This window comes from Neoarius graeffei, chromosome 13 (genome assembly GCF_027579695.1).
Source record: "Neoarius graeffei isolate fNeoGra1 chromosome 13, fNeoGra1.pri, whole genome shotgun sequence".
Classification (NCBI taxonomy): Eukaryota; Metazoa; Chordata; class Actinopteri; order Siluriformes; family Ariidae; genus Neoarius; species Neoarius graeffei.
In genome coordinates, this window is record NC_083581.1 from 32,037,039 (window position 1) to 32,181,217 (window position 144,179).

General features: G+C 41.6%; 6 protein-coding genes across 14 annotated transcripts; 3 read left to right on the forward strand and 3 right to left on the reverse strand.

Moving 5' to 3' along the window:
- Nucleotides 1–14,162: 14,162 nt before the first annotated feature.
- On the reverse strand, nt 14,163–17,298 carry LOC132896589 (tubulin alpha-1B chain). 2 transcript variants are annotated; one of them, XM_060937532.1, is made up of 4 exons: nt 17,209–17,298; nt 15,619–15,841; nt 15,387–15,535; nt 14,163–15,314 (listed from the first exon to the last, which is right to left on the reverse strand). In XM_060937532.1, exons 1-4 carry the CDS (start codon nt 17,209–17,211, stop codon nt 14,334–14,336), a joined length of 1,356 nt encoding a protein of 451 aa, XP_060793515.1. In that variant the 5' UTR covers nt 17,212–17,298; the 3' UTR covers nt 14,163–14,333. The 2 variants fall into 2 exon arrangements, with proteins under 2 accessions (XP_060793515.1, XP_060793514.1); XM_060937531.1 differs by having other exon boundaries at nt 14,163–15,535.
- A 21,554-nt stretch (nt 17,299–38,852) lies between these two features.
- Nucleotides 38,853–40,507, forward strand: LOC132896591 (tubulin alpha-1A chain-like). Its single transcript, XM_060937533.1, has 3 exons — nt 38,853–39,096; nt 39,191–39,339; nt 39,423–40,507. The coding sequence occupies exons 1-3, from the start codon at nt 38,853–38,855 to the stop codon at nt 40,401–40,403; spliced, it is 1,374 nt and encodes a 457-aa protein (XP_060793516.1). The 3' UTR covers nt 40,404–40,507.
- Nucleotides 40,508–52,264: 11,757 nt separating this feature from the next.
- LOC132896593 (tubulin alpha-1C chain) lies at nt 52,265–57,014 on the forward strand. Its single transcript, XM_060937537.1, has 4 exons — nt 52,265–52,393; nt 55,366–55,588; nt 55,676–55,824; nt 55,906–57,014. The coding sequence occupies exons 1-4, from the start codon at nt 52,391–52,393 to the stop codon at nt 56,878–56,880; spliced, it is 1,350 nt and encodes a 449-aa protein (XP_060793520.1). The 5' UTR covers nt 52,265–52,390; the 3' UTR covers nt 56,881–57,014.
- A 742-nt stretch (nt 57,015–57,756) lies between these two features.
- Nucleotides 57,757–108,882, reverse strand: jph2 (junctophilin 2). Of its 5 annotated transcripts, none has more exons than XR_009656102.1 (7): nt 108,067–108,882; nt 99,945–100,764; nt 69,064–69,182; nt 64,246–65,405; nt 63,663–63,759; nt 62,389–62,486; nt 57,757–59,515 (listed from the first exon to the last, which is right to left on the reverse strand). XR_009656102.1 is itself a non-coding variant. In XM_060937535.1 (6 exons), exons 1-5 carry the CDS (start codon nt 108,443–108,445, stop codon nt 63,679–63,681), a joined length of 2,559 nt encoding a protein of 852 aa, XP_060793518.1. In that variant the 5' UTR covers nt 108,446–108,882; the 3' UTR covers nt 57,757–59,515; nt 63,663–63,678. The 5 variants fall into 5 exon arrangements, 3 of the variants coding, with proteins under 3 accessions (XP_060793518.1, XP_060793517.1, XP_060793519.1); XR_009656100.1 differs by having other exon boundaries at nt 57,757–59,518; XM_060937535.1 differs by lacking the exon at nt 62,389–62,486.
- Nucleotides 108,883–116,218: 7,336 nt separating this feature from the next.
- Nucleotides 116,219–136,564, forward strand: gdap1l1 (ganglioside induced differentiation associated protein 1-like 1). Of its 4 annotated transcripts, XM_060936770.1 has the most exons (7): nt 116,219–116,398; nt 125,764–125,772; nt 126,771–126,963; nt 131,803–131,976; nt 132,915–133,009; nt 133,197–133,311; nt 136,221–136,564. In XM_060936770.1, the coding sequence occupies exons 1-7, from the start codon at nt 116,219–116,221 to the stop codon at nt 136,562–136,564; spliced, it is 1,110 nt and encodes a 369-aa protein (XP_060792753.1). The 4 variants fall into 4 exon arrangements, with proteins under 4 accessions (XP_060792753.1, XP_060792752.1, XP_060792754.1 ...); XM_060936769.1 differs by lacking the exon at nt 125,764–125,772; XM_060936771.1 differs by lacking the exons at nt 125,764–125,772; nt 131,803–131,976.
- A 3,606-nt stretch (nt 136,565–140,170) lies between these two features.
- Nucleotides 140,171–142,571, reverse strand: mfsd5 (major facilitator superfamily domain containing 5). The gene is made up of 2 exons (XM_060937538.1): nt 142,455–142,571; nt 140,171–141,992 (listed from the first exon to the last, which is right to left on the reverse strand). The coding sequence occupies exon 2, from the start codon at nt 141,877–141,879 to the stop codon at nt 140,449–140,451; it is 1,431 nt and encodes a 476-aa protein (XP_060793521.1). The 5' UTR covers nt 141,880–141,992; nt 142,455–142,571; the 3' UTR covers nt 140,171–140,448.
- Between the last annotated feature and the right edge of the window lie 1,608 nt (nt 142,572–144,179).

A 144,179-nucleotide genomic window follows, 5' to 3' on the forward strand; every position in this document is an offset into this window, starting at 1 on the left:
CCCAGGATATAAAACTATACTGCTATGTACAACAACTAAAATATATTGCTCACGTTTGCCGGATGGGCAATAACCAAGTGCAAAAGCAGCTCCTGTTTGACAAAAATGGTTACAAATGGACGAAATGGGAAATTCTGCTGGGCATAGACACCCAACAGATAAGAAGTATGATGATGGACAAATCAAACTTTGAGCAACTGCTGCAATTGCTACAGCAGAAGCACCCCTAGAGAGTTTAACTTTTGACAGGGGAACATGATGATGAAGGTACTTGGCTTGGCGGCCACATGAAACGTAAACACCATGGACAGCGGCCAAACTCATAACTCTACAGACCGAAATACACGAAACCAAGTCCTACTAGGGTCTATTTTACCGATCTATGTTCAAGCATCATGCAAGTCTTCCTTCTCCTTGAATAAGACCGTGCATTCAACTGCCTTTTTGACATGACTGCATCGAAATACCACTCAACAATATTTCACGCACTCCATCAAGAAAAAAGTTAAACATGATGAACACGGGCATACTGTTTTGAGCATACGATTTTTTAAAAAGAAACTAGCTACATCAAAGTCCTTCAATAAACCCATCCTTTAGCACAAATGAGCTTAACCTAGTTCAAAGCATGATGCTAGCAGTAGCTGCATAAGGCCTTTCGTCAACAACAAGCCACGGCGGGCAAACATTAATAATCAAGCGTCCTTACCTTAAAACGTTGTCTTGACCACAGAACTTCTCAAGTATTTCACTTAAATCCACACGGGTTAACAACACACCCAACACAGCTAGCGAGAAATGTGGATCTGCGCAAGCTTTGTATTGCTATTCCCCTCAGTATGCTTACTCTGTCTGCTGCCCGAACTGTGAAAATTATAGCCTACAATCTTTTCATCAATTTCTTCAGTAGATGCCGTTTTAGACATTTTATTATCCCCATCGAAATATGCTATTATACTAACAGGATTATAACTCAAATCACATGACACGTATTCAAATCACAACTGATTTATTTTACTGTTGGACAGATCATAGCATATCTAGCCTAGCTGCACATAGCCTAGCTGCTGGTACGGCTGATAACTGATAAGTAGCTGATATTCTGAACAGATTGGTGATCCTTACCTTAAAAAAGTCTGTGACTTTAGGCAACGATTCTATCATTACCTGCATCTCTCTTTTTTCTTTTATGCGCCCCGCTAACATGTGAACGCTTCATCTTTCAAAGCCTCTAAATTTGTGTCTCAGTAGTCTGCAGTCTTTGGCGCGCTTTCGTGCGTGATGTTACATTTTGTTATATTTTATTCTGGTACAGTTGTGGGTGTTCGTTTCGCGAACCACATCCACCATGTCTCTTACAGCAGGCTACTGTGCGCTCATTTATTTCTAACCTTATTTCTATCCATACATTAATGTAGGCCCACGATTCCGACAGTTTATTATTTTATTAATATTACAAGGCCCCTGATTGGCTGTGGCCCAGGGGCTTGAGCCCCCCGAAGCCCCCCCCTTAAAGCGCCGGTGCATGTCCGCCATCATCTGTGTGAGACTCGCACGCGCGACAACTGTCCTTCCTGTGATTCATTTCCAGAACGCATTTCCCCTTCTCCGTTTTAGCCTTTTTTTATTATATTTTTTTTTTTTACTCAGTAACGGTTGTGATGTAAAATGTACCGAAGTACACTACTTAAAAGGAAACATACTTAAGTAAAAGTAAAAGTACACTCTTTAAAAATTACTTGAAAAAGTATAAGTACACAAAAAAGCTACTCAAGTACAGTAACGCGAGTAATGTAATTCGTTACTTTCCACCTCTGGGTATTGCACATTATAAAATATTGCACAGAGAGAGTCATATTATAAAGAATTGCAAATTATAAATTATTGCACGAAGAGAGTCACATTATAAAATAAAGTATTGCACATTATGAAGAATTCAGTGGCGGCTGGTAGTCTTTCAAACAGGGGAGGCTGGTCGGTTACGACATTTCCAGATTTTAAAAGAAAAAACATCAATTTTGCCCATACTCTTGCCTCTGATCTGGCTGATTGTTGGCAGCGTCACAAACTGTGAAATAACAGGTTCTTTTGGCCCATTAGCCTACTGTCCAATATACATGATGGTGGTGTTGGGGGGGTATATTTTAACATTTTATATTTTAAAATTGTGGCATGTTGTTTAAAAATTGATCATTATTGAAAGCAGCTCTTTGTCAGGAACCTCAGCAGTAGAGCTGGGTGCCACACATTTCATTCAATGACACTTTCCCTATATTTTACTTATTTTGACTGAGAAATGTTTTATTGACAATTTTGATAACCCTTCACTTTTAATCCAGGTCTGTAGTGTGAAATGTTCTCGGCTGTGTTTTTGTTTAAAAATGTTTTCCAAACTGTAGCTGTGTTTAATTCATATCCAGAAAAATATATATCCCAATATAATATACTCAGCATAAACATTTTAAATAGATTCTATATTTTTGGTCCATCCATGACATATTACTAAAGTAGACTATTTACTGTTGTTGATGTGGGTCACTTGCTGTTAGCCAATTCACTTTCTCGTACCAGGAGAGCTGAAAGGAACGAGTATTATTCCCTACCTTTTTCACCAAGTCAATTTGAGGCGTTGGTCTACCCTGCTCTTTAATTTTAATTTTTTCCTCGAAAGGAAGACTGGCAAATGGCTTCGCCAAAATTAAATCAGCAATGCTTGGCATCCGTGTGCAGCTTTCTTGCTAGGTGACTAGCCCCCTCAAGTTCAAGTTCAGTCACTCAAATAAACTAAATTTCTAGAACTAAGATAGCAAACTTGACAACACTATATTTACACTTTATTTACAATGAAAATATATACAAACTAAAAAAGCTGGTAGAAACCGTATGTAATGAATGAAATCGAAATGTAAGCTGATCTCTTAGAATACACCACAGCACTTGCGAATCCGCATGGGACTGAACTGAAATTCACCGCTGCCTGTCTATAGTTGAAACGAGCTGTCAATCAAAGAAAATATCCGGCCGCTTTCACCAATCACCAGTCTCCTCGTGGAAACTGCCATGTCCCTCCCATGTGAGGCTCGGAGTCCGTGGGCGGGCGTTTTCGCAGTATTTGTCCAATAACTGTCTTGCATTTTGAGACTGAAAAGCGCAGAGCTCCCGAATGCCATTGAAGTGCACTGAGGCTGGGAGTCCGTGAGACTCCGTAGGCGGGCGTTTTCGCAGTATTTGTCCAATAACCGTCTTGCCTTTTGAGATTGAAAAGCGCAGAGCTCCCAAATGCCATTGAAGTGCACTGAGGCTGTGCTGCATCGCGCTGTCACGAGGGGGAGAAACTCACGCACACATTAAAGTTATAAGGGCATTTTTAGAGGAGGCTGAGCCTCCCTCGTTGTCTTAGAGCAATCGCCCGTGGAAGAATTGCACAGGGGGGTTGGACTATAAAGTCAGAGCATATTCGAGTTCAGGGTGGTTATGGCTTTTGGAAAGAAGCTGTTTTTGAATCTATTTGTTTTTGTCCTGATGCACCTGTAGCACCTCCCTGAGGGCAACAGGTCAAACAGATCAAAGCCAGGGTGGGAGCTGTCTTTGATAATGTTCTTAGCTCTGCTAAGGCAGTGGGAGGTGTAAATGTTCATCAGGGAGGGGAGAGGGCAGCCAATGATCTTCTGTGCTGCCTTTACTACTCTCTGGAGCCTCTCCCTGTCTGCAGCAGTGCAGCTGCCGTACCATACTGTGATACAGTATGTCAGCAGGCTCTCGATGGATGAGCGGTAGAAGGTCAGCAGCAGGTTGGAGTCTAGGTTGTGCTTTCTGAGGACTCTCAGGAAGTGTAGCCACTGCTGAGCCTTCTTAATGACTGCTGTAATGTTCTCTGACCAGGAGATGTCGGCAGAGATGAGGACGCCGAGAAACCGGAAGGTGTGGACCCTCTCCACATACTCGTTATTGATGTAAAGGGGGTCTAGGTCAGTTCTGTGCTTCCTGAAGTCAACGATGAGCTCTTTGGTTTTCTTGGTGTTCAGAGCGAGGTTATTCTCTGAACACCAGGCTGCCAACTTCAGGACCTCCTCTCTGTAGGCTGCCTCATCTCCCTTTGAGATGAGTCCGACCACTGTGGTGGTCTCTGGCGAACAAAATGAATGAACTTAGACTCTGCATCACCAACAATAAACGGATTATGGACTCCAACATCATGATCTTTACAGAGACATGGCTAAACAGCAGTATTCCGGACAGTGCTATTGAGTTAGCAGGACACCACACTCTCCGTGCAGATAGGACTGTAGATGTCTCCGGCAAAACCAGAGGTGGAGGTTTGTGCATTTATATAAATAGAGCTTGGTGTACAAACTCTGCTGTCGCCAAGAGACACTGCTCACCTAATGTGGAGTTTCTCATGGTTAAATGTAGACCTTTTTTATCTCCCAAGAGAACTCACATCAGTTTTTGTTACTGCTGTATATACACCACCAGACGGTAATGCTAAGCTTGCAATGGGAGAATTGCATGCAGCCATTAGCAAACAGCAGGAAATGCACCCAGAGGCTGCCTTTATTTTTGCGGGTGACTTTAATCACTTCAACTTGAAGACAGTACTTCCCAGACTGCATCAACATGTTACCTGCCACACAAGAGGAAATAAGACACTGGATCATGTTTACTCCAACATAGCTGGAGCTTACAAAGTTACACCCCTCCCTCATATAGGACAGTCAGATCACCTTTCTCTGTTTCTCACCCCTAACTACTCACCACTCATCCAACGTGTGAAACCCATAATGAAGACAATAAAAGTGTGGCCAGAGGGGACAGACTCTGCTGCAGGACCAATTCAAACACACAAACTGGAATATGTTTGCCATTCAAGCAACCTGTCACACCCACACAGACATTGAGAGCTACTGGACTACATCACCACCACCATAGACAGCGTCACCACCCAGAAAATGATCACCTCGTACCCAAATCAGAAACCCTGGATGAACAGAGATGTCTGTCTACTGCTGAAAGCCCACAACACTGCATTCAGATCAGGAGATGTACGGTACAAGCCTAGAGTACAGCCAGAGCTGACCTGAAGCGTGGCATCAAGAAGGTTGCACCAAGCACTGCTACAAACAGAAGGTTGAGGAGCATTTCTCCAACTCCAACCCCTGACATATGTGGCAAGGCATTCGGGTCATCAGCGACTACAAGTCCAACAACCCTTCCCTCCCATCCTCTGATATCTCCTTTCTCAATGAGCTCAACAATTTCTATGCTCTGTTTGAGAAGGACAACCAGGAGTCTGGATCCAGGGCAAGGCTGACTACAGACCACCAACCCTAACACTCTCCCCCACTGATGTCAAAGCAGTGCTGAGCAGGATCAATCCACATAAAGCTGCAGGCCCTGATGGCATCCCCGGACGTGTGCTCAGAGCATGTGCTGGGGAGCTGGCGGGGGTCCTGATGGAATTATTCAACATGTCTTTGGCCCATGCTGTCATTCCAATCTGTTTCAAGACCACCTCCATCGTGCCAGTACCAAAACACTCCACTCCAACATGTCTCAACGACTACCGTCCAGTAGCACTCACCCCCATCATTACAAAGTGTTTAGAGCAGCTGGTCCTGGCACATCTCAAATCCTGTTTTCCCCCCACTCTGGACCCCCACCAATTTGCCTACTGCAAGAACAGGAGCACAGAAGATGCAATCTCCCTAGCACTGCACTCTGTCCTCTCGCACCTGGATAATGGCAACACATACGCCAGTATGCTGTTCATAGACTTCAGTTCAGCATTTAACACTGTCATCCCCTCTAAGCTCATCACCAAACTCACAGATCTGGGCATCAGTGCTCCCATCTGCAACTGGTTGTTGGATTTTCTAACCAACAGGCCCCAACATGTTCGTTTAGACCATCATTGCTCCTCCACCCTCATCCTAAACACTAGCTTACCACAAGGCTGTGTGATAAGCCCGTTCCTCTACTCCCTTTTTACTCATGACTGCAGACCTGTACATTACACTAACACCATCATCAAGTTTGCAGATGACACCACAGTGATAGGCCTCATCAAGGACAACGATGAGTCAGCCTACAGGGAGGAGGTGGACAGCCTGGCTGTGTGGTGCAGCGAGAACAACCTGCTGCTCAACACCAATAAGACCAAGGAGCTCATTGTGGACTTCAGGAGGAATGCTGACATACACACACACCCATCCACATCAATGGTGCAGCAGTGGAGCGTGTGACCAGCTTCAAATTCCTGGGGATCCACATCTTGCAGGACCTCACCTGGACAACCAACTGCTCCAACTTGGTCAAGAAGGCTCATCAGCGTCTCTTTTTCTTGAGGACTCTGAAGAAAAACCACCTCTCTTCAGACATCCTGGTGAACTTCTACCGTTGTACCATCGAGAGCATCCTAACCAACTGTATTACAGTGTGGTATGGGAACTGCTCTGTCTCAGACCGGAAGGCACTGCAGAGGGTGGTGAAGATCGCCCAGCGTGTCGTGGGAGCCTCACTTCCTGCTATTGAGGATGTCTACAGGAAGCGATGTCTCAGGAGAGCCATAAACATCAACAAAGACTCCTGCCATCCAGCACACAAAATTGTTCACTCTCCTGCGCTCTGGAAGGCGCTACAGGAGCCTTCGGACCAAAACCACCAGGTTCAGGAACAGTTTTTTTCCTTCAGCTGTCTCACTGCTGAACTCTGCCCCCCGCCCGGTCCCCCCCTCCACACACACACTCATCAACACCCCCCCCCCCAAACAAACTGAATTGACTTGAACTGACTTCATTGCACTATCACTATTTGCACTACTGTCTAGTCATACCGTGTTTTGTATATACTGCAAATATCTATGTATCATACCATAGCACTACAGTTCATTCATATTGCACATGTTGAACATACTGTAAATATTGATCATATTATACCATTCCATACCCTGTAAGTCCTGTACATTTATATTTATATATATATATATTATACTTATGTTATTTACTGCTATGCACTTCTGGTTAGATGCAATCTGCATTTCGTTGTCTTGTACCTGTGACATGTGCAGTGACAAAGTTGAATCTAATCTAATCTAATCTAATCTAATCTAATCTAATCTAATCTAATCTAATCTAATCTAATCTTATGTGCTCTTCTGTTATTATCATTGTATATTTCCTTTAATGTATCATGTAGAAATTATTTTGGAAATAAGAAATAATGAACATCTGAAACCTTAATTACCTTTATGTTTCCAGGTATCCAGAAGTTTTCTGCACTGAATGGGCTTTATGAACTCTTCAGTGTCTTGCTCTCTCACACATTGCAGCTCTTCTTCTGTCTCTACACCTTGCTGTATCAGCTTCTCCGCCATATGACTTAGTGACTCTACAGGAATACTGGGAATTATGGAGAGGAGGCCCTCCCTGATCAGATCACTAGACTCTAGCATCCGAAATAAATGGAAAAGTGTGCTGGAGTGAGATCACTGACAAGCCAAGCACATTATACTGTGGCAGAGAATAGCAGTCCAGCCTATTATGATCAGTGCAGACATAGTACCGTATGTACTGTCTGTAAGGCAATAAACCCCTTGATAAACAAGACAGACAGATTGGCATTTTTCTCTGACAAAGTAGACAGCAGTTGCATTGTGAATTAAAATTAACTTTATCTTGCCAAAGACAGATTCTTCATTATTTTTCTCCAGGATAACACACATGTTCTTTTAATAGAGTGTGCCTTTAACACTAACTTCAGTGTTGCTTGGCTGAAAGCTGAAAGGGACAATGACTTCTTGTATCTTATCACTGTAGTCCTGTCCAAAAAGTCTGTACCCCTTTCAATGGCAACAAATAGTTGGAGGATATAACCAGCACTCAGGTAAGCTTCCAGAAGCTGATGCCTTTCAGCAAGAGTGGAGCATAGGTTCCTGAACTTGTGCAGTTTGCAAGCACACTGCTTGAAATATGTATGCTTACTCTCAAAACGTAGAATCCATAAACATGTAAGAGGCCCAAAGTGAATGGTTAGGTCTGGGTAATGAGATAAATAATGGTGTTTTGGTTTCAGTAGCTGATCTGGAAAACTGTACATACTCCTCTATCAAAACTGTCAAGTATGCTATTTGACCAGTGGTTATCTTTGGAGCACAAATCAGCTTGACTATTTGTCTGAGCTGTAGCACCAATTGCCAGACATCATTGTCCACCGGGTTGTGAATCTTGTTCCCAATCAAGACTGACAGAACTCTCAGTAGACACCAGTTCTGCACAGCATGCCCACTTAGTTTCTTACTTCTATGATTAACCTCACTTAGTTTGTTGTTAGCATCACTGCCAAGGTAACAAAAGTGCTTTATACAGCTGTTTAGTTTGACCTAACTGAACTCCTTTTGCTTTGTAATCAGATGGTTGATATACAGGGCAAGATCACAAGATACAACACCTTCAAACAGATCATGACCTGAACAAGGAGGTAGTATAGGTTGACATACATGAAAGAAGGAAAGATTATTGAATTTTGAATAAAATTTTATGCCTGAAGATGACGTTAAGCCTGTTGTAACCAACTGCTGCACATGGCCATTGTAAGGTTCAGCTGTCCTGAATGAGGCTTTTCCCAAGGTAGAGGAAGTGAATGTCTCACGATCAATATCTCAGAATCTGCAAACATGAATACTCTTGCTAAAGTTCTCACTGAAATCAACCAATGTTGTGTAATCTCATGTTGTCACCAGCGATGGCACACAACATGCTTCTGTACATCTGTCCATCAGACATGACCAAACCATTTTCTTCTAGATCTTTCAGATCTCTTATAAAAGAGCTAAAGACTTTGTCATGGCCAAAGTATTTATAACCCTGCTCTCAACATAATAAAGCCTGTTGCATTTTATGCACACTTGACCTATTGTGTGGTGCTATATCTGCCAGTGAAAAAATAAACAGCAAGAACTTTATGCTTCTTCTTGCCTGATTCCAATAAATTAGTAACTTCAAAAGCATCCTGATACAAGATTAGGCCCAAGGAATTTGGATAAGACTGAAGCAATGCATTTTCTGCAACATTGCTACCATCCCATATATCTTCCAGTGAGTCCTTGGGTCAAGTTGGGGAAAACACCTGCTGCTTATAGGCATGCACTTGTTGCCTGACTGATTCACAATGAAATAGTGACCTGAGTGTCTCTGTAATGGGTATATACTGGGCAAAGCATTCCTTTCCTGTCTCATTCTGTCCGAGACATATTGGAATTGGTTCAGTGTATCTGAACTCACTTTTAAATACAGATTTCTTCTTTTATCAGTTTTCAATGGACCAGTGTTGCATGCCTGGAAAAGATTCTCTAATTTTCAGAGATCCAAAATGTTAATTATATCACCCTCAGATCAGTGGTGGCTGGTAGTCTTTCAAACAGGGGAGGCTGGTCGGTTACGATATTTCCAGATTTTAAAAGAAAAAAGAAAAACACATCAATTTTGCCCATATTCTTGCCTCTGATCTGGCTGATTGTTGGCAGCGTCACAAACTGTGAAATAACAGGTTCTTTTGGCCCATTAGCCTACTGTCCAATATACATGATGGTGGTGTTGGGGGGGTATATTTTAACATTTTATATTTTAAAATTGTGGCATGTGGCATGTTGTTTAAAAATTGATCATTACTGAAAGCAGCTCTTTGTCAGGAACCTCAGCAGTAACAGCAGAGTGTTCTGGAATAGGCACAAGCACTGACCTTGGGGAGCCAAACATAGAGCTGGGTGCCACACATTTCATTCAATGACACTTTCCCTATATTTTACTTATTTTGACTGAGAAATGTTTTATTGACAATTTTGATAACCCTTCACTTTTAATCCAGGTCTGTAGTGTGAAATGTTCTCGGCTGTGTTTTTATTTAAAAATGTTTTCCAAATTGTAGCTGTGTTTAATTCATATCCAGAAAAATATATATTCCAATATAATATACTCAGCATAAACATTTTAAATAGATTCTATATTTTTGGTCCATCCATGACATATTACTAAAGTAGACTATTTACTGTTGTTGATGTGGGTCACTTGCTGTTAGCCAATTCACTTTCTCGTACCAGGAGAGCTGAAAGGAACGAGTATTATTCCCTACCTTTTTCACCAAGTCAATTTGAGGCATTGGTCTACCCTGCTCTTTAATTTTTTCCTCGAAAGGAAGACTGGCAAATGGCTTCGCCAAAATTAAATCAATAATGCTTGGCATCCGTGCGCAGCTTTCTTGCTAGCTGACTAGCTCCCTCAAGTTCAAGTTCAGTCACTCAAATAAACGAAATTTCTGGAACTAAGATAGCAAACTTGACAACACTATATTTACACTTTATTTACAATGAAAATATATACAAACTAAAAAAGCTGGTAGAAACCGTATGTAATGAATGAAATCGAAATGTAAGCTGATCTCTTACAATACACCACACCACTTGCGAATCCGCATGGGACTGAACTGAAATTCACCGCTGCCTGTCTATATTTGAAACGAGCTGTCAATCAAAGAAAATATCCGGCCGCTTTCACCAATCAGCAGTCTCCTCGCGGAAAGCTTTGCCATGTCCCTCCCACTGTGAGGCTGGGAGTCCATGGGCAGGCGTTTTCGCAGTATTTGTCCAATAATCGTCTTGCATTTTGAGATTGAAAAGCGCATAGCTCCCAAATGCCATTGAAGTCCACTGAGGCTGGGCTGCATCGCGCTGTCATGAGGGGGAAAAACTCACGCACACATTAGGCGAACTGGGGAAAGTTATAACAGAATGATTTTGCACTGTGGTTGGGTTGAGCACATATATTTCTATGATTCTGGATCTGAAATAGCAATGTTATAAGGTCGGCTATAACATAAGCCTAGCACAATTCATCCTACATGATGTTTGTCATTTTTAGAGGAGGCTGAGCCTCCCTTGTTGTCTTAGAGCAATCGCCCGTGCCTCAGATAGACCCCCAATTCCAAAAAAAAGTTGGGACACTGTGTGAAACATAAAAACAGAATGTGAAGATTTCCAAATTATGGTAACCCTATATTTCAAAGAAAATAGTACAAAGACAACATTGTACAGTGTTGAAACTGAGAAATTTTATTGTTTTTTGAAAAATATATGCTCATTTTGGGGTGGCACGGTGGTGTAGTGGTTAGCACTGTCGCCTCACAGCAAGAAGGTCTGGGTTCGAGCCCCGTGGCCGGCGAGGGCCATTCTGTGCAGAGTTTGCATGTTCTATCCATGTGGGTTTCCTCTGGGTGCTCCAGTTTCCCCCACAGTCCAAAGGCATGCAGGTTAGGTTAACTGGTGACTCTAAATTGACCATAGGTGTGACTGTGAATGGTTGTCTATGTGTCAGCCCTGTGATGACCTGCATGGCAACTTGTCCAGGGTGTACCCTGCCTTTTGCCCGTAGTCAGCTGGGATAGGCTCCAGCTTGCCTGCGACCCTGTAGAACAGGATAAAGCGGCTAGAGATAATGAGATGAGATGCTCATTTTGAATTTGATGTCAGCAATATGTTTCAAAAAATTTGGGACAGGGGTATGTTTACCACTGTGTTGCATCATCTCTATTTTTAACAACACCCTATAAACATTTGGGGACTGAGGAGACCAATTGCTATAGTTTTGAAAGAGAAAGAGCAGTGTGTAGCTAACTCACTGCTCTGCTCTTGTGCAGCTGAATGCTCTTTTCTGACTGGTTCCGCAGCTGCAAATTTTGCCGAATGCCATGTCATCTGATGTTCATTTTATTGTTCACTTTAGCATGAGGTATTTTTTTAAAATAGTCATCTGCACTATTGCCAAAATTTAACGATTAGTATTTTGAACTTGTGCCATGTTGAATCACTATTCACTTTGTTTGATGAAAAAAAACAACAACTGCAGTCTCCTTTGGAGCAGTACACTGCTTGTGAGATGCATGTGGGTAACTGTGTTGACTTTGGGGGTTTTTTTTCCTTTCTGTTTTTAGGGTGGGAAAGGGGATTCTTTTAAGTACAATTATAAGTAAAATGTAGCCTTTCCCCCAACATGTTGAACTGTTAAAAATCAGCTCCAGATGTGACCAGAAGCCATGAAATGAACCCTTATATTTCAAAAATTTCCAGGGAAAATCTCAACAACAACAACTCAATCTTGTCATAAATGGTTTATAGCCAACTCAGCACTATGCACCTCATCAGCTGTCAGCTCATGTATGACTCAATTTCGTGGAATAACTTAATTATCGTGATGGGTACAAAGGGACCTTTGCTTTCAAGTAAGTCAATGGCATTTTTTCCCTTAATTTAGCCAAGTAACAAAAATAATTATTTCTTTGCATCTTGGACATTTGAATTACTATGAACAAATTCAATATGGCTTATACAAAAGGCTTCAACTTTCCAATAAAGTCACACAGTGATATATGACAGTGTCTTTATTGGAAAGACTTTATTGGAACATGTTGGGGGAAAGGCTACTGTGTCATTATGACACAGTAGCAGCTTGTCACTGCAGGTAACCGGTCTTAGAACACTGGCAACCGCTGGTGGCTCTCATCATCTCCGGTGTTTATGATTTGTCTCTTGTGTATTAGCAGAGCTTAACATTGCTATGAGCATTATATAATTTCCTAGAATGCCTGAAGTTTTTATACAAAGCAACTTCTCCAACCATGACAGCTTGACAGTGCTGGGATTTAAACTCATGCACTTCTGATCTGTAGCTTAAAGCCTTAACCCCTAAGCCACTGATTCCCTCAGTGATTTTATTTTATCTGTAAAAACTATACTTGGTACACTTGCCAGCTAGGAAAGGTTGGATAAAGTAAAAATAATTAGACATACTGTATCAGTCATGTTTTGTGAATAGATGTTAGTGCAGTGGTTAACACCATCAACTCACAGTCAGAAGGTTCCAGGTTCAAACCTGTTCTTCTGGATGCTCCTGTTTCCTCCCACAGTCCAAAGACATGCAAATTAGGTCAACTGGCTACTCTCAATTGCTCATGAGTGCGAATGGTTGTTTATCTCTGTCTTAACCCCAAGAAAGATTGACAACCAGCCCAGTGTACCCCATCTCACACTCAAAGTCAGATTAGCACCAGCTTCCATCACAACCTTGACGTATAGATTATAAACGGATGCTGGTCAGCAAATTGCTTCCTTTACATTTACTCCTTTGAATCAGGTGTTTTGAAGTACTGCTGCATCGTTCATGAACAGTTTACAAAATAACGTGCTAGATAAAATTACAACGGTATTTTTCTTTGAAAATTCTGTAGTTTATTAAAAAGGTCTATATATTAAAAAAAACACAAACAGTGGACACTTTCTACTTGTGAGGAGTCACAGCAACCAGCTTTCTCCTGTTATTCTTGTTTACCTTAAACTGTCACAACAACCAGTGGTCCTTTGCTTTATATCTTAAATGAAAAAGGTCATATACTCTATGCGCAATAACAAAGGCTCCCATTGTATATGTGCATCGATGGGCCAGCAAATTTGCCTGAGTACACCTGAATTGGTATACTATAACTGGTAACAAAAAAAAAAAAACCTTCCCTTCCCTCCCTCAAGCATCTAAAGCACTACCAACCTGCCAGACATGTTTGATGCCTTTTCTCCTCTGGGGCTTGATAAAGGGGGCAAGGTGAACAAGCATTTATAGCAACAGCAAACGTAAGTCAGACAACTGTTTGGCACTAATTCTAGTTATACAGACCTTTTTCTTTTTTTGGAACTGTTTGATTTTGCTTTTCACACATGAATCCAAACAAAGTATTGTAATTGTACAATACTTTCTATTATTACACAAACAAAATGCTTGCATCATAACCATACAGTACAGCCAGTGTTAGTCTTCAGTTGTGTGTGCACACACATGCTTTTAATGCCATTTAATAAAACATTTCCAGTCTTCATACTTGACTACTCAGGAAAAAAAAAAAATTAAAATAAACCCCAACCCACCCACCACCCATTTCCAAAACACACTACCAAGATGGCCAGAAGAGGGTGCACCACACAGCATATTTTACTGTCTCATCATACATACAAGTTCCCCATTCTTTAATTAAATTTATTTTTTTTAAACTTCCTCAGGAGCTAAGCACAGATTTAATACTTGAAGGCTGCATTACTTCTAGTGAAATATTATCCAACAAGAAACCAGTCAAAAAGGAGTTATAACTTTATTCAGTCACATTGACAAATTGCCACAGACAATTTTACTGGCCAAGACAGTAACAGTACACATTCAGAAGTAGGAGTTTACACTTGACACTTAAGGAATATCATGTGTACATACTGGCTACATGTTTTAATTTCCAATTTTGTTCCCACACTAGTACTCCTCTCCCTCTTCCTCTCCCTCACCCTCAATGGAATCAACACCAACCTCCTCATAATCCTTCTCCAGGGCAGCCATGTCCTCTCTGGCCTCAGAGAACTCACCCTCCTCCATACCTTCACCAACATACCAGTGCACAAATGCACGTTTGGCATACATAAGATCAAATTTGTGATCAAGACGAGCCCAGGCCTCAGCAATTGCTGTGGTGTTGCTCAGCATGCACACAGCCCTCTGCACCTTGGCCAGGTCTCCACCTGGAACCACAGTGGGGGGCTGGTAGTTGATGCCTACCTTGAACCCAGTGGGGCACCAGTCCACAAACTGGATGGTACGCTTGGTCTTGATGGTCGCAATAGCAGCATTCACATCTTTAGGCACCACATCACCACGGTAGAGCAGGCAGCAGGCCATGTACTTGCCATGACGTGGGTCACATTTCACCATCTGATTGGCCGGCTCAAAGCAGGCATTTGTGATTTCAGCCACAGAGAGCTGCTCATGGTAAGCCTTCTCTGCAGAGATCACTGGAGCATAGGTGGCCAGTGGGAAATGAATACGGGGATAGGGCACCAAGTTGGTCTGGAATTCGGTGAGATCGACATTGAGGGCACCATCAAAACGCAGAGAGGCAGTGATGGAGGACACAATTTGACTAATCAGCCTATTCAGGTTAGTGTAAGTAGGACGCTCAATATCGAGGTTCCTACGGCAAATGTCATAGATGGCTTCATTGTCCACCATGAAGGCACAGTCAGAGTGCTCTAGGGTAGTGTGGGTGGTCAGGATGGAGTTGTAGGGCTCCACCACAGCAGTCGACACCTGGGGAGCTGGGTAGATGGAGAATTCCAGCTTGGACTTCTTACCATAGTCAACAGACAGGCGTTCCATCAGCAGGGAGGTGAAACCAGAACCAGTTCCACCACCAAAGCTGTGGAAGACCAGGAAACCCTGGAGACCTGTGCACTGGTCAGCCTGTAAAGATAATATGAATGTGTATGATTTATGTTTGTAATTTATATTACAAGTTACAGTTCCAATACTCACCAGTTTACGAATCCTGTCCAACACCAGATCGATAATTTCCTTGCCAATAGTGTAGTGACCGCGAGCATAGTTATTTGCAGCATCCTCCTTCCCTGTGATGAGCTGCTCAGGATGGAACAGTTGGCGGTATGTTCCAGTGCGAACCTCATCTAGAAGAAAAGACCATACAGGTTATATTAATGCCCAGACCACTGGTAAATGACAGTCATGCGCCATAAGATCCAAATCTGACCTATGACCGTGGGCTCCAGATCGACAAACACAGCCCTGGGAACGTGCTTTCCAGCTCCAGTCTCACTGAAGAAAGTGTTGAAGGAATCATCTCCACCTCCAATGGTTTTGTCGCTGGGCATCTGGCCATCTGGCTGGATGCCATGCTCAAGACAGTAGAGTTCCCAGCAGGCATTGCCAATCTGGACACCTGCTTGACCTACATGGATTGATATGCACTCACGCTGTGGGAGGAAAGCATAATGTATACTTGCTAAAACAGTGCAGTCATACATTTGTTACATCATGAAAACAAGAATTATTTTGTGCCCAAGTTAAAGGAATGGTCAAAGCCTAAGTGCTGATGTAAGCAACTAGACAACTGCAGGGCTGCATAACAAAGCCTGCAGTCAGCAAAACTATTCATGGGAATAAGAAAGCAGAAAGAGGCATGAAAAGAGCCCCACCCAATAAACCACAGGCTGGCAAGCAACACCAAGAGCTCTCTCTCACACACACAAAAAGGGTAACATAGCTTTATTTTTTTTAAATTAATTTAATTTAAAAAAGCCTTTAAATGTCAATTTATACATTTTAAAAAGAATAACCAAGATAAATACACGGTCAAAGAGACCAAAAAAAGACAGACAACTGTCCTTCCACAATATTTCACACTACTGAGTGCAATTGCTGCAGCCAGCTTCAAAGTAAACGCAGTTTTATCCCCCCAAGACATCAGCAGCTGTCAGTGCATCAGAAATGGGAAATGTTCAGCCATGCCAGACATAAGATCCGGCAAACAGCTGCTACAGTCCCCACCCAGGATTTTTCAGTCAGTCAGTCAATGAAGGCAGGGAGGATGGGGCCCACAGTACAGGAATATTCTCTCCTCCTCAGCACCAACAATGCACCCTTGATCACTCCATTAGCCATCATGGGAAGAGACATTTACTTAATCAAGAAATTGTCATAAAAACAACGTAAACAGAGATTACAGATGAGTGAATTTCACAAAACAGAAGCCAGAAGGAAAAACCTGGGCTGTAAATAAAACATTCGTTGTTCTAACTTGACCTGTAGATAAAAGCCACAGAAAGCATGATGAAACGGCTTATGGAGAACAAAAATAGCTGTTTTGTAGAGTAATTATTCAGGATACAGGTATATTTAAAGTATTTAGAATAATTTACGCCCACTAATATTAACCATGTTATTTTAATGCATAATTTGTGCATAAAATCTGAGGTGACGTCATCTTTTCAGCTCATCTGTCTCGAGAAACTCGAATGATTTTTTTTTTAAATGGAGCCACATCTTAGTTTCATTTGTCTTAAAAGGTTAACCTTTCGAGATAATAAAAAAAAACATGAAGTGATTCTTTAAGTTAAAAAAAAACAGTCGTATTTTTTATTCAAGATGAGAATTTGTTCTGAGACAGGCGGCGAGCTTTTACATTGTCTCAGTTTTAATGAAAACTGGCGCGCGCCTCAAAGAAACCGCCAACATCGTTTCCTGAACTAAACACGTTTAAAAATATATATACAATATGAACAGACAACAAAATAAACATAACGAGTTTCTTCACAGACAACCGAAAAACGACAGTACTCACCATTTTTCTGAAGAAAGTATTTGAGAAACCTAAAAACACTGAAAGTGCACTATACCCACGCTCAGCATACAAGCCAACACAAAGTGACCACTAAGGGGCGGAGCGTACAGTTTATGACGTCAGGTCGTAAGCCAAGCAGCCAAACAGAGCCGTCTTGCGCTGCAACATGAAGTCCAAAATTTATTTATTTATTTATTTATTTTAGGTCAGTGCACAGTGATTGTTAGCTTTTGGAATCAGAATCAGAACCGAGTTTACTGCCAAGTCCGTTATTTGCTTTGGTAGCTGGTGATTGAACAGTTAAGATAAAAGAATTTAAAACTAGACAAAAGTAGTGATATAAATAGAATAAAAAATAAGAAGTTTGTATTCCCAAAGTTCCTTTATCTCATCTCATCTCATTATCTCTAGCCGCTTTATCCTGTTCTACAGGGTCGCAGGCAAGCTGGAGCCTATCCCAGCTGACGATGGGCGAGAGGCAGGGTTGGACAAGTCGCCAGATCATCGCAGAGCTAACACATAGACACAGACAACCTTTCACGCTCACATTCACACCTACGGTCAATTTAGAGCCACCAATTAGCATAACCTGCATGTCTTTGGACTGTGGAGGAAACCGGAGTACCCAGAGGAAACCCACACAGACACGGGGAGAACATGCAAACTTCACACAGAAAGGCCCTCACCGGCCACTGGGCTCAAACCCAGACCTTCTTGCTGTGAGGTGACATTGCTACCCACTACACTACCGTGCCGCCCCCAGGTTATTATTAATAATAATAATAATCATAATAATCCAATAGGGGTGGCACGGTGGTGTAGTGGTTAGCGCTGTCGCCTCACAGCAAGAAGGTCCGGGTTCGAACCCCGTGGCCAGCGAGGGCCTTTCTGTGCAGAGTTTGCATGTTCTCCCCGTATCCGTGTGGGTTTCCTCCGGGTGCTCCAGTTTCCCCCACAGTCCAAAGACATGCAGGTTAGGTTAACTGGTGACTCTAAATTGACCGTAGGTGTGAATGTGAGTGTGAATGGTTGTCTGTGTCTATGTGTCAGCCCTGTGATGACCTGGCGACTTGTCCAGGGTGTACCCCGCCTTTCGCCTGTAGTCAGCTGGGATAGGCTCCAGCTTGCCTGCGACCCTGTAGAAGGATAAAGCAGCTAGAGATAATGAGATGAGATAATCCAATAGTTTGTCTCTCCCTTCCTGAATGTAATGCAAATATTCTCTTCATGGCATGCTATTAGAAAATTAATCAGTGGTGGTGGTGCGATCTGTTACCACCCTGAAGTTTGTTATTTTTCTATAACATCACATCCTCATCCCCCATCCCATTCTCATTATCTCTAGCCACTTTATCCTTTTCCACAGGGTCGCAGGCAAGCTGGAGCCTATCCCAGCTGACTATGGGCGAAAGGCAGGGTACACCCTGGACAAGTCGCCAGATCATCGCAGGGCTAACACATAGACACAGACAACCTTTCACACCCACATTCACACCTACGGTCAATTTAGAGCCACCAATTAGCCTAACCTGCATGCCTTTGGACTGTGGGGGAAACCGGAGCACCCAGAGGAAACCCACACGGACAGCATGCAAACTTCACACAGAAAGGCTCTCACCGGCCACTGGCTCGAACCTAGGACCTTTTTGCTGTGAGGCAACATTGCTAACCACTACACCGCCATGCCACCCCCAGGGTATAATAATAATAATAATAATCCAATAGTTTGTCTCTCCGTTCCTGAATGTAATGCAAATATTCTCTTCATGGCATGCTATTAGAAAATTAATCAGTGGTGGTGATGCGATCTGTTACCACCCTGAAGTTTGTTATTTTTCTATAACAGCACATCCTGACGTGTTTTATTCCTCTTATACCACAGCAATTTGTCAACAATAATTTTTTAATGTATTATGAACATGATGTGCTTTTTAGCAATTTAGAGTTACATTTAATGTTCTGGAGTATCCTCAAGACAAGTAACATGATAGTCTCTCTTCCTGATAGTAAGACAGCAGGACTAGATAACCTTGACAGTAAAGTGCTGAGATTGACTGCAGGTATCATTGCATCTCCTATATGCCACATTATTAATAGAAGTTTGGAGGTGGGCCTATGTCCAAAGAGGTGGAAAGAGGCAAAGGTTATTCCTCTGCCTAAGGATACCAAGGCAGCTTTTAATGAAAAGAATTCTAGACCCATTAGTATTTTACCTGTTTTGAGCAAAATCATGGAAAGGTTGGTGTATTCACAAATTCAAGCTTATTTTATATCAAACAATTTGCTAACTAACTTTCAACATGCCTATAGAGCTGGTCACTCCGCTTCTACTGCACTGATACAGATGACTGATGATTGGCTTAAGGCTATAGATAACTCAATGCTGGTGGGAGCTGTGCTGCTAGACTTTAGTGCGGCATTTGATGTGCTTGACCATTTACTACTGGTTGAAAAACTTAAATGTTATGGTTTTAACTCTTCTGCTATAAAATGGATAACAAGTTATTTGTCCTCCAGATCACAAAAGGTATATCTTAATGGCAGCCTGTCGAGTAGCAGAGGTCTAGAGTGTGGCGTCCCACAGGGTAGTTGCCTTGGACCTTTGCTCTTTTCTGTATTTACTAATGACTTACCTTGGGCCACCAAAAGTGCCACAACTGTTTTATTCGCGGATGATTCAACATTGTATTGTTCTGCAAAATCATGTGATGTACTTAATGAAGTTTTGAGCAGTGAATTAAATGTGGTGTATGACTGGGTAGTATGTAACAGACTCGTGCTTAACATCTCTAAGACTAAATGTATTGTGTTGGGAACCAGGCACAGGTTATCTACAAGCCCAAAGCTTGATTTAAAATTGTGTAGCTTGGCAGTTCAACAAGTTGAAAGTACTAAACTCCTTGGAGTGATGCTGGACTGCACTTTGTCTTGGTCTAAGCACATTGATTATATACTTTTAAAAATGGGAAGAGCAATAGGTGTTTGTAGGAAATGTGCTTCTTTTGTTGCCCATCCACTTTTAAATCAGATAGCTCAGAGTTTGGTATTATGTCATCTTGATTATTGCTCCATGGTGTGGTCATCTGCTAACAGTGGTGACCTCAGGAAGCTCCAGGTAGTTCAGAACAGACCAGCACGGTTAGTCCTGGGCTGCTCACCAAGGTCTAATGTAAGCCGAATGCATGCCTGCCTGTCTTGGCTTACTGTTGAAAATAGGTTGAAGTGTAATACACTTGTGCTGTTCAAGTCAGTTATGACCTCTAAAATGCCAATTTTTATACACGAACAAATAGTTTTTAGTAATACTATGCATAATCATTGCACTAGAGCTTCCAGTAATGGACAGCTTGAATTACCCACTTCAAAAAACAAAAATAATGCATTAATGAGATCTTTTATTTTTAGATCACTGACTTTGTGGAATAACCTGCCCCAAACCCTCTGTACTCTTAGCAAATTATCTTTTAAAAGAATTCTTAAGGTTTACTTAACACAGTAATTTACTGTATGTTTCCGTTGTCTGGAATGCTGTTATTGTTTTCTCAATGTATGTATTTTATTTGTTGCTCATTGCTTGATGTGATGTGTAATTCATTTTATATTTATAATTGTATAATTGTTGTATGTTTATTCTAATGCGGACCCCAGGAAGAGTAGCTGGTTGCTAAGGCACCAGCTAATGGGGATCCTTAATAAATTAAATTAAATTAAAAAATTAAATTAAATGTCTCAATTTTTTTCTTTTTTTCTTTCTTTTTGTTTTTGTTGTTAATAAGACAAAAATGAAACTTATGTTAGTGAGAAACCACAGGGGTCAAAATTACCAATCCCAAAGACTGTCCTGGTGAAAAATTTACTGACTGTTACAAACCTGGCACTGGAGAATCATTTCATAAATGTTAAAGGTTATGACTGCAAAGTTGAATTCTGGGCAAAATGTTCTATGTCTATAGCTGTTGGAGTTTCAAGATGTTTCTTTGCTGCACACACTGTGTACCCTGTGTGTCACTGTTTTGCCAAGATAAAATGTGTCCTGCATTTTACAATTCTGAAAATTGTCGAAGCAAGTGAGCAGCAATATCACATGACCACTGTGGGACGTGTTTGACCTACTTTTAACCAAAACAAGTCGGCATGGGCAAACATAGTAGACTCTGCTCTCCAGAACCCAGAAAGATGAGAAAAATGGCAAGCAGTTAAACAGGAAGCCTGAATGCCAACAAAACATTCCCATGTGTATGAAAAGCATTTTGTATCAGGTTAGTGTGAAAGCTCTGTGCAATGTTAAAATATATATCTGCATGTGGACTTTGGGTGCAATATATTTTATTAGAACTAATGCTTGGTGAGACAAGCAGCATGTTTGTTATGTACTAATAATGTAGACTCGGTTAAACACCATGAAATATGTTAGCTCTAGGCCCTGGATTGTTTATCACTATTAGAAGTTCATGTTTGAGCTTACCTTTGTCATTATAAGGTATTTTTCTTTATCAGGGATTTCCCATAACATTCTGGCATGCATGAAACCTGCCTCAGAATATTGGTAGGTATCTGTACTTCTGCCCAGGGCTTTGAACCAGAATTTTTTTCCTATTGGTCCGTTCCGAACAGAAACGGAATTTTAACGTTTCCGGTTTTGGGTTCCACCATTAAATAGACGTTCCCGAACCGGTTAGAACAAAAAAATTTCGTTCCCGGAACGGTTAATTACGTTCCCTGTCAGCTGTTTAACAAATGGCTATAAAATTATGTTTCTGTCTCATCCAGCTTAAGCCAAATGTAGGCTAATTCTATTACAGCCTTCATTAAATAAGACAAGAAATAATTCAAAACAATTATTATTTCAAATGTTGGCGATTTGGATTCTCAGTATGTCTTCCCATCTACACAAACAGAAAAAGTGCCAAAAATGAAAAATAATTCGTTTAGTGTGTTACCAAAGGCTAGTCAGGCCCTATAGAGGGCTACCGCATGACGTCACCGCGCTGCGAGATTTTGTTAGGCGCCATATTGGAAGGCCAAGTACACATCTATGCAAGTACATACATACATAAAACAAACTACACCTGAAATGTAGCCAGGGCCGGTTCTGCCCTAATCTGGACCCGGGTGCAACATCGCGCAACCCCCCCCCCAAAAAAGTGTCTAAATCAGGACAACCATCACATAACTATAACTATAAACATTTTATATCAACTATTTTAACTAAATGGGTTATAATAAATAAGCCTGCAGGCAGCCACGGCGGGCTCCCTCAGAAAAGTAACCATTTGTCCTACCTTAAAACTCGTTTTGCATTTTCTGCCTCCTTTTTTGTATTTTCGACCCTCCGTTTATTTTCTTTCCTTTTCTGAAAACCCGATTTGTGTCCAGACATTTTGTTCTGCTACCAACGAACTAACTCGTCAGGTCTCGTCTCTCGAGCCCGCGATGATTCCCGTGGGAAGGGCAACAACTGTTACATTTTTACAAACAGCCAATAAACAGCCAATAGGGAGGTTGCATCGTTCAGGCTCTCCTTTGCTCAGAGACACTCAGTAATGCACTTACTCACTTTATCACGTGGAGACATAATAGTAGTCCACCTTCCCGCTCTCTCCATTCAGTCAGCGAACGTCACACAGGAAGTGAACCCCAGCGGGTCATAGAAACTTGCGTAGGAGAAGAATGACTTTTATTTGTAGGCTACGTAAACTTTGAGGAACGAAATAAAAACCGGTATTAACCGGTTACCATTATTTTTAATAAGCGTTTCTGTTCCAGAACATAAAAAATAATAAAGTTTCTGGTTTCGTTTCTGTTCCATGTGAAATAGAAAAAGTTCCCGGTTTTCGTTTTCGTTCCTTGAACCGGTTCAAAGCCCTGCTTCTGCCTGCCTTTAGCATCTCCAGTTCAGGATGTCGTCGTGTCCCAAGTTCAGTAGCTGATTTGCCGTATGCTTGTCAAGTGAAACAAACATATTTGTGAGTAAATTAAGAAGAAGAAGCCTTTATTTTTGTCACATGTACACTCAAGCACAGCGAAATTCTTCTTTTGCATTTAGCCCATCTGAAGCTGTGAATGCGTACACACACACACACACACACATACAGAGTGAGAGAGTGAGAGCACCCAGTGTGCAGAATAAATATTAAATAAATAAATGTGTGGGTAAATTATATGGATCTGTGATAGCTGCATGTTTCAGCTTTTGGATATAATGCGATCTGCTGGTATAATATAAAATTTTAATTGTCACAATGTTTCCGCACGTCACCATCTTGGTGTGATGCAGTTCCGTAGTTATGCTAATTTGTTAAAGCTCCTTGCATTCAGCTATTTCCGTGGGGCCATACCATTTACCACAAGAGGTAGGAAAATGGTTCCAAAACAGAAAAAAGTGACCCTCAGCACATAAAAATGATCACATCTCTTCTGCATGACATTGTTCTTGTGAGACATAGGAAAATGCCATGCACAATAATTTTTTTTTTAATTTCAGATGAGTTTGCAGTCAGCACCTTTAAATAAATATATCTTTCCAGAAATCTTCACCATATCAGTGATTATTATTCAAACGAGATTATGTAGATTGTCTGCCATACAAGACCCTGCATATGTTTTTACAATAGAAATGACAATGTATTAAAAGAGTGAGTTAAAATGAAACCTACAGTATAGCCAGAACTACTGTCAGAGCTCCTGTTATAGAAAATTAATCAACCTCTTCTGACCAGTCAGATTAAAAAATTAAACAGCGCTGTGGTATAATAGATTAAATTCCATGTTTCTTGAGGGTTTTTTTATTTTTACATTCTTCACATTCTTTTTCACATACCTACCAAAATCATACACTGCCTTCTTCAGAAAAGGTTTGTACTGGAGACCTGAGAAGTTTTTGTTTTCAACAAATTTTCTGTTGATTGTGAAATGCTATGCTCTCATACAGTACAGTGGTGCTTGAAAGTTTGTGAACCCTTTAGAATTTTCTATATTTCTGCATAAATATGACCTAAAACATCATCAGATTTTCACACAAGTCCTAAAAGTAGATAAAGAGAACCCAGTTAAACAAATGAGACAAAAATATTATACTTGGTCATTTATTTATTGAGGAAAATGATGCAATATTACATATCTGTCAGTGGCAAAATTATGTGAACCTTTGCTTTCAGTATCTGGTGTGACCCCCTTGTGCAGCAATAACTGCAACTAAACATTTCCGGTAACTGTTGATCAGTCCTGCACAGCGGCTTGGAGGAATTTTAGCCCATTCCTCTGTACAAAACAGCTTCAACTCTGGGATGTTGGTGGGTTTCCTCACATGAACTGCTCGCTTCAGGTCCTTCCACAACATTTCAATTGGATTAAGGTCAGGACTTTGACTTGGCCATTCCAAAACATGAACTTTATTCTTCTTTAACCATTCTTTGGTAGGACGACTTGTGTGCTTAGGGTCGTTGTCTTGCTGCATGACCCACCTTCTCTTGAGAGTCAGTTCATGGACAGATGTCCTGACATTTTCCTCTAGAATTCGCTTTGATTTGATTTATTCTGTAAATAATGAAAAACATATAACAAATATGAAAGACATTAAGAACCAGGCTAACACATGAAAGTGAAAACACTTATTTCCAATGTGGTCCTAGGAATCACATAAATAGAATCACATAAATAGAATCATGGACACATTACTACAAAAAAAATTATCAAAAGAACAAAAACTAAAAATATATAAAAGTGTATTTTCCTGGTGTATGAGTTGACAAAAAAGATAAAATTTAACTGCAGACTTAAAATTAACTAAACTATTTATGGATTTAATATGGCCTGGAAGAGCATTCCAGACCTTGATAGCCATGTACATACTGTAAAAGTGGAAGCACCATAAGGACCTATGTGAGGTATCTGCAGAGAAGTGCCACTTGGCCTTGTGTTAAAAGGTATAATTCAGAATTCATTGTTCCATCAATGATGGCAAGCCGTCCTGACCCAGATGCAGCAAAACAGGCCCAAACCATGATACTACCACCCCCATGTTTCACAGATGGGATAAGGTTCTTATGCTGGAATGCAGTGTTTTCCTTTCTCCAAACATAACGCTTCTCATTTAAACCAAAAAGTTCTATTTTGGTCTCATCCATCCACAAAACATTTTTCCAATAGCCTTCTGGCTTGTCCATGTGATCTTTAGCAAACTGCAGACGAGTAGTAATGTTCTTTTTGGAAAGCAGTGGCTTTCTCCTTGTAACCCTGTCATGAACACCATTGTTGTTCAGTGTTCTCCTGATAGTGGATTCATGAACATTAACATTAGCCAATGTGAGAGAGGCCTTCAGTTGCTTAGAAGTTACCCTGGGGTCCTTTGTGACCTCGCTGACTATTACACGCCTTGCTCTTGGAGTGATCTTTGTTGGTCAACCACTCCTGGGGAGGGTTACAATGGTTTTGAATTTCCTCCATTTGTACACAATCTGTCTGATTGTGGATTGGTGAAGTCCAAACTCTTTAGAGATGGTTTTGTAACCTTTTCCAGCCTGATGAGCATCAACAACGCTTTTTCTGAGGTCCTCAGAATCTCCTTCATTCGTGCCATGATACATTTCCACAAACATGTGTTGTGAAGATCAGACTTTGATAGATCCCTGTTCTTTAAATAAATCAGGGTGCCTACTCATACCTGATTGTCATCCCATTGATTGAAAACACCTGACTCTAATTTCACCTTCAGATTAACTGCCAATCCTAGAGATTCACATATTTTTGCCACTCATAGATATGTAATATTGGATCATTTTCCTCAATAAATAAATGACCAAATATAATATTTTTGTCTCATTTGTTTAACTGGGTTCTCTTTATCTACTTTTAGGACTTCTGTGAAAATCTGATGATGTTTTAGGTGTCAGTAAACCCGCTAAGAAAGAACAAATTACAAACATGGACATTCCGACTACAGCTCCCAAGACACACAGCACCCTCTGTCTCCAGCCTACTGAAACTCAGCTGTTTCTCATTTCCTTAATCACCTGTCCCTCTATTTAAACTCCCCAAACAAACACTCCAATGCGAAGTATCATTCTGCCTGCTCAGTACATACCAAGCCTTGTTTCTGCTGACCGCTTCTTGTATTTCTGGCCCTTTCGCGCTCATGTTTTCGCTCTTTGCCTTATCTTCCCTGTGTTATTTGCAGACCCTCGCTTGCTTATTGACTCTGATTCCAGTCTCTCGTCTTGGCTTGGATTGTCGGTCTGCACCCGCTCTCCTCTGCACATACATCTGTAAGTGCTTGCATTCTAACAGGATACTTCACTGAACATGGATGTAGTGGAGGATACTAAGCAGAATGCTCTTAACGTGCAGGGGCATTTGCTTGGAGAACATCAACAGATGCTTGCCGACCTCAACACTTGGATGACACAACTCGCAACTGTGATGTCGCAGGCCCTCCTAGCATGCCCCAAGTCTCCTCCTAGCCCTGCGCTACAACTCCCCATGCTGGAGAAGTTCGCTGGAGATGCTATTGTATGTAAAGGTTTTTTACTTCAATGTTCTATGTATTTCGCCACCATGCCGAATCTATCTGATGAGCACAACATCGCTAAGTTTCTATCTTTTCTTACTGGCAAAGCACTCCACTGGGCAACTGCCATTTGGAACAATGGTAGTGAGCAAACTAAGTCATATGAGCAGTTTCTCTCCCTATTCAAGAGCGTTTTTGACCATGAACCAGAGGAGATTGAGGTTGGGGAGAGTCTACTCACCAGCTCTCAATGTTCCTGAAGTGTTGCTGAATACGCCCTGGACTTCAGGGTGCTAGCAGCTGCCAGTGGATGGAACAATCCAGCCCTGAAAGCAGTCTTTTGCCAAGGCTTGTGTCCTGAACTCATCAGTGAACTGGCCTGTAGAGATGAGAACTTCACTCTGGACTCCCTCATTGACTTAGCTATTCGTCTCAACCAACTGGTAAAGCACTGACCCTCTATCCACGAAAGTACCAGGTCTGTTCATTTGTTGAAGGACAGCTCACCCATGGAGGTCTCACACACTAGGTTAGCCCGTGCTGAGCATGCTAGACGATGCAAGGAGGGGTTATGCTTCTACTGCAGAAGCCCCGAACATAACATCCAGCACTGCCTGGTCCGACCAGCCTGTGCGACCCCAACAGAAACACCAGCAAGATCTATGAGTCCAGTGAGAGAATTAAACTCTAAATCCTTTAAGATACCAGTTTTACTTAAGGTGGCGTCCTCCACATATGTCCTATTTGCGTTTGTTGATTCAGGGGCAGAGGGGAACTTTATCAGCAGTACCTTCATGCAGAAGTTCAACCTGCCTACCATCCCTCTGCATAGTGCATTCAGCATTAGGACCATTGATGGAAGACCGATAGGCTTGTCACCACACACACCCAACCAGTTCAGATTCAAGTAGGACCATTGTACAAAGAACTCATTTCATTGTACGTGACCACAACCGTTGATCATGACATCATCCTTGGATATCCCTGGTTACAGCTGCACGACCCTCTGACCTCATGACAAAGTAAAGAAATTCTTCAATGGTCACCGACTTGCTTCCAGAGCTGTCTCTCTTGTCCTCAGGTCAAAGTATCTTCCGCCTCAGTGGAAAGTCCTCAACCAGACTCCATGGACAACATTCTTGACTGTTATCGGGACCTTTCAGAGGTCTTCAGTAAGGGGAAGGCCTGTGGGCTACCACCACACCGGCCATAAGACTGTGCGATTGACCTACTGCCAGGTATGTCACCCCCACATGGTCATACTGTATTTATCCTCTATCCCAGAAGGAACACGCTGCCATGGAGGAGTATATTCAGGAGGCCCTCAAACAAGGATATAGCTGCCCTTCCAAGTCTCCCGCATCTGCTGGTTTCTTTTTTGTGGAGAAACGAGGAGAGGGACTAAGGCCTTGCATTGATTACAGAGGTTTAAACCAGGTCACCATAAAATACCCTTATCCTCTTCCCTTGGTTCCAGCAGCTCTGGAGCAACTCAGATCTGCAAAGATCTTTTCTAAGCTTGACATATGCAGCGTATATAATCTGATCAGGATAAAGAAGGGTGATGAATGAAAAAAAGCCTTCAGCATTACCGCTGGACACTTCGAGTGCCAGGTCATGCCTTATGGCCTTTCTTTAGTGCCCAACATGTTCCAATGCCTTATCAATGACGTGCTACGAGACATGCTGGGCAAATATGCCATTACTTATGTTGATGACATCCTGATATACTCCTCAGATGTCCAAAGTCACCAGGAACATGTCAAAGCAGTTCTCAAGCATCTACTGGAGAACAATCTCTTCATAAAGGCTGAAAAATGTGAGTTTCATCAAAGTAAGATATCCTTCCTTGACTATATCATCAGCCCAGAAGGAGTAAGCATGGACTCATCCAAGGTATCAACTGTCACTTCCTGGCCAACAGCCAAATCCATAAAGGATCTTCAATGGTTCTTGGGCTTTGCGAACTTCTATCGCCGGTTCATTCGAGGTTTCAGCACTCTGGCAGCACCCTTAACTGCATTGCTGAAGAAGGGTCCCAAGCACCTACAGTGGAACCCAGTGGCAGAAGAAGCCTTTAGTTGGCTCAAGCTTGCCTTCACTTCGGCCTCCATATTCCAGCATCCCAACCCTATTAACCCATTCATTGTAAAAGTAGATGCATCTGACACTGGAGTAGGGGCCATCCTTTCCCAACATTTTGGGGAAAAATAGAAGCTACACCCAGTAGCTTTCTTTTCAAAGAAACTAGCTTCAGCAGAAAGGAATTATGATGTGGGGAACAGAGAACTGCTCACCATTAAACTAGCCCTCGAGGAGTGGCAGCATTGGTTAGAGCAGGGGTGTTCAAATTGATCCATAAAGGGCCGTGTGGCTGCAGGTTTTCATTCCAGCCATGCAGCAGCACACCTGACTTGGCTCATTCAATCAACTGAACTGTCTTCACACAGTCAAATACTTGCAGCCACACCCACCCTTGATTAAAGGGTGGGTGTGTCAGTTGATTGAATAAGCCAAATCAGGGTGCTGCTGCATGGCTGGAATGAAAACCTGCAGCCACACGGCCCTTTATGGATCAATTTGAACACCCCTGGGTTAGAGGGAGCTACTCACCCCTTCGTAATTCTCACAGATCATAAGAACCTAGAATATCTCAGGAAAGCCAAAAGGTTAAATCCATGCCAGGCCAGGTGGGCATTATTCTTCACCCCATTCAACTTCACAATTTCATTCCATCCAGGTTCCAAAAATAGCAAAGCAGACACTCTATCCAGAGCTTTCAGTCCATCCCACCAAGACTCAGTTTCTTATCCCATCCTCCCACCACAGTGTTTCATACAATCCATCACCTGGGAACTGGACAAGGAAATAAGCAAGTCACAGCCTTGAACCTGTCTCATTCATCTCCCACCTGGTCTTCTCTATGTACCCAAGCATCTTCACAGCAGACTCATCACCTAGGCACACACATTTCCTGCCACTGGACATCCAGGCAGTCAATGCACATACCAAATGTTAAGGAACAAGTACTGGTGGGAGAACATGCTCACAGAAATCAACCAGTTCATTGCTTCATGTTCCGAATGTGCTCAAGCGAAGGTTCCGGGAACACCCCCCAAGTTATGCCCTCTACTGATTCCTCAAAGACCCTGGTCACACCTAGCAAGTGACTTTATCACGGATCTCCCTCCCTTAAAGTGGTAACCATCAACCAATTTTCAAAGGCATTGAAAATCATCCTGTTGCCAGGCATCCCCACAGCCTCTCAGACCACAGAGCTGTTATTTCAACAAGTCTTCTGGTACTATGGCATCCCCGAGGATATAGTTAGTGACCATTGACCGAGGATATAGTTGTTTCCCTGGGACGACACATCCAGCCAGGTACAAGCCGTTGATGACTGGTTCAGACGCAGTCAAACCATCTGGGAGGAGGTCCATCAGCGTCTAGAATCAGTCTGCGCCAAGTACAAAGAATATGCAGATAGGCATAGAGGAGAAACTCCTAACTTTTTCCCGGGTGACAGAGTATGGGTGGCCATGAAGAATCTGAGAGAACCCAACACCTGTAGAAAACTCCAGCCACGCTACATCGGGCCATTTAAGGTTTTGTGCCATGTTAATGAAGTATCATACCGTCTTGAACTTCCCCCTCACAGCTGAGTATCTCCTACATTCCATGTATCACACCTGAAACCTGCTATCCTGGGGCCCCTTGCCAGCAACACACCAGTCCAGGAACACCATACACTCAATCTAGAGGGAGAGCCCATCTACCAGGTAAATAAGATCCTTGACTCAAGATGAAGAGGAGGCCAAGTCAAGTACCTGGTAGACTGGGAAGGATATGGACCTGAGGAACAAAGTTGGGTCAAATCCAGGGACATTCTCGATCCACTTCTGAAACAGGAATTTCATGCCCAATATCCCAACAAACCAGCACCCAGAGGTAGGGGTTGTCCAAGAAAGAATTTAGCTCCTGGAGGTAGCTCCTTGGGGGGCGTTCTGTCAGTAAACCTGCTGAGAAAGAACAAACTACAAACATGGACATTCCGAACTACAGCTCCCAAGACACACAGCGCCCTCTGTCTTCAACCGACTGAAACTCAGCTGTCTCTCTATTTAAGCTCCCCAAACAAATACTCCAGTACAAAGTATTGTTCTGCCTGCTCAGTACATACCAAGCCTTGTTTCTTCTGATTCGCGCGCTCTCTCACGGGTTCGCTCTTTGCCTTATCTTCCCTGTGTTATTTGCCGATTGCCTGACCCTCGCTTGTTTATCGACTCTGATTCCAGTCTCTCATCTTGGCTTTGATTGTCAGTCTGCACCCACTCTCCTCTGTGCATACATCTGTAAGTGCCTACATTTTATCATTAGGCCATATTTATGCAGAAATATAGAAAATTCTAAAGGGTTCACAAACTTTCAAGCACCACTGTACATCCACATTTATTTTATGTTTTTAATACTGTGTACAGTGTGATAGGTTTAAGTTTTCAATTTTTTCACCCAGAAACCATAAGGAGTGCGATTCTTTGCACTCAGTTGCACATGAAACATAAAAAGACAAACAAATTCTGGGGTCAGAACACTGAAAAGTAGACTGCATAATATTTGCATTAATGCCATACTAAACTATATAAGCCATTGTACTAGATAATATGTTGTGTGAAAAGACAGGAACAGATCAATTGACAAACCTCATCACTATGCTAAACAGATCAGTGTTCTTTAATAGCCAAACACAAGGCTACTGTAAGGTATCTGATTTGAAATGTAAAATGGCTGAAAAGATCTCTCACAGTAGACAACAAACAGGCTGTACTCTGCTCAGATTCTCTCCATCCTCTCTGTCCTGCTGTCCTGCCTCCCAGCGTCCTAGATTTTACAGTAATGACATCATCATTTGTCACGTGATCATCAAGCCTCTGCTTTTGCTTTGTCAGTGCACTATGCGTCCTCCTTGAGTTTGCAGTCTGGGGTGTGTTTAGCGTGGCTTCACTTATCATCAACTCTTTTTTTTTTCTGGGAAAAATCTAGAAAATTGTGTGATGAGTAGACAGCACAATGTTTGTGGGAAGAAAAACCAGTGTTGAATTTCCTGAGCAGTCATGATTCCTCATACCTAATTGTAGGGTAAGGACTTTTGATCACAAAGGGCAGCTATGAATTCCCATTCATTTTACCCACACTGCAATCTCTGGTATTTTGGTAGGTTGTCTGCACAATTGGATTCTGATCTCATCATCCACACAGGGTTCAAACAAATCACATTTGTTTTATTTTTCAGACACAATATATCAGATGTGTCATCTAAACTGATTACTTTTTATATTTTATTGGTGTCTGAAACTAATGTTTAATCATCACCAAGTGTACAGAGACATATTCTGCTCATGTGAAATGAGATTTATTTCATTCATGTCTGGAAATATTGGCATGATCTCAATATACTGTCAGTATATTTTAGATTTGCTGTGAGCTTTTTCAGAGGAGAGCGATCTCTCAGGATGTTAGATCAATGCTTTATAGAAATTTGGGTCCTGTCTTTCCAGTATCAGTAATATGTATGTAATATAATATGGTGAGTGATATTAATATAAAGTGTTTGAGATGGCTGTGGATACGTACACTACTGTTCAAAAGTTTGGGGTCACTTTGAAATTTCCTTATTTTTGAAAGAAAAGCACTGTTCTTTTCAATGAAGATCACTTTAAACTAATCAGAAATACACTCTATACATTGCTAATGTGGTAAATGACTCATCTCATCTCATTATCTCTAGCCGCTTTATCCTTCTACAGGGTCGCAGGCAAGCTGGAGCCTATCCCAGCTGACTACGGGCGAAAGGTGGGGTACACCCTGGACAAGTCGCCAGGTCATCGCAGGGCTGACACATAGACACAGACAACCATTCACACTCACATTCACACCTACGGTCAATTTAGAGTCACCAGTTAACCTAACCTGCATGTCTTTGGACTGTGGGGGAAACCGGAGCACCCGGAGGAAACCCACGCGGACACGGGGAGAACATGCAAACTCCACACAGAAAGGCCCTCGCCGGCCCCAGGGCTCGAACCCAGGACCTTCTTGCTGTGAGGCGACAGCGCTAACCACTACACCACCGTGCCGCCCTGTGGTAAATGACTATTCTAGCTAAATTCTACTAAATGTCTGGTTTTTGGTGCAATATCTACATAGGTGTATAGAGGCCCATTTCCAGCAACTATCACTCCAGTGTTCTAATGGTACAATGTGTTTGCTCATTGCCTCAGAAGGCTAATGGATGATTAGAAAACCCTTGTACAATCATGTTAGCACAGCTGAAAACAGTTTAGCTCTTTAGAAAAGCTATAAAACTGACCTTCCTTTGAGCAGATTGAGTTTCTGGAGCATCACATTTGTGGGGTCACTTAAATGCTCAAAATGGCCAGAAAAATGGCTTGACTATATTTTCTATTCATTTTACAACTTACGGTGGTAAATAAAAGTGTGACTTTTCATGGAAAACACAAAATTGTCTGGGTGACCCCAAACTTTTGAACGGTAGTGTAAGTTCAGAAATGTCATTAAATAATGCTATTTTGAGGTGGAGAGGGTTGTTATGGCCAAGGATCAGAGGCAGCTTGCCTGTGATGTGAGGACAAATTAATAAAAGTACGATAATATTCCTCTGCTGAGGACATGTACAACAGCAACTAAGTCTAACGATGTGTAGGTTTTGAGTTGGAATGTGGCTTGAAGGATTTTGTAGTGTATTAACTGAAGGTTGGGTTTGCTGGCTATAGGGAAAGTGTGTGTGTCTGTCTATCTATCTATCTATCTATCTATCTATCTATCTATCTATCTATCTATCTATCTATCTATCTATCTATTGCTGCCATTTCATGTCATGTTTCATGTTTTTAAAGAATGTCCCACTTTTAATAAAAGTATCAAATTGGTTTCAGCCCAAATCTAAAAACTGTTTAAGTTTTTACTTTCACCAAATTACTCCAGTAGCAGAATAGAACAGCTTACCTACTAAAAACTTATAGATTTAAGACTGAAGCCGAAAAGATTGTGATGATTAATAGTGGTCAAGCCGAACATTCCACTGGAAAAGCCCCAGCAGCTGGCGTACTTAGAGGTATTCAAACAGTTGGTGAGATGAGAATAGGATGGGAGGGCAAGAAGCAGGAGCCTGTGGAGAGCAAAGCTCAGACATAAACTGTTGAACTTATTTGCTCTTCTGCCATCTCCTTTGTGCACTTAATGTCACATACAGCTTATAGTGAATGAATAATGGGCTTAATTTTCTAACAAACCATAGGCAGTTTTTTCCTCATTAACTCCAACAACTTATTGGAGTTATGTTTCAATAAAACATAGTGGGGGTTTTTTTTCAAATTCTGTTTATTGTATTATTGTCTTTCTCTTTTTTTTTGGTTAAAACTGCCTTACTATTGTTCTTGAGAAACTGTACATACAAGTTACACACCCATTAATACACAAATTTTGACTTTGGCTGAGTTTTGAGCAAATTAGCCCTTTTTAAAGACGATTCAAATCTGTGCATTTTCCTTCGGGTTGGTTATCAGAACCCTTATTGCAACAGAGCCTGTGGTGAGCTTTATGTACTCCCTAGAGAAGAATTAATGATAGATATTCAGGAAGCTTGAGAGAGTGCAGTGCGCCTTATGGTAATGGGTGGAAATTACATCAGGCTTTGGCAGTAAAATGATATGTTTCCTGAGCCCATAAACACTACACTCTATTTCCTGAAAGGAAAACGTTTATATAACTATTTGTCAAAAAATTGCAAAAGTGCTACATTCTATAAAATCTTTGAGAAGCAGTCTCAGATGTTTTTGATGTGTGTATTGCAGACACTGTAATTTCTGGTCATTTATAGCATGCACAGAAGTACCACAGATAACAACTTGCTATTGTTCTCTGTTGTTAGCAACAAGCCATTAAACATTGAAGCTAAACACTTGGGCTAAAGTAACCCAGACATTTGAACAAAGAAAACTGTGGGAATTCATAAACCTTCACAGAAAAAAATTAGAATTGATAATAAAAACAGACAAAATGCCCTTATATGGAAATACTGATACTGAAGTCTTAGTTGCAAACTTGTGAGATTGATGTAGCTCTTAATTAAGAGTAAATAAAGACTTCAGGGGTTACCATCAAACAAAGCCTGTAACTATGGCAGATGGAGCACTGGGATTCCCTTAGGCATGTACTGAGCTTTCTGACTAATACCAAACTGCTCATTTGGCTCAAATTACACTGTTACACTGACAAACAGAACATTTTAATAGGTAATTTGGATCTTTACAAATGCAGTAAGGTAGACATTCACTAATACCTTTGCCAATTTCAACTACTTTACCCAGAATATAATGATTAATGAAGAAGAATAATTATTAAATAAGTTGATTTTCAAGATAGAGGATTGCACTTTTCCAAGCATTTAGCTGTTAAACCAGCTAACTAAGACATTAGCGCAGCAAAACAAATTCTACACATTGACTAGAAACAAGTAGCAAGAGAGTTTATTCAATAAAACATAGCCATGAGATCACAATTTCGTGACAAGAGACAATAGACTGCTACATAGACATGGCATGTTTAGGATCACATACAGATTCCCTACATTTCTATAGGGAAGAAGGTGGAGCATTGTGTACATGTCCGTAAGTGCATCGTACCCCAGGGAGTGACCTTTAGGCTTGGACATATGGCCCTCAAATAATAGAGACTCTTGTTGATTTGTGTTTTATTTCCAGGACACTCTTGGGTCGCTAAGCAACCTTGTTATTCATCGCCTAGCAACGGCTGAGACCGGGAAGAAGGTCTTGGGGGTTGGGTGTGTGTGTTACACTTTGGCTTAGATATCCTTCCATCTTAACAGTGGTACAACAACAACAACAACAACATATTTACCCACCACATCTTGGAGAAGGTTCTAACACCCAAACAGAGTGATTTTTATTTAAATCAATGGTGTCATATTCACACATTATGGTCACAATTAAAGGTCAGATATAATGTTTTTGACAAATATTCAAGGCACCTGTTTTTCACCCATTAGGTTTATATCTTTTTAGTAGTCTTTGACAAGAGGTAAAGGTAAAATAGCCTTTCCTTTCATCGTCACTGTTGCACTGGCCTGTTTTGTAGCCTACTGTATATATGAAATAGCCATGTTTCTTTACCACAACCTTACAAAATGTCCCATCCATCCATTATCTGTAGCTGCTTATCCTGTACAGGGTAGCAGGCAAGCTGGAGCCTATCCCAGCTGACTATGGGCGAGAGGTGGGGTACACCCTGGACAAGTCGCCAGGTCATCGCAGGGCTGACGCATAGAAACACACAACCATTCACACCTACGGTCAATTTAGAGCCACCAATTAGCCTAACCTGCATGTCTTTGGACTGTGGGGGAAACCGGAGCATCCAGACAAAATCCACACAGACATGGGGAGAACATGCAAAGTCCACACAGAAAGGCCCTCATCAGCCGCTGGGCTCAAACCCAGGATCTTCTTGCTGTGAGGCGACAGTGCTAACCACTACACCACCATGCCGCCCCTCCTTACAAAATGCACTTTGACTAAAGAGAAGGACAAAAGGCACCAGGTGGAAGATGAGATAATCAAGTTACAGTGAAAGATCCTTGTAACCTAAATGTGTTTTAAGCTTTAATATAACCGTGATTACTAATATTAAAAATACATCATAAACAGTTGTAAAATTTATTTAATCAAAAGAAACTATATTGGAGCACAAGTCAATATTACAGCCTTTAACAGCTTTCAGTTGTTCTTTGAATTCAATACAGAAACATTTGTTATATAATAATTAATCTGATTTAAAAGAACGCAAACAATTCTATTACTATATCAAGTAGTAGGCTATGAACGTATCAATGTATAATAAAACAGCTGTGTCAGTGTTTGAGATGGTAACTGGGTGAGGTTGGGGGCGGGATCTTTTCCTCACGGTCCGCTTTTCAGCCAATAGTAAGCGACTAACGGTGATCAATTCCAGCGCAACCAATAGGATTGTAGGAGACGCAGTCGCCAAGGCAACACGTCTATAAATTGGTCGGCTCGCTCAGTCAATAACCCATTCTTCTTACATCGACCCGTTAGTTGTCGAGCTGTAAGATTTGTCCGCGGAAACACCCTTTATTTTATCATTATCAAGACCTTTTGGAACAATGGTAAGCACTTTTCCCGTGCTTTATATGAAATAGAAAGATTTTAAATGATTACAGAAGCTATTATTTGAATTGGCTTTATGTAGGTCATACATAAAGAAAAATAAATGTAAAACTAGCCTATTAATAGGTAGCCGTGTAGCCAGAACAGAGTTAATGGGGAGGAACAGAAGAGGGGAAAGTCAGACATAGCCAAGTGTGTGTGTGTGTGTTTTAAGGTTCATAAATACATTCTTGAATGCAGGGAAATGATATCTGCGCTTGAGAAGTGATGCAGAGAGCAAAGTGAGCCAACAAAAGGGGACACGGTGCTTTAGTGTGTGTGTGTGTGTGTGTGTGTGTGTGTGCGCTCTGAATAATATGGGTGTAACTGGCTCCACACTTGTCATGATATCACCAGAGGAAAATGATCTCCAGCTCCTTCCCAAAGACATGTCGGTTTCTTAACCTTTCGTTTGGTTTGCTCTGGTTTTAAAGCCGGTTTTGTTGGGAAATGGCTTTATTTGAGCAGAAATGCTGTACAAAAAAGATCTATCGCCTTTCAGGAGTGTGGTGGCCATGCAATATTAATGCTGAAGCTACTGCAGCAGCCATTAACCCCTTGGCAAAGGATGCATTGATTACGGGTCATACTGACATTAGGCAGACGAGATAGGAAATTATATTTGAAATGAAAAATGTTTTATTCTTTGATCAGAATAACCAAAACATAAACTGAAAAAATAAAAGTTCCTCTTTGTGTAAAAATGTAAAACTGATCATTTTGATCCAAACAGATGAGCACAAACTGCCAAGACATATGGAGGTCACGATTTCCTGTTGACAGTCAACATTATTCTATCTACATTCACTGCATATGAGCAATCACACGCTCTGATTGGCTACTCTACTACTAGGATATCTGCTCATATACCCTGATCAGAGAAAAACAAAATGGCGGAACATGTTTCTGAGCCAACCAAGGACGAAATAAAAACTACTCTAAAACAAAAATACAACAAACCCCCCCCCCCCCCCCCAAAAAAAAAAAAAAACAATGGAATAAAAGTATTTGGTAGTAAGAACATATCATGGGTGCAGATCCCGGTGGGGACATGACCCCCCCCCCCCCCCCCCCCCCCCCCAATTTCTGAAAAACATGAATTGTCCCCCCCAATAAAAATCCCCTAAATTATTCAAAATTGTACAAACAAATGTATTTTCAGACAAATTATTCCCTGTGCAGTACTTTTTGAATGATGTGGCGAGCCTCTACGAAGTTGTGATTTATGGTTGCATGGTATGAGTTGCATACGGGCAAAAAAAATCACTTTTGTGTGTCCCCCCCCCCCCCCCCCCCCAATCCTGACATCGGATCTGCACCCCTGGAACATATCTTTTTTTTTTTTTTTTTTTTTTTTTTAAGAATTATAGTATTTTTCACAAATTGCTACTGTCATTTCGTCAGTTTGTTTACATTCAAAGTAGATATTATTTTGTCGGATGTTTTATATAGTTTTTAATCAAATTTGCAAAAAAATAAAAAAGCTGCTTCTCAAACTCCAGTGAATGTGGCTATAATAAGTTATTCCACTCAATCTCATCGTACATGGCTTATAACCTACTCAGCACTACTCACCTCATCAGCTATCAGCTCATGTATGACTTGATTTCATGGAATAACTGTTAAATGTACAACTTGATTTCGTACAATAACTGTTAAATAGATTGCTGAAAATTGACAGACTACAGTTTCTCCGCAATTGTGTAGATGTTCGTAATATCTGGAGAATATAAAGTACATCTACCTGTACTTGGGTAGATTCATTCATTCATATTCACGAATGCTCTATCCTGGTCAGGGTTGTGATTGAGCTGCAACATCACAGGACGTATTGCATTTAGGAGCACAGACTATTTCCAAACTGCTCCTTTTCCTAAATGTGTTCTGTCCTCCTACAGCGTGAGTGCATCTCTATCCATGTGGGTCAGGCTGGTGTCCAGATTGGCAATGCCTGCTGGGAACTCTACTGTCTTGAACACGGCATTCAGCCGGACGGACAAATGCCCAGTGACAAAACCATTGGAGGTGGAGATGATTCCTTCAACACTTTCTTCAGTGAGACTGGAGCTGGAAAGCATGTCCCCAGGGCTGTGTTTGTAGATCTGGAGCCCACGGTCATAGGTAAGATTGACATGACTTTCCTGTTAATGTAATAAAGCTAATGGGTCAGTGGTGGTGTGGTTCATAATATAATTTATATGGGCTTTTCCTTTAGATGAGGTCCGCACTGGAACATACCGCCAGCTATTCCACCCTGAGCAGCTCATCACAGGGAAGGAGGATGCTGCAAACAACTATGCTCGTGGTCACTACACTATTGGCAAGGAAATTATTGATCTGGTGTTGGATAGGATACGCAAACTGGTGAGTATCAGCAAATTGGCTAGTATTAATTACACATATAATACATTTATTCATATTATTTTGTTATATGATTGTCTTGATAGGCTGACCAGTGCACAGGTCTCCAGGGCTTCCTGGTTTTCCACAGCTTTGGTGGTGGAACTGGTTCTGGTTTCACCTCCCTGCTGATGGAACGCCTGTCTGTTGACTACGGTAAGAAGTCCAAGCTGGAATTCTCCATCTACCCAGCTCCCCAGGTGTCGACTGCTGTGGTGGAGCCCTACAACTCCATCCTGACCACCCACACTACCCTAGAGCACTCTGACTGTGCCTTCATGGTGGACAATGAGGCCATCTATGACATTTGCCGTAGGAACCTTGATATTGAGCGTCCTACTTACACTAACCTGAATAGGCTGATTGGTCAAATCGTGTCCTCCATCACTGCCTCTCTGCGTTTTGATGGTGCCCTCAATGTCGATCTTACTGAATTCCAGACCAACTTGGTGCCCTATCCCCGTATTCATTTCCCACTGGCCACCTATGCTCCAGTGATCTCTGCAGAGAAGGCTTACCATGAGCAGCTCTCTGTGTCTGAAATCACAAATGCCTGCTTTGAGCCGGCCAATCAGATGGTGAAATGTGACCCACGTCACGGCAAGTACATGGCCTGCTGCTTGCTGTACCGTGGTGATGTGGTGCCTAAAGATGTGAATGCTGCTATTGCTACCATCAAGACCAAGCGCACCATCCAATTTGTGGACTGGTGCCCCACTGGGTTCAAGGTGGGCATCAACTACCAGCCCCCCACTGTGGTTCCAGGTGGAGACCTGGCCAAGGTGCAGAGGGCTGTGTGCATGCTGAGCAACACCACAGCTATTGCTGAGGCCTGGGCTCGTCTCGATCACAAATTTGATCTGATGTATGCCAAACGTGCCTTTGTGCACTGGTATGTTGGTGAGGGTATGGAGGAGGGTGAGTTCTCTGAGGCCAGAGAGGACATGGCTGCCTTGGAAAAGGATTATGAGGAGGTTGGTGTTGATTCCATTGAAGGTGAGGGAGAGGAAGAGGGAGAGGAGTACTGAAATTCTGGAAGGAAGTCATTGTCTGCTGCAAGATTAATCCTTTACAACAAACAAAATAACACTGTATGCAAAAAGATGAAAAAATAAACCTCCTTTCAAGTCCACCTATTTGGTTGTCTTTAATTGTATTACATTAGGAAAATTATAACAGACAAATTATATATTTTCTCAAGCAAAACAGTTTTACATAGAGAAATGGATATTTTACTCATTACTGGGAAAATGTTGGGGTGGCACAGTGGTGCGCTGGTTAGCACTGTCTCCTCTCAGCAAGAGGGTTCAGGGTTCAAATCTCACAGCTGACTGGGGCCTTTCTGTGTGGAGTTTGCATGTTCTTCCTGTATTTGTGTTTACTCCAGGTGCTCCGATTTCCTCCTACAGTCCAAAAACATGAAAATTAGGTCAACTGGCTATTCTAAATTGCCAATAGGTGTGAATGTGAGTATGAATGATTGATTGTATTTCTGTGTTAACTCTGCAATAGGTTAGTGACCTGCCCAGGATGTACGCTACCTCTCACCCAAAGTCAGCTGGAATTGGCTCCAGCTTCCCTTGCAATCCTGATGGATAAGTGGTATAGTTAATGAATGGATGGATGGATGGATGGATGGAAACATGTCTAAAGCTAACCAGCTAGGCTTTACAACAAATATTATTCTATTATGGAAATGATTTGCTCTGAGTAAAGGGCTCATGCTGATATGCCATATGTTTCACAAATTCTTAGTTATTTTAAACACAACTTGTGTTTTGTCTGGTCCATTTTGGTAAAAGATTTCATTAACCTTTTGATTTATTTTAAGAAAATGTTGATTTTACTTGTGTATCATAAGAGGAAGGAATTGAACCCACAACTTTCTGTGGTATAAAAATGATAGTGCTCTAGATGACCTATTGGACATTTTGGAGTCCAGTGTTTGCTGTTTCCACTATTTCTATATTGGAATACTCATTAACATGACCTTGAAAGCTGCAGGAAAATGGCAAGTTAAAGAAGCTCTTGAGGTTTTGCTTTTAAGAGCAGACAGTGAAAACTGCATGCTATCCTTTATGTTCAGGATTTTTTCCCCCTACAGTTAAACACCATTGTAACTGGGCTAGCAATAGCAATGTTCCCATGTGACCTCAGTGTGGCACAATGCTTCAAACCTTTAACAAGAATAATGAACATTGAGCATGAACCAACAAATTAGGACCAGAATTGATAATCACACTACTAATATTTCAATATATACATGTTTTGGGGTGGAATTTAAAAAAAAAATCATACTACTGTACTACATAGGCTACTGTATCCATAATATGCCATACCATTTCAGACTAAACTTATGTTGAGTGTGTATACTGTAAATCACAGTTAAGACAAAACCTTGCCGTTTTTGCTTATGGAACACACATTAAAGAACATACAAGAACTCCTAGAGACTACATACAGTGGTGCTTGAAAGTTTGTGAACCCTTGAGAATTTTCTATATTTCTGCATAAATATGACCTAAAACATCATCAGATTTTCACACAAATCCTAAAAGTAGATAAAGAGAACCCAGTTAAACAAATGAGACAAAAACATTATACTTGGTCATTTATTTATTGAGGAAAAGGATCCAATATTACATATCTGTGAGTGGCAAAAGTATGTGAACCTCTAGGATTAGCAGTTAATTTGAAGGTGAAATTAGAGTCAGGTGTTTTCAATCAATGGGATGACAATCAGGTGTGAGTGGGCACCCTGTTTTATTTAAAGAACAGGGATCTATCAAAGTCTGATCTTCACAACACGTTTGTGGAAGTGCATCATGGCATGAACAAAGGAGATTTCTGAGGACCTCAGAAAAAGTGTTGTTGATGCTCATCAGGCTGGAAAACATTACAAAACCATCTCTAAAGAATTTGGACTCCACAAATCCACAGTCAGACAGATTGTGTACAAATGGAGGAAATTCAAGACCATTGTTACCCTCCCTAGGACTGGTCAACCAACAAAGATCACTCCAAGAGCAAGGCGTGTAATAGTCGGTGAGGTCACAAAGGACCCCAGGGTAACTTCTAAGCAACTGAAGGCCTCTCTCACATTGGTTAATGTTCATGAGTCCACCATCAGGAGAACACTGAACAACAATGGTGTGCATGGCAGGGTTGCAAGGAGAAAGCCACTGCTCTCCAAAAAGAACATTGCTGCTCATCTGCAGTTTGCTAAAGATCACGTGGACAAGCCAGAAGGCTATTGGAAAAAATTTTTGTGGACGGATGAGACCAAACTAGAACTTTTTGGTTTAAATGAAAAGTGTTATGTTTGGAGAAAGGAAAACACTGCATTCCAGCATAAGAACCTTATCCAATTTGTGAAACATGGTGGTGGTAGTATCATGGTTTGGGCCTGTTTTGCTACATCTGGGCCAGGACGGCTTGCCATCATTGATGGAACAATGAATTCTGAATTTTGCCAGCGAATTTTAAAGGAAAATGTCAGGACATCTGTCCATGAACTGAATCTCAAGAGAAGGTGGGTCATGCAGCAAGACAACGACCCTAAACACACAAGTCGTTCTACCGAAGAATGGTTAAAGAAGAATAAAGTTAATGTTTTGGAATGGCCAAGTCAAAGTCCTGACCTTAATCCAATCGAAATGTTGTGGAAGGACCTGAAGCGAGCAGTTTGTGAGGAAACCCACCAACATCCCAGAGTTGAAGCTGTTCTGTATGGAGGAATGGGCTAAAATTCCTCCAAGCCGGTGTGCAGGACTGATCAACAGTTACCAGAAACATTTAGTTGCAGTTATTGCTGCACAAGGGGGTCACACCAGATACTGAAAGCAAAGGTTCACATACTTTTGCCACTCACAGATTTGTAATATTGGATCATTTTCCTCAATAAATAAATGACCAAGTATAATATTTTTGTCTCATTTGTTTAACTGGGTTCTCTTTATCTACTTTTAGGACTTGTGTGAAAATCTGATGATGTTTTAGGTCATATTTATGCAGAAATATAGAAAATTCTAAAGGGTTCACAAACTTTCAAGCACCATTGTACATATAAAACAGTATAAATGTTGTCAAAATAAACAAAGGAGGGGAAAAAATTAGGGATTTATATTAAAAAATAAATGCACTGTCACTCAGCACAGATAATAAGAGTAAAAGCAAGAAAAGACAAAGAGGAGCAAATTAATACATAAAAAAAATAAAATTGTATAAATAAAAACAAGAAGAAATTAGATATATCCCTACAAATATTTCTTGCTATGTTACTAGAGTACATTTTTAAGTAATGTGAGAAATGATTTGAAATAACTTATAAACCAAATAAACGAGGGTCTGCTATTTCTCCACTTACTACAGTGAATATATTTACCTAAATGGATGATCATATAAATCATGTCAGAAATAGATGAGTTTAAATTATCCATATAATGCAAAATATAAGAAATGTCAAAAGTCAGAATGTTATTTACTTCAATTATGTCCATTTAAAAAATATATATATTTAACCAAATTCCTAATGAATTATTTTGCAATGAGTTTCTTTGACCTTTGGGGAAATAGGCCATTTCATAAATTTAAAAGTTCTTTATCCATAATAGACAGTGTAGTATGTCAGGAACTTGTCCAGACAGCTACATCCCTCGATTATATCCATGAAACACTTTGGATTTCAGATCAGCATTAATACATTTATTACATTTGTTATCCTTTAATTAAATTCAATCATTAATTAGTTAATTAGTTAATACTGGTTTAACATTTGCATACATTAAGGTGTTTTGGATTAAAAGGGGTTTTTTAAAGATTTTATTACATTTTAGAGAAATATACAAGGCAACATATCAGAAACAAGAAGACAATATATAACATATCACAATGCTTTGGGATGCAGGTAGGGAAAGAAAGAAAACAACAACTGCCAAAGCTTTAACTGCGTGCCTAAAAGGTCACAAAGGAAACACATTAAACAGTTCTCATGGCTTTAACGTTCATGGAGTGTTTAATATTATCAATATATTCATTTAGTTCATTCTTGAAAACAGGAAAAAAATGATTTAGAACCACTGAATTTCCATTTGTGAATATGGTATTTTGCAAGTAGAAATAGATTTATTATAAAATATTTACCTTCATCTGTCATTTCAAAGTCAAATGCACCAAAGAAAACATCCTTGAAACAGAAGGTAAAGTCTGCAATTAAGGTAGTTTGTATAAAGTCCAACATGTCAGACCAGAATCTGACTGTATGAGTTCCTAAACAAATGGGAAACATTTTCATCTGGGGTATTACAGAAGGAGCACTCAGAATTAATATCTTGTTTCTATCTCCTAAGGAAGGATTTTACTGGGTAAAACCTGTGGATTAATTTGAAAGTAACATCTCTCACTTTATTAGTAAACAAGTATTTGGAAGGTAAGGACCACACTTTCCTCCAGGGTACATTCTCTATTATACCATTCCACAATGGGATAATGTAAGGAACAGTAATGATGTCTTCCTGGAATAAAGCTCTAATTTTCCTATTAACATTATGATGTTCTGCTGAGAATGGGGTGGCACGGTGGTGTAGTGGTTAGCACTGTCGCCTCACAGCAAGAAGGTCCTGGGTTCGAGACCAGCAGCCGGCGAGGGCCTTTCTGTGTGGAGTTTGCATGTTCTCCCCATGTCTGCATTTCAGAGGGTGCTCCGGTTTCCCCCACAGTCCAAAGACATGTAGGTTAAGTTAATTGGTGGCTCTAAATTGATCGTAGGTGTGAATGTGAATTGTTGTTTGTCTCTGTGTCAGCCCTGTGATAACCTGGTGACTTGTCCAGGGTGTACCCCACCTCTTGCCCATAGTCAGCTGGGATAGGCTCCAGCTTGCCTGCAACCCTGTAGAACAGGATAAGCGGTGACAGATAATGGATGGATGGGTTCTGCTGAGAAGCACAAACAACCCACAACAATATCCAATAAATTGGCAGTCTGAATAGATAGCTGTGGGGGAGCATAACCCCTTAAAAACATAATTCCAGAAGGAATTGCTTCAAAAACTACTGCATATTCCTTAGTTGTTATGGGAATTTTGTACTTACTCAAGAAATCTGAATATTTTTACAACTTTCCATTATGATCAAAAAGTTGACTAACAAGTATATTATTATTAAACCAACTTTCAAAGAATAAAGATTTATTTTTATAGAGAATGTTCTTGTTATTCCAAATGCATAATCTGTGAAAAGAGTAGTTGTGTTTAAATACGAGAGACCAAGCCAACAGCATCTGTTTATGAAAGTCTGACAATTTGACTGGGAGTTTACTGATATTATAATTGCACATTAGAAGAAACTCCAGGTCACCGACTTTGGAAAAAAATTAATTAGGGATAAAGTTCCACAAACATGAAGGGTTGTTTATAAATTGTCTAATCCAATTTACTTTAAATGTGTTTGTAAGCTCTCTGAGGTGTGGGTGGAGCACAGAGGACGGCAGGACAAAGCTTCAGGTACAAAATAGGCTTTTATTGCCAGACTTTTCAGTATAACAAAAAGCGTTATTCTCATAAACACACACACACACACACACACACACGCTGTGTTCTTGTCCTGGGAAGAGCTCTCCTCTGCTCTCCCTCTGCCTCCTTAAATAGGGCACGGTTACTGGGAAGGCACACAAACAGGTTAATTACCGTCAGGTGTAGTGATTCTGCCACTCACCTTCCCTGGCTCCGCCCTCCTGTCACAAACCGGCGCTTGACCACGCCCCCGCTGCCACATACCCCCACCACCCGACTCAGGCCGGGCGCCCATCCGGCCCGCAGCCAACTCCCCCCCCCCTTGACGGGAGAGGAAGTCTGCCACGACCATCTGCGCCCCCGGCCTGTGGACCACCTTGAAATTGAAGGGTTGGAGTGCCAGATACCAACGGGTGATCCGCGCGTTGGCATCTTTCATGCGGTGGAGCCACTGGAGGGGCGCGTGGTCCGAACAGAGGGTGAAAGGGCGCCCCAGCAGGTAGTAACGGAGGGCGAGGACCGCCCACTTGATTGCCAGGCATTCTTTCTCAATAGTGCTGTAGCGCCCCTCACGCACTGACAACTTCCTGCTAATGTACAGGATGGGGCGGTCCTCCCCCTCCACCTCCTGGGACAACACCGCCCCCAGCCCTCTGTCCGACGCGTCGGTCTGCAACACAAAAGTGAGAGAGAAGTCATGGGAGTGTAATAGTGGCCCCCCACACAGTGCAGCCTTTACCTCAGAGAAAGCCCGCTGGCACTGCTCCGTCCACTGGACCGGATCTGGCACCCCCTTTTTAGTGAGGTCAGTCAGCGGGCTGGTGACGTCCGAATAATTAGGTATAAACCTACGATAGTAGCCAGCCTGCCCCAGGAACTGTTTCACCCCCTTTTTGGTCTTGGGCCTCGGGCAGGCCGCAATCGCTGCTGTCTTATTAATTTGGGGACGCACCTGCCCGTTGCCCAAGTGGAAGCCCAGATACCGTACTTCCACCCGCCCAATTGCACACTTCTTTGGGTTGGCAGTGAGACCCACCCGCCTCAGCGACCTAAGGACGGCCCTCAGGTGTTGCAGGTGCCGCTGCCAGTCGTTACTATAAATAATAATGTCATCAAGATATGCGGCTGCATAGGTGGCGTGGGGCCGGAGGACCCTGTCCATCAGCCACTGAAATGTAGCGGGCGCCCCAAACAGCCCAAAAGGAAGTGTGACAAATTGGTGTAAGCCGAACGGTGTGGCAAAGGCCATTTTTTCCCGGGATAATGGAGTCAAGGGGATCTGCCAATATCCCTTCGTCAAATCCAGTGTCGAGTAAAAGCGAGCCGTGCCTAGTTGATCGAGCAGCTCGTCAATACGAGGCATTGGGTACGCGTCAAATTTAGACACCGCGTTGACTTTTCTATAGTCCACACAGAACTGGACCTACCCGTCGGCCTTGGGTACCAAGACCACCAGGCTGCTCCAGTCACTGTGGGACTCCTCGACAATGCTCATTTCGAGCATGGCCTGAAGTTCTTCCTGAACCACCTTTTTTTTGTGTTCGGGTAGCCTGTAAGGGCGGCTACGCACTACCACCCCCAGGAGCGTCTCTATGTGGTGTTCTATGAGGTTAGTGCGACCGGGCAGGGGCGAGAACACATCCGAAAACTCGGCCTGCAACTGGGCGACCTCCGTGAGTTGGGTCGGGGAGAGGTGGTCTCCACAGGGGACCGGAGAGGTACGTGATGCCAATGTCCCTTTTTGAACCTCCGGCCCCAGCTCCGCCTTCTCCGGAACTACCGACACCAACGCCACGGGGACCTCCTCATTCCAGAGTTTAAGCAGATTGAGGTGGTAGATCTGTAGCGCCCCCTCCCTGTCCGTTCGCCTTACCTCATAGTTGACGTCCCCGACTCGCCGTGTGACCTCAAAGGGTCCTTGCCACTTGGCGATTAATTTGGAGCTCGATGTGGGCAACAGTACGAGTACCTTCTCTCCCGGAGTGAACTCTCTAAGGCGCGTGCCCTTGTTGTACAGGCGGGCTTGCCGTTCCTGGGCCTGCCACAAATTCTCCTGAGTTAGGTGTGTGAGCGTGTGGAGTTTTGCGCGCAGGTCCATAACGTACTGAATTTTGTTTTTACTTTGTGAAGGTCCCTCCTCCCAATTTTCACGTAGCACATCTAAAATGCCGCGCGGCTTATGCCCGTATAACAATTCAAACGGGGAGAACCCCGTGGAGGCTTGGGGGACCTCTCGCACTGCAAACAACAAGGGTTCGAGCCATTTATCCCAGTTACGTGCGTCCTCACTTACTAATTTTTTAATTATATTCTTGAGGGTACGATTGAACCGTTCGACTAAACCGTCTGTTTGTGGGTGATAAACGCTGGTGCGGATCGGCTTAATACCTAATAGCCCATACAGTTCACTCAGTGTTCGTGACATAAACGAGGTGCCTTGGTCAGTCAGAATCTCTTTCGGGATTCCAACCCAGGAGATGACGTGGAAGAGGGCCTCCGCAATACTGCGTGCTGAGATATTGCGAAGAGGCACCGCTTCCGGGTATCGCGTTGCATAGTCCACCAGAGCCAATATAAAGCGGTACCCTCGTGTTGACCGATCTAATGGCCCGACGAGATCCATCCCAATTCTTTCGAACGGGGTCTCGATTAATGGTAGGGGGCGCAAAGGCGCTTTTGGAATGGCTGCTGGATTTACTAACTGGCATTCGCGGCACGCTGTACACCACTTACGGACATCGCCGCGAATCCCCGGCCAATAGAATCGGGCCATTATCCGGGCTAGTGTCTTATCCTGTCCTAGGTGTCCAGCCATGGGATTAAAGTGAGCCGCCTGAAATACCAATTCCCGGCAGCTCTTTGGAATTAACAGCTGTGTGACTCGCTCTTTCGTCTGAGTGTCCTGTGTCACTCGGTATAATCTATCCTTCATAATAGAAAAATAGGGGAAGGACGGGGTGGCGTTCGGCTGGAGCGTTTGACCATCGATTACTCTCACTTGGTCAAACGCATGTCGCAGCGTCTCGTCTCGCGATTGTTCTAATAGGAAATCCGCGAGGGATTCCCAACAGAAAGAGGAGGAGCCAGCGGCTCCTCACTCTGTCGCGGAGATGACGTAGACGGCTCTGCGACAGCAGCTCCAGCCAAAGCGACACCGGGACCTCCCCCTGTCAAATGGCAGGACCCACTCCTTACTAGGCGTGTCATTAAACCCCGAAATCCTGGCCAATCAGTCCCCAAAATTAAAAAGTGGGTAAGGCGAGGATTAACCGCCGCCTTCACTATAGATTTTTCCCCTCTGAAATATATGTGGACTGACACCAAAGGGTAGCTGTGAACATCCCCGTGCACGCACGCGCACACACACACACACACACACACACAACACCTTCACCCCCTGTGCTCCCCCCAATGCCTTGTCTTGCACCAGGTTTTGGCGGATCGAGGTCTGATTGCAACCAGAATCCACCAACGCCTGATATGTAGCCCCTTGGACACTCACCGGTATACGATATGCTCCGGCCCGATTGAGGGCAGCTTCTGGCGCATCGGGGATCCGTACCACCGCGCCCACCTCCATTGCTGCGCACTGTTGTTGCGGGTGGCCCGGCTCCCCGCAGCGCCAGCAAACCGGCCCGGGCTTTCCCTCTGCACCTGTGCTCTGGGGCTCACTCACCTGAGGGGGGGGGGGGGGAGAGAGACAGACACAGAAGGGAGAAACAGGAGGGCACCACGGGTGCGGCGGGTCGGCTGGGGGTGGAGCCGGCCCCCGCCTCCGTGGTGGGGGAATGGGGCGAGGACGGGACACAGAAGGGAGGGGAGAAAGAGAGAGAGAAGAGGAGAGAAGACGTCATCGGTTGTCCTGCTGCCGGAACAGCCGCCAAATGATCCTCCGCCAGTCCTACTGCCTGATCCAGCGATGCCGGGCGGTGGCACCGGACCCACTCCGCGGTTCCGGCTGGTAAGCGCGCGATGAACTGCTCCAGCACCACCTGATCGATGACTCCCTCGGCGTCGCGATCGTCGGCCCTCAGCCACCGCCAGCAGGCGTCCCGGAGCTGCTGGCCGAAAGCGAACGGCCGGCCGATTTCCTCCAATCGCAGCGCGTGGAAGCGCTGGCGCTGTTGTTCTGGTGTGCGCCCCACGCGCTGGAGGACGGCCCGGCGAAGGTCTGCGTAGGCCAGCCGGCGGTCGGCGGGGAGCTGTAGCGCGGCCAGCTGCGCCTCTCCCATCAGGAGGGGGAGGAGGCGCACCGCGTGCTGCTCCATCGGCCACCCCGAGGCTTCGGCGACCTGTTCGAACACTGTGAGGAACGCCTCGGGGTCATCCTGCAGGCCCATCTTGGTCACGGTGAGGGGAGATGGGCCCGCGGCCGGGGCACTGGTGGACCCCGCCGACGCGAGGAGATGCCGGCACGCCTCGCGATCTTCCTGCTGGGCTAGCACCAGGGCTTCGAAGCACCGCTCTTGCTCCTTTCGGAGCGTGACGAGTGCCTGGTGCTGGCTTTGCTGAGCCGTGGCGAGGGCGTGGACCAGGTCCGTGAACGGGGAGGATTCCATGGGGCTGCGGGGTTGGTGCTCCACCTTTTTCCCGGGTTTCAGCACCACTGTAAGCTCTCTGAGGTGTGGGCGGAGCACAGAGGATGGCAGGACAAAGCTTCAGGTACGAAATAGGCTTTTATTGCCAGACTTTTCAGTATAACAAAAAGCGCTATACTTACTCACTCACTCACGCTGTGTTCTTGTCCCAGGAAGAGCTCTCCTCTGCTCTCCCTCTGCCTCCTTAAATAGGGCGCGGTTACTGGGAAGACACACAAACACAGGTTAATTACCGTCAGGTGTAGTGATTCTGCCACTCACCTTCCCTGGCTCCGCCCTCCTGTCACAAAACGGCGCTTGACCACGCCCCCGCTGCCACAGTGTTGTTTAATGTTGTAAAGACCAGGAAATATAAACCCCCACATTGATTTGAATTCATTATAACAGACTTACTAATATATTGTATTTTATTTTTCAATATAAAATTGCACAACATATTGTTGATTTTTTTTGGATGAACTGATATCTACGGCAGGTGGCACGGTGGTGTAGTGGTTAACACTGTCACCTCACAGCAAGAAGGTCCTGGGTTCGAGCCCAGCGGCTGGCGAGGGCCTTTCTGTGTGGAGTTTGCATGTTCTCACCGTGTCTGTGTGGGTTTCCTCCGGGTGTTCCAGTTTCCCCCACAGTCCAAAGAAATGCAGGTTAGGCTAATTGGTGGCTTTAAATTGACTGTGAGTGTGAATGGTTGGTTGTCTCTACATGTCAGCCCTGCGATAACCTGGTGACTTGTCCAGGGTGTACCCCGCCTCTCGCCCATAGTCAGTTGGGATAGGCTCCAGCTTGCCTGCGACCCTGTAGAACAGGATAAGCGGCTACAGATAATGGATGGATGGATATCTACAGCTAAGGACAGAGGTCTGTAAGTAATCCGGGATAAACCATCAGCTTTTGAAAATAAGATTCTACCTCTCAGAGATAAATCTCTTTGTAGCTATGAATTTAATTTCTTTTGTGTTTTAAGGATAATGGAGTTGAAATTTAATGAACACTTTGTATTTTGATCTTTGGACATGATGACTCCCAAATAAGGGCGGCACGGTGATGTAGTGGTTAGCACTGTCACCTCACAGCAAGAAGGTTCTGGGTTCGAGCCCAGCGGCTGACGAGGGCCTTTCTGTGTGGAGTTTGCATGTTCTCCCCGTGTCCGTGTGGGTTCCTGCGGGTGTTCCGGTTTCCCCCACAGTCCAAAGGCATGCAGGTTAGGCTAATTGGTGGCTTTAAATTGACCGTAGGTGTGAATGTGAATGGTTGTTTGTGTCTATGTGTCAGCCTTGTGATGACCTGGCGATTTGTCCAGGGTGTACCCCGCCTTTCGCCCATAGTCAGCTGGGATAGGCTCCAGCTTGCCTGTGACCCTGTAGAACAGGATAAGCGGCTACAGATAATGGATGGATGGATAGATAGAAGGATGGACTTTCAAATAGGTAACCTGATCCTTCACAGGGATGTAATGTAGAGGGTACAGAACAATCTTTCATGGCCACGAGTTCACATTTTTTTAAGTTCAAGTGGAGGCCAGAAGCATCAGAGAAACTTTTAATCAACTCTATTGCGAGAGGAATTTGAGACGCATCCTTAAAACTAACTCTATTAGTTATATCCCCTGGGTGAAAATGACTTCAGAGGAAGTGATTATTCGAATGTTAAAAACGCACCAATGGAGTGTCGCCTTAGCACTTCTCCACCAATGAAAAAGCGACAGGACTCCAAACCAGGAAGCGGAAGTGTTCCTCCCCTCTGTGGCGACGGAGCGAAAAGTATAAATAGCTCCACCCCCAAGCCTCAGTTCATTGCGTGTTCTCACTACAGACTCATTACAGTCAAGCTGTGAGAATTCAAGTTCAAGCACAACATTTCCTTTTATAAGCTTTTATTTGGGTACATATTAAAGCCACTGCCTTCAAAATGGTGAGTATTAACTTTTTTCCCCCCTTTGAAATCTTGCGTTAAAATTACTACATACCATTTGCATTTTATTAATGACGTTTGTAGCGGCGTTATAAAGCTTATTAAACTGTCATGTATGTAATATAAGGTCTCACTCGACTTTGTAGAGCGTTAAATATATTACCCTGTTTGATAATACGAAAGTGTTTCACGCAATCATTCCGTAGAATAAAAAAAAATAACGGAAGCATTTGTAAATATATATTTCTTAAGCTTATCACCGCTTTTTCTACCAAAGCTGCAAATGACTATTTTTTTTTAGCACCAAATTGATCACGCAGACATTCCTTAAAAGTATCTTTCTAAAAAAAAAAAAAAAACTGGTTTTCGCAATTTAGCTCACTTCGACATATAGAGAAATTTTGGGTTAGGCATTTTTTTTTAATATAAACATTAGAGAATTTTTAAAGAGAAACGTGTTTTCGGGAAATGAGCTTTGGTCACGTGGTCAGTGCTGAGGGGAACCGGCGCATTCCAGAGCGCTTACATCCCGGTCTTGCGCATTAATGATTTCCTCATGACCAAGCTGTTTGTCCAAATCCCCTCACGCTGAGTCAGTCCCTGTGTCCGAAATCACTCTCTATACAGCGGACTATATAATGAGTTCGCTATTTTGTAGTGCTGGCCGAATGTATAGTCATAATTATTACATCCTATATAGTGGACTCATAGTATCCCACAATGCATTGTGAATAGTGGACAACCGATGGTCACTAACCAAGCAATATAGATCATCATGCATTGCAGTCTCGTTGAAAGAAAAGCAGTTTCATACATACCTTTTAAGTACACAGCAAATTCCTCAGTGTTGAATTAACACTTTTAGAGTTAATTTGTGTCCAATTGGATCTATATAAACACAGGGTGTTAAATCAACACTCTGGATGTTAATTCAACACTGGGGATTTTGCTGTGTATGTTTGAGTATAGCCGTAGTTTGTTTTTCCTTATGACAGCAGGCAGGAGACATATGTTTAAGTTGTGGCACGAGAATGTCGGTAATATTGGGAGTGAATATTGGGACAGAGGAAGAAACTTATTAGGGGTGTTCACACGGCACATATTTGCATCGATGCTGCACCGATGTATTTTGTTGCGATATATCTTACACCGGTGTAAATTTTGTGGAGCGTTCACATGTCACAAACCTGCTTACTAGAGAGAAGCGTGTTAGCACCGGTGCAGCCCCACTTGCGTTCACACGGCAGTTTTTGCAGCCGTGCTGTACGATAGTAATAATGCGGAAATGAAATGTGCGCATGCGTGAAAATGTACTTTTTCCCGGTTGTCATGGCATCACCAAGCGCCGGGAAAACAACGTGGATGAAGACACCAGTGTTGCCAGATACTGCTGATGTTTTCCAGCCCAAAATATGTTCAAATCCACCAAAATGCACTTAAAACCGCACAATCTGACAACACTGGAAGACACGCAGTTCTGTTGTTATTCGCCATTTTGGAAGCGCAAAATACCAGGATGCAAATTATGCAATGCCTGTATGTAATCAACTCTCCTCACGCGTAGCGAGTCTACCCCTGTAGCGTTCAGACGTCCCATTTTATATCGGTGCTGCCCCGCAAACTAGCATTTACTCCGGAGTAAATTTCTTAAACCACCTCCCGAGCAGGGTTAGATTTGCACCGGTTTAAGCAGCTTTCAGGGGCTACACCGGTATAACTTTGTACCGTGTGAACGCTCTACCGGGGCAGCCCCGGTGCTACACCGGAGTAAAAGTTGCCGTGTGAACACCCCTTTTATAAACTGACATTCAAGTACAATTAAAAATGGTAAGGGTATCTCACTGGGCTGCGACAAATTGCGAGCGTCATTCGCGCGAGAGTTTCAAAAGCGTCTTGAAACATTCGCATGGCTTCTCAATTTCCTTGCATCAGTCACAGTGTCGCTCCTTCATAACTGAAATTTTGAACATGTTCAAAAAATTTGTGCGACAAAATTTCTCTCAAAATAGCTGCAAATGCGTCGCTGGTGTTGCAAAGCTGTCGCGAACCCTTCTCAAGTCAGTTTCTGTGAGGCTTCCTTCCCTGCCTGCTGAAGGAATGCTGGGCTGCAACAGCCTGCGACTAGTTGGAGAGACAATAATTGCGTTAAAATATACAAATCAATTCCGTGCGATTCCAAGTGAAAATTGTCGCAAATTTGCATATTTTACCACAATTGTTGGCTCCAACTAGTTGCAGGCTGTCGCAGCCCAGTGAGATACTGGCTTAAGAGAATAGGAAAGCTAAAATGGAATAAGACAAATAAAATACAAGAATAAGTTACAGTGCAGTGTGAAGAATTAATCAAAAGCCTCAATTTTTTTTTTTAAATAAAAGGCAGCAGCAAAGAAAGTATTCAGCCTTGATGCAGTAGGTACAAAGTACTTTTTTATTAATGTGGGATTAATGCCCAGTATATCAATCACAAAAATGCGTGCATGTCTGAAAACCCACCAGCTGACTGATCTAGCACATTTTCATTGTGCGACGGTAATGATGTAAATAAGGGTGTGGCAGAGTAGTGTCTGAAAATGTTTTTTCATTTTACCAATGAGCTCACTATATAGTCCTGTATATAGAATTACCTAGATAGGGAGTAGTGAATGAGTGAGTGACTTTGGACACAGCTAGTTTACAAAGTGTACAATTTTTGTACATCTCGCATAAGTTAAGATGCACATTAAAACACATCTAGAGGTCTTCCTCAGCTTGTTACACACTAGTCAAGTAAAAATGTGTAGCTCATCACTTTCTTGACTAGCTTCTAGTCATCAGGATCAAATTATGCTCTGGCTGTTTCACTCACTCTCACTTCAGGTTGTTTCTAGCAGTTAGTGGCACTGCCAATTTGAATATTATGTCGACAGCACAAATATAGCATACAGTGCAGCAAGAATGAAAATGTCATACAAATGTGCCCTTTGTCCCCACAGCGCGAGTGCATCTCTGTTCATGTAGGTCAGGCAGGTGTCCAGATTGGCAATGCCTGCTGGGAACTCTATTGTCTTGAGCATGGCATCCAGCCAGATGGTCAGATGCCCAGTGACAAAACTATCGGTGGTGGAGATGATTCCTTCAACACTTTCTTCAGTGAGACTGGAGCTGGAAAGCACGTTCCCAGGGCTGTGTTTGTCGATCTGGAGCCCACGGTCATAGGTAAGATTAAGATCTTGTATGGTGCATGACTGTTTTTTTGCCAGTGTCCTGGACATGAATATAACTTATAATGGTCTCTTCCTCTAGATGAGGTTCGCTCTGGAGCATACCGCCAATTGTTCCACCCTGAGCAGCTCATTACAGGGAAGGAGGATGCTGCAAATAACTACGCTCGTGGTCACTACACTATTGGCAAGGAGCTAATTGACCTTGTACTGGACAGGATCCGTAAACTGGTAAGCACTGTTTTGGGTGCTTGTGTTGTAAGCTTGAATTCTTTTGAAAAATCATAAACTGACTAACATTCATCTCACCAGGCTGACCAGTGCACAGGTCTGCAGGGTTTCCTGGTTTTCCACAGCTTTGGTGGTGGAACTGGTTCTGGTTTCACCTCCCTGCTGATGGAGCGCCTGTCTGTTGACTACGGTAAGAAGTCCAAGCTGGAGTTCTCCATCTACCCAGCTCCCCAGGTGTCTACTGCTGTGGTGGAACCTTACAACTCCATCCTGACCACTCACACCACCCTAGAGCACTCTGACTGTGCCTTCATGGTGGACAATGAGGCCATCTATGACATTTGCCGTAGGAACCTCGATATTGAGCGTCCTACTTACACTAACCTGAATAGGCTGATTAGTCAAATTGTGTCCTCCATCACTGCCTCTCTGCGTTTTGATGGTGCCCTCAATGTCGATCTTACTGAATTCCAGACCAACTTAGTGCCCTATCCCCGTATTCATTTCCCACTGGCCACCTATGCTCCCGTGATCTCTGCAGAGAAGGCTTACCATGAACAGCTCTCTGTGTCTGAAATCACTAATGCCTGCTTTGAGCCGGCCAATCAGATGGTGAAATGTGACCCACGTCACGGCAAGTACATGGCCTGCTGCTTGCTGTACCGTGGTGATGTGGTGCCTAAAGATGTGAATGCTGCTATTGCCACCATCAAGACCAAGCGCACCATCCAATTTGTGGACTGGTGCCCCACTGGGTTCAAGGTGGGCATCAACTACCAGCCCCCCACTGTGGTTCCAGGTGGAGACCTGGCCAAGGTGCAGAGGGCTGTGTGCATGCTGAGCAACACCACAGCTATTGCTGAGGCCTGGGCTCGTCTCGATCACAAATTTGATCTGATGTATGCCAAACGTGCCTTTGTGCACTGGTATGTTGGTGAGGGTATGGAGGAGGGTGAGTTCTCTGAGGCCAGAGAGGACATGGCTGCCCTGGAGAAGGATTATGAGGAGGTTGGTGCTGACAGCGTGGAGGGAGAAGAGGAAGGAGAGGAGTATTAAGTTGAAGTTCTTTGCAAACACCCCCCCCCCCCCCCCCCCATGTCTGTTCTATGAACTGTCTTGTTTGTGTTCTTGTACTTGATTTCATAAATGGCAATAGCTAAACAATAAAGGTGGAAAAAGGTTCCTATGCAGTTTCTTGTTCAGACTCATCATTGCAACTGCATGGATGACTTTACTAACATGGTCTGTTTGAGGAGTTTAGTTGCAAACTTCCTGGGTTTGTCTTGTCCTTTTACAGTTTTCAATAGCAATCATTACAGTAAATGGATCAAAGTTTCCTCTCTTATGGGTTCCCATAAGCAAAATAAAGTGGTCCTTTGGGCTTGGTAAATGTGGTTAACTTTTTGAAGCCTTTTATTTTTCCATCTTTGTGTATACAAGCCATAAGTGGCAGTTCAAAATAGTGATTCAGAAGGATTAAATGAACTTTTTGAAGTTTGTGGCTTTCCCTGTATGAAGTCCCCTCTGAATGGACTATAGTAGTATAATCTGCACCTGCAGGATCCAGTGTGCTGAGCATACATGGCATTATTGAGCTATAGAAAAGGCAGCCTTTTGTATGTAGCTATTCAAAGTTCTCAAATGGATAACCTCAAATGTGGAACCAGGCAATTCATTAGCAAATAATTAAGGGCTGATAGTCAAACTATGCTAGCACAATAAATGACTTATTTACAGTAAGGCAAATATTCAATTTTCATGTAATCCTAATCTAAAATTGTGCCTGATTTACTGTTCTGTCATTTGAGACATCCTGCTTGTTCCTTTGCATGGAAAAAAAATACATGTTCATTGTTGGCTAGTGTGATTATTACACTACACTGATGTAGTTGTGTGTTGCAAATTAAGAAAGTTACAGTTGAAAATTGGATTTATTTGTATTCAGTGGTACTGCTCAACACAATACATTTGTACTTGTCTCCGAGTGCCATGACTTAATTCCTTTCAACAGTGCAAACACAGGTATGTGTTGGTTAAATCATCTATATGGGATGAATATTTTGGAAGGCTTCTGGATTCTCAGGATTTTGAATGTGCATTATTCAGCCAGTGAAAGCATGATTTAAAGCATTCTTATGAAAACACACCTAATGAATAAATCTCTCATTTGTAACATGAACTGTTGCGCGTGGCGCACTCTCATGAGGGAAAAATACATTGGCAAAGTTGCATTTGTAAAACACTGATCACAAATCACTCCAGTGCAAACAGTTACAAGCCATAAATGGATGAATGCCGTTTGAGAGCATTTACATGTAGCTCACTGATTTCTCTTCATACCCTTCGGTAATGGGTCAAAAAGCTAGACGAAGACTATGATCTATAACTACTGTTTATAGCCAAATAAAATATCAATAAAATACTTGGGTGATAATCAGGGTGTTTAACGACAGTCTGCTGTAAGCCCTAGAGTTTGATTGCAAACAAATTCTTCAGTGCAAAGTCTGAGGGTATTGATTACTTTTCTAATAGTGGGGTATTAATCTAAAAAATCTTTGCAATATTTTAAGGCAGGGACATCCAATTGTGCTGGTTTTAATACCAACCAAGCAGAGCCACACCTACTTAAAGACCATGATCAACTGATTTAACAAGTTGAATCGGGTGTAGATCCTGATTGGCTGGAAATGAAAACCTGCAGCCACACTGGCCCTTTATAGATGGGCCACACCTTTGTTGTGAGGTGATTCTTCAGTATTTGCAAATGCACATGTTGCTGTAATGTAATATCACAATTTTAGAAAGGTAGAAAAACCCTTAACATGCATACAAAACCTGTTTTGGTTGTGTACTCAACCACTAGTTTCTGCAAATGGTACTTCTAAAAATTACATTTGCAAGCACAAACATTTTCACAGTACAATGTGTCTTGAGCTAAACAATTTTTTGTTTTTGCTAATGGTCATAATACTTCAGACACTAAATGGAAGTGGGATGTTACATTGAGAAAGAAACTTTCTCAGGAACATCAGACAAAACCATGTGAAATGCAACTGTCCCATCTTTCTCATGTGAACTGAAAAAAGGCAAAGATTTCTTTCAGAATCCTTTTTTTTTACCACGAGGTTTGAAAAAAGTTTGTCTCATGTATTCGTTAGAAGACTGCATTAAAAACCAAAGGAAAAGACCTTGTGAGACTTTAAGACATCTTGAGTGTGCATTATTGCACACTAATAAAGCAGTTTCAAAACATTTGTCAGATGGTAACAAGCAAGATCTTTTTCCTTCTTCAAATTCACATGATCAGAAACCATGGATTTGGTTGATAATCAGTGGTAAACTGGTAATCTTGACATCAATACTTAATTTGCATAAAATATATTTTCCCTTTTAAGAAGTAAATGGCACTGTGAAGTTGGAAATAATTGTTCTTTAAAGCAGCATAATACAGATAAACACTTTCCATCATGTGAGAGCAAAACTCTCTCTAGCATTTAGACACAAACTTTCACTGGATGTCATCCTCCAATCCAACTACACACAGTAACTGTCCTTCAGGTGGCTCGAGAGAGCTTTTTTGAGACTGTATCACATCAGTGAAGCCTCAAGGGGAGCATGTGGCATCCATCACAACTCATGTCTCCTCTTCGTTATTCAATATGGATGTTCTTGGTTTGAAGAAACAAAAAATCTGCTTGAAAATAGATATAAAACAAAGCATAATTATTCCAGATTTTGTCATTTCTTCCAGTTTTCTCTCCACCCACTAGCAGGGCAACTGAACAGACTTGGAGGAAAGCACTAGCAATATAAACTCAACAAAAATAAAAACTTTACACTCGTTTCAAAGTCAATAATTTGAACATTTTGGAAAATAGGTTTGAAATAACGATTGTATTCAATTATCTTGTCATTAAAGATGCTATAGCATACAGATCATGTTTGTCATGGAATCGGTTCCACCGGAAATGCGACGACAATGTCCATGATCAAAAACTGTGAGTCACAACTTAATGAAATCATGTCAATATCGGGTGTGTCCTCCATGGGCGTTCACAACTGCGATACGTCTCCTCATGGATTGGATGATGCGTCTGAACACAGCTTGGGGAATGCGCCGTCATATTTGTACCAACATGGCACCAAGCTCCTGCAAGTTCTGTGGAGGGTTCCAGTGGTTCCTGTGGTGCCAGTTTGATGGAGACGTGTCTGGAGATTATGGATGGTCTGTCGACTGCATCCCATAACCCTCGCAACGTCAGTGACGGATGTTCCCGTATTCAGCATGCCAATGGCACGTTCACGCTGAATGTTTGACAGTCGTGGCATTGCAAATTAACGAATAATTAACCATAAAACCTTGTTTTTCTGAGATGACACTCTACTCTGCTACCGTGAGATCAACTGCACGTGTATCAATAGGTCACGTCACTTGTGTCACATGGAAACGTGATTTTAGCGTGCAGTGCTCTCGCACGTGCTACGTAGGCCCGACCAGTAGAATGAATGTGTGACGTAATGCCCTTGACAATGCATTTAACCATAATCACAACAAGAACTCTTTCAAGAAAAGTTTCTAAACACTATTTGAAAAATAATGAGTGTCAAGTTTTTATTTCTGCTGAGTATATTTCCATATACATGAGTTCTCAGACTTTCATGAATGGCTAATGTTATTCTGTAGTTTGGAGAAATTATTGTATTTATTGTATTGTTTATTTTTGAATAGGGACAGATACAAAAACATAGATATCTGGAACAGTTATCTGATGTATGCATCACAGTATTTGTAGCCAAAGCTAATTCACAACACTTGTCCCTAGTTGGGCTTTTAATTAAACAAAACAAAAAAAGAGAAAATGAATATTTAAAATCTATGAGAAAAAATATATATACATAAAAATAAAATAAAATAAGAAATAATGATCATAATAATAACAAAATTAAAAATAACAATAGCAATAGTAAAAATAAAAAGACAAATAACAAGCTAAGTATCTAAACTAGTGATTCAAACTAAATATGAGAGCAGGATTGCTGTTGAACTAGCCATTGTTTTGTTTGTTTTCTGAAAGAGAGAAGTGTAGCTATGGATTTTAAACTGTCTGGTAGAGAATTCCATAATTGTGTTCCTTTTATTGAAAAAGAGGTTTGTGCAAATGAAGTTCTACGGAATGGAACAGTGCAATTGCCTTTTGACATTGCTCGGGTGGTGGATCTAGTACCACTTTGAAGTCTTGTTATTGACTCACAGAGCAGTTGAGGAGCAGTATTATTGAGGCATTTAAAAACCAATTTAACTGTGTATAATGAAATAAAATTAGTAAAACTGAGAATCTTATATTTGTTTAAAATTTGGCAATGATGATGCCTTATTCTTTTCTTGTCTAAAACTTTGAGGGTTTGGTTATAGAGGCATTCTATGCATTTTATTGTTGTCTGGTGAGCCTGAGACCATGTGGTCAAACCGTAAGATATATGTGAGAAAATCATAGAATTCATAAAAACAAAGGCACAATTTAGAGTTAAGCAATTTCTTATCATCTTAAAACATCCTAGATTTGCCTTAATAGTCTTACACATTTTCTTTACATGACTTTTAAAGTTCAACTGATAATCCATGATTATACCCAGATATTTCACTTCGGGGACTTGCTCAATGGGCTCACCGTTAATTCTTATATCCAGGGTGTTTATTGGTTGTTTCTTTATAGAGAAACACACAGAATTTGTCTTTTTAATGTTTAGGGTTAAACAGGATGAAGCCAGCCAAAATGCTATTTTATGCAAGGTAGTATTTAGTTTCTCAGCCACAAGAGTACAGGTCTTACCAGATGCATATACCACTGTGTCATCTGCATACATCTGTAGACCTATATCTGGGCACACATCTGGTAAGTCATTGATATAAAGACTGAACAGTATAGGCCCTAAGACAGTACCTTGAGGGATCCCCGTTTCAATTTTAAGAAAATTAGAACTCACATCATTAATAGTAACACATTGCTCCCGGCCCTTTAAGTATGACTCAAACCAAGACAATGACTTTTTAGAGAAATTGAACTTAATTAGTTTTGAAATTAAAATATTGTGATTGACTGTATCAAACGCTTTTTTTAAATCTAGGAATACTGCACCGACCACATGCCCTTTGTCAAGTGATTGTTTTATTTTTTCAGTTAAATAACAAGTAGCGGATTCTGTAGAGTAGTTACATCTGAATCCGAATTGCAAAGGATGCAAATAGTGATTTGACTCAAGGTAGCGCATTAGTTGTTCTAAAACAATCTTCTCCAGGACTTTAGAAAAAACTGGAAGAAGGCTAATGGGTCTATAATTAGATATAATTCCAGCATCTCCAGATTTAAAGAGTGGTATTACTTGAGCAGTTTTCCACCCATCTGGAAATTGTCCAGTTTTAATAGAAATATTAATAAGATGGGTGAGGGGTTGGACTAGGATGCTGCTGTATTTCTTGAGAAAAGCTGTGTCTAAATTATAAATGTCTTTTGAGTATGTGGTGTTTAGGTCATTTATAGCTTTTAAAACAGCAGTATGACTGACCTCTTTAAGGTGAAATGAATTCTCTTGGTCATCGATTAATGCTGTTTGGACAGCATTATTCTTACAGGGGAAACCTGAGGCAAGGTTCTTGACAGATTCTATAAAGAAATTATTAAATTCGTTTGAGACTTGTGTACTATCAGAGATGACATTTTCTCCAAGTTTGAGTTTAAATTGATTTTGGGTGTTTTTACCCTCTGGATTTAATAGACTATTTAGTTGCTTCCAGATAAGCTTGCCATTCCCTTTGGCCTCTGATAAAACATGGATGTAGTAATTTGATTTGGACATTCTAAGCTGTTTAACCACCTGGTTACGCAGACTTTTATATAATTTTGAATCAATATCACTACGAGTTTTAATAAACATTTTCAGAGTATAATCTCGCTTTTTCATCAGTTTTCGGATATCATCAGTCATCCATGGTAACTGAAATTTTTTGTGGGATTGTTTTGTCTTTTTCGTGAACTTGTCAATAATGCATACAATAGCAGATGTTAGATGATCACAGCAAGCATTTACTTGATCAAGTTGTAGGAGGTCATCCCAATTAACACCCTTTAATTCGTTCTCAAATGCAGTCATTGTTTTATGAGGAATCTTAAATCTATAGGATTTTTTGTTTTGATTTATAAACTTTGCCAATCGTTTTTTTGTGAGTTTTCTTGCAACTAGTGTCAAATTATGATCTGACAAACCAGTGACTAAATTATAAGTTTTTATGATTCTGTCAGGCTTATTTGTAAACATTAAATCTATTAGTGTTTGGCTGCTCTTGGTAATGCGTGTGGGGTTTTTAATCTGCTGGCTAAAATCATGTTTAAATGAGAGATCTTTAAAAAGTTTTCTACCGCGTTTGTCTAACCAATTTATATTAAAATCCCCGAATACCAGTATTTCACTGTTATGTTTAAAGTTTTTAAACAGTGCGTCTAAGTTCGCACAAAGCTTTGTAGTACACGCAGAAGGAGGGCTGTATACCACCATTATGTTAAATTGCATGTTTTGCGACAATGTGACATTAATACATAGACATTCAATATCATAGTAATTAATATCAATATTAATTACATCTTTCCCAACTAGAGAGCACAGAAAATTATGCTCTACTCGACCCCGGTTGCACTAATTGGGTGCCCCAGTTTGCAAAAACTGACATTATTTATTAATTACTAAAATAAAAAAAATAAAAATCAGGTGAACGATAGGATCACATTTTCTTCATACATGCAATATCAGTAGACAGGAATGCTTGTTTAATCAATCAATCATACCTTGGACATCTTTCCATCAGGACAGGATGTGAACAAAAACAATGGCCAGACCGATATTGAGCAGAATGACCATGCAGATCATAATTGTATTTGGCCCCTGAAAAAAAATATACAAAAACAATTTTGTCAATCACTGAATTGGTAGTTTAAGCTTATTTTAATTGTTAACAACATTAGCCACATAGCTCCAGAGCAAAGCAAGCTTCAGATACTCAACATGTCTTATCTGGATGACTACTTGTGGCATAATTGGAATGTGAGCTATTTAGATTTTTTTACTGCATAGATTTTTAAATCAAAGTAATCTGCTTTGATACATTTTATTGCACAAGAAAACAGTATTTTTGGAATCATGATGCCATTTCAGTCCTCCTATGGGATTCTGTTCTGTTTAGAACTGAAGAAGCTCTTCATACCACAAAACATTACAATTATACCCCAAGACCCCAAGTCCAAACATTTTGAATTTCTAAAGACCTGATGACTGAAAATGACAATGTAACCATGTTAAGCAACATTTTGCAAGTAGAATAAGCAAGAAATATTCACATTTTGTGTGAATATTTCATTGGGTGAGTCTAACCTCTTCTGGTGCTGTCACTGCAATCACTTCATCAGGGGATTTCATTAGAGCCCGCTGTCTCAGCTCAGCTTTGGGGTCTACTTTGGGTGCAGGCATAGCAATTGGTTTGGCAATAGCTTTGGGCTCTGCTTTAGACACAACCTTAGGTTCAGGCTTAGGTACAGCTTTTGGAGCTGGACTAGGATCTCGTCTAGTAGTTGGGCTAGATTCTTTTCTCAGAGCCGGGCTAGGTTCTCGTCTTGGAACTGGGCTACGGTCTCGTCTTGGAGTTGGACTTGGTTCTCGTCTTGGAGCCAGGCTACGGTCTCGTCTCGGAGCCGGGCTACGGTCTCGTCTCGGAGCCGGGCTTGGTTCTCGTCTTGGAGCCGGGCTTGGTTCTCGTCTCAGAGTCGGGCTTGGTTCTCGTCTTGGAGCTGGACTAGGTGCTTGTTTCACTGATTGCTTAGCTTCAGCTTTGTTAGCCACTTTTATGTCTTCCTTGGCTTCCAGCTTACTCTCGGTTATTGATGCTGGATGCTCTGGTGCAGGTTCCCTGGCCTCGGCTCTCTGCTCGGGAGCTTTTTGTTCTGGGGTCACTGCTTTGGAGGAGACTTTGGAGACAGGAGGAGATTGTTCTTCTTCATCAGTATAGGAGATGAGGCTAGTCTTTACTGGGGCTGGAGCAGGTTCTACTGCTTTGGACTCTAAGTCCATCTTCTGTAGAGGCTTAATCTCAAGGTCAGAGCCCTGCTCAGTTTTGCTGTTTTGGCGGCTGGGACCCTTTGTGCTGGGGACAGCAGATTCCACCATGCTTGGTGCTGAAGCTGGCTCCAGAGCTGAATTGGGTGGTGATGTTGAAGGAGTTGAAGGACGACTGCTCTGCCTGCTCCCTGGGCGGCTTCCCCCTCTGCTACCACTACTGCCACCTCGACTACTTCTGTCCCCACTATTCCAGCTCCCAGGACCAAGAAGATTAGGATCTAGGGCAGCAGCAATGGTAGGTCCGGGTGATGGTGTGCGTGCTGGGCTAATGTTGGGCTTCAGGCTGTCCATTTCATGCAAAAAGGGTGTATCTGGAGGCATGAACTCCTCAGATAGCAGTGACTCATGCATGCCTGTATCAGCGTTCTCATTGCTCTCTGCAATTTCTTGTAATGCTCGCTTCTTTAGGTATTCTGGACCTGAGAAACACACATCAAAACAACATTATTATATCTTCCAAACCTTGCTGTTTCCAATATTTGTCCCAATAGTTAAGGTAACCATATGGTAATATCATGGCTTTTCTTGCTTTATATATATATATATATATATATATATATATATATATATATATATATATATATATATATATATGCATTTACTTTTTTGGCAGTCAAATATAATTGTAGCCAACAACCCAATAATTACATAAATTAATTAAGATGTATAATTTGGAGTTAATTATGTTAAATTTCAACATAGCTTTCTAAAGCCTGTGAACCATTTGCAGTTCGGTGCTATATCTTAACATTTTAAACACCATGTTGACCTACATTTAAAAAATAAAATTCAGAAAAAAATCTGAATTTAACGCTAGGTGTCGCTGTCCCATAAATCAAACTACAAATTTATAAATCTCTTTCTTCCCCTCAATGTATTCATGGCATTAACTGATTATTATTATTATTATTATTATTATTATTATTATTATACATTAAAGTTACAAAGCATTTAGGTAGAATGATTTGGGGGAAAGAAACAAATGTACACAAAGGAGATTTTTGGGCATGTCATCAAAATGAATGCTTAATATATTTATAAGAATATAATTGAGTGAAAATCTGTAAAATCTTGACATACACAACCCTAATTTTATGCAACCACCAGAAAGTAGATAAAATGTATACATTAATATATTCACTCTTATTAAAATGCAACATAATGGTGACAGTCAAGCTGGCCTAATATTAACCTTGTTGGTTACGTGTGACCTCTGACATCATACTTTTCAATAATAAAAGTTTGAACACCTTGGATGTAAACAGGATCTGAGCTAAACAGCTTATGTTTCTTGACTTTTTGTTTCTGGTGATGTAATTTGATGAAATGTGTTACCCTCTTACATGATCAGCAATTTGCAGTGTTATTTCTGTCGTATGAAAAATGCTTTTTGCATGATATCCCTGAAACAATTAGAAGGGCTAAGGAATCTGAAAACATAACTCCTTTCCATTTTTACATTTAGTGCCCACATTACATTTCACCCTCTTCCATGTGTTCCTTCAAAACCCAGTACAGACAAATTTAGAAATTGAAGACTAATAGAATTGAACAACTGGAGACACTGATGATTCATAACCATGCCTTTTCTGTCTGAGACAGAATGCTTTCATATATATGGAACAATCGGCATAGTGTCTTTATACTCAGACTGAAATATAAACCCACAGCAACTGAAGAGCATAAATGGTTTCGAGCTGATTGAGAACTCACACAAAGCCTGAGTGGAGAGTTCGAGAATGTTATAGTAAGAGATACAGACTGCAGCTGAAGTCTGACATTTAAAAGGATAACCCTTTACACTACAGATGAGATGTAATACCAGATCATAATATGGCATGGCAGCAGCACCATGTATAGAATCATGCAGATACACAGTAAGAGCTTCAGTTAATCACACACATCACATTATCTCTAGCCGCTTTATCCTTCTACAGGGTCGCAGGCAAGCTGGAGCCTATCCCAGCTGACTACGGGCGAAAGGCGGGGTACACCCTGGACAAGTCGCCAGGTCATCACAGGGCTGACACATAGACACAGACAACCATTCACACTCACATTCACACCTACGGTCAATTTAGAGTCACCAGTTAACCTAACCTGCATGTCTTTGGACTGTGGGGGAAACCGGAGCACCCGGAGGAAACCCACGCGGACACGGGGAGAACATGCAAACTCCGCACAGAAAGGCCCTCGCCGGCCCCGGGGCTCGAACCCAGGACCTTCTTGCTGTGAGGCGACAGCGCTAACCACTACACCACCGTGCCGCCCGCTTCAGTTAATGTTCACCTCAAATATTTGAATGCAAAAAAGCGTTATCTTAATGGCTTTGACCATGGCATGGTTCTTGGTACCAGATAGGCTGGTTTGAATATTTCAGAAATTGCTGGTTGCCTGGGATTTGCACACATAACCGTTTCTGGAGTTTACACAGAATGGGATGAAAACCAAAAAAGCATCCCATCCAGTGAGCAGCACTTCTGTGAGCTTGTTGATAAGACAGCTCCGAGGAGAGCAGCCTGGCTGGTTTAACCTGACAGGTTGGCTACATTAACTCATATGACTACTCTTTACAGCCATAGTGAGTAGAAAAGGCTGTGGTTCTATCTCAGATGGACTATTGTACTGTAATATGGTCAAACACATCAGAAAATAATCTTCAAAGGCTACAGGTTGCGCAAAACAAAGCTGCACGTATAGTGCTCAATTGTTCTTTCAGAACAAGAGTGTCTGATATGTTAAAATCATTGAATTGGTTACCAGTTAAAGATAGGTTACATCACACTCTTCTTAGTTTTGTAAGAAATGTAATTATGACAAAGCGTCCTGTTACTTTGTTTAAATCTTTGATGTTTTCTAGTAATATACATACATACTTTACAAGACATTCAGTACAGAGAAGATTTTTGTTGCCTGCGTATAGAACAGGGGCTGGGCAGAGAACACTGCATTATAGAGGAATGTTAGCATGGAATTCTTTACCCTGTTTTTTGATTAATGAAGTAAATGAGAAAGCTTTTAAAATTAAATTAAAACTGTATTTGTTTACTCAAAATATATGATTATTTTCTATTCCTCTATAAATAGGATATGTGGTACGATGACTAATTGATGGGACCAACATATTTGAAACAAATTTATTTCCTCTTTTGTTTTTGTTTGTATTTTATGTTTTTGTTTGTACAGTCTGTAAAAATGCATGTCTATATTAAAAAAATTTAAGGAATTGTAAGTTTGACCACAGGGAGAACAGCACCCTTCTGTGAAGGGGAAGCTGATGTGGATCAATATAAATATAAATAAATAAAAGTATCTCAGAATATTGACAGTTGAGATCGTAAATAAATAATAAAATATTGTACAGTTTCAGTGAGCCTGTACCCATCATAGCCTCAAGTTCCTGTTCTTGGCTGACAGGACTGAAACCTAGTGTAGTCTTCTACCTCAAGGTTCTATGTGTTCTGAATACTGATATGCTTTTCTGCTCACCATGCTTGTAAAATGTGATTATTTGAGATACCTCAAATAATAGCCTTCCTGTCAGTTCAACCTAGTCTGGCCATTCTCTTTTAAGAACTACTGCTCATTGGATGTTATTTTTTGGTTTTTGTACCATTCTCTGTAAACTCTACAGACTGGTGTGTGTCAAAATCCCAGGATATCAGCCGTTTCTGAAAAATTCAAAAGCAGTCTGTCTGGCACCAATAACCATGTTACAGTCACAATGACTGAAATCACATTTTTTTCCTGATTCTGATGTTTGATCTGAACATTAACTTAAGTTTGACCTTTTTCTGTATAATTTTATGCAGTGCATAGCTGCCACATGATTGGCTGTTTGGCTGATTGGATAATTGTTTGAATGAGCAGGTGTACAGGTAGTCCTATTAAAGTGGCCAGTAAGTGTAAGTGCATTGCATTGATATTTAAAATGATACTAATTAAAATTTAATAGTTTTGGATAGGTGTGTCTCTTAAATGTACAAACATGATGGTGAAGTTATTCATGGAAGATGTTCTGAGGTACTCTATGTAAATGTATTAGTTAACAGACATTTTAAGATGAACTGTTGTTACCTGGCTGATGGAATGAAGGTGAGAGTTCTCTGGCCACTACACGTGCAATGCTGGACTCGTTGTTGGAAGCTTGAGCGGCTTGTTCAGCAGCCTCTCCTTTGCTCTTGGCATGGGAAGTTCTGCAGAGGAAGGAATTATGCAGTGAGGTACTTCTTTCACTATTAAAAGTGAATTTATTTCACAACCTGGGTGAAAAATTGCTTTTAGGTAGATAAGATATACAGTATGACATGGTATACAAGACAAGCTGTAAATTTGTTCAGTTAAAAAGGATTCGTTTAAGCAAATGTGGCAACTAAAATGAATAACAGTAATATGACTGTATTCACTTGTTTCGTAACACGACTGTAACCAATAACACTATGGAATACAAATAAAACCAGAATCGAAATAGCAATACCCCAAATATAATCTCAAGGGAAAACAGACCTCTAAATGTAATCCAAGATGGCAGTGTTTCAGGATCACGCTGCAAAAGGAAAGCTATGTTTACCATGCTGTATTATTTGACTGTCTGTTCATCCTGTTTTAGGTTAAGCGTATTAAATATTTGTTAATTAGTCTAGGTCCTTTCTGGATCAAACTCTTTTAACTAAGCATGTCATGCATGTGTGAAAAACGATCAGACCGACACCAGTCGTATGTCTGTCAACATGAGGACACTTCTAGTTAAACCACATTAACAAATGAGTAATGCAAAAACAGTAAGCTGGTATACAACCACCATGCTGATCCTCCCCTGTGGTCTATTAATAATTAACTACAATATCAGTCACAAGGGTAGTCTTACACAGGTGGAAAAGACTTTGAAATTTCCCACGTGTGCATTTCTGGACTGTTAAATGAATCACAAATGCAAAGATCTTCATCTAATGCTGACTGTATTCCTACTACAGCGACGCACAGCTCTGTTATTCCAAGACATTCCCCTTTGTCTTTATTTGGAAGATGGAACAGCAGTTGTCTGTCCTATTTATAAAAAGCGCAACCCCTCAGCACTAAAGAATCCCTCACCATACCCTGCTCAGGTAGTAATGGAAACATGTAAAATCCCAAAACAGATACCAATATGAGACAAAATGTCCTATGATTCTAGACTCTGTGTAAACTGTATAAAGTTTGAACACAGAGCTCAGGGTCATGTAATATTAGCAGGTTATTAGCATAGGACTCATCAAGCATCAAGCTGGACTTGAGCTAAATTAGCAGCCAGTTTCTGACAATGAGCTATGACCAAGGCTGCTTAACAAATAGCTTTTCTATAATAGTGCTTGAGAATAATAAACAAATCATGTTCTCTGAGTATAACACCAACATATATAGTCGTGTGAACTTCTTAACTGAGCGAATTTTGGTTCTTAGCCCAAAAAGTCAGTTTATTATTTCATTCAGATGCTTTAGCCATTTTTCTTGTTGACTCAAGTTTTTGTATTTAGGAACAAAATATGCATACATTTACAACCTATTTTTAGATTTTTTTTCCCCATTTTGGTCACCCATCCACCAGATAGATTTCACATATCATAAAGCAGCTAACAATCAGGGGTAGGGCTAGCAGGTACTTCCAACACAATAGGACATCGTAACACACTCTGAAGAAAGTGCTATCTATCTTCTTCTGCATACATTACCACACAGATGCCTATGATTGGATACTGCCCCTGTGATTGACAGGGGAGACAGAAAGTATCCTTCTCATTCAGAGAGTCCACAGCCAGTTTTGCTTCCTTGGCTCGTGGCCATGGATGGCTGTGACATTGTTAAGATACAAATCTCAGACGACAGGCTGAATGCATTTCTGTTGTGCCATTCGAAAGCAATATATATATATATATATATATATATATATATATATATATATATATATATATATATATATATATACACACACAGTGCCTTGCAAAAGTATTCATACCCCTTGAACTTTTTCATATTTTTCCACCTTACAACCACGAACTTAAAAGTTTTTTATTGAGATTTTATGTGATAGACCAACACAGAGTAGCACATAATTGTGAAGTGAAACGAAAATGATAAATGGTCTTCAAAATTTTAAACAAATAAAAATCTGAAAAATGTGATGTGCATTAGTATTCAGCCCCCCTGCGTCAATACTTTGTAGAGCCACCTTTTGCTGCAATTACAGCTGCAAGTCTTTTGTGGTATGTCTCTACCAGCTTTGCACATCTAGACACTGAAATTTTTGCCCATTCTTCTTTGCAAAATAGCTCAAGCTCAGCCAGATTGGATGGAGAGCGTCTGTGAACAGCAATTTTCAAGTCTTGCCACAGATGCTCAATGGGATTTAGGTCTGGACTTTGACTGGGCCATTCTAACACATGAATATTCTTTGATCTAAACCATTCCATTGTAGCTCTGGCTGTATGTTTAGGGTCATTGTCTTGCTGGAAGGTGAATCTCCTTCCCAGTCTCAAGTCTTTTGCAGCCTCCAACAGGTTTTCTTCCAGGATTGCCCTGTATTTAGCTCCATCTATCTTCCCATCAACTCTGACCAGCTTCCCTGTCCCTGCTGAAGAAAAGCATCCCCATAGCATGATGCTGCCACCACCATGTTTCACAGTGGGGATGGTGTGTGCAGGGTGATGAGCAGTGTTATGCTGTGTTCACACTTATACTGGTATGAAAGTGGTATAACTGTATCGATACAAAGTATACCGGTACAGTTTAGTGCATCTGTCCACACTAGAAATGTTTTCTTTCACGGTAGTTGAAATGCGCGTGCGCGAAATGTTTCCATGGTTACCGAGTAACTTCCTTCCGAGAATATGGCGGATGAAACAACGTGTGTGTGCTTTTTGTTGTCAATGTACAGTCTGTATTTCTGGTGGTCATTTATTCAGTCGAATCGTATAAAACGCGCGAGGCAGTTGAGAAAGAAACAAAGAAAATGAATCTCCCTTTCTCCCCTCTCACTTTCTCCCTCTTCCCTTCTCTTCCCCTCCCTTTCTCTCCCTTTTCCCCTCTTCCTCCTTTCTTCCTCCCTCTTTCCCCCTCCCTCCCCCTCTCCCTTTCTCCCCCCTTTCTTTGCTCCATGTAGCTCCATGGTCGTTTTGAGCCATTTTGACGTTTTATTTACAGCTGGAAAGCACGTGCGTATTGTATGAATAACTCGGAAGACGTAGGAATGGTTCATTGCGCTTGCGCATTATATTTGTATCGATACAGAGCCGCTTCATCTGTCCACACTACAGTGAAGCGCTACAGTACCGATAATGTACCGGTACGAAACCCATACATTTGTGGGTTTCGTACTGATACAGTTATACCGCTACAGTACCGGTATAGTTGCTAGTGTGGACAGGTGTTGCGGTACGAAAGTAGTTTCGTATCGGTACAAAATCCCTAGTGTGGACAGGGTATTAGTCTTCCACCACACATAGCGCTTTGCATTTAGGCCAAAAAGTTCAACTTTGGTCTCATCTGACCAAAGCACCTTCTTCCACATGTTTGCTGTGTCCCCTACATGGCTTCTTATGCCTGTCTTTTAGCAATGGCTTTCTTGCCACTCTTCCAAAAAGGCCAGATTTGTGGCGTGTACGACTTATAGTTGTTCTGTGCACAGGTGCTCCCACCTGAGCTGTGGATTTCTGCAGCTCCTCCAGAGTGATCATGGGCCTCTTGGCTGCTTCTCTGACCAGTGCTCTCCTTGCTTGCTCTGTCAGTTTAGGTGGACGGCCATGTCTTGGTAGGTTTGCAGTTGTGCCATACTTTTTCCATTTTTGAATGATGGATTGAACAGTGCTTCTTGAGATGTTCAGAGCTTGGGATTTTTTTTATAACCTAACCCTGCTTTAAACTTCTCCAGAACTTTATCCCTGACCTGTCTGGTGAGTTCTTTGGTCTTCGTGATGCTGTTTGTTCTTCAGTGTTCTCTAACAAACCACTGAGGCCTTCACAGAATAAGTGTATTTATGCTGAGAGTAAATTACACACAGTAGGACTCTATTAACTAATTAGATGACTTCTGAAGGCAGTTGATTGCACTGGATTGTATTTAGAGGTATCAGAGGACAGGGGGCTGAATACTAATGCACACCACATTTTTCATATTTTTATTTGTTTAAAATTTTGAAGACCATTTATCATTTTCGTTTCACTTCACAATTATGTGCTACTCTGTGTTGGTCTATCACATAAAATCTCAATAAAAAACTTTTAAGTTCGTGGTTGTAAGGTGGAAAAATGTGAAAAAGTTCAAGGGGTATGAATACTTTTGCAAGGCACTATATGAGAGAGAGAGAGAGAGAGAGAGAGAGAGAGATGTACTATGGGGATATATGTCATAAAGAGTGTCCATATCCTTTGAATGTTGGTTATTGATTTAATAAAATTAAACTTTTTAACCTATTAAACATCACTGCACATTCGGGTACTCGTTGAAGTTGATTTCATATCTTCAAACTTTCTTCAAATTTTAAAACATCTTTCACACATCACATATTTTTCTTGAGACATTTCTGCAGAAATACATATTTTTGTTTTCATGATTTACCATTTTAAATGCTTAAACTACTCAGAGCTAATTTATTTGGGGCGCACCATGTCGTATGAGGGCAGCATGGTGGTGCAGTGGTTAGCACTGTCGCCTCACAGCAAGAAGGTTCTAGGTTCAAGCCCAGTTCAAGCTCACACAGAAAAGCCCAACAGGGGCTTTTCTGTGTGGAGTTTGCATGTTATCCCCATGTCTGTGTGAGTTTCCCTGCAGTCCAATGACATGCAGTTAGGTTAACTGGCTACTCTAAATTGCCCATAGGTGTGAATGCATAGAAAGGAACTGGCCACCCTACCACAGCAATTCTGTCAACGTGGTTTGCCTCAAGCCTAGATTGGGTTTGGCAGTAACGACGATGTAGTATCTCATCTCATCATCTCTAGCCGCTTTATCCTGTCCTACAGGGTTGCAGGCAAGCTGGAGCCTATCCCAGCTGACTACGGGCGAAAGGCGGGGTACACCCTGGACAAGTCGCTAGGTCATCACAGGGCTGACACATAGACACAGACAACCATTCACACTCACATTCACACCTACGGTCAATTTAGAGTCACCAGTTAACCTAACCTGCATGTCTTTGGACTGTGGGGGAAACCGGAGCACCCGGAGGAAACCCACGCGGACACGGGGAGAACATGCAAACTCCACACAGAAAGGCCCTCGCCGGCCCCGGGGCTCAAACCCAGGACCTTCTTGCTGTGAGGCGACAGCGCTAACCACTACACCACCGTGCCGCCCCACGATGTAGTATGACTTTTCCTAATATAAAATACTTTCACTTTTTTGTACCTTTTGAAGTTTCTTACCATTTGATCAATCAAATTCATGTTGAAAAAAACTTTTCTATCTTTTTTTTAAAAGTTATTGTTTTCAAGTGGGGACCAAAACACCATGTAGTAATAAGTTAAGCTTTGTATACTGTATTTCAGAGTGGGCATAGTAAAATCAGCATTCTATCATGTTTCATTTAATGCAATTATAAAACACCCAAAGGGATTTCCGAGGACATCTAAAGTCTCATTAACCCTTTGGTGACTGACCCCTTGAAAATGGTTCCTCCAGGAACCATGACGTTTCAGTTGTCAAGACAACGGAAAAACTAAAATACAAATACAAATACAAGAGCATTTTGTTTTGTGCACAAGAGCATTGTGACGTATCTTTCTGTTTTTGTATTTTAGTTTTTCCGTTGTCTTGACAACTGAAACATCATCGTTCCTGGAGGAACCATTTTCAAGGGGTCAGTCACCAAAGGGTTTTAATTGTGTACACTCATTCCTTTTAGGTTATATTTCCATCAAATCTTTCTAAATCTATTTTTGACCACAACAGTGCTGAGGTGTTTTGAAGTGGCGAAAGCATCCTTGTGCATAATGAGTTGGAGCATTGCAGATTGTGATTACACTGGGAATACTTGACACACTGTAACACTATCCTGCCTCAAAATAGCCTCGTCCACTTTAAAACTGTTTAGATGGCACTTCCCAATGGTGCCATTTGAAGGGCTCATAACTGCCTGTAGTGGAACTTAGACCTCCACCTGTCCGCAAGCAGTCAACTTAGTTCCCTGCTCCCTGCAGCGTTGCTTAGCTTAGAGGTGACTGATACAGTAATACAGCTGCCTTTTGCCTATGGGTCTGAAACAGTCTTACTTGCTCCATTTTTTGTGAAAGGCTTTTAAAACAAGAACTATTTCATGCTTCCTTGGTTTGTTCCTGTGAAGTAATCAATACAATATCACAAAAGTCACAGGATTTCTAATAAGCGCAAACCATTGGAGTGTATGTGAAAGACGTCAGAAGAAAACTTATGACTGCTGTGAGTTCTGTGGATTTTTTTCACAAATAGAGCATACTAGAACTAAGTATACAGTAAGATTTTTATATGTAAACTATTAGATATTGATACAAGACCATCACAGGTTAAATGTGAAAATGAAATAAAACTGAATAACCAACATAGATTTGTTATCTTCTAATGCATTTGTAAAAGGCTTGTGAAAAGTCCAGGCATGTACGTGAAATAGCTATATTACACGTGAATACCTATGCACACTCCAGATTCTGGGTTTTTTTTATATCTTAATTATTGTTTGTGTCCCAATAAAAAAACGATTTGCACCTTTAAAGTGGTAGGCATGTTGTGTAAATCAAATGATGCCCCCCCCCCCCCCCCCCATAAATAAATAAGTAAATAAATAAAGTCGGCGGCACGGTGGTGTAGTGGTTAGCGCTGTCGCCTCACAGCAAGAAGGTCCTGGGTTCGAGCCCCGGGGCCGGCGAGGGCCTTTCTGTGTGGAGTTTGCATGTTCTCCCCGTGTCCGCGTGGGTTTCCTCCGGGTGCTCCGGTTTCCCCCACAGTCCAAAGACATGCAGGTTAGGTTAACTGGTGACTCTAAATTGACCGTGAATGTGAGTGTGAATGGTTGTCTGTGTCTATGTGTCAGCCCTGTGATGACCTGGCGACTTGTCCAGGGTGTACCCTGCCTTTCGCCCGTAGTCAGCTGGGATAGGCTCCAGCTTGCCTGCAACCCTGTAGAAGGATAAAGCGGCTAGAGATAATGAGATGAGATGAGATAAATAAAGTCCATTTTAATTCCAGCTTGTAATGTGATAAAACAGGACAAACACCAAGGGGGATGAATACTTTTGCAAGACACTGTGTATATACACATACATACATACACACACACAGTGGTGCTTGAAAGTTTGTGAACCCTTTAGAATTTTCTATATTTCTGCATGACTATGACTGAAAACATCATCAGATTTTCACACAAGATCTAAAAGTAGATAAAGAGAACCCAGTTAAACAAATGAGACAAAAATATTATCTTTAGTCATTTATTTATTGAGGAAAATGATCCAATATTACCGGACATATCTGTGAGTGGCAAAAGTATGTGAACCTCTAGGATTAGCAGTTAATTTGAAGGTGAAAGGAGAGTCAGGTATTTTCAATCAGTGGGATGACAATCAGGTGTGAGTGGGCACCCTGTTTTATTTAAACAGGGATCTATCAAAGTCTGATCTTCACAACACATGTTTGTGGAAGTGTATCATGGCACGAACAAAGGAGATTTCTGAGGGCCTCAGAAAAAGCGTTGTTGATCCTCATCAGGCTGGAAAAGGTTGCAAAACCATCTCTAAAGAGTTTGGACTCCACCAATCCACAGTCAGACAGATCGTGTACAAATGAAGGAAATTTAAGACCATTGTTACCTTTCCCAAGAGCAAGGTGTGTAATAGTCGGCGAGGTCACAAAGGACCCCAGGGTAACTTCTAAGCAACTGAAGGCCTCTCTCACATTGGCTAATGTTAATGTTCATGAGTCCACCATCAGGAGAACACTGAACAATGGTGTGCATGGCAGGGTTGCAAGGAGAAAGCCACTGCTCTCCAAAAAGAACATTGCTGCTCATCTGCAGTTTGCGAAAGATCACATGGACAAGCCAGAAGGCTACTGGAAAAATGTTTTGTGGACGGATGAGACCAAAATAGAACTTTTTGGTTTGAATGAGAAGCGTTATGTTTGGAGAAAGGAAAACACTGCATTCCACCATAAGAACCTAATCCCATCTGTGAAACATGGTGGTGGTAGTATCATGGTTTGGGCCTGTTTTGCTGCATCTGGGCCAGGATGGCTTGCCGTCCTTGATGGAACAATGAATTCTGAATTATACCAGTGAATTCTAACAGAAAATGTCAGGACATCTGTCCATGAACTGAATCTCAAGAGAAGGTGGGTCATGCAGCAAGACAACAATCCTAAGCACACAAGTCGTTCTACCAAAGAATGGTTAAAGAAGAATAAAGTTAATGTTTTGGAATGGCCAAGTCAAAGTCCTGACCTTAATCTAATCAAAATGTTGTGGAAGGACCTGAAGCAAGCAGGTTCTGGGACGTTGTGAGGAAACCCACCAACATCCCAGAGTTGAAGCTGTTCTGTACAGAGGAATGGGCTAAAATTCCTCCAGCAGGACTGATCAACAGTTCCCAGAAACGTTTAGTTGCAGTTATTGCTGCACAAGAGGGTCACACCAGATACTGTAAGCTAAAGTTCACATACTTTTGCCACTGACAGATATGTAATATTGGATCATTTTCCTCAATAAATAAATGACCAAGTATAATATTTTTGTCTCATTTGTTTAACTGGGTTCTCTTTATCTACTTTTAGGACTTGTGTGAAAATCTGATTATGTTTTAGGTCATATTTATACAGAAATATAGACAATTCTAAAGGGTTCACAAACTTTCAAGCACCACTGTGTGTGTGTGTATATATATATATATATATATATATATATATATATATATATATATATATATATATATATATATGTACACACACAGTGGGGCAAAAAAGTATTTAGTCAGTCACCAATTGTGCAAGTTCTCCCACTTAAAAAGATGAGAAAGGCCTGTAATTTTCATCATAGGTATACCTCAACTATGAGAGACAAAATGAGAAAAAAAAATCCAGAAAGTCACATTGTCTGATTTTTAAAGAATTTATTTGCAAATTATGGTGGAAAATAAGTATTTGGTCAATAACAAAAGTTCATCTCAATACTTTGTTATATCCCCTTTGTTGGCAATGACAGAGGTCAAACGTTTTCCGTAAGTCTTCACAAGGTTTTCACACACTGTTGCTGGTATTTTGGCCCATTCCTCCATGCAGATCTCCTCTAGAGTAGTGATGTTTTGGGGCTGTTGCTGGGCAACACAGACTTTCAACTCCCTCCAAAGATTTTCTATGGGGTTGAGATCTGGAGACTGGCTAGGACACTCCAGGACCTTGAAATGCTTCTTACGAAGCCACTCCATCGTTGCCCGGGCGGTGTGTTTGGGATCATTGTAATGCTGAAAGACCCAGCCACGTTTCATCTTCAATGCCCTTGCTGATGGATGGAGGTTTTCACTCAAAATCTCATGATACATGGCCCCATTCATTCTTTCCTTTACACGGATCAGTCGTCCTGGTCCCTTTGCAGAAAAACAGCCCCAAAGCATGATGTTTCCACCCCCATGCTTCACAGTAGGTATGGTGTTCTTTGGATGCAACTCAGCATTCTTTCTCCTCTAAACACGACAAGTTGAGTTTTTACCAAAAAGTTCTATTTTGGTTTCATCTGACCATATGACATTCTCCCAATCCTCTTCTGGATCATCCAAATGCTCTCTAGCAAACTTCACACAGGCCTGGACATGTACTGGCTTAAGCAGGGGGACACGTCTGGCACTGCAGGATTTGAGTCCCTGGTGGCATAGTGTGTTACTGATGGTAGTCTTTGTTACTTTGGTCCCAGCTCTCTGCAGGTCATTCACTAGGTCCCCCCATGTGGTTCTGGGATTTTTGCTCACTGTTCTTGTGATCATTTTGACCCCACGGGGTGAGATCTTGCATGGAGCCCCAGATCGAGGGAGATTATCAGTGGTCTTGTACAGTGGGGCAAAAAAGTATTTAGTCAGTCACCAATTGTGCAAGTTCTCCCACTTAAAAAGATGAGAGAGGCCTGTAATTTTCATCATAGGTATACCTCAACTATGAGAGACAAAATGAGAAAAAAAATCCAAAATAAAAAAAAAATTGTCTGATTTTTAAAGAATTTATTTGCAAATTATGGTGGAAAATAAAGTATTTGGTCAGTAACAAAAGTTCAGCTCAATACTTTGTTATATACCCTTTGTTGGCAATGACAGAGGTCAAACGTTTTCTGTAAGTCTTCACAAGGTTTTCACACACTGTTGCTGGTATTTTGGCCCATTCCTACATGCAGATCTCCTCTAGAGCAGTGATGTTTTGGGACTGTCGCTGGGCAACACGGACTTTCAACTCCCTCCAAAGATTTTCTATGGGGTTGAGATCTGGAGACTGGCTAGGCCACTCCAGGACCTTGAAATGCTTCTTACAAAGCCACTCCTTCATTGCCCGGGCGGTGTGTTTGGGATCATTGTCATGCTGAAAGACCCAGCCACGTTTCATCTTCAATGCCCTTGCTGATGGAAGGAGGTTTTCACTCAAAATCTCACGATACATGGCCCCATTCATTCTTTCCTGTACACGGATCAGTCGTCCTGGTCCCTTTGCAGAAAAACAGCCCCAAAGCATGATGTTTCCACCCCCATGCTTCACAGTAGGTATGGTGTTCTTTGGATGCAACTCAGCATTCTTTCTCCTCCAAACACGACAAGTTGAGTTTTTACCAAAAAGTTCTATTTTGGTTTCATCTGACCATATGACATTCTCCCAATCCTCTTCTGGATCATCCAGATGCTCTCTAGCAAACTTCACACGGGCCTGGACATGTACTGGCTTAAGCAGGGGGACACGTCTGGCACTGCAGGATTTGAGTCCCTGGTGACGTAGTGTTTTACTGATGGTAGCCTTTGTTACTTTGGTTCCAGCTCTCTGCAGGTCATTCACTAGGTCCCCCCATGTGGTTCTGGGATTTTTGCTCACCGTTCTTGTGATCATTTTGACCCCACGGGGTGAGATCTTGCGTGGAGCCCCAGATCAAGGGAGATTATCAGTGGTCTTGTATGTCTTCCATTTTCTAATAATTGCTCCCACAGTTGATTTCTTCACACCAAGCTGCTTACCTATTGCAGATTCAGTCTTCCCAGCCTGGTGCAGGTCTACAATTTTGTTTCTGGTGTCCTTTGACAGCTCTTTGGTCTTGGCCATAGTGGAGTTTGGAGTGTGACTGTTTGAGGTTGTGGACAGGTATCTTTTATACTGATAACGAGTTCAAACAGGTGCCATTAATACAGGTAACGAGTGGAGGACAGAGGAGCCTCTTAAAGAAGTTACAGGTCTGTGAGAGTCAGAAATCTTGCTTGTTTGTAGGTGACCAAATACTTATTTTACCGAGGAATTTACCAATTAATTCATTAAAAATCCTACAATGTGATTTCCTGGATTCTTTTCCCCCATTCTGTCTCTCATAGTTGAAGTGTACCTATGAGGAAAATTACAGGCCTCTCTCATCTTTTTAAGTGGGAGAACTTGCACAATTGGTGGCTGACTAAATACTTTTTTGCCCCACTGTATGTCTTCCATTTTCTAATAATTGCTCCCACAGTTGATTTCTTCACACCAAGCTGCTTACCTATTGCAGATTCAGTCTTCCCAGCCTGGTGCAGGTCTACAATTTTGTTTCTGGTGTCCTTTGACAGCTCTTTGGTCTTGGCCATAGTGGAGTTTGGAGTGTGACTGTCTGAGGTTGTGGACAGGTGTCTTTTATACTGATAACGAGTTCAAACAGGTGCCATTAATACAGGTAACGAGTGGAGGACAGAGGAGCCTCTTAAAGAAGAAGTTACAGGTCTGTGAGAGCCAGAAATCTTGCTTGTTTGTAGGTGACCAAATACTTATTTTACCGAGGAATTTACCAATTAATTCATTAAAAATCCTACAATGTGATTTCCTGGATTCTTTCCCCCCATTCTGTCTCTCATAGTTCAAGTGTACCTATGATGAAAATTACAGGCCTCTCTCATCTTTTTAAGTGGGAGAACTTGCACAATTGGTGACTGACTAAATACTTTTTTGCCCCACTGTATATATATATATATATATATATATATATATATATATATATATATATATATATATATATATGAGGCCTTTAACTAATTTTTAACCCAGACAGAACCTTATAATACTAAATACGGTTTTATAATTTAATAAAGTTCCCTCTCATTTAACTCCTAGTCTAACTGGCCAAAAAAAAATCTATTTTAAATTTGTTAATGAATGTTGTCATACTTTTTATCCATTTATAGTTACACTTAATACTGTATTTAGACCATTTTTGAAGTAAGTTATCACTTACCTTATAGCAGCTATAAACAGTTTTTCCTTCACCAACCTTTCTTTTTGGTTTCACTCTCTCTGTTGAAGTTAATAAAACAAAAGTTGTAGTTTGTAATGTTACCCATAAACTGGAAAGTGTAAAGTTCTGACTTTCCCTATGGCAGAAAACTTATTGACTGTTACAAAGCACTGACATTAGACACTCCTTACATAAATGTTAAACAAACATGGCCTTACAGAACTTCATCATATCAAAGGTTCTATGTTTTTTCTTTGGTAAATGTGTCTGCTATGCCAGTTACTGTAAATTAGCTGCTATTAGATAAAGGATAACTTAATAGAATGAGCATACTGATGTAAACCTGTCCTTTGAATTATAGCCAGCACTTCAGCCAGAACAACTGTTATAGAAAATGAGTCAATAAACCTTCTGGCCAGTCAGATTCAAGAATTCAACGGCTCTGTGGTGTAAAAGTAGATATCTATAGAAAACAACTCTTACTCCTTTCACCTTAATTCAATATTTTTATGACACATTTACTTTTAATTTAACTGTAATTACTAAAAATACGCTTCAAGATAAATGGGTGAATAATAAGATGGGGGTTTGGGGGGAGCGAGTTAATACAAATGTAGGCCTGAAGCAGTGCCTTAGTCTTCAGTTCTCTACTCCTCAGTGCGAGAGGGGTCTGTGTAGTGGATTTTAGACAAGCGGTTGCAAATTCCGCTTCCCCAAACAGATTAGCATAGCCCAGAAATAGCATATCATTCTCCAGCTGACTCATCGTACAGTTTCTAGAGACATTCCAGTAATTACTGAGCCTTGCTACCTAGTGTTAAGCCAGTCTCGGAGTGACAGCAGTTATGGAGCAGATTAGTTCAAGCAGGCTTCCCATGAATGGGTAATTATAATTGAAATCAGTAGAAAACATGTGGCTGCTTCATGTCCACAACTGGATCAAACAGTAAAAACTTGGGTCAAACAGTAACAAAGCAAATTTGCTGACCCATTATTCATCCATTTGCTGATAAATGAAATCAATGCAGCATAAGGGGGGAGAAAACAATTACACAATAAATTTATGTGGGGGTCATGGGTGCAGATCCCGGGGGGGACATGTCGCCCCCAATTTCTGAAAAACATGAATTGTCCCCCCCAATAAAAATTCCCTAAATTATTCAAAATTGTACAAACAAATGTATTTTCAGACTTCACATTCTTCACATTTTAGATAGAAATGGTGGAACAAATAATGTTTGACAAATATATTTCTGAGGCGGCACGGTGGTGTAGTGGTTAGTGCTGTTGCCTCACAGCAAGAAGGTCCGGGTTCGAGCCCCGTGGCCGGCGAGGGCCTTTCTGTGTGGAGTTTGCATGTTCTCCCCGTGTCCGCGTGGGTTTCCTCCGGGTGCTCCGGTTTCCCCCACAGTCCAAAGACATGCAGGTTAGGTTAACTGGTGACTCTAAATTGACCATAGGTGTGAATGTGAGTGCGAATGGTTGTCTGTGTCTATGTGTCAGCCCTGTGATGACCTGGTGACTTGTCCAGGGTGTACCCTGCCTTTCACCCGTAGTCAGCTGGGATAGGCTCCAGCTTGCCTGCGACCCTGTAGAAGGATAAAGCGGCTAGAGATAATGAGATGAGATGAGAAATATATTTCTGACTCTGGACAAATAAACAAGAAAGGTAAGCACAAATGATTCCCTGTGCAGTACTTTTTGAATGATGTGGCAAGCCTCTACGAAGTTGTGATTTATGGTTGCATGGTATGAGTTGCATACGGGCAAAAAAAAAAAAATCACTTTTGTGTCCCCCCCAATCCTGACATCGGATCTGCACCCCTGGTGGGGGTGTATCTTCCATGCCTGTGTTACCATGTGGCCAAGCAGTAGGTAGAGAGACCTTTGGCAAATGGCACTTTCTGCAGATGAGCTGAAGCAAGTTAGTCAGCTGACACACATTTTGAAGCGTATTGACTTATTGAGGAGTATACTGTCTTGAAATACCACAGTATGTACAACATTTGACCTCCAATTGGAAAACACCAAAAAATTAAGATACTTAAATTGTGTGCTTTCTGCTAGTCTTGGCAAGTCCAAACTGTTGACACCTTCACCAAAAGTTCTGAAGCCATTTGAATATAATAAATATCAGAATAGAATAAACAGAATATAAATAGAAACATAAATAGAATAAACTTAGGTTGGAACCTCTACAACAGGGAATCAACAACACTGAATGTCTTAAAATATCTGTAAATATATGTGGAAGTATGGGAAAACACTTCACATGGTGGCATTTTCTACCTGAGTCAAAGATATGGGTTTTGGCAAGTATGCAGCCTATCCAAAGCCAATACTAAATACTGTACCATACACTCTTTGGCCTGTGAGAACATATTCAAAGTCGAACAAAAAGAAATTTGACACAAATGTCAGATATTTACATTCACCCATGACAGATAATGCCAATGCTGCATCAGTGAAATAGGAGAAAGGCAGTCACTTTAAATACTGCCTAGTGTATTTAGACCAGGTTTCATACGATGTTATTAAAGTTAAGATGACCTAACATTAAGATAACCTAGAGAACTTTGACTCCAGATAAAGACTAGGTGTCAGACATCAATATACCACCAGTGATGCCATTCACTTACAGACTGAATAATATTTATAACTACTGAAAGATCTGACACCACTGCTGATGCAAGGCTTTGCATAGCTTTCCATGCGTGTGGCTTTAAACAAGAGCAGCTGAACAGAAACTTTCCTTGCACAGAAATGGAATTTGTTTCCAAAGTCTTGGTCATATTTGTGCAAATTAAACCCAAGTCAATTAAGGCAACAAGCCACATTACTCTTCTCTCTCATCATCAATCTGGGGTGGGTTTCCCGAAAGCCTCTTGAGGCCAAGAGAGTCTTAAATTACCTCTTAAGATCCATCGTCAAGCTAACATGGTTTTCCTGAACAACATCATAGCCCAAGTAGTCCTTTAGGCCAAGTTTACATTAGACCGTATCTGTCTCGTTTTCTTCGCGGATGCACTGTCCGTTTACATTAAAACGCCTGGAAACGCCGGGAAATGGGAATCCGCCAGGGTCCACGTATTCAATCTAGATCGTGTCTGGTCCGGTGCTGTGTAAACATTGAGAATACGCGGATACGCTGTGCTGAGCTCTAGCTGGCATCGTCATTGGACAACGTCACTGTGACCTCCACCTTCCTGATTCGCTGGCGTTGGTCATGTGACGCGACTGCTGAAAAACGGTGTGGACTTCCGCCTTGTATCACCTTTCATTAAAGAGTATAAAAGTATGAAAATACTGCAAATACTGATGCAAATACTGCCCATTGTGTAGTTATGATTGTCTTTAGGCTTGCCATCCTTCCACTTGCAAGTGGTAAGTGATATGCGCTGGGATCACACACACAGCGGCTCAGTCCCGAATCACTGCTTGTGCACTTCACTTGCGCGCTCTGTGAGCTGCGCAGGGCCGGAGTGCGCACCCTCCAGAGGGCACTCGCTGTTCAGGGCAGAGTGATTTGGAGCGCAGGATGCCTGCGGAGCCGAGCGTATCCGTGTATTGGCGTTGCTATGTGCACGCGAATCGTGTATTGGTGTTGCTGTGTGCACACTAATCGTTTTAAAAACGTTAATCTGATGATCTGCTGATACGGTCTAATGTAAACCCCACCTTAGTTTGCTCGGAATTTACGAGAGACCCAGATCACTCGTTCAAAACAAAGAGCGACTCGCCCAGAGCCGAATATACAGAATGTGCATGCACCTCCAAGGGACTCTCACAGTCAGCGGGGGAAACTGGTGTTGAATCTGCTGATGGTATTAAATTATTTTTCTTGTATATTGCAAGTACATCGAGTTAATTATTAAATAAATATACGCAAAACATTATGAATATATTTCAGTGTTATATGGAATTACATATGGATATCGTAATGTCATACTGATATCGCCACATTTTATTAACTCCATTAGGTGAGTGATTTACTAATTTAGTGTCATAAATGAGACACATTTCTGCACCTCTAACATTGTGTGTGTGTGTGCGCGCGCGCGTGTGAGAGAGAGATGTTTTGATCTGTGTGTAGTGTGTACCTAAGGAGGTTGTAAGGGAGAACATTGCCCACTTGGCATTGTGGATAACAGTTGAAATAATCCTGACTGCATGATCGGGGGGTAACCGTGAAATAAGCGAGCATGGGGAACACATTTACCTAATTATTTAGCTTATTATTTGCTCATTCTTTCATGTGAACATTTGTTCATTTAAATAAAACATGCTTGGAATAAAATTTGCCAAAAACATAAAATAGTTTCATTAATTAATTACCACATTATATAAGTAATGCTTCCAGATGATACTATACAGTATATTATCTTATTTTAAACATTTTATATTTTATTAGATTTTGGTTAAAAACGAATGCCATGTGACCTTATCGACTGGATTTAGCAACAACTAATGCCTTCAGCAACTACTAATGCCTATAACGGGGACACGCATTGCAAAGACGCTCTTTGTCCTGTTGCTCTTTAGACTCCTTCTTATGAGTGAGTTTGGGAAAACCACGTACAGAGACAACGTTCGTTGCTTAAGAGAGTCTCTCAACTCTCTCTTTAGCTCTAAAGGGCAACGTTATCAGGAAACCTACCCCTGAACAGTACATTATGAACGCAGAATGGATTGAACATACAGTACATGACCTACAAAGCAGATGAATAGACTTTACAGTGGCTTGCATAAGTCATCCCCCATCCCCGCCCCCTTAAACCGCCCAAACCCCACTTATCCCTTGACCTTGTTCACATTTTGTAGTATTACAGTCTGGAACTGCAATGGACTTAACTGGGATTGTTATGAATCTACACAAAATAACAGATAATATGAAAGTGAAGGGAAAAATAAATATGGTTTAAAAAAGTGTCAAAGTTGTGACTGCATAAGTATTCACCCCCTTGCTTTGAAACCCCTAAGTTATTTCATGGTTACAGCATCAAATTCATTATCAGCTTGCTAATAAGGAATGATTAATCATTAGCTTGTTATGTCAGTAGCTGAGTTTATGGAATTGAGTTTATTGTCTTTTTTCCCCCCATAACAGGATAAAGCAGCTAGAGATAATGAGATGAGATGAGAAGTCTAGCTCATAACAAAAGAAACAGGGTGCCAAGACTTCTGCACAGTATGTCTTGAAACATATAAGAACATTTTTAAAACCTTCACTTGCTACTTGAGTTTAGCGAATTACAACAGCACAAAGAAGAAAAAGCAACATATACACTCACTGACCACTTTATTAGGTACACCCATCCACCTGCTGTTTTATGCAGTTATTTAATCAGCCAATCCCTTGACAGCAGGACAATGCATAAAATCATGCAGATACAAATCAAGAGCTTCAGTTAATGTTCACTTCAAACATCAGAATGGGAAAAATTATGATCTCTGTGACTTTCACTGTGGCATGGGTGTTGGTGCCAGATGGACTGGTTTAAGTATTTCAGAAACTGCTGATCTCTGGGGTTTTCACACACAACAGTCTCTCGAGTTTACATAGAATCATGCAAAAAACAAAAAACATTGAGTGAGCGACAGTTCTGTGAGTGGAAATGCCTTGCTGATAAGAGAGGTCAGAGGAAAATGGCCAGATTGGTTTGAGCTGCCGGGAAGGATATAGCAACTCAGATAGTCTCTCTTTACAACCATGGTGAGCAGAAAAGCATCTCAGCATGCAACAGCAGAAGGCCACATTGGGTTCCACTCCTGCCAGCCAATAACAGGAATATTAGAATGAAGAACAAATTCCTATTAAAGTGGCCAGTGAGTGTAGATACAAAGACGAACCCAATAAATGTGTACAGTGTTATCTGAAACCTTGACTATGATCCAGTGATTATGTTTGTTAGATATGGAGTGTGAAACAGCATTTATTCTGGCACAAGATGTAATACAGTCTACATTTACAGTTCATTATCTGCAACAGCCATTCAAAAACAAAATTCATAAATACACTAAGCTGTAATCATGTTTCATTGACTAAGAACTTAGCAGGAACATTGTGTTACTATAACTCTGAACTAAGAATGGAAGACCTCGGCTGACTGTCAGCGTCTGGGAACTGCTATCTATCAGCTGTTACATTCTCCTGCAATTGTGATACAGCAACAGTGGGTGTCCATATTTAGGCAGGCCTCCTTTCTGACACCACGTCTACGTCATTGACACTTACTGAAGAGCCTTAGAGTTCAGAGCACACCAGGCACTGCTTAAAATACATTGCAGCAAGCCAAACCCAGGTCTAGACCTCAATGTAAAAATTCAACCAGCTTGAATACTTGGATTGTTTCACCTAAAATTTATGAATAGTGGTTCTTCTGATATTTAGATAAAACAAAAAACAGTCTAGTGGAAACAACCTCAACATTTACACTATGAAAAGAGCATAAGTAGAGCATAGCAAAGTTCTATATCAATCTTCCCTGTTTCATATAGATGAGCTAGCAGATTCCCAGCATTGTTATAATCAGCAGGAGAGACTAACACCATCTTTCCTACTCAGACAGTTTTTTTTTCTCTTGTATCCACAATCACAGAAAAAAGGTATCATTAGGTACCTGTTACTGAGCTGGTTCCCTCAAGCATATACCTCTTGTACAGCTAATTATCATCCTCTTTTATTTATATATAGGCGGCACGGTGGTGTAGTGGTTAGCGCTGTCACATCACAGCAAGAAGGTCCAGGTTCGAGCCCCATGGCCAGCGAGAGCCTTTCTGTGCAGAGTTTGCATGTTCTCCCCGTGTCCGTGTGGGTTTCCTCTGGGTGCTCCGGTTTCCCCCACAGTCCAAAGACATGCAGGTTAGGTTAACTGGTGACTCTAAATTGACCATAGGTGTGAATGTGAGTGCGAATGGTTGTCTGTGTCTATGTGTCAGCCCTGTGATGACCTGGCGACTTGTCCAGGGTGTACCCCGCCTTTCGCCCGTAGTCAGCTGGGATAGGCTCCAGCTTGCCTGCGACCCTGTAGAACAGGATAAAGCGGCTAGAGATAATGAGATGAGATTATATATATATATATATATATATATATATATATATACACACACAGTACATATACAGTGGGGCAAAAAAGTATTTAGTCAGTCACCAATTGTGCAAGTTCTCCCACTTAAAAAGATGAGAGAGGCCTGTAATTTTCATCATAGGTATACCACAACTATGAGAGACAAAATGAGAAAAAAAAATCCAGAAAATCACATTGTCTGACTTTTAAAGAATTTATTTGAAAATTATGGTGGAAAATAAGTATTTGGTCAATAACAAAAGTTCATCTCAATACTTTGTTATATACCTTTTGTTGGCAATGACAGAGGTCAAACATTTTCTATAAGTCTTCACAAGGTTTTCACACACTGTTGCTGGTATTTTGGCCCATTCCTCCATGCAGGTCTCCTCTAGAGCAGTGATGTTTTGGGGCTTTCGCTGGGCAACACGGACTTTCAACTCCCTCCAAAGATTTTCTATGGGGTTGAGATCTGGAGACTGGCTAGGCCACTCCAGGACCTTGAAATGCTTCTTACGAAGCCACTCCTTCGTTGCCCGGGCGGTGTGTTTGGGATCATTGTCATGCTGAAAGACCCAGCCACGTTTCATCTTCAATGCCCTTGCTGATGGAAGGAGGTTTTCACTTAAAATCTCACGATACATGGCCTCATTCATTCTTTCCTTTACACGGATCAGTCGTCCTGGTCCCTTTGCAGAAAAACAGCCCCAAAGCATGATGTTTCCACCCCCATGCTTCACAGTAGGTATGGTGTTCTTTGGATGCAACTCAGCATTCTTTCTCCTCCAAACACGACAAGTTGAGTTTTTACCAAAAAGTTCTATTTTGGTTTCATCTGACCATATGACATTCTCCCAATCCTCTTCTGGATCATCCAAATGCTCTCTAGCAAACTTCAGATGGGCCCGGACATGTACTGGCTTAAGCAGGGGGACACGTCTGGCACTGCAGGATTTGAGTCCCTGGCGGCGTAGTGTGTTACTGATGGTAGTCTTTGTTACTTTGGTCCCAGCTCTCTGCAGGTCATTCACTAGGTCCCCCCATGTGGTTCTGGGATTTTTGCTCACTGTTCATGTGATCATTTTGTCCCCACGGGGTGAGATCTTGCATGGAGGCCCAGATTGAGGGAGATTATCAGTGGTCTTGTATGTCTTCCATTTTCTAATAATTGCTCCCACAGTTGATTTCTTCACACCAAGCTGCTTACCAATTGCAGATTCAGTCTTCCCAGCCTGGTGCAGGTCTACAGTTTTGTTTCTGGTGTTCTTTGACAGCTCTTTGGTCTTGGCCATAGTGGAGTTTGGAGTGTGACTGTTTGAGGTTGTGGACAGGTGTCTTTTATACTGATAATGAGTTCAAACAGGTGCCATTAATACAGGTAATGAGTGGAGGACAGAGGAGCCTCTTAAAGAAGAAGTTACAGGGCTGTGAAAGCCAGAAATCTTGCTTGTTTGTAGGTGACCAAATACTTATTTTACCAAGGAATTTACCAATTAATTCATTAAAAATCCTACAATGTGATTTCCTGGATTCTTTCCCCCCATTCTATCTCTCATAGTTGACGTGTACCTATGATGAAAATTACAGGCCTCTCTCATCTTTTTAAGTGGGAGAACTTGCACAATTGGTGGCTGACTAAATACTTTTTTGCCCTACTGTATATATATATATATATATATATATATATATATATATATATATATATATATATATATATCAGGGGCGTAGCTGGGGGGGGTCCTGGGGTGCCCATGACCCCCCCTTTGTCAGACCATACATTTTTTCAATAGCTGCATAAGAATATTAGAAAAGCGCCCACTGTAATTTTTCTAACTTTTTTTTTTTTAAACTAGATTGTCACCTCAGCCTCATTAGCGTTTCTATAACCTTGTATGGACTTCCTGTGGTTTGGGCACAAAAACCCAGTTTGTTAGCGTGTGTGCGGGAGAGGCGGATGTAAGTGCAGATATGTTAAATAATATACAGTGCAATATGAGCATAAAGTGCGTGAAACGCACGCAACAGGCAAACAGTCCGAAACAGTAGGCAAAGTGGTAATCGAGGAAACAGGCAGGAGTTCAGTTGAGGCGCAGACAGAATATCAGAGGCAAAATTATACAAGATCAAGGGACAAGAAACAGGAGTCAAAAAACCAGGAGGTCAACAAGGACAGGAAACAAGGCTCAGTAAGACATACTAGACGCGGCGTAATACTTCGCATCGTCCTTGCATGGGTGCAGTCCTTAAATAGCCCAAACATAGTTCATTGATTAAAGACAGGTCTTCTTTGTTAACGGTGCGCGTGCCGTTGCTCGTTAAGCGTGCGCGCAGCCCGAGGCGCGCCTTCAGGTGCACAAGCCAAGGCGCGCAGGACTTAAACAGTTCTACGCAAGCGCAACACGATCGCATTAGAAAGCATGGTCAAGCTGCCAGTGTAGCTGCAGTCTTTTTAGTTGCGAATTACGAGTATTTCCTCTTGTGTTAATAATTCGCCATGTCAAAACAAGCGAAACTTTCCTCCTTCTTTCAACGTGAAGAGAGGAAAGCAATTTATTATATATTTTTTCCATCAAAGTTGCATTTTGTGGCTTCGAAGCTAAGTTTTAGTGTGCCGTTTCTAGAACACAACATTAAGAAAACGTGGAAGAAACAGCAATAATGGAAGAGCTGGTTTCTAAGCTACCTAAAACTAGCAATGGTAATTATTTTTTGTTGCATAATGTACTCAGGCTGCCAGTCAGTGTGTGACCCTAGTATGTATCCTGCAAATGTAGATATAGTACAAATAAATTTTATATATATATACTAAAGGTGCAAAACAGGATACATACTAAAGGTGCAAAACATAAGAATACCACTCCACTGATGAGGAAATTTACAGTTTATGAGTTTTCAGAGAGTGCATGGATGTACTAGAATTTATTATAATTAATAAATATTATTATAAAAGAATCAAAAAGCCTACCAACACAGTGTTTTGTATGAGTCTTAGAGCATTTTATTAAGTCCACAAATAGAGTTTTTTTTTCTTTGATTTAAAATTTATAATACAAACCTGAAGCTTTGTATTACAGGTGAGTATTTTGTCAAGCATGCCAAGGCACTAACAACCACTGTTTTTGTGAAAAGCTGCCCATTTTGTGAAAAGCAACCACTCATCAAAGGAAATAAACCACAATTTGTGGTATATAGTGTCACATTAGCATCCAAAATGATACCACAATGTCATAGTGTACTTTGAATCCTACCCTTGGAATGTGCTGACACACAATAACACACTTCATACTGAGGGGAAAAAAAATAGTTCTCAGGTAAATCAGAGACCACCACCGCAAGAACGATCTGACTCTAGGACTGCATTAAGAATGTAAAAAGAAAAAAACCTCTTCGAGGACCATCGTGTAACCTCACCACAGCTACCATGAGAGAGAGAGAGAGAGAGAGAGTCAAAAGCCATCAACATTAATAAATCTGCTTGTCTCTCTCAGGTAAAATATTTAGAGTTCTCTGAGCCACCGACAGGCTCTGCGGCTCATCATTGGGACACTCACTCCTATAAACAGTGGGCTAATTCTAGGTGGTGAGGCTTTGATAAAATCTTCCCTCCTTGTAAGGAGATGCACAGATGAAAGCAAAACAGCCCTGCTCTCACAACTAGTGAAAAGTGCATGTACCACAGAATAATATATAAATAATTTATTAGGAAAAATAGTCAATATGCACCAGTTGAAATAACAGACTGTGAATGGTGTGGAGAAAATATGTCCTTAATGCTGGAATTATAATATAGTGCAATAAATTAGCCATGTTTGTGCTTTGTCTTTATATTTTTCACTCAGGCAAGCATAAACGCCATAGAAAGCCACTGTCTATACACTATGTGGCAGCGGGGGCGTGGTCAAGCGCCGGTCTGTGACAGGAGGGCGGAGTCAGGGAAGGTAAGTGGCAGAATCACGTCACCTGAGAGCAATTAACCTGTTTGTGTGTCTTCCCAGTGACTGCGCCCTATATCAGGAGGGAGAGCGAGAGCAGAAGGGGCTCATCCCTGGACGAGACGCTGATATATGTGTGTGTCTCTGTGCGTCCGAGATTGTTAGACTGAAAAGTGTGGCAATAAAAGCCTTGTTTCACCTGATCTCTGTCCTGCCGTCCTCTGTGCTCCACCCACCCACAGGGAAAATACTACAGTGGTGCCGAAACCCGGGATCGTGGAGCACCAAACCAGCAGCCCCATGGAATCCTCCCCGTTCGCCGATCTGGTCCACGCCCTCGCCACGGCTCAGCAAAGCCAGCACCAGGCGCTCGTCACGCTCCGAAAGGAGCAGGAGCGGCGCTTCGAAGCCCTGGTGCTGGCCCAGCAGGAAGATCGCGAGGCGTTCCGGCATCTCCTCGTGTCGGCGGGGTCCACCAGCGCTCCGGCCGCGGGCCCGTCTCCCCTCATTGTCACCAAGATGGGCCCGCAGGATGACCCCGAGGCGTTCATCACGTTGTTTGAACAGGTCGCCGAAGCCTCGGGGTGGCCGATGGAGCAGCGCGCGGCGCGCCTCCTCCCCCTGCTCACGGGAGAGGCACAGCTGGCCGTGCTACAGCTCCCCGCCGACCGCCGGCTGGCCTACGCGGACCTCCGCCGGGCCGTCCTCCAGCGCGTGGGGCGCACACCGGCGCAACAACGCCAGCGCTTCCGCGCGCTGCGACTGGAGGAAGTCGGCCGGCCGTTCGCATTCGGCCAGCAGCTCCGGGACGCCTGCTGGCGGTGGCTGAGGGCCAACAATAGCGACGCCGAGGGAGTCGTCGACCAGGTGGTACTGGAACAGTTCATCGGCCGCTTACCAGCCGGAACCGCGGAGTGGGTCCAGTGCCACCGCCCGGCGTCACTGGATCAGGCAGTCGAGCTGGCAGAGGATCATCTGGCGGCTGTCCCAGCGGCAGGACAGCAGATGGCATCGTCTCTTCTCTCCTCATCTCTCTCTCTCTCTCCCTCTCCTTCTGTGTCCCGTCCTCGCCCCATTCCCCCACCGCGGAGGCGGGGGCCGGCACCACCCCAGCCGGCCCGCCGCACCCGTGGTGCCCTCCCGTGTCTCCCTTCTGTGTCTGTCTCTCCCCCACCTCAGGTGAGTGAGCCCCAGATCACCGGTGCAGAGGGAAAGCCCGGGCCGGTTTGCTGGCGCTGCGGGGACCCGGGCCACCTTCAACAGCAGTGCACAGCAATGGAAGTGGGCGCGGTGGTTCGGATCCCCGACGCGCCAGAGGCCGCCCTCGATCGGGCCGGAGCGTATCGCATACCGGTGAGTATCCAAGGGGCTACATATCAGGCGTTGGTGGATTCTGGTTGTAATCAGACCTCAATTCGCCAAAGCCTGGTTCAAAACGAGGCATTGGGGGGAGCACAAGGGGTGAAGGTGTTATGTGTGCACGGGGATGTTCACAGCTACCCTTTGATGTCGGTCCACATTATTTTCAGAGGGGAAAAATTTATAGTGAAGGCGGCGGTTAATCCTCGCCTTACACACTCGTTAATTTTGGGGACTGATTGGCCGAGATTTCGGGGTTTAATGACACGCCTAGTAGAGAGTGGGTCCTGCCATTTGACAGGGGGAGGTCCCGGTGTCGCTTTGGCGGGAGCAGCTGTCACAGAGCCGTCTACGTCATCTCCGCATCAGAGTGAGGAGCCGCCGGCTCCTCCTCTCTCTATTGGGGAATCCCTCGCGGATTTCCCATTAGAGCAGTCGCGAGACGAGACTCTGCGGCATGCGTTTGACCAAGTGAGAGTAATCGATGGTCTAACGCTCCAGCCAAACGCCACCCCGTCCTTCCCCTACTTCGCGATTATGAAGGCTAGATTATACCGAATGACGCAGGACACTCAAACTAAAGAGCGAGTCACGCAGCTTTTAATTCCGAAAAGCCGCCGGGAATTGGTATTCCAGGCGGCTCACTTTAATCCCATGGCTGGACACTTGGGGCAGGATAAAACACTAGCCCGAATAATGGCCCGATTCTATTGGCCGGGGATTCGCGGCGATGTCCGTAGGGGGTGTACGGCATGCCGCGAATGCCAGTTAGTAAACCCAGCGGCCATTCCAAAAGCGCCTTTGCGCCCTCTACCGTTAATCAAGACCCCGTTTGAGAAAATTGGGATGGATCTCGTCGGGCCATTAGATCGGTCAGCACGAGGGTACCGCTTTATATTAGTTCTGGTGGACTATGCAACGCGATACCCGGAAGCCGTGCCTCTGTACAATATCTCAGCACGCAGTATTGCAGAGGCACTCTTCCGCGTCATCTCCCGAGTTGGAATCCTGAAAGAGATTCTGACTGATCAAGGCACTACGTTTATGTCACGAACACTGCGCGAACTGTATGGGTTATTGGGGATTAAGCCGATCCGCACCAGCGTGTATCACCCACAAACGGACGGTTTAGTAGAACGATTCAACCGCACCCTCAAAAATATTATTAAGAAATTCATAAGTGAGGACGCATGTAATTGGGATAAGTGGCTCGAACCCTTGCTGTTCTCAGTGTGAGAGGTCCCCCAAGCCTCCACGGGGTTCTCCCCGTTCGAATTATTATATGGGCGTAAGCCGCGCGGCATCCTGGACGTGCTGCGGGAAAATTGGGAGGAGGGACCTTCACAAAGTAAGAACGAAATTCAGTACGTTATGGACCTGCGCGCAAAACTCCACACGCTCACCCACCTAACTCAGGAGAATTTGCGGCAGGCCTAGGAACGGCAAGCCCACCTGTACAACAAGGGTACGCGCCTTAGAGAGTTCACTCCGGGAGATAAGGTACTCGTACTGTTGCCCACGTCGAGCTCCAAATTGATCGCCAAGTGGCAAGGACCCTTTGAGGTCACACGGCGAGTCGGGGATGTCGACTATGAGGTGAGGCGAACAGACAGGGGTGGGGTGCTACAGATTTACTACCTCAACCTGCTTAAACTCTGGAACGAGGAGGTCCCCGTGGCGTTGGTGTCGGTAGTTCCGGAGAAGGCAGAGCTGGGGCCGGAGGTTCAGAAAGGGACATTGGCATCACGTACCTCTCCGGTCCCCTGTGGAGACCACCTCTCCCCGACCCAACTCACGGAGGTCGCCCAGTTGCAGACCGAGTTTTCGGATGTGTTCTCGCCCCTGCCTGGTCGCACTAACCTCATAGAGCACCACATAGAGACGCCCCCGGGGGTGGTAGTGCGTAGCCGCCCTTACAGGCTACCCGAACACAAAAAAAAGGTGGTTCGGGAAGAACTTCAGACCATGCTCGAAATGGGCATCGTCGAGGAGTCCCACAGTGACTGGAGCAGCCCGGTGGTCTTGGTACCCAAGGCCGACGGGTTGGTCCGGTTCTGTGTGGACTATAGAAAAGTCAACGCTGTGTCTAAATTCGATGCGTACCCAATGCCTCGTATTGATGAGTTGCTCGATCGACTCGGCACTGCTCGCTTTTATTCGACACTGGATTTGACGAAGGGATATTGGCAGATCCCCTTGACTCCACTATCCCAAGAAAAAACGGCCTTTTCCACACCGTTTGGTTTACACCAATTCGTCACCCTTCCATTTGGGCTGTTTGGGGCGCCCACGACGTTTCAGCAGCTGATGGACAGAGTCCTCCGCCCTCACGCCACGTATGCGGCAGCGTATTTAGATGACATAATCATCTATAGCAATGATTGGCAGCGGCACCTCGAACATCTGAGGGCCGTCCTTAGGTCGCTGAGGCGAGCGGGGCTCACAGCCAATCCAAAGAAGTGTGCGATTGGGCGGGTGGAAGTACGGTATCTGGGCTTCCACTTGGGCAACGGGCAGGTGCGTCCCCAAATTAATAAGACGGCAGCAATTGCGGCCTGCCCGAGGCCCAAGACCAAAAAGGGGGTGTGACAGTTCCTGGGGCTGGCTGGCTATTATCGCAGGTTTATACCTAATTATTCGGACGTCACCAGCCCGCTGACTGATCTCACTAAAAAGGGGGCACCAGATCCGGTCCAGTGGACGGAGCAGTGCCAGCGGGCTTTCTCAGAGGTAAAGGCTGCACTGTGTGGGGGGCCACTTCTACACTCCCCTGACTTTTCTCTCCCTTTTATGTTGCAGACCGATGCGTCGGACAGAGGGCTGGGGGCGGTTTTGTCCCAGGAGGTGGAGGGGGAGGACCGCCCTGTCCTGTATATCAGCAGGAAGCTGTCGGTGCGTGAGGGGTGCTACAGCACCATAGAGAAAGAGTGTCTGGCCATCAAGTGGGCGGTTCTCGCCCTCCAGTACTACCTGCTGGGGCGCCCTTTCACCCTCTGTTCGGACCACGCGCCCCTCCAGTGGCTCCACCGCATGAAAGATGCCAACGCGCGGATCACCCGTTGGTATCTGGCGCTCCAACCCTTTAATTTCAAGGTGGTCCACAGGCCGGGGGTGCAGATGGTCGTGGCGGACTTCCTCTCCCGTCAAGGGGGGGGGGGAGTCGGCTGCAGGCCGGACAGCCGCCCGGCCTGAGTCGGGCGGTGGGGGTATGTGGCAGCGGGGGCGTGGTCAAGCGCCGGTCTGTGACAGGAGGGCGGAGTCAGGGAAGGTAAGTGGCAGAATCACGTCACCTGAGAGCAATTAACCTGTTTGTGTGTCTTCCCAGTGACTGCGCCCTATATCAGGAGGGAGAGCGAGAGCAGAAGGGGCTCATCCCTGGATGAGACGCTGATATATGTGTGTGTCTCTGTGTGTCCGAGATTGTTAGACTGAAAAGTGTGGCAATAAAAGCCTTGTTTCACCTGATCTCTGTCCTGCCGTCCTCTGTGCTCCACCCACCCACAGGGAAAATACTACACACTATTAATGTTATCTAAAATAATCTAATCAACAAAGAATTTATGCACTACCCCACTGTCTCATGTCACATTGTTATTGAATTACAGTATGTTGTAATTACAACTGACCCAAATTTGGCTCTCTCCTCCCCCATGTTTAATTAATGCTGTTGTAGTACATTAGTTTTCTGGAGAAAAATGAAGTGTCACACCTTTCCCACAATGCAGTTGCAATGCTTTAGGGTTTTGAGGGTCTCATGAAGAAGAACCACCTTAGCAAGCTTACATACTCTCTGCGGCTTTGTATTGGCCATCACGCATGAGTACTCTAGCACTGCAGGTGGCACAATGACTACAGGAAGAAAACTGCTGCTCCTCAAAGTCATACATCTTGTAATAAATAATACCTTGGACATGCCTCATTTGTAACAACAAATCACAGGCTTCTTGCACAGCATTTTCCCAGCTGCCATGTCAATGGCACAGCACAAAGTCCGTTTTCTCTTCAATTACACCATATTGTTCATGGAAGGCACCAACATGTACACTGAAGTAGACCGAGGCTTTTATCTGATAGGTTCAGTCTGAATTTGGGGTTAAATATACACTACTGAAATCCTGAAATACCAATGATGCTGCCCTCTCCTGCTCTTTAGACCTGCCTGATCCATCCTGATGCCCTACCTCTAGCTGGAGTTCTCATCACTTCGCTCCTGTGAGGATTGCCCCATATGTACAGCCCCTGGTCTATCCTGATGTCCTACTTCTGGCTGGAGTTCTCACCACTTCACTCCTGTGAGGATGGCCCCATATGTACAGCCCCTGATCCATCCTGATGCCCTACTTCTGGCTGAGGTTTTCATTGATTCACTCATGTGGAAGATGGCCCCCATATATACAGTCTAAAAATACACTTAGAAGATGGCTCCGAACACATACAGTTTTGCTATGATGACTCAGGACTACAATTACCATGATAACTTTAGGACTGCAGTGATCATGAACAATCTTGCACTCAAGTCTCCATCAATGAACAGTCGATAACTTCAACAACATAACCTGTGTCCGAAAACACTCACTCGTTCACTATTTCCTACTCACTGTATAAGGAATTACTATATAGAGGACTACATAGTGAGCTCACTGGCAAAATGAAAAAAAAAAACACTTTCGGACACTACTCCATTGCGCCATTATTTACGTCATGACTGTTGCACAATTAAAACGTGCCAGATCAGTCGGCTGGTGGCTTTTCAAAATAATAAATGCATGCATGTATTTTTGTGATAAATACTTATTATACTGAGCATATTTCCCACATTAATAAATACAGAGTACTTTGTGCCTGCTGCATCTTTCAGTTCTTTTAAATCAAGGGTGAATACTTTCTTCTTTGCCACTGCCTTTTATTAAGTCAAATTTGAGGCTTTTGATTTGATTTCTTTCAGCGTGACTGCAATGCATGATGGTATATATTGCTTGGTTAGTAACCATCACTTGTACACTACTTTTCATGATGCATTATGGGATACTTTGAGTGCACTATATAGAGTGTAATAATTCTCACTATACATTCAGACAGCACTACAAAATGGTGAACTTACTATGTAGTCCACTATATCGTGAGTAAGGAGTGATTTCGGACACAGGGATAGACTTCATGTTAAACCTGTAATGAATTTCCTGGTTACACAGTTGTACTTTGTTAAGGACACACTTAAAGAAGCAAGTTATTTATAATCATGCTATCTGTTATCACCCAGATGAGGAGGGGTTCCCTTTTAAGTGAGGTTCCTCTGAAGGGTTCTTCCTCATGTTGTGTTAGGGAGTTTTTCCTTGCCACCATCACCTCAGAGTTGCTCATTAGGGATAAATTTATTAGTTCATATGTTTAAAATCTTTATTTTTCTGTAAAGCCACTTTGCTACAAGGTCTGTTGTTAAAAGCGCTGTACAAATAAACTGACTTGACTTGACTAATGCAGTTTGTATGAATCAACCCAGAAGTTTTCCAAACCCAGTTCGATTAGTAATTTATTATCGTGTATTACCCTGAACTTCTGCTGTTTTACTTCAGAGTTTTTAAAAGCATGTTCATGTAAAGATAAAAGACCAGTGATTAACTGAAAAAGTCAGAGACAAAAAGACCTAGACAAAGCATTCTGTTCTCACTGTGAAGGGCAAATTTGGTAATAAAATCTCATGCTATTAATCTCTTCAGTCATCTTAAAGTGTATTACACAGTAACTACTATGAATTATTTGGTAATGAAACTAATAGGAAAAGTATGCTGTTTAATGAGCGAGATGAAGTCTAGTCCTGTCCTTTTAGAGGTTATGCAAAGCTCCCTTTATTTCAAATCAACAGAATATTATGATATGTTTAAAGACTGTAGCAAGTGTGTGTGTGTGTGTGTGTGTGTGTGTGTGTGTGTGTGTGTGTGTGTGTGTGAGAGAGAGAGAGAGAGAGAGAGAGAGAGAGAGAGAGAGAGAGAGATTACATCACTTAAGTTTTTTGCCTGCTTTACTTTGATAAGCTCCTTCAGGGTTTGATAAGTTAAGGCTGTTGTATTTGTACTATAATGTCTATAGTGCACCTTTATTGTTTTTCATAACTGTGACAATAAATTTCTACTCCACACCAGACTCATTCAGTCACAAACATTTACACTAACCTTGAGCTGGCAATTTCTGCTTTCTGTTTGGCAATGGCAGCGGCCCTCTGCGCTCCCTCAACACTCCTTTCCACTTTCTGTTTGACCTTGGTGCCCTTCAGTTGAATCACCTTCTTCCTCACAGCCTTCACCAGCACGTTGTGTACATACTTGCCCTCTTCTCTACCGCCCTCAGCAAATGTAGTGCAGCCATAGCCATGCCGTTGGTTATCCAGCCATTCGCCCTCATACTTGAGGCCACTGGAGCGCTCACTGATACCATAGCCTGACCGCTTATCATTCTTCCACTCACCCATGTAAACCTCAGTGGTGGTGGCATCAATGTCAGCCTCGACAGGTGGGAACTCATGACCCTCGCCCTCTACTTCACTGTCACCCATGCTGATGGTGGAGTTGGCATCACTAGTTGCTGAACTGAGGGCTGACTCGCTGCGCAGGAAGCTGATCTTACTCTTCTGGCTGGAGAGGGATGTGCGGGATTCCGACTTGGTCAGCTTGCCCAGCAGCGAGCTGCGACGGAAAAGGCCCCTCTTCTTTGGCTTGGCAAGTTCAGGGTCACCATGTAGGCTGAGAGCAAAGCCACCACGTGAAGGCCCCATAGGCATCGACAAGGTGACAACAGTCTCTTTGCCTGAGGCATTTGTGGTGGTGATGATGGGAACATCCTGCTGCAGCAACGTGCCATTGCTGTGCTCGCTACGCAGTGAAGTTAGTGAGTTACGCAAAGGAGAGCGCACTACAGCGGCCATACCATATGGAACACTCTGACGCACACCATAGCCATGTCGCATTCCACCAGTAAACTGCCCTTGGAAGGTACCTGTCAAGACAAAGTCTAATGAGCATAAAACACTAGTAGTATATCAGAGCAATAAAGTAATTCAGCAGTTAATATTCTGCACTTGTGATCAGAAGGTTGTGAGTTCAAATCCCAGAACTGCCAGTAACCCCAATGAGGCCCTGTTGAGCAAGGTCCTTAAGCCTGAATGCTCTAGGTGTACTGTTTGATCACTGACCCTGCATTCTGAGCCCAGAACAATCCTGTAAATATAGGGAATAGGCACATTCATTCATGTTCAGTATCATGCTCTGTGTTGCAGGGGATCCAAAGCCAATTCTGGAAATGGGAAAAGTTAGAGTGCATAGTACATTAAACCAAGGGTTCTCACTGGGGGGTCCTCCAGAGGTCCATTAAGCAAATCAAGGTGGTACTTGATTTAACATTTTTTTATTAGTGGTAATGAAGTCAAGACCCACCATGATCAAGGTTCTTATACAGTATATTACTGAGTTCTCATAGTTAATGAGGATATTTGGCTAATTATGAAATTCAGTGGATTTAATCTAAATCTCAATAAATCAAAAACAAATACAACTCCAATTCCAAACAAGTTGGGACACTGTGTAAACTAAAACCAGAATGTGATAATTTGCAAATCATGGAAACCCTATATTTCAGTGAAAATAGTACAAATACAACATATCAAATGTTGAAACTGAGAAATTTTATTGTTTTTCTGGAAAAATATATGCTCATTTTGAATTTGATGTCAGCAACGTGTTTCAAAAAAAGTTGGGACGGGGCATGTTTATCACTGTCTTACATCACCTCCACTTTTAACAACACTCTTAAATGTTTGGGAACTGAGGAGACCAATTGCTGTAATTTTGAAAGAGAAATGTTGTCCCATTCTTGCCTGATATACAATTTCAATCGCTCAACAGTTTGGGGTCTCCTTTGTCATATTTTGTGCTTCATAATGCGCCAAATGTTTTAAATGGGAGACAGGTCTGGACTGCAGTCAGGCCAGTTTAGCACCCGGACTCTTTTACTACGGACCATGCAGTTTCAATATGTGCAGAAAGCGGTTCGACATTGTCTTGCTGAAAGAAGGAAGGCCTTCCATGAAAAAATATTTTGTCTGGATGGCAGCATATTGCTCTGAAACGTGCATATATCATTCAGCATTAATGACGCCTTCCCAGATGTACAAGCCACCCATGTCATGTGCAATAATGCACGCTCATACCATCACAGATGATGGCTTTTGAACTGTGCACTGATAACAAGCCGGATGGTCCCTCTCCTCTTTAGCCTGGAGGACGTGGTGTCCATCATTTCTAAAAAGAATTTCTACGTTTGAGTCATCAGACCTCAGGACAATTTTCCACTTCGCCTCAGTCCATCGTAAAAGAGCTCAGGCCAAGAGAAGGTGGCGGTGTTTCTGGATATTGTTTATATCTGGTTTTAACTTGCATTTGTGGATGCAGTAATGAACTGTTTTCACAGATGATGGTTTTCTGAAGTGTTCCTGAGCCCAGTGATTTCCACGACAGACGTGTCTGTGTTTATGCAGTGTCGCCTGAGGGCCTGAAGATCACAGGCATCCAATGTCAGTTTTCAGCCTTGTTTCTTGCATACAGAGATTTCTCCAGATTCTCTGATATTATGTACCATAGATGATGTGATCCACAAATTCTTTGTGATCTTACATTGAGAAACATTATTCTTAAATTGTTGCACTGTTTTCCCAAGCAGTCTTTCACAGAGGGGTGAACCCCTCCTCATCTTTACTTCTGAGAGACTCAGCCTCTCTGGGATGCTCTTTTTATACCCAATCATGTTACTCACCTGTTTTTTTGTTTTTTTGTTTTGGGGGGGGGTTGTTTTGTTTTTAGCATTCCGCAACTTTTTCAGTCTTTTGTTGCCCCGTCCCAATTTTTCTGAAAGGTGTTGCTGACATCAAATTCAAAATGAGCATATATTTTTCAAAAAACAATAAAATTTCTCAGTTTCAACATTTGATATGTTCTCTTTGTACAATTTTCAATGAAATATAGGGTTTCAATGATTTGCAAATCTTCACAGTCTGTTTTTATTTATGTTTTACACAGTGTCGCAATTTTTTTGGAATTAGGGCTGTAGTCTATAAATATTGCCAATTTGGACCTTATGTGTTCTGTCAATAAAATGTCCAGTACTGAAAAGATCTATAGCTCTAATATGTAGTCAGAATATTATTGTACACACTTATGTAACAAGCTTAATATTTGAGTAGTTGGACTATGTTCATAATACACATCATATGAGGGTCCTCAGATCTTATTTTACATTTAAAGGAAATCCTGGCTGTACAAATTACAAAAACAAGACAAGAAAACGATTTCTGCTGAAGCCAGTGTCCCATGGTGATCCATATGTACTACTTCCTGTCCTCAGCTGCAACCACAATAGACAAGCATGTTCTCATGACAAATTCTAGCGCCACAAACCACTTACGGTTATTTAGTGTGTCCCTGAGACTCGAGGTCAAGCAACACATTTGTGTTCGTCATTTCTCGGGCATAGGTAAGACACGCCAGAAAGATATTGTCTGAACACTTTGTCCTTCTACACAGTGTTTTACACCCTGCTAAATGTGATGGCTCATCCTTGTATAGACAAACAGTCTTAGAAATAAAAGTTTAATGTTTATACTGATAGATATTTTGAAATATTGTAGTTACATTTCAATTATATTTTCTCATTAAACCCTTAGCAGCATATTTTCGCTCTTGTGCTTTCACATCACAGTTCTTCATAATTTTTTGAGTAAACAACCAATATGAATTAGGATAAATAAAGTCTAATATTATAAATCTCTAACAGCTGTGTGATAACGGCTACAAAATATACCACTAAACACTGATGGAAAAGTAAGCTGCCAAACAAGCGTCTCTACATGATTATTTTGATGTTTTAATATGTTTGATTTAAAGTGTTAGAAAAACTGCTACTGTACATCCCTGATACTTTGCTTTTGTGCTCCAAACTAACTTAAAATAAGTTTGTCCCATTTACCTTCAGTCACCTGATTTTACTGAAAAAAAATTGAAAGAATGCAAATATAATATAGACCCCTTTCACATGACATCACCGCGCCACGAGATTTTGTTAGGCGCCATATTGGAAGACCAAGTGCATGCACTCACAGTACAAAACAAAGTACGAGCGAGAGTAAAGTGACACGATGGATAATAATTCTGGTTATGTGAGTACATTACCAGTTGCGGAAAGGGCACGGTATGTGGAGAAACTGGCTGTGATTGATGGGTTTGACCCATATGATAAGACTCGGGGCAAGGGAGAATGGAAACATAAGGAGGACCTGACACCAATTCTGCCATCCGTTTGCTACCCAGACATTGTAAACTATTTGTTGTTTACACCCAGTGCCTACACTCAGTGTTCAAACTATGCCGATATTTTCGGGGGGCCCCTTTTTTTCCCTTGGGTGTGTGTGTGCTTGCGCTTGTCTCGGAGCGCGGATCTCCAAACACATGAGAAGCCTATCTTACGCACATATCACGCGGACTCCACACCTCCACACACGCATCGCGTCTGAAGTCATAACTCATCAGGGGAAATCGTGTCCGCATTGGCATGTTCAAAAAACAACCTCACGTCAACAATGATACCACACGCAAGAAAAAAAAAGTCAGGCTACTCAACAACCAACCTGGCAGCAGCGAGCAAGCCCCAAACCATCCTAAATTATTATTATTATTATTATTATTAAATTGTAGAAGTCTGGGAGGCTTGCTCCCCATACAGTTATCAACTTGGGGCCAATTTAGCATGTTTTAAATCTGAATTTCTTGCGTTTGCTTACCTCAAAGTGTCCGCAGATCATGCACAGACTTATCCATTATATCCACAGTTTTTTGCCAAGTCTCACACAGGTTTCTTTCAAGTCTACTGTTGGGCCAATAAATCATAAATAAAACAGCTCAGATTTGTTTGTTTAAGTCGTTTGCCACTCCACTTTATTCTCGTGGGTTCACATACCGCTGCCGTTATTATCCCCTTATCACGAGTTTGTTGATCTTCCAAAATGGCGCAGGGTCTGTTTACTTCCGGTTTCGGGTGACGTCAGTGAAAGGGGTCTATAGTCATGCTGATATATTTTCCCCCTTTGTCTTAAAATATGGTAATATTCATTTTGTCAAAGTATACTATATACTCTGGCCTACATAGTAAAGACGTCTTTACCTCATTTCTTCACTTCTTTTGACTTTATTTCCAGGGAAAAACACTAAGGAACGGGGAGAGGAACACTGGGATTTTACATTCACCCCAGACTCTCAACCACACAAAGTGAACAGAATTCATTACAGTTTTAATTTGTAAACCCCTGCTCCCCTTTCCTTTGGCAAACATGCCTTAGTGATGGGAATTTACCCAGCAGGCCATCTGTGATGCCACCATGGTGCCACCGTTATAATCCGTTAAGTGACAGGGTTTCTATCAGAACCCATTACTCTTTATACTGTTCTTCTCTGAAGAACAGCCACCTTTAAAATTCTTGCACACATATAAACACTGGAGGATGTGTTATACTAACATTGGGCTTCTTGCTGTGTAAGGATCTCCATAATTTAACCTGAAGTTTTGGTTCTGTTTTAAGTTAAACACATAGCAAATGACTGATGGCCCAGTACTGACCCACACTTACCCCTCCATGTAGTCCATATACCACAGCGAAACGACAGCAATGAACACATCCAGATCTGACTGCCAGATCACAAACACTACACCACTTGGTGAAGACCATATCTCAGGAATGACAAGAACTAAAATCTACAATTGGACCACTTTCATTTGGTGAAGACCACTTTCATTTGGTGAAGACCATATCTCAGGAATTACAAGAACTAAAATCTACAATTGGACCACTTTCACTGTCCTGACTACTACTCTACTTCACACATCACTACTCACTTCACTAGTTGTTGGGTTTCCTGTGGTGGCAGGCATGCACGCACAGGACTGAAACCATCAGAAAACATCTCGATGGGTTTCTTTATGTATCCACATTCTATGCCTATGGGGCTCTGCTCACGCGGGCCTTTGGCCCGCGCAGGAGCTCTACTATTAATAACTATTCATGGGCCCCTGGGGGTCCTCAGAAACCATTTTGTAGAACCACTACCATAGTGAACATGGTTTCCAGTCTGGAGTTGTTTTCACGTGTGTTCTCTATGTCAGAGTATAAGATGAAGATCTTCTATGAACAAGCCTGCAATGTCCATTAGCATGTTTCCTTCAGGTTTCACTATAGCCACTACTGTATTTCTAGATGTCCTGTGAGATTCATATAATCCTATACTCTCCTCCTATTGGTGGTTTTCAAATGAATGTCATCGCAGTGCTCATACATGTTTAGGTTACTCATAGGTTTTCATTGAAAAAATTCTATCACTGCCACAACTTTGCCAACAGCTGTCTTTGGTCACATTTGGCATTAAAATTGGCCACAGCAAACATGTTATATTATGCTTTCTAAGACTGCAGATCAGTAATTATTTTACAATGTGCAAGTTTTGTCTGTGACAAAAAAAAAAAATTGAGCCAAAGTCACATAGTGTAAACAGTGTACACCGATGACAAAGTTTTGGCAGTGTCAGAAATTCCTAATTAAACTCGAAGGGCAATTGGTAGAGTGTATACCTCCACCAAGCCACATATTATCAACATCAAAATCAAATCACTTGAACCGAGGATAATACTAAAACTGTACACCAAATTTCATCCAAATCCATTCACTACTTTTTGAATTATGTTGGGAACAAGTAAATAAAAACTCCTGGATTTGCATACATATCCAGATTTGTATCAAAATCTAATCAATTATTCCTTGACCCATGGCCTACCTTTCCTCAGAATTTAATCAAAATCCATTCACTACTTTTTGTGTTACACTGGAAACACACAAAAATTAAAAACAAACAAAGAAGGTGGAGGTAATTAGACATTAAATTAGAGCGTTACTATACAAAGCTTGTCTAAAAGTCACCAAAAGGGGGATGGCATAAGATTATGCTAAACTCACATGACACATGACAGCTACAAATATGGTGGTGGCAATAGTGATACCAAAAAAAAGAAAAGAAAAAGTATTACCCCAAACTCACTTTGAAAACTGTTCCTGTTTATGACCATTGTTTGCACAATCTTGAATTACACTGATTGGTGACGTCCAGCAGAATGCACTAATCACAGGTTTAATCACATGTCTATACTCGGATGATTTCCATTGTATAATCTTTCCATCATTATAATCATCCATCGTATGGAAAACACAATTTATTGAACGGTCTGTTACAGAAGTCAGTCACGATTTTATTGGGATCATAGCATATGGTCATATCAGTGTGACAAGTAACATTCTGAAATCACAGTAGGTATAGAACAGGTTTTTCATAAGACACTTCTGGATCTTCACTGTAAAACCCGATAAGGTCACTGAGCTCAAAAATTTTATTGAAACCGATTACGTAAAAATTTTTGAGGTAAGTAACTTAAATTTTTTAAGGTAAGATTTCTTAAAAATTACACTATAGTTACACTTAATTGTAATTTTTAAGAAATCTTACCTTAAAAAATTTAAGTTACTTACCTCAAAAATTTTTACGTAATCGGTTTCAATAAAATTTTTGAGCTCAGTGACCTTATCGGGTTTTGCAGTGTGCAATGGAACAAAATCTGCACAAAGTTCAAGACTGCAGATCTCAACTCATGACCAAAGACTTGTTCTTCCATGTGTTACAGGGTAAACCTGGGTTTGGGGCATGCGTTCTTTTAATCATCATCTCCGGGTTCCCTGCTACAAATAATTCACTTTGGAGCAGCAGTGGAAACGCAAAACAATTAGATTTTTTTTTTAAGGAAGAAAAAACTTTTCTACACTCTAAAAAATAAAGGTGCTTCAGTGGTTCTTCAAATCTCTGGATGGTTCCATGGAGAGTCAAAACTCTGTGATGAACCATTACATTATGCGAAAGGTTCTTCACATTGGAAATGGTTCTTCAGAGCCTGGCATTCTCTTACCATTTGCTGGTCAATGCACATAGGCTATGTTTACACAAATCTGTCTTCACTGCTCAAACACATGGTTTAAATGGTTCTTTAAAGAACTGTTGCATGAAGGGTTCTTTGAAGCTCTGAAAAAGGTTCTTCTATGGCATCGCCCTGAAGAACCGGTACTGGCCCCATTATTTTTTAGAGTGTAGCTTGGATAGAAATGCACCTGTTAACTGAGGAAAGGTGAGTTCGGAATACGTTTTTATTTTCTAAACTCACCGCCATCCGCGTAGGTCTCGGTACCGTAGCCGTCCTGCAGGCCGTTATTCCACGTGCCCTCGTATTTGGCGCCGCTGCCGAGGCTCATGCGCGTGCCGTACCTGCCTTTGAAGCCGTGCGTCCACTCGCCTTTGTACACCCAGTGGCCTTTGGTTTCGATGCCCAGGCCGTGGCGCTTGCCTTGAGCCCAGTAGCCTTCGTACGTGTTCCCGCTGGGCCAGGTGTACACCCCGACCACCTCGAAACCGTAATTCCACGAGCCGGAGAACTCGCCTTGACCCTTCGGACCGGTGCAGATGCCGTGGCCGTGCGCTTTACCGCCCTCCCAGCCGCCGCAGTACGCGCCGCCGTCATCGAACTCAAAGCGACCTCCACTCATCCTTCTTGAATGGGGGAAAAAAAAACCAACAACTTCAAACTTGGACTGAACGTGTGATCTTTTCCAAAGTGACGTTAAAGTGTTAAAATATGTATTTCCGCCAAGGGGAAAAGTCTTGTTCTTGAACCTCGGTCATTGTCGGTGCGTCCGTTCGCAGGCGCGCATCTTCTCTACACAGCTGTTCTGTTTTATCCCAATTCCTGTTTTGTTTTGTTTTTTTGTTTTTGTATTTTTGTTTTTCACCACCACCACCAACAAAAAATCCACAGGTATTTCCCCTCCTTGAGAAACAGAGCGGATGTGACTAGGGAGAGGGAGTTACTTTGCTTTAGTTACATGGTTTGGTTTTTTTTTTTTTTTCAAGGTGAGTACTATTGAGTCGAATTGGTGAGCCGGTGGTCTTTCCATGGCTCTCCCCTCTCCCTGTCTCCCCTCTTTTCTCCACAGAGCTCGGTTAATGTTCCAGCACTCCCAACAAGGATAACCAGACCCCGACGCTGTATCCAAAAATACAGCCCAATCCTGCCCCGGCTCCAGGGCCCTGCTCAACGCCGTGCCACACTGAGGGGGGTGGGCAAGCATGTGGCCATATCAGGTTCAGTTAAATCTGTGCCAAGCTGACTGGGTGATCCAAAGAAGTTGCATTTCATGAATTTTAGATGTGAAAAGGTGATAATCAAATGTGTTGGACTAATGTGTTGAACTGGGACCTGGGCCAAATTATTATTCCTTCCAAAAATATGCACAAATGAATTAATTATGGCTGTTTATAATAATAATAATAATAATAATAATAATAATAATAATAATAATAACTAGAAGGGCACTTGGGAGAGTGCATATCTCCACCAAGTCATATACTCTGATTTGCATCAAAATCTAATCAATTGTTCCTTGGCCCACATCTCACCTTTCCTCAAAATTTCATCAAAATCTGTTCACTACTTTTTGAGTTACATTGAGAACAAACAAACCAACAAATGGAAGCGAAAACATAACCTATTCAACACAGCTGGCACAGGTAATTAGAAAGTGCTTTTTGAGTTACTTTTTGAGTTACGTTGGGAACAGACCAAAAAAATTCCTGGATCCGCATACATATCCAGATTTGCATCAAAATTGTTCCTTGGCCCACGGCCCACGGAACAACTGATTAGATTTTGATGCAAATCTGGATATGTACCATGTGGATCCAGGAATTATTTTATTTGTCTGTTCCCAACCTTATAATAATAATAATAATAATAATAATAATAATAATAATAATAATAATTGGCTGTTTAGCTCTGGGAGATCTTATACCGAAAGTACCCCAAAGGAGCAAGTCATATCCTATGACTAAAGGTCCTTTGGGGGTTGTCCATCTCTTGTATCTAGCACCTTCCTCAGAACCCTTGCTGTTCCTAACAAAGCAGTCTTCTGCAATAAGCCTATATTGATCAAAATTCCTATCTTCTCAAGCCACTCATTCAATTTCTTTGTCACCATACCCAGAGTACCTACCACTACACGGACCACTTCTACTTGCCTTATTCCCCACATTTTGGTGATTTCTCTCTTTAGCTCTTGATACTTTTCGATCTTCTCTAGTTCTTTTTCATGTAAACTATGGTCTCCTGGTGTCAATAATCACACACCTATTTTCTTTCTTTTCAACCACAATGATGTCTGGTCTCCTTGTCTCAATCACATGATCACATTGTACATTGATGTCCCACAATATGTTAAACCATTCATTTTCAAGGACCCCCTCAGGTTTGTGCTCGTACCATTTCTCATATCTTTCCATGTTGTATCTCCCACACAGCTTCCAATGCACAAGTCTTGTGATAATAATAACAACAACAACAACAATAATAATAATAATAATAATAATAATAATAATTATTATTATTATTATTATTATTATTATTATTATTATTATTATTATTATTATTATTATTATTATCTCATTATCTGTAGCCACTTTATCCTGTTCTACAACCCCAATTCCAAAAAAGTTGGGACAAAGAACAAATTGTAAATAAAAACGGAATGCAATGATGTGGAAGTTTCAAAATTCCATATTTTATTCAGAATAAAACATAGATGACATATCAAATGTTTAAACTGAGAAAATGTATCATTTAAAGAGAAAAATTAGGTGATTTTAAATTTCATGACGACAACAACACATCTCAAAAAAGTTGGGACAAGGCCATGTTTACCACTGTGAGACATCCCCTTTTCTCTTTACAACAGTCTGTAAACATCTGGGGACTGAGGAGACAAGTTGCTCAAGTTTAGGGATAGGAATGTTAACCCATTCTTGTCTAATGTAGGATTCTAATTGCTCAACTGTCTTAGGTCTTTTTTGTCGCATCTTCTGTTTTATGATGCGCCAAATGTTTTCTTTGGGTGAAAGATCTGGACTGCAGGCTGGCCAGTTCAGTACCCGGACCCTTCTTCTACGCAGCCATGATGCTGTAATTGATGCAGTATGTGGTTTGGCATTGTCATGTTGGAAAATGCAAGGTCTTCCCTGAAAGACACGTCGTCTGGATGGGAGCATATGTTGCTCTAGAACCTGGATATACTTTTCAGCATTGATGGTGTCTTTCCAGATGTGTAAGCTGCCCATGCCACACGCACTAATGCAACCCCATACCATCAGAGATGCAGGCTTCTGAACTGAGCGCTGATAACAACTTGGGTCGTCCTTCTCCTCTTTAGTCCGAATGACACGGCGTCCCTGATTTCCATAAAGAACTTCAAATTTTGATTCATCTGACCACAGAACAGTTTTCCACTTTGCCACAGTCCATTTTAAATGAGCCTTGGCCCAGAGAAGACGTCTGCGCTTCTGGATCATGTTTAGATACCGCTTCTTCTTTGAACTATAGAGTTTTAGCTGGCAATGGTGGATGGCACGGTGAATTGTGTTCACAGATAATGTTCTCTGGAAATATTCCTGAGCCCATTTTGTGATTTCCAATACAGAAGCATGCCTGTATGTGATGCAGTGCCGTCTAAGGGCCCGAAGATCACGGGCACCCAGTATGGTTTTCTGGCCTTGACCCTTACGCACAGAGATTCTTCCAGATTCTCTGAATCTTTTGATGATATTATGCACTGTAGATGATGCTATGTTCAAACTCTTTGCAATTTTACACTGTCGAACTCCTTTCTGATGTTGCTCCACTATTTGTCGGCGCAGAATTAGGGGGATTGGTGATCCTCTTCCCATCTTTACTTCTGAGAGCCGCTGCCACTCCAAGATGCTCTTTTTATACCCAGTCATGTTAATGACCTATTGCCAGTTGACCTAATGAGTTGCAATTTGGTCCTCCAGCTGTTCTTTTTTTGTACCTTTAACTTTTCCAGCCTCTTATTGCCCCTGTCCCAACTTTTTTGAGATGTGTTGCTGTCATGAAATTTCAAATGAGCCAATATTTGGCATGAAATTTCAAAATATCTCACTTTTGACATTTGATATGTTGTCTATGTTCTATTCTGAATACAACATCAGTTTTTGAGATTTGTAAATTATTGCATTCCATTTTTATTTACAATTTGTACTTTGTCCCAACTTTTTTGGAATCGGGGTTGTACAGGGCCTCAGGCAAGCTGGAGCCTATCCCAGCTGACTACGGGTGAAAGGCGGGGTACACCCTGGACAAGTCGCTAGGTCATCACAGGGCCGACACATAGACACAGACAACCATTCACACTCACATTCACACCTACGGTCAATTTAGAGTCACCAGTCAACCTAACCTGCATGTCTTTGGACTGTGGGGGAAACCGGAGCACCCGGAGGAAACCCACACGGACACGGGGAGAACATGCAAACTCCACACAGAAAGGCCCTCGCCGGCCACGGGGCTCGAACCCGGACCTTCTTGCTGTGAGGCGACAGCGCTAACCACTACACCACCGTGTCGCCCATTATTATTATTATTATTATTATTATTATTATTATTTCTTCATAAAGAATCATTTCTGCTATTAACCCAATAAGCCAAATCTTTAAATGAGACACCACTATTAAAAAATTATGCAGAGTAAATACTCAGAAATAAATGTGCCCAAGTTTCCTGTTCCTTGTCACTCAGGAGGTACCATCACTGTTACATCATTTGTAGGATATTGTTCACCTTTAAAATCTAATTTATGATTCTCTGATGCACCTTTAGGGGCAGATTTATTGTTTTTATTTCATAACACTTCTAATTCCCTGAACAAGACAGTTTAGCCAAACAGAGGAGCAAGATGTCACCCAGGACATAATGTGTGAGTGTTATTGAGTCTAAGACCATTTAAAAGCACAAGCATACATGAAGTTGTATATAATTTAGGTTAATTGAAGTAAGACAACACATTTTCTATTTTGACAACTTCTGTTCATTTTTTTTCATTTCACCTTCTAGCTGTACATCTTTTAGTACGTGAATTGAACCTTTTAGAATACATCTTTTAGAATTGAATTGAACAGTTATGCTTAATGGAGAAGTTAAGGAGTTTAGGATTGATGAATATTTTTTATTAAGTGTAGATGAGATGGTGTAGATGGAATAAAATCAGGACTGCATAAATTTAGAGCTTCCTGGCTTTTCAACTCTGTTGCAGATGAACCACAACAGTTGTTGACATGAAGAAAATTATTTGATTGTTCTGATGTTTTGTGAAACTATTTTTTAGAGATTGAAAAACCCTGCATGATGAGTGTCTTAATTTAATTTAATTTTATATTTTATTTTGCAGCAGAAACATTGATCAATTAGAAATTATTGTGCCACAATTAGTGTCTGAGACCTTTGCAAACTAATAATTATTGACAGATTATGGCAAGACTGTAGAGTTAAGCTTGAATAGTATATATGGTCATATTTATATTAGGCTACATAAACAGTGCTCCCATATTAAGGATGCTACATACAACATGTCCAGAGAGCAGCCTACCTTTTGTTCTCTTTTTGTGCAACACAACTATGAAACAACTATTGTGTTTTGATTTTGTTCAGAATTATGTTTGTCTATGCAGTGGCACTGGTCTCATGAGAATGTCGTTCCTAAGCTCAGGGACATGGAGAAATGTTTCTGTTTGATTCAACTCCAAAACAAGTTCCAAAGAAGGTGTTAAGAGGAAATGTGATAATTTGGTGAATAACAAAAAATTGCGGAGCACTGAACCTCATAATTTCATGTTTTAATACATATGAAGGCTCCTAAATCCTTTCCACACACTATATTGGACAAGTTGACATTTTCTCAATAGGGAAAAATGACCATAGTGCGCCCTCTTGTGGCCATTTGGTGTAATTAATAGAATTGTATTTGTATGAGTAGAAATTAACATATTATCACAGTAATAAAATAATAGTAATAAATAAAAATAAAGATTAAAGTAATATCAAAACAAGAAGACAATCAGTAGGAATAATACGTTTCATCAACACTATGTCAAAGTAGAAATTCATGGATTATAACAGGTTGTAAGGATGTTATATACTTTATGTATGTATGTACACAGTCTGCAGGCTGATAAATTGCATAAAAACTAAATTATAACTCAGTGGCCTTGACTTGCAGAAAGCTTAGTAAATGGCTAATATTGAGTGTGTAAAAGTCTAGCGCAATGTGTCCTGAAAACAGGGATCCTTTTGAGATTGAGCCAGTGACTATTCCCAAGTGTGTAGTGGGTCGCCGAATGTGGGGAGATAAATAAAGAAGCGCACACCCTGCTGGTCAAAATGAGGTATTGCGCAACTGGGAAGACTGGCTGTAAGAACTTTTTTATGTGGAGAATAAAACAAAACAAAACAGTGCAGCTCCAGAAATGTTGGCACCCTTGTATTTTCTTAAAAAATGCATGTGGCAAAATTATTGACAACCCCAAATAATATACCCCAATAAAGTCAACTCCAAAATTATTGGCACCCTTTGAGTGAAAGGGTAACATAGCTAAATAAATAAACAAGCATGACTTGCAATGATTAACATTTTCGGCTTCAATCATTTTGCCTTGTTTTTTAAATGGAAATACAACTATTTTCTAAACACTTTTAAAAAGGGGGGTGGGGGTGGTTCCAAGTGTTTAGAAAATAGCTGTTTCCATTTTAAAAAATCAGAGCAAAATGATTGACAACCCCCAAACAATATTTAAAATGAATTCAAATTTGTTATTCTTGAAATTCAAAAATTTAAAACTGCTTTATGTCTCTAGGAACTGTATTATTCTTTGTTGACCAAATATATGGTTGTACACATGTTAAGGCATCCTGTAGGGCACTGGTTCTCAAAGTAGGGGCTGGAGACCCTCACTGGTTCATGAAGCCTAGCCAAGGGGTTCACAATTTTTTAAGTTTTGTTACATTTGTAGAAAGCATAACTCATCATTATCAGAAGTTATTTATTATTCCATTCTTATAGTTGTTTGTCTTGTTTGTTGAATGAAATGGGCTAATGCTTTTATAAATAGTGTCCTCTTATGGACAGTCATGTGCCAAATGTGCTAATTTAAGGCTGTTTTTAGGAAAGTGCCAACTGTAAATCACATCCTAATCACCTGAGATTATTACTGTGATTTATTTGCGTCAGGTCTCATTGTCTCAGGTCGGCCTGTATCTTCACAAACTTTCAGGAAAAATGCTCATAATAATAATAATAATAATAATAATAATAATAATAATAATAATAATAATAAAAAGTTGTTCCAGACTAAAATTAAGCCTTAGTTTAAAAAAAACTGTTTGTGTGTGTGTGGTTTTTTTAATTATTATTATTAAATTAAAGATACAATTTTACTTCTGAAAACAGCTACAACATGCAAAGGTCCTAAACTGAATAAATGTTGTACATGTCAAGAATATTGTTTAGTTTGTTCGAAAACTGTTGTTTCAGGAATAGAAAGCTCCATAGCTCTATTATTGTACACAATTAAAGAATATGTTTAATGTTACACTACCGTTCAAAAGTTTGGGGTCACTTTGAAATGTCCTTATTTTTGAAAGGAAAGCACTGTTCTTTTCAATGAAGATCACGTTCAACTAATCAGAAATCCACTCTATACATTGCTAATGTGGTAAATGACTATTCTAGCTGCAAATGTCTGGTTTTTGGTGCAATATCTACATAGGTGTATAGAGGCCCATTTCCAGCAACTCTCACTCCAGTGTTCTAATGGTACAATGTGTTTGCTCATTGCCTCAGAAGGCTAATGGATGATTAGAAAACCCTTGTACAATCATGTTAGCACAGCTGAAAACAGTTGAGCTCTTTAGAGAAGCTATAAAACTGACCTTCCTTTGAGCAGATTGAGTTTCTGGAGCATCACATTTGTGGGGTCGATTAAATGCTCAAAATGGCCAGAAAAATGTCTTGACTATATTTTCTATTCCTTTTACAACTTATGGTGGTAAATAAAAGTATGACTTTTCATGGAAAACACAAAATTGTCTGGGTGACCCCAAACTTTTGAACGGTAGTGTAGTTTCCTCGTGTGTGTGTGTGTGTGTGTGTGTGTGAGATCGAGCTTAACAGATACAGTATATAGACCTGCACTACATGCATAGAATGCATTAATGTTAAATATATGGCTCTCTATTAACATTGCATATATGGAGCATCCTCTGTTAGATTAGGAGCAGCCGGAAATAGAGAGGATGCTGCGCTCGCGCTGCTGAAGATTCCGTGCGCTGTTATTGCGCGGTTTGCATTCTCTCTCTCTCTCTCTCTCTCTCTCTCTCTCTCCGGTTGGTACCCTTTCTCTCGCACGCACGAGCATCCTCCGTCATGGCGTCTTCCAACCATGTCACCCCCACCAACTGCAGCTGGTGGCCCATTTCGGCCATGGGCGAGGACGGCAAGCTTGCGGACGGAGAGGAGAGTCACGAGCCGCCAGTAGAGCACAAGCCCTTCTCTAAAGACCGCCTCGTTCTGTACCACTGGACGCAGTCTTTCAGCTCGCAAAAGGTAAACACATAGCTAGCAAAATGGAGGAGCTCTGGCTGTACATTGCATGCTATGCAGTGGGACACACCGGCTGTACCGCGTTCATTTCTTCTCTTTGCACAATGCTGGCACATACCTGTCCGGCTTTATACAAATATAGCTGCTGATGCTCCTGATCAATAAATTGTTTATTGCTAGGATTGATTTTGGACCCATTTTGACAGCTCAGACCATTGTGCATGCTCAAAGACTTAGATCTGGCTGTAAACATGAGGATGACAGTCTAAATTATTTATTAAAACAAGCAGGCCTGGCTATATGGAAAAACAACTTAAACACAAAAACTGAACACTGACTGTGAGCTGTACGGTATCTTGTAGTAAATGGTACTGCTGGCATGTGGCTGGCATACTACTCAGCATAATGCAATTTCCTGATTCAGCTGATGATCTTAATATCAAGCTTTCAGACCAGGATAAAGAAGCTCTGCTTTGCTGGACAGTGGCCTTCATAAAGCAGTGAAGCGGCAGGTTGATATGGAAGTCACGACTTCGCTGAAGCAAAAGACAAACAGATCTTCTCCCCCACTGACCTTACAAGTTGAGCTGCAGTTATGAGGCTCAACTTTAAATGTATCATAGCATCCTGTGTGCAGACACAGGATCCAGCAAGTCAATGAAATGTCTCAGCACCAAATTATGACTCAGATGAAACTATTAGGTGAGAATGATCCATGTTTAGACGAAAGGAGCACACACACAATAAATATATATATATGGCGGCACGGTGGTGTAGTGGTTAGCGCTGTAGCCTCACAGCAAGAAGGTCCGGGTTCGAGCCCCGTGGCCGGCGAGGGCCTTTCTGTGCGGAGTTTGCATGTTCTCCCCGTGTCTGCGTGGGTTTCCTCCGGGTGCTCTGGTTTCCCCCACAGTCCAAAGACATGCAGGTTAGGTTAACTGGTGACTCTAAATTGACCGTGAGTGTGAATGGTTGTCTGTGTCTATGTGTCAGCCCTGTGATGACCTGGCGACTTGTCCAGGGTGTACCCCGCCTTTCGCCCATAGTCAGCTGGGATAGGCTCCAGCTTGCCTGCGACCCTGTAGAACAAGATAAAGCAGCTAGAGAGAATGAGATGAGATGAGATATATATATATATATAGTCTATCCACATTCACTGGAGATGAGCAATCATGCGCTGTGATTGGCTACTTTACTATGAGGCTATCAGCTTATATACTGTGAATAGAGAGAAACAAAATGGCAGAGCGTGTTGCTGAACCAACCGAGGACGAAATAAAAACTACTTGAAAATAACCCCCCCATACAAAAAAGCAACAAAATATGAAATAAAAGTACTTGATCATATGACTGTATCTTTTTTATTTTTCAATAATCATCATTATAGCATTTTTCACAAATTGCTAGTCATTTTGCCAGTTTGTTTACATTCTAAGCGGAAATGATTTTGTTGGATGTTTTGTATAAAGTCTTTATTTATCAAATTTGCAAAAAATAAAACTAAAAATGCTCTGTTTCTCAAAATCCAGTGAATGTTGATATAATAAAACAGTTATTCCACTCAGTCTTGGCGCGATGTGCCTCGTCGGCTATCAGCTCATGTACTACTCGATTTTGTAGAATAAATTTTATATATATATATATATATATATGTCAAAATACAAAAAACTAAGAACGAGTACCGTACCATTCAATTGTTTAGACTCATCTACTGATTCATAGGTTTTTCTTTATTTTGACTATTTTCTACATTGTACAACCCCAGATCAGAAAACATTGGGAAAGTATGTTGAAATTAAAATTAAAACTGAAAACAATGATTTGTAAATCATCTTTGACCTGTATTGCACTCAAACCAACCAAACAGCTCATTATTTGATATTTTACCTCATGAATTTTACTGTTTTTTCAAAATAAACACATAAAACTTTTGATTTTTGCAACACCTTTCAAAGAAAGTTGGGACAGTAAAGCATTTAGCACTTTATAATGTTGCAGTTCCTTCTCACAACACTTAAAAGATGTTTAGGGACTGAAGACACCAAGTAATGAAGTGTTTGTTTCAGGTGTTATTTTGTCCCATTCTTCCTGCAAACAGGTCTTAAGGTGTGCAACAATATACACTGTAAAAAAAAATCCGTTGTTTTTACGGAAAAACACTGGCAGCTGTGGTTGCCAGAATAATCCTGTTAAAAATACAGTGAAATGTAAACAACATTACAGAATAACTTGTACATTTCACTGGGATTCCATGTACAATTAATGATAACTAAATGTAAATTTTACAGGTATTCAATGTACAATAATCAATACATAACTGTTAATTTTACGGATATTCATTGTACAATAAACAATGATTCAAAATGGTTACAAGCAAGGATCTACAGATATTTTTTGGGGGGCTTTTTTCACCTTTATTGGATAGGACAGTGTAGAGACAGGAAATGAACTGGAGAGAGATTGGGAAATGACCTTGGGTCGGAATCGAACCCGGGTGCCCGGATTCATGGTATGGCGCCTTAGTCGACTGAGCCACGACGGTGGCCATTTTTTAATTTTTTTAACAGGGCAATGATGTAATTTTAATGATCACATTCTGTTTTAGTATTACAGTTTGTCTGTGTTTAAACTACAACAATTTGTAAATTCTACAAAAAAAATATGATCAATTCAACATATTCTTACTGTTAAATTAACAGTGGTATTTGGTTAGGAGTTTTACAGTATATTGATGTAAATTACACACTGCTTCATTGTTTTTGTATTTACAGTTTTTTATGTCATGATTTTACATAAATTCACTGTTAATTCTACGGACATTTTTTACAGTGTAGGGTCATCGTTGTCGTTATATTTTTTGTTTCAAAATTCTCCACACATTCTCTATTGGGGACAAAGGGGACAGGCACCCTCTTCTTCCACAGCCATGCCTTTGTAATGTGTGCAGAATGTGGTTTTGCATTGTCTTGTTGAAACATCCCTAGAAATGATGTCGCTTTGAAGGCAGTATATATTGCTCCAGAATATCAACATACTTTTCTGCATTAATACTCCATAACAGAAGTAAGTTACCTTTGCCAAGGGCACTGACAACCCCATACCACGACACACCCTGGCTTTTGGATGTGTTGCTGGTAACAGTCTGGATGGTCCTTTTTGTCTTTGGTCCAGATCACGGTGTCCATTTCATACAAAAAAGACCTGGAATACTGAGTCGTCTGACCACAATACACATTTCCACTGTGTGATGGTCCATCCCAGATGTCTCCAAGACCAGTGATGTCAATGGCGCTTCTGGGCATGGTTAACATAAGGCTTCCTTTTTGCACAGTAAAATTTTCACTGGTATTTGTGGCTCTAACTCTGTATTGTAGCTTTACAAAGGTTTGCCAAAGTAATCCCAAGCCCATGTGGTTATATCAGCTATAGATGAATGATGTTTCTTGATGCAGTGCCTTCTGAGGGATCAGAGATCACGGGTGTTCAGCTTTGACTTGTGCCCTTACCCTTTATGTACTGAAATTCCTCCAGATTCCTTGAAATGTTGAATGATATTATACACCAAAGAGGGTGAAATATCCAAATCCCTTTCTATCTTTCTTTGAGGAACATTGTTTTTAAATATTTCAATAACTTTATCATGTATTTATTGACCAACTGGAGATCCTCTGTCCATCTTTGCTCCTCAAAGACTAGGCCTTTCCTCGATGTTGATTTTATACTTAATCATAATTACAGTCATCTGTTGACATCACCTGCTTCAAATCACATCACTATTTAATTATTTTACCTCATTTCTAGCCCTACATTGCCCCCATCCCAACTTTTTAATGCCTCCGCCACCTTAAGGTGCAGGAGGCATTATGTTTTCAGGTTGTCCGTCTGTCCGTGTGTGCATCCGTGCGTGCGTTCGTGCGTGCGTCCGTCCCGAAACCTCGTGAACACAAAGGCAAATGAAAGGAATTTCACCAAACTTTCACCATTTGTGCATTTGGGGACAGACATTAACTGATTAGATTTTGAAGTTAAAAGGTCAAGATTACTGTGAGGTCAAATGTCCATCCCCAAATCACACCTTAACCCTTTGGTGACTGACCCCTTGAAAATGGTTCCTCCAGGAACTATGACTTTTCAGTTGTCAAGACAACAGAAGAACTAAAATACAAAAACAGAAAGATACGTCACAATGCTCTTGTGCACAAAACAAAATGCTCTTGTATTTTAGTTTTTCCGTTGTCTTGACGACTGAAACGTCATCGTTCCTGGAGGAACCATGTTCAAGGGGTCAGTCACCAAAGGGTTAATAAGGCGTGTAGTTTACCAGGCGGAGGCATCCCCATCGACGCAGTCGGTGTCGAGTTCTGTCTAGTTTTTTTGGAATGTGTTACAGGCCTGAAACTCAGGAATGGATGCATATTAACAAATTAAATGAAGTTGACCAGGCAAAACACAAAATATCTTGGGTTCATACAGTCTGTAATGAAATACAAGTCAAAGTACTTAGAAATCACTGCTTTCTTTTTTTTTAATTTGCATTTTCCCTACCATCCCAGCCTTTTCTGATTTGGGGTTGTACTTCATGAGGAGGTAGGTCTTTAGTCATTGTTTGAAGGCAGTCAATGACTTAACTGTTTGGGCAGCTAGGTGGCATTAATTCCACCGGCTACAGGATCAGAGGGAGCATGGTGTAGAGCGGGGTGTGGTAAGTGCTTTATGTCAGATGAGTACTGGTCCGTTTTGGGCTTTGTAGGCAAGCATCGGTCTTTTGAATCTGATACAGACACAGGGGCGTAGCTGGGGGGGGGGGGTCCTGGGATGCCCATGACACCCCCCCACCCCCACCCCTTTGTCGGACCATACATTTTTTCAATAGCCGCATAAGAATATTAGAAAAGCGCCCACTGTAATTTTTCTAACATTTTTTTAACTAGATTGTCACCTCAGCCTCATTAGGGTTTCTATAACCTTGTATGGACTTCCTGTGGTTTGGGCGCGAAAACCCAGTTTGTCAGAGTGTGTGTGGGAGAGGCAGATGTAAGTGCAGATATGTTAAATAATACACAGTGCAATATGAGCATAAAGTGCATGAAATGCACACAACAGGCAAACAGTCTGAAACAGCAGGCAAAGTGGTAATCGAGGAAACAGGCAGGAGGTCAATCGAGGCGCGGACAGAATATCAGAGGCAAAACTATACAAGATCAAGGGACGAGAAACAGGAGTCGAAAAACCAGGAGGTCAACAGGGACAAGGAACAAGGCTCAGTAAGGCACGCTAGACGCAGCGTAATACTTGGCATCATCTTTGCATGGGCGCAGTCCTTAAATAGCCCAAACATAGTTTATTGATTAAAGACAGGTCTTCTTTGTTAACGGTGCATGTGCTGGAGCTCATTAGGCGCTTGCGTAGCCCGAGGCGCGCCTTCAGGTGCACGAGCCAAGGCGCGCAGGACTTAAACAGTTCTGCGCAAGTGCGACACAATCGCACTAGAAAGCATGGTCAAGCTGCCAGTGTAGCTGCAGTCTTTTTAGTTGCGAATTACAAGTATTTCCTCTTGTGTTAATAATTCGCCATGTCAAAACAAGCGAAACTTTCCTACTTTTGTTGACGTGAAGAGAGGTAAGCAATTTATTATATTTTTTTTCCATCAAAGTTGCATTTTGTGGCTTCGAAGCTAAGTTTTAGTGTGCCATTTCTAGAATACAACATCAAGAAAACGTGGAAGAAACAGCAATAATGGAAGAGCCGGTTTCTAAGCTACATAAAACAAGCAATGGTAATTATTTTTTGTTACATAATGTACTCAGGCTGCCAGTCACCCCCCCCCCCCCCCCCCACACACACACACACACCCTTTGAAAAATCCTAGCTACGCCCCTGAGACAGCTACAGGAAATCAGTGGAGGGAGCATAGTAATGCAGTAGTGTCGTTGAAATCAAGTCGTTGTTGCAAAGGTTGCATAGTGTGCACAGGTAGATGTTCTCGGAGCAAGTTGCAGTAGTCAAGTCTCGAAATGGCAAGGGACTGAACAAGTACCTGAGTGGGCTCTGTGGGTAGAAATGGACGAATCCTCTTGATGTTGTCAATTAGAAACCGTCATGAGCTTGTCAGTTTAGTGATGGGATGCGAGAAAGATCGTTGATTATCCACGGTTACCCCAAGGTTGCATGTAGTGATAGATGATGAGATCTGAGAGTTATTCAGGAAGAGCTCAAGAACTTGACATGAGGATGCATCTATTGGGATGAACAGCCATTCAGTTTTATTAGGAATGAAGCTGCTATCCATGATGAGGTGTCTGCCAGAGATCCGTGCAGAAAATGTGTGTCTAAGGAAGGAAAGGAGAGTATAGAGAGTGTCATCAGCAGTGGTATGAAAACCACTTTGCTCAGGATGGGAATAAACCTTGCTGTCTTGAATGCAGTTGGTACCGTACATGACCAATTGTTATGGAATTATTAATGATAGAAGAGATGAAGGGGAAGAAGTCTTGTGAGATGGTTTTGGGCACTGTGAAAGGGATGAGATCCAGTGGGGAGATTATGGTACTGGAGGACAAGATAGCTCACAGAAAGCTGAACAACAAACAAAAATGATCACTAAATGGTGAAAGAATATCTTCTGCTAAATCCTTCAGTAATATAACTTAGCCAATAAAGCACATTGAGTATAATAGACACACACCAAATACCTCAGCATACTTCATGTGGACACAAAGTTTGGCTGACTACCATGAACAATATGACATTATTGTGGAGTCAGCAGACATTGTAAAGATGTTTTCCTTCCATATTTTGCACATGTTAGCTGGGTGAACCCCACGGGTGAACATTCTACAAGATCAAGACTGTGACTGGTCATTACAAATGATATACAAATTGTACACTTCTGATTCATTTTAATTCTGTATAGTTTTCACTAGCATGCTAAATACACCATAGTTTATGCTGTTGGCACTTTGACACAATGGTCAATACGAAAGCACAGATAATATGTGAGCTTTTGTGCTCACAAAAGTAGTTTTGTCTTTGAGAAACTCTTGCAAATGTAATACATTTTCCTAATGAGTTTTAAATCAATATCAATCAAGGTTCACATTAGTGATTCTCAGTGATGTATATAGTATATGTAAATTTATACAAACTCTGGAGCTCTGATAGGACAGGGTTTTTTTTTTTTCCAAAACAAATGCTCATGTGAATGAGTTCACAAATTAGGAATAAATTTGTTCATATTCAGCTTTGAAAATTCAGACCTACTACAGTATTTGTTAACAAGGGTCTAAATCAAAGCAAAAAGGATCTCAATCTAATGACTGTTTTGTGTAGGCTCTGGTGACAACTAATAATAACCGTATTCAGGTCTCATCTAGGCTCAGGACCTGCAGAACAGACAAACAGGAGCCATTGGAGCATATTAAAGGACATGGGACATGAAACATAAATGCACACTATATCAGTTTCTTTCCATTAAAAATATGAATTAATTGCATCAACAAATACAAAATCATCTATTAAATTCAGCAAAATTGTTATATTCGTGATGATTATATGGCATTTCTGCTCGAGCTCCGATATGCATATTTTACAACCGGAAGAGCCGCTGTCACGTGATCATACGTCAGAAAAACTTTCGGGCACAGCACAAGCGGGTAGATGAATGGAGAAGTGAATGACAAGAAAATTGTTTTTATAGTCTTTAACGTACATTGAACATCATGGTGTATTGTGCTGCTTATGGTTGCAATAATTCCAATGGGAAATGCCCTGGAGTAAGTTTTTTTGCATTCCCCAAGGACCCGAAGCTGAGGAAAGTGTGGGCTCACTACTGCCGTAGAAAAAACTTTGCACCTACCGTTTCCCACAAACTGTGTTCGGACCATTTCACAGAGGATTCTTTCAACTTTAATACTCAGGTACTGAGTGATATTAATTGCCAAGCCAAATTTAAGAGGCCGTATAGCCGGGTTCATGGAGGCAGTGATAGCGCCATAATATACAGGGCCTAACATTCCTACAACTGTAGAGACAGTCAAGAAATCCTGTAACATTAATGGACATTTAAATAAATGTTAAGTTATGTTGGTAAGTTTGTTTAACTTTTCTTAATTTTCATCTCTTTCACCAAATGGCGTAGTGTTGTTGGCTGTGTGATGGCGTTTCGCCATTTTGAATGTTTTCATCTCGGACTCTGGAAGCATTGTATCTCAATCAATCTCGAAAAATATCAGCAAAAAAAAAACTAGCTTGCAACGGACTTTAGCTAGATCTATGATGAACTTTCAATGTATGATACAAAAATAATACTTCTTTCAACAGATCATTAGCCTTTGAGCAGAATTGTTTTTAACTTACCAGGAAGTGTTATCAAGCCGACCGCTTTCAGTTTCATGGGGATTGAATGAACTCTCACTCTCAGAATCATCTGACCCGTCAGAGTAAAGACAAGATCCATGTTCAAGTGAATTTCCAGCTATCGGTTCGAATTGATAGGGTCTAACTTCACATCTCTGTGAAACATCGGGAATGTCACTGTCGATGGTGTCCATTTCGGTAACCTGTTTACATTAGATTCCCAAGCGCTGGCTCCTTGGAAAGTTTTTGTGACGTCACGGGTCACGTGACCACCTAGCTAATTAACGAATCCTTGTTTTACGCTGATGTATAAAAAAGTTGAATAATGTGATGATTTTCACATTTTTGACGCCCTGCAGTGATTTAAATGGCATTTCTTATGTCCTTTATACATAATTATACCCAGAAAAAAATCCATGTCCCATGTCCTTTAAGTATCACTGATCAAACACCTATAAGGGATAGTCTCATCTAAACCACTCAGCAATAAATTCTGGATAGCGTGCCTTTAAAACTAGGTTCTAACAGCCTGTGTTTTTATAGTAACCTGAATTTCTAATACCAAAAATTTCAATAAGTTTGAGACACCAAGTGCATATACTATATAGTAAATATCACATTGTAATTGCTTTTGGTATCTGCTATTATGTAACTGATAATATTTAACTGACACATAATATAAAATGCTTTATACTGCAGTGCTTTTTTATCTCAGTTCTGATTGGTCAGAATTGGTTCTAATTAATATTTTATAACAGCAGTTTCTATAACAGTCTGTCGTTTCTGCAGAAACAGCTAAGACAGGGACTTGAATGGTGAAAACGGCACATAAATTGATTTAAAAAAACGACAACTTGTAATTGTTGATGCTGAGTTGATGTTTTTGAAAGGAGTCTTCAGTGTCAGTGCTTTGTAAGAATCAGAGGTCAAGCTGTAACTTTTAAGTTTTTTGAGATAGTAAAGTCTTCAGGACAGAGAGATATGACAAGATGCATTTTTATTAACTGACAGAGAGAATTAGTGTTGTACAACTCGAGACTGGTCTGAAGACCACTTTTTGAAGGTCTTGTCTCAGAATCGACCACATTTTTCCTCGGTCTTGTCTCAGTCTCAGATATAGAGACTTGGGATTTTATTTCAAGACCACAACTGCAGGGATTTCACTCAATTTCCTGTGTATTGTCTGATTTATTTGTTAACATTGTTACTGTGATTGAATGTAAAATTTCCTGATTCAAATACGACCAATAATGTGACTCATTGCTAATTTTTAATTTTTCTTCCTGTTAACAGCTATCACCCCTCCCCACCCCCCTTCACATACACTGGTCTGGTCTTGGTCTTGACTCCGTTTCACCCTGCCTTGGTCTTGGTCTTGACTTGATTTCAATCCCTCAAAGTCTTGGTCTTGTCTTGGTCTTGATACACTCTGGTCTTGGTCATGACTTGGTCTCAGTTTCGGTGGTCTTGACGACAACACTAGACAGAATACAGACATCTCACAACATTAAATGTAATTATAAAAAATAAAAATATGATGTGTTGTTCTGGAATAAATACAAAATTGTTCGTGTTGGCAAATTACTGTGGTGTAAAAGAAATACCTTGGGATGTCAGTGAAGCCTTTTGATGATGCTGTCAGTTAATTCCAGATTTTTATGAATGACTGGAAAGTCTGTAATAGTATTAAATTTAAACATACTTTGATATTCTGTTGTTAAAGTAATATAGACTGAAGACACTAAGGGTTTTGGTTTTCTTTTTTATACATTCCCATACTTTGTGCTCTAACACTACCTCTATAATATTTTTAGTCTTCCCATACTATATTAAGTGACCTTTAAAAAATATCAAGAAAACCGCACCTTGAAATTCTGGAAAGTGTAAAAGTTCGAACTGAATCAATTAAAATAAGAAAGTCTAGATTTTTTTTCCCTTGGGGTAAAGGCAAGAACCCTGTATCTGACTTGATGTGAAAATTATTGAAGATGCACTTGAGATGGTGTTTATTGTCTGGCAGGTGCGTCTGGTAATTAATGAGAAGGGTCTGCTGTGTGAAGAGCGGGATGTGAGTCTACCTCTGACTGAGCACAAAGAGCCCTGGTTCATGAGGCTTAACCTTGGAGAGGAGGTACCTGTCTTCATCCATGGAGACACTATTGTCAGTGACTACAGCCAAATCATTGAATACTTAGAGACCAACTTCGTGGGTGGTAAGTATTAAAACTCTAATATCTGGATGGAGGTAAGATTGTCAGTCACAAGACAAGAAGTTAAAGTCAAGTCAAATTTCATTACTGTCATGTTAGGGCATTACACTGAGAGGCAGAGAATACAAAGATATGTATTGAACAGTGTAAATTCTGGGGTATATACTAAACCATTACATATATTACACCTCGGAATTCATGGCCCATGAAGACTAGGCAAAGCAAATTAAGTGGGTTCAAGATCTGACAGTGTGGTGGAGGGGAATGGGTGAGAGATTTGAAAAGCTTAATGACCTAAGAAGAAAAACTGCCCTTTAAAAAGCTGGAAGCAGACCAGACCTTTACTAGATGGTACAACTGTGACGTGCTCTCATCTGTCTGAGTGTGCTGTGTCTGAAAATAATATGCTATTTTGTGTCCTCTTACTGAACTTCTTATACAGTAGATGTCAAAATCAGTGGTACCCAATGATGTGTTGGCCTGAATTCACCTCTCTTCTGCTTTGTGCAAGACAGCTGAGCCCCCATGAAAAACACTTGGGTTGGAATTGTCACTTGGTCACTGTTGGAAGAGGAGAAATATTGGAATTTTTAGGAAGTTAACTAGAAAGAAGGTGGCGCTTCAGCCTTGGTCTTTCTCCTTAATTTAAAGGTACATTATGTAGGATCTAGTGGCGTCTAACGGTGAGGTTGCAGATTGCAACCAACTGAAAAACCCTTCCCTTTCCAAGCGTGTATCAGAATGTACAGTGGCAGTCCGGTGTCCGTAGTGTACTTACAAATACTTACAAAATTATGTCATCATCAGTGATCACATCAAGATAGCATAATTGCTAAATTACCTGTACAGAGAAAACAGCCAACTTTGGCATCACTTTGAAAACAAATTTCAGAACTCAAATTTTGGAAACGGAGGATCATACTTATTATTTGGCATGAGAAAAAACAAGGGAGTGTGAATCCTCATCAACGATGTGAAAGCATGATGCAAAACGAGACTGGGAGGGAAAACATAGAGAAATGTTTAATAAAATGACTGAGATGGCAAAAAATAACGGAATTTACCTTTACCCTTATTTTCTGCCATCTCAGTCATTTTATTAAACATTTCTCTATGTTTTCCCTCCCAGTCTCGTTTTGCATCATGCTTTCACATCATTGACGAGGATTCACACTCCCTTATTTTTTCTCATGCCAAATAATAAGTATGATCCTCCATTTCCAAAATTTGAGTTCTGAAATTTGTTAGGTAGCACCAGCAAACACTTGAGTCCTCTTTTTTCTTCTTCTTTCTTTTCCTTTCTTCTTTTTCTTCATCTGTCTTCTGGATTCATCATGCCATTTGTAAAAATGCGGAACACGAAAGGCACTCGCTAGAGGTTTGTCCATTCTGGGCTATTGTTGAAACATGGCAGCACAAAATGACGGGCTCGGTGGAAGAGGACCTGCTCCCTATTTAGATATAAAGAACTCCTTCTAAGCTTAGGAAAACGCAAAGCTTTATAGTTACAGGTAATGTGAGACTCCATACAGTCAGTAACTTGAGCTTAGGATCACACCCATGCCGCAAAAATTATAAGGCAGAAACACTACCTATGTCAGCAAAAGTGTATTTATTTATGTATAAACTGAAGCACACTCTCAGAAAATAAAGTACACTATTGTACCTTTAGAGGTACAGTGGCTTGTCACTAGGGCAGGACCCTCTAAGGTACTTATCTGTACACTTTATATACTGCTTGGGAACATACAGTGTCTTACAAAAGTATTCATCCCCCTTGGTGTTTGTCTTGTTTTGTTGCATTACAGGCTGGAATTAAAATGGATTTTTGGAGGGTTAGCACCATTTGATTTACACAACATGCCTACCGGCGGAACGGTAGTGTAGTGGTTAGCGCCGTCGCCTCACAGCAAGAAGGTCCAGGTTCGAGCCCCGTGGCCGGCGAGGGCCTTTCTGTGTGGAGTTTGCATGTTGTCCGCGTGGGTTTCCTCCGGGTGCTCCGGTTTCCCCCACAGTCCAAAGACATGCAGGTTAGGTTAACTGGTGACTCTAAATTGACCATAGGTGTGAGTGTGAATGGTTGTCTGTGTCTACGTGTCAGCCCTGTGATGACCTGGCGATTTGTCCAGGGTGTACCCTGCCTTTCGCCCATAGTCAGCTGGGATAGGCTCCAGCTTGCCTGCGACCCTGTAGAACAGGATAAAGCGGCTAGAGATAATGAGATGAGATGAGAACATGCCTACCACTTTAAAGTTGCAAATAGTTGGGGGGTTTTTTTGGTGACACAAACAATAATTAAGATGAAAAAACAGAAATCTGGAGTGTGCATAGGTATTTGCCCCCTTTCATATGAAACCCTTAAATAAGAGCTGGTCCAACCAATTCATTTCATAAGTCACATAATTAGTTGATTAAGATCCACCTGTGTGCAATCACAGTGTCACATCTGTCACATGATGTCTGCATTAATCAACCTATTCTGGAAGGACCCTGACTCTGCAGCACTACTAAGCAAGCAATATGAAAACCATGGAGCACTCCAAACAGGTCAGAGATGTGGTATAGACATAGTATAGAGAAGTATAGATCAGGGTCGGGTTATAAAAAATGTCCCAAACTTTGATTATCCCACAGAGTACCATTAAATCCATTATAGCAATATAGAAAGACTATGGCACCACTACAAACCTGAAAAGAGAAGGCCGCCCACCAAAACTCACAAACCGGTCAAGGAGAGCATTAATCACAGACGCAACAAAGACAGCAAAGATAACACTGAAGGAGCTGCAAAGGTCCATAGTGGAGATGGGAGTATCTGTTTATAGGACCACTTTAAGCCATACACTCCACAGTGCGGGGCTTTATGGAAGAGTTGCCAGAAAAAAGCCATTGCTTAAAGAAAAATATAAGAAAAGACATTTGAAGTTTGCCCAACAGCATGTGGCAGACTCCCCAAACACATGGAAGAAGATTCTCTGGTCAGATGAGACTAAAATTGAACTTTTTGGCCATCATGGGAAATGCCATGTGTGGCACAAACCCAACACTTCCCATCACCCTAAGAGCACCATTCCTACAGTGAAGCATGGTGGTGGCAGCATCATGCTGTTGGGATGTTTTCATCTGCAGGTGCAGGAAAGCTGGTCAGGATTGAAGGAAAGATGGATGGCACTAAATACAGGGCAGTCGTGGAAGAAAACCTGTTTGAGTCAGCCAGAGGTTTGAGACTGGGACAAAGGTTCACATTCCAGCAGGACAATGACCCGAAACATACTGCTAAAGCTACACTGGAGTGGTTTAAATGGAAACATTTAAATGTCTTGGAATGGCCTAATCAAAGCCCAGACCTCAATCCAATTGAGAATCTGTGGCATAATTTGAAGATTGCTGTACACCAACACAACCCATCTAACTTGAAGGAGTTAGAGCAGTTTTGCCTTGAGGAATGGGCAAAAATAACAGTGGCTAGATGTGCTAAGCTAATAGAGACCTACCCCAAGAGACTTGCAGCTGTAATTGCAGCAAAAGGTGGCTTGCCAAAGTATTGACTCTTCTTTTTTTTTTTGGGGGGGGGGGGGGGGGGTGAATACCTATGCACACTCCAGATTTCTGTTTATTCATCTTAATTATTGTTTGTGTCACAATAAAATAAAAAACAATTTGCACATTTAAAGTGGTAGGCATGTTGTGTAAATCAAAATCAAATGGTGCTAACCCCCCAAAAATCCATTTTAATTCCAGCTTGTAATGCAACAAAACAGGACAAACACCAAGGGGGATGAATACTTTTGTAAAACACTGTATGTTCCCAAGCAGTATATAAAGTGTACAGATAAGTACCTTAGAGGGTCCTGCCCTAGTGACAAGCCACTGTACGCCTAACAATAATGTACTTTATTTTCTGAGAGTGTGCTTCAGTTTATACATAAATAAATACCATAAACACCAAGGGGGATGAATACTTTTGCAAGACACTGTATATGTACCTGTTTGGCCCTAAAAAGGTGGTTACCTTGAGGTCCAATAATAAGCCCTAGGAGGTACATTAGTGTAGACTGTACCTTTGGGGAGAGTAATGGACTCCTACTGTACCCCTATTTCTGAAAGTGCATGAACAAATTCCAGCAGAAAGTTGTGCATTGTTCTTCCAGCATTTAACTCGGTTAACCTCTTAGTAGTACATAAAAGTGGTTTCCTAAGTTAAAACAGGTGTGTTAATGAACGGAATGAAATCTATCCTGCGTAGTGGCGTGACTTTCACAGACCGATGCTAATCAATCCTGATGTAGAAGGATATTCACAGGGACAAGGCGAACAGTTATGTTTCTGTACTCGCCGGCTGCTTTGCAGCAGATCTCACCCCAAGCCTGTTGGAGACGTGCAGGTGCAGGGTAGAGGCTGATTAGTCAGCAGGCTGGAGGACAGCCAGACTGCTCTCATCCATTGTCCCTAATGCATCAAGATGGTGCAGACAGAGTGGGATACGCGTGGCCTATCTTGCTTTTTCAGTTCTATCTACAAAGCCTTTTTTATTCCTTTGCGACAGCTGTGTTGAGACAAAACAAATGAATCTGCAATGACTTTAATCAAGAGTTGGCTGTTTCTTCTACTTTATTCTGGAAATTTTACTTAATGGGGCACTACAGCTGGTGCACACATGGCTGAAATAAGCCTTGTTATTTCACAAAAAAGGAATTAACCTCCATCTGTGAAGTATTAAAGCATCTTTTTAAAAGAGAAATCACATAAAAGAGCTGACATCAGGCTTACAGTTCCATATTTTCAGCAGTCTGGATAATAAGGGGCCCTGTATGTATGTACAGTATATGTGTTTTGCTACAGATACAATAGCCCAGCTTATTCCAGATGAAGGCACTCCTATGCATGCTCGGGTGAAGCAGTATCGAGAGCTTCTGGATGGCCTGCCCATGGACGCCTACACGCATGGCTGCATCCTCCACCCTGAACTCACTACTGACTCCATGATCCCAAAGTACGCCACTGCTGAAATACGTAGTAAGTGATGCCATAATTCAGTGTTGAAACTGCTTCATTGCAGACTGATCTGTTTGGGGTGATTTTTGATCTGTTTGTGTTTAGTATCATTAATGACACAAATCTGGAGACAAAGAGCATAAAACCTGCATTAGTTTTAGCATTAGATATGACTGGATTCACAACTTTAAAACAAACCAATGAATGCATCATCTTCAAATCAAATGGAAGGCTGACTCAAGTGTTGACCTTTTAGCGGCATAAACGGCAGCTGCATTAAATGCTTGGAGACTAATTGATTTACGGCAAGGTCCCCGTTATTGGATCAAGTGTTGACCTAGCGCTGGCATGAACCCCAGCTGCAGAAGAATGCTATCTGGTTTACAGCAAAGGCCCCTGTTATTGGATATGGCTTACTCATTCTGAACCGCATTGCACAGAGATTATGCAATGAAACAGACCGGTAAATCAAGCCAATAGATCTGATCCAGTCCACAGTCTTGTTCTGGATTTAATGAGGACAGGAAAACCCTGCATAAACCCTAATAAATCTACTTTGTAGTAAATGTGTGTGAATTGAATCTTCCTCTGCTGGGTGATGTTTATCAGTTTGATTTTCAAGCATACTAATCTCATTACAACTTAAATATTTGCCAAATCTGTTTCAGATTTTTGGTGGAAAAAAAATCCTCATATCTTCCCACGGAACTCTTCATAATCGTAGAGCACCTTATTCTTAATCAAGAGGGGAACAATAGCACTCAGCTTTATCTGAGAAAATTGGATGTTTACAAAGATTTTTCCCAAAATCATTCTGGTTTACTAGCAGCTCCTCATACCAATCTTAGAAGCAAGAACTGATATCAAATTGTTACATTTCTTTTTCATTTATCTATGTGACCCTGGTTACTGACTGCTGACAGAAGTTCTATCATTGTTCTATCATCTCACTCTTCCAGGACACTTGGCCAATGCAGCATCTGAACTGATGAAACTGGACCATGAGGAGCCACAGCTGACAGAACCATACCTTTCAAAGCAGAAAAAGCTCATGGTAAGATTGTGTGAAACAGGGCTCACAATCAATGTTTCAAAATCTAATTCCTTGCTTCGCATTTACTTATTGTGTTATAATGAACCCAGACATGAGGCGCCACGTGGGTTTGAATGGAAGAAATTTGTGTATGTAGGGGAGTATCTGGTATGGGGTATCATTTCACAGGTCTATCTTGTTCTACCAGGCAAAGATACTGGACCATGATAATGTGAACTACCTGAAGAAGATCCTTGTTGAGTTGGCAATGGTACTAGACCAGGTAGAAGCAGAACTTGAAAAGAGGAAACTGGAATATCAAGGCAAGTTTGTCTTTCTTATTTTAACACTCACCGAATATTGATTCATTCCTGCCATGTTATTCTAGCTCAGGGGTGTCAAGCTCGTTTTAGATACACTTAGTCCAATGTCAAGTGGGACAGACCAAAGATAATCAGGTCAGTGAACAATAACACATTAACAACTGTTAAAAGGTACATTCTGAACGTACAAATGGATTGAGCATAGAGTATCTTACACCTACAAAATAGATGAACAGACTGCAATTCCTTACCCCTAATTTTTTTTTTCTAAATTATGGTTTCACCATATGGTGTCTGGTATAAATATTCACCCCCTTTTATTTTTCTAGCACTTTGTAGTGTTCCAGCTAGCCTTCCAAGACGGCAGGGCACCAATGATTATCGTGGGTAATTTTGTGTGAATCACTCTGGACAAAGAATCTATCATGCAATATCAGCCATACCGGGCAACTATGCAAGGTCAATTACTTTTGTAAAATAAAGTAAGCAAATCTGAAACTTCTTAGTTCACCAGTTTGCTACAATGCTTCATAATATCACATCCGTGCGCATTCACGCTTGGCCCGCCTCAAACTGTCACTCACATCCATGCACATTTGGCCTCTGAGTGAGCAGCGTGTGCTGCAAGGACTCCAAACACTAATAACAAAGCTAATAAATTTAGCTTTGATCATATGTCTGTATTTTGCACAAGTCACCGATAACATGGTGCATTGGGATTGTTAGTTTTCATTAAGATTAACGCAAAAACAATTGGAGAATATAAATCTGTAATAAATCGGGTGATCTCATCATCTCCTAAAATGAAATCATGAGCCAAATAGAGACCAATTACATGAGGCCTATTGATGTACAGCAGCCTAACTGTAAAGAGCTAACATTTAGATTTATTGTTGTATAAATCTAATAATATTAACTGCAGACCTAAAGTTTAGGCCTATTAAAAATTAAATAGTTGCAATCCAATTGCAATTAGCCTTGACTAGGTCTAATGTTAGTTAATACTACTAATAATAGTAATACTAATAGCGTTAATCAATAATTAATATTAGTCCAGGATATTAATGTTAGATTAGATCTAATCTAACATGTTAATGTTCACGTCAACATTAGTGACTAGATTTTCTATAGATCTATATCTAGACTCTAGATCTATCAGTCCTAACATTTTGATTGAATTTGTTTAGTCCTCAACTTTTACGTCTACTTATGTCTGTGAAGATTCTCAGTCATCCAGGTACATAGTAATCTGTGGTTGGTAGAAGAGAGCAACTGGACTTGCTTGAAGATTCTTGAAAACGTTTCACCTCTCATCCGAAAGGCTTCCTCAGTTCTGTCTGACTAATAGGGAGTATCAGGTATTTATCCTCTCATGGATCATCATAGAATCAGAATCAGAATTCTGACATCTTTTATCAGCCACCTACAATGCAGCCATCAGAATTCTGATTCTGTGATGATCCATGAGAGGATAAATACCTGATACTCCCTATTAGTCAGACAGAACTGAGGAAGCCTTTCGGATGAGAGGTGAAACGTTTTCAAGAATCTTCAAGCAAGTCCAGTTGCTCTCTTTTACCAACCACAGATTACATCTACTTATGTTCTGGCAAACAGAAATGCTCGGTTCTCTGATGCCCTTGCTGCTTTGACCAATTCTTTTTGTCTTTCGCGCCCTTGTAAATTTATTAGCTTTGTTATTAGTGTTTGGAGTCCTTGCAGCACACGCTGCTCACTCAGAGGCCAAATGTGCATGGATGTGAGTGACAGTTTGAGGCGGGCCAAGCGTGAATGCGCACGGATGTGATATTATGAAGCATTGTAGCAAACTGGTGAACTAAGAAGTTTCAGATTTGCTTACTTTATTTTACAAAAGTAATTGACCTTGCATAGTTGCCCGGTATGGCTGATATTTCAAACGTACTTTGCTTCACTAACTCACTATTGTAATAAGACAAAATGGTCGACGGAGCATGACTATGGCCCCATGCTAATAGTGTGTTGTGAGTGGTCAACATGCGTTACTTTCATTGCAAGTATAGTTAGTGTGCCCTAACACTCGTTAGGGCACACTTTCTTTCTGTGGCAGAATGGATATGCCAGGCGCTTGGAAAATTCTGGAAAATTAGGAGTAGGGCACATATAAATTTGGGCGTGGCATTGGTATTTGAGGGCAGGGTGCATGTTCTGATAAAATAAACTAGCTGGAACACTGCTTTGCTTTTTTTTTGTATTTTAATTTGTAGTGTTACAACTGGCATGGACTTGAGCTTATATGTTATACGTTTTTAATTTGCTCTTGAAAGATTACATATTTTGTCAGTAGCTGGATTGATAGCCTGTAGTTTATTGCCCTATATCACACCATGGTGGAATGACAGAGGTTAGCTTGTTTTTTTTCTCTTCTTTGACTTTTTCAATTCATTTACAGTCCACAAGATGATTAAATTAAGAACATGGATTCTAAATTTGGCAGGCTGGATTACTTGTGGTGGGGCATAAGTTTGACACCCCTGCTACAGGTACTTAAGAGCTCAAGTGGACTTGATAGCACTTAGGTTAACCTCAGAACCCACTGTGGTCTTTATTGTTATACAATAAATTCTTACTTATTGTTGTTTGAATGTCTGTGCAGTGGCTCCCAAAAGCAACATTGCAGACCACAGACAGCCTTAGGGTCGCTTTGGGAAGCTGTTCTACTGCTTACTGAGAAAGGGACTAGTCCCTTATCTGGGCTCCGATAAAGACAACAAAACCATCACTATTTGATAGTTTTCAGAATACTTTTACATGTGTACAACTGTTTTGAATTTTGAATTCCTGGATCTCAGCCTTTCAGGAAGTACTACAGTAGGCTATGCGATACTACAGCACAACACTGACTTATAACCCCACTTCTTTGCTAACAGGTCAAAAGTACGAGTTGTGGCTTTGTGGACCTGACTTTACGCTAGCTGATATATGTCTTGGAGCCACGTTGCACAGGCTCAAGTTCTTGGGACTTTCAAAGAAGTACTGGGAGGATGGAAGCAGACCCAACCTCCAGTCATTTTTTGAGCGTGTGCAGAAGCGCTACGCTTTCCGTAAGGTGTTGGGAGACATCCACACCACCTTATTGTCAGCAGTCCTACCCAACGCATTCCGAATGGTAAAAAAGAAGCCGCCGTCCTTCTTCGGTGCTTCCTTCTTAATGGGTTCTTTAGGTGGGATGGGCTATTTTGCCTATTGGTTTTTAAAAAAGAAATACATGTAGTAAATGCTCTATTACTGTGTTCTGTGTCAGTGAATTTGTGCGAGGCTGCAACTTTTCTGTACCAGATGTTGTGCAACAGCTGGAATTCTGATGTTGTGCAGAGAAAACCCTATTATCTGAGTGAACGGATTAAATAAGAACATTCCATGACAAGGAATCCTTCTTTGAAAATCAACACATTTTCTGGTAATCGATGCCTTCATTGGTTTATTTTTTATATTGATTCCCCTATTGTTTACTAAATGCCTTGTCAACTTTTAATTTCATTTGCCTACAGTCTGATTATAGTCAACAAAATGAAACATCATGATCTAAATTAAAGGCACTACAAATTCCTCCACGTGGTATGTGTTGGCATTACACGCGTACTTATTATAGCATGACCTATACTGATACCCCCTTCTAACACTAGTAGGAGTATCTTGTGTTTGAGGCATTCACCTTTTGCCCTTTAATCTACTTTTCATTTACGGGTTTCCAGCCAAACCTTGAGAAATATTGAGATACTAGATAAAATGTTTAGCTGCAGCCTAATACTGCCAAACATATATGAAATTACTATTCACCCACTCACTCTGTGTAGATTTGAGCACATTCACAAACAGCACATGGGCATGTAAAGGTTTTTGTTTGTTTGGAGAAAGTACCTCACCAGCATTAGCACCAGATATCATTCAGGTTATTTTAAGATGTGGGGTCATTATAAACATGGGATATTAAGAAATGCTTGATAGGCAAGTGATTGATTACAGTTTGTAAGACTTTCCATATATCCGTTGTATCTAGTCGGGTCGAGACGCAGCTCTAATGTTTGTGCAACTAGATTAACATTATTCTATCCACATTCACTGGATATAAGCAATCGTGCGCTCTGATTGGCTACTCTACTACTAAGATATCAGCTCATATACCATGAGTAGAGGAAAAACAAAATGGCGGAGTGTTTTGCTGAATCAACCGAGGATGAAATAAAAACGTTACTCGAAAACAAAACCCCAAATACAAAAAGAAAGCAACAGAAAATGGAATGAAAGTATTTGATGGTAAGAACGTATCTTTATTTTTCAAGAATTATCGCATTTTTCATAAATTGCTCCGGTCATTTCATCAGTTTGTTTACAGTCTAAGCGGAAATGATTTTGTCAGATGTTTTGTATAAAGTTTTTATCAAATCTGCAAAAAATAAAAATGGTCCGTTTCTCAAAATTCAGTGAATGTGGATAGAATAAAAGTTATTCCACTCAATCTCATCATACATGGCTTATAGCCAACTCAGCGCTACGCACCTCATCGGCTATCAGCTCATGTACGACTCAATTTCGTGGAATGACTGTTAAAGATCTTCATGGGTCAAATTCAGGTGCCTGAAAGCAAGGGACAATGAAATGTGCAGTACTGTGATTCTCCAAAGATGAATTTCAAAACATTTGCCTTGTAAAGATCTCCAGAGTAACCTAAATGAGAAAATCACTCATGAGATACTTACTCATATACAGTACCAGTCAAAAGTTTGTACACCCCTACTCACTCATATTTTCTACATTGTAGATCAATACTGAATATATCAAAACTATGAAATAACATCTGGAACATGTATGGAATTATGTGGTAAAAAAAAGTGTTAAAAAAAGTTTCATATTTTAGATTCTTCAAAGTAGCCATCGTTTACCTTGATGACGCTTTGTACACTATTGGCATTATCTTAACCAGCTTCATGAGATCGTCACCTGGAATGCTTTTCAATTAAGAGGTGCCTCGTCAAAAGTTAATTAGTGCAATTTCTTGCCTTCTTAATGTGTTTGAAATCAAACAGTAAATCGTAAATAATAAAAATACAGTAAATAGCCCTATTCCATCCACAACTGTAGTAATCCATATTGTCAAGAACCACTCAACTAAGTAAAGAGAAACAACATCCATCATTACTTTAAGACATTAATCTTTTAATCAATATAAATTAAGAAAAAACGTTGAAGTAGGAGGTGTGTCCAAACTTTTGACTGGTCCTGTAGCACTCATACATCATCTTATATTGAGCAAACGCACAATAGAAGAAATTTAACACCAAGAATGCAGTTGATTGGGTGTTTCATTGTGCCATTTGTTGTTGGTTTGTGTCATTTTTTTTTTTTTTCATTTTTGTTTCTTACATGATTACAGATGGGCTTGTACAAATAACACAAGAGGTGAACACATTCAAGAACTTAATTGCTTCGTACCCAGAACACTGATGATAGAAAAGCGATAATGTATGTAGTGTCAATACTGTGTCAAAAGAGTGAACATAAATAAAAACTCTACAGAAAAGCACTGATAATTGACACTAAGCCTATAAACACCACTAAAAAAAAAATCAAGTCCTTCTGAAACACACAAGGTTTATCCAAACACACAAGGTTTATCCAAAGACACAAATAGATTAATTGATTTATCAGGGGCATTATTCTGCACCTGGAGATAAAAACAAAAATAAATGTAGGTGCTTAAATGGATTTGTAAGGACAAAGATGAGTGTACAACTGACACTGTACACTACAGAATAAGAGCCTAGCAATATATACCACCTTACAGGTCATAAATGAATGTGGAACTGCATCCACCCCATAGAAAAATGAGAGATTTGAGAGTGTCAAGAACATCATTTCCGGTGTAGTTCACTGGAAGTTAAAAGAAAGGAAAAAAGAGAAACAAACTAAATACGCAGTCTCCCTTAAACTGAATCTTCAGAATATTGTGTTTTTACTGTGACCATTACAGTTCACGACAGATGGTTTATTTATTTATGTATGTATTTATTTTTTATATTGATAAGATATGCATTTATGGTGCTTTTTATGATGTTTGTTCATAAGCCATAATTTGTTTAGTTGCCATGGATTACAATAAATGAAAATATGAAAATGCTGAACAGAAAGCTTTATTACTTTTTTCCTATTTATGAAAAGCTTTCCAGAATGGGATACCTAAGCTATGTGATAAATAAATGTAAAAATACTAAAAAGTCTGCACAACCTACAAAAAAGCTCTATTAAAAAACTATTCAGTGGTGTTTTGCTGTCTGGAGGATTGGCTCAACATTTTCCAAGCAAATGTTTAAAGTCACATGATTGGTTTTTTTTTCCCTTTTGGTTCTCAGCCTGCGTGGCTTAAACAAAAGCAACAAAATGTGGCAAGATGAGCTGTGTTCAACTACATTGGTAAAGCCTCGGTCACAACCGGCCGTACGTGCTCCTACGGCCGCTCTACGTGCAAAAAACGCAAGAAACGCACGGAGGGCGCGCGTGTGACGTGCTGATTTTTGAGCCGTAGACTGGCCGCAGAGGTTCTTTGTCATGTCAAACTCACTCTACGGGCGCTTACGTTTTTTTCAGGTTGCAAGACAAACTTACAGCCAATGTGCATCTTTCTCCACGAACAAAAAAAACGCAGCGATTTGGGAAACGCCAAAAAATCGTACGTCCAGTTGTGACCTAGGCTTTAATGATTTAACCAATGAAAATTGAAAATAATTGTGGTTAAAAGCTAATTATTTTTACCCATATACCCATATTTACTAAGCGAGCTGACTGTATACAAGTCAGAATATACATTTACAAAAACAAATACTCAATTTACTATGATCATTTATTCACTTAAATTGTAACTGGGCTATGTATAAAAAAAATGAAAACACTGAAGTGAGCAACCATGGAAAAGTAACATCTTTGGTGTGCTATAACATTGAACACTTTACAAATATTTTCTTGTCTACAAGTAACCCTTTCACAAAAGTACATAATTTTAGAGATTCTGTTGTGAATATTGTTCAGACAGCTCTATAGCTAGTTGTCTTGACAAAAGTAGTTCACTTCATGTTCTTCTGGGACATCCTCGCATCATCCTGATTAAATCTCACCCTCTCCTTTGGTCCCGTCGAGTCGGAGGTCTGCATCATTCCTCCCCAGAGTGAAAAGGCTCACGGCAGCCAGCAAGGCGGCTAGCATCATTCCAGCACAGCCGGCGAACATGTGCCTGGTGCCACTTCCTGCCTCGCCTGCTCCAGCACCCGACACCTCACCATGTAGTGCCAACAAGCCCAAGCATGCCAGCAAGTTGAGCGGCAGACGAAAGCAGGCCAAAACTGCAGCCCTGCGCTCCACGGGGATCACACGACCCTGAAGGAAGCTCACAGCAGGAAAGTAGAAGCCACAGGCCAACTCTAGCAGCAGGAAGGCCAGAAACGATTCTCTAGGCTTCGGCTGGCCTGGTGCAGTCGAAAACGTCAGCATAAAGAAGGAGAAGAAGGCAAGAAGCGTGGCCAAGCCCAGCAGGTGGGCCGGCTGGAGCCGATAGCGGGCTGATGTGGCCAAACGGAAAAGTGACGATCCTGCCATGCTGGCCGCCATTAAGCAGGAAAAGACAATACCCAGTGGTGGGCCCTGTGGCTCCAGGACGGGTGTCCATAGAAATATGAAGACATAGAGCACGCTCTCGAAAAGGGCCTGCACACCACCCAAAAGTACTACACGACGTTCCGAGAACAGAAAGCGCACACCTTCCAGACAGGCTCGCCGGAATCGAGTCTGAGGGGCACTTTGAGGGCCGAGACGAACACTGCTTTTGTCCCTTTGGCCTCCTTGTTCCAGCTTTTCCTCATTTCCCCAATCGGAAAATACCATCCACGCACATGCAGCCAAGCTTGGAATGGCAAGCAGGAAAGGAGCTACAGGTCCCAACTCCAACCATTCTGCAAACAGGTTTGCCACGAGCCCTGCACCCACAGCCAGCCCATGATTCCAGTCTGCAGCTTTGCCGAACGTCACAGGGATCCATTCTTTAGGGAAGTCATGCACATCGATATGGCAGTGCACATACCAGGCCTCGAAGGACGTACTGAGCAGGGAAGTGGAGAGTCCGCCTAGCACACGACCCAGGATGAGCACGAAGTAATCCCGAGACAGTTTGGTGAGGCAGCACACGATGTAGGACACACAGAAAAGGAGGCACGTCTGCCTTTGGCCCAGAACCTGCGTCAGCCAGCCAGCCACAGGGGCAAAGAGCACGCATGAGGCCAGACCACAGACGTACAAGATGGCGATTTGGGACTCTAGGAAGCTGTAATGCTGGTAAAGCTTGTAAAGGTATGGTCCCTGCAGCCAGTCAGCCCACAGAGCCAGCAGGTATGTTTTTAAGAAGAGTTTCTGGAAGGAAAGGAAAGCTGGGTTAGCAACGGTCGCCTGAGTGGACTGTGGAGAAGCAATGCGCCGTGCTGCGAGTTCCAGACACACACACAAGACCACCAGGGCCACAAACGCAAGATATGCAGTCACAAACATGGCAGACCACGGTCAGCTTTCAGGTGGCCTGGGAATGTAGGTCTGCACAGCTCCGGCTTCCCAATTTCTTCGTCTTCTTTACAATTTTACTTCACTGTTATGTTTTGGAGAGGCTGTGGAAAGTAGAGTACAACAGGATAAGAATGGATTCCAATGAAAAAAACATAGTAAATAAGTAATTAATAAGGTAAAACTGATACGTGGGCACATTGTAGGTATCGATCACACACATGATCAATACATCAGTAGAAGTTTAAACTTCCTTCACATTAGAGCTTCGAAATGAAAGAGTAAGGGCTGGATCCAAATAACTCTACTTACATACTTCTATATCAGTGCATTAGAAAGATTATAAAGCAACATCTTATAACGTACACTAATTAGTACATTATTTAACCAAAATATTCCGCCAAAGGTTAGTTCAATTCACCTTGCTAAGTTAGTGAACTAGTTTAGCCACCGTTGCAAACTAGCAAGTTAGCTCGACATCATTAGCTTGGTGAAACTGCAGCTAAAAAGTATTAACTACGTTTATCTTCTATTTTTTTTTTTTTTTTTTTTTGCGTTTGCAATACCTGAACAGCCTTAGCATACTGCTTCATCTCAAGATACTTCTTCCAGACGCTCATATTTCGGGTTTATTGAGGAGTCCTGAAAACACCATTCGTTCTCACAACCGTTTCGGTGAACGCTTCCTAGTTCCGGGTAGAACGTCCCCAGGAGTGACGTCATCACGTAGAAACGCCGCTGCCCCCGGCAGGAGACGAATGACAAACAGATCGTTGGCACAAATTTGTAATTAAATAATTAAATATGACCAATTTTTTTTAAATATTACAGATTATAATAATAAAATATTACATAAATAATAATTAAATATTACATATTAATAATAATAATTAGATATTAAATATATTTTTAAAAATGAAATATTACAATTATGCTTTACATTTGAAATTTATTTTACATGATTTTTTTTTTAATTCGACAATGTTGATGACTAACCTGTTAGTATTTTCTTCAAAACGGTTAATTTAATGTTTACAAGTCATACTGAGGGCGGCATGGCGGTGTAGTGGTTAGCGCTGTCGCCTCACAGCAAGAAGGTCCGGGGTTCGAGCCCCGTGGCCGGCGAGGGCCTTTCTGTGTGGAGTTTGCATGTTCTCCCCGTGTCCGCGTGGGTTTCCTCCGGGTGCTCCGGTTTCCCCCACAGTCCAAAGACATGCAGGTTAGGTTAACTGGTGACTCTAAATTGACCGTAGGTGTGAATGTGAGTGTGAATGGTTGTCTGTGTCTATGTGTCAGCCCTGTGATGACCTGGCGACTTGTCCAGGGTGTACCCTGCCTTTCGCCCGTAGTCAGCTGGGATAGGCTCCAGCTTGCCTGCGACCCTGTAGAAGGATAAAGCAGCTAGAGATGAGATGAGTTTTTTTTTTAATTCGACAATGTTGATGACTAACCTGTCAGTATTTTCTTCAAAACGGTTAATTTAATGTTTACAAGTCATACTGAGGGCGGCATGGCGGTGTAGTGGTTAGCGCTGTCGCCTCACAGCAAGAAGGTCCGGGTTCGAGCCCCGTGGCCGGCGAGGGCCTTTCTGTGTGGAGTTTGCATGTTCTCCCCGTGTCCGCGTGGGTTTCCTCCGGGTGCTCCGGTTTCCCCCACAGTCCAAAGACATGCAGGTTAGGTTAACTGGTGACTCTAAATTGACCGTAGATGTGAGTGTGAATGGTTGTCTGTGTCTATGTGTCAGCCCTGTGATGACCTGGCGACTTGTCCAGGGTGTACCCTGCCTTTCGCCCGTAGTCAGCTGGGATAGGCTCCAGCTTGCCTGCGACCCTGTAGAAGGATAAAGCAGCTAGAGATGAGATGAGTTTTTTTTTTTAATTCGACAATGTTGATGACTAACCTGTCAGTATTTTCTTCAAAACGGTTAATTTAATGTTTACAAGTCATACTGAGGGCGGCATGGCGGTGTAGTGGTTAGCGCTGTCGCCTCACAGCAAGAAGGTCCGGGTTCGAGCCCCGTGGCCGGCGAGGGCCTTTCTGTGTGGAGTTTGCATGTTCTCCCCGTGTCCGCGTGGGTTTCCTCCGGGTGCTCCGGTTTCCCCCACAGTCCAAAGACATGCAGGTTAGGTTAACTGGTGACTCTAAATTGACCGTAGATGTGAGTGTGAATGGTTGTCTGTGTCTATGTGTCAGCCCTGTGATGACCTGGCGACTTGTCCAGGGTGTACCCCGCCTTTCGCCCGTAGTCAGCTGGGATAGGCTCCAGCTTGCCTGCGACCCTGTAGAAGGAT

Excerpts from the sequence above, each read along its gene's own strand:
- LOC132896589 (XM_060937531.1), bottom strand. Across the intron at positions 15,536-15,618 it reads TCTGGAGCCCACGGTCATAG|ATGAGGTTCGCACTGGAACA; the intron begins GTCAGATTTGGA and ends CTTTTCTTCTAG.
- jph2 (XM_060937535.1), bottom strand. The coding sequence starts at position 108,445 with ATGAGTGGAGGTCGCTTTGAGTTCGATGACGGCGGCGCGTACTGCGGC. Across the intron at positions 69,183-99,944 it reads GCAGAAATTGCCAGCTCAAG|AACTTCCCATGCCAAGAGCA; the intron begins GTTAGTGTAAAT and ends CTTCCTCTGCAG. Across the intron at positions 65,406-69,063 it reads ACCTTCATTCCATCAGCCAG|GTCCAGAATACCTAAAGAAG; the intron begins GTAACAACAGTT and ends TGTGTTTCTCAG.
- gdap1l1 (XM_060936770.1), top strand. The coding sequence starts at position 116,219 with ATGGCGTCTTCCAACCATGTCACCCCCACCAACTGCAGCTGGTGGCCC. Across the intron at positions 126,964-131,802 it reads AGAGACCAACTTCGTGGGTG|ATACAATAGCCCAGCTTATT; the intron begins GTAAGTATTAAA and ends GTTTTGCTACAG. Across the intron at positions 133,312-136,220 it reads GAGGAAACTGGAATATCAAG|GTCAAAAGTACGAGTTGTGG; the intron begins GCAAGTTTGTCT and ends CTTTGCTAACAG.
- LOC132896593 (XM_060937537.1), top strand. Across the intron at positions 55,589-55,675 it reads TCTGGAGCCCACGGTCATAG|ATGAGGTTCGCTCTGGAGCA; the intron begins GTAAGATTAAGA and ends CTCTTCCTCTAG. Across the intron at positions 55,825-55,905 it reads TGGACAGGATCCGTAAACTG|GCTGACCAGTGCACAGGTCT; the intron begins GTAAGCACTGTT and ends TCATCTCACCAG.
- LOC132896591 (XM_060937533.1), top strand. The coding sequence starts at position 38,853 with ATGTGTTCTGTCCTCCTACAGCGTGAGTGCATCTCTATCCATGTGGGT. Across the intron at positions 39,097-39,190 it reads TCTGGAGCCCACGGTCATAG|ATGAGGTCCGCACTGGAACA; the intron begins GTAAGATTGACA and ends CTTTTCCTTTAG. Across the intron at positions 39,340-39,422 it reads TGGATAGGATACGCAAACTG|GCTGACCAGTGCACAGGTCT; the intron begins GTGAGTATCAGC and ends TTGTCTTGATAG.
- mfsd5 (XM_060937538.1), bottom strand. The coding sequence starts at position 141,879 with ATGTTTGTGACTGCATATCTTGCGTTTGTGGCCCTGGTGGTCTTGTGT.